We start from the raw sequence: 113522 nt of genomic DNA, 5'->3' as shown, positions 1-113522 counted from the left end.
AGAAGAAATACAGGAGTGGACAGAATGCTTGGGCAGGCAGATAATTTTGGAAGAGGCAGGGACCTTTTGGGGGACAAAAGTGCTTGGGACAAGCAGCCCTGGCAGCAGTTTAGGCAGGCCACATGGGCAATGGGAACTGGGAGCTGGGGTTACAGTGTGGGCAGTGGAGGAGCAGGGTAGAGTGAAGGGGAAGCAGAGAACTACAAATAATTGCCCCTCAGCTACAGGTAAGGGTTGACAAGGAACACTACTTGTTAGAGGAGTGTCCCAGGAGCAGGGGGTGGGCTGGAACCTTCATGGGAGTGTTCACAGGTCTCGGAGACACCCCAAGAAAGAGAGGATCTTGGTGCAGGTGATAAAGGGAAAGAAAAAATGAGGTATGTGAGAACAGGAGGGAAGGGATTGGGAGAAGTAGGGATGCAAAGTGGTGGTGAAGGCCCAGACACTAAGACCAGGCAGAAGTCTTAGGGCAGCTTGGCAACCAGGGCTGTGAGAGGAGGAAGAGACTGGCCATATTGGCAGGGGGTGGGGGAAGCAGGGTCTTGCCTTGCCCCTGGCTTCCCCAACACCTAAAGCTCCATCCCAATGTCCCTAGTCACCCAAGAGGGACCTGTCTCCCTTCCCCATCCTACATCCCCACACAGCCCACCTGACCTAAGTCCCTGACCTCCCCCTCTCCTCCTTTCTCCTCCTTTCCTCCCTCTGTTGTATGTTTCCCACTTCCAAAAGGAATGGAGAGAGAGAGAGGAGTGGTTGGAAGAGTCTTGTTGCTGGGTCAGGACTGTTTAGTTTTAGCCAGGTAAAGGGAATTTCTACTGTTGGATTTGGAGGTTGTTTGGTTTATATGGTGCTGTTCAGAGCCCTAAAAATATTATCAAGGTATGGCCTATTCTTTCTCAGCCTGAGATGCTGCCATCACCCTCTTTCACAGCCGGGGTGCATAATGAATTTTTGTCCTTTTTGGATTACAAGGCTGTTTTCCCAGTAAATCAGAAGTTGGTGTGTGCAGAGGGAATTCACACACACTGCAATTTTCAGGCACCAGCAGTAAAGGTGGTGGGCACGCTCCCTATGAGGCAGAAGAGGTGAATTTGCAGGTACAGTCAACTGCATATAGGATCACAATATCTTTTTTCTGCTGTCTCCAGCTGAGTCCAGGTCCACAGCTGGAGCAACTCTACGGATGGGATGTGGATTGAAAGGTCTCTGCCTACCTCTGCCACTCCTCCTAGCTAGACTGTGTCAACCCAACGGGCTCTTCTGCATCTCCTGGTCCCTTTCAGATATGTAGGCCTTTTTTCGTCTTCCTGGGCACTGTTTGTTGCTCAGTCTGTGTCCTGAGGGAAGAGTGTCCTTTTTTAGCCCCAACTCTAGGAGCACACGTACGGTGCAGGACCTATGACACCATTCAGGTACTGCCCGGGTCCTGGCGCTACAAGATGGTGATGTGCAGCAGTCATTTACACAAGTGTTAGTCTACCCTATATCCATAGTATAGGCACATGATCTTAATCTGATAGCTTTCTGAGGTTGTCTTAGCTAGCTGCTTGATCCCCTTGTACAAGACAGGTACATAGAGGAAGCTGTAAGCACGTCAATACTCATTTGCTATGCCATCAGGAAGGTGAAACTGCCATAGTCTTAGGACGATCATGGACAGTTCACTACATGGTAACATCTATTAATGTCTTCTGTTTGCATTAAACTTCTACAGCAGCTTTAGTTTTGCATGTCCTGCATGCACACAGAGTCCATCACAGACTCATATTGCTATTTCTTTCTGTGAAAAATAACTTAATCACTAAAAGGAGATTACAAATGTTTGCTTCCAAAAAAGGAAGCACAGCCATAAAAAAACAGCCCCACAAACACATCCAGATCTAATTCTGCTTTTGTATGGCTTGGCAGACTTGTTTATAAAGCAGTAGGCATTGAAAGAGAATTGATCTAATGGAACTGGGACCTGAAACTGAGATCTGCAGGATCATGCCCTTTCTGAGTTTCTAAAATACTCCTGCCTGACATAAATTGAAACAATCTAAAGGCCACACAACATGTAGTGAATTTGGAGGGGGTGCTATTTTGGGTTTATGGCCTCCCTTCATAAGGCACAGTTATACAGTCCTTTTCTGTCTGGTCAAAGTGGTGAATTAGTTCTCCCTTAGCCTCCCCTTACCTCTTCCTGCTCTTCAGTTGTGACAGAACAATGATTCACAGGGCTGTGTAGTGAACCAGATCAGGGTTAAAAAGGTCCTTTTTTGCTTGGAGTTTGGTTGCAGTCAAACTGTTGTGTTAACTCGATTGGGAAGGTAGCCCAGAGATGGAACTCGGGAAGGAGAGAAAGACTTAAACTACTATGGTGACCATAAGCAAAGTATGTAACTGTGACCTAAGTAATGTTTCTCCCTTTTTTTCAGGCATTAAAATCTGTGTGGATTTCATCAACTGTCAAGTCACTGCCTTCTTTCCAGTTTCCACATAGTTTATTTCACTTGATTTCACAACTACTGTGTATCAAGCCAAGTTTCACATAGAAACTTAGGGCATAGATCTAAGGAAATAGGGTGCATCCAACACAGCAGGAAGAGGAGAGCCAGAGAAATTAAGTTTCCCTTATGGACACAGAAAATGGAGAATGTTGTCTGTAGAACCAGAGCATTCTAGTAGGAACCTTTCTTCGAGACATCTGTGGTAAAAAAGAGCAAGAAAAGGCAAAGTGCCTGATGAATTTTTAGGAAGCTATTTAAGGACTAATAGATCTTAGGGGATGAGTTGCAACATCTTTTTGACATTGACATAGGCATTTCCAGTTGCATTCAGATTTAGGATGCTGGGAGGAATACACATGCAAGGAGTGTATTGAAATGGAATAAAAATAGTTCCTTTCAACCTTCTGTGCTCTGCATTGAGATTATACATGGACTAGAAACTGTGCCCACAACTAGTACAGTAGGATCCAGTAGTAGGGCTCTAGCCACACCACCCAGGACACAGAAGGTAAACATGGGGACTGGGAGAAGGAAGAACCACCCACTTCAGGAGGAGATCAGGTTCAAGAACATCTAAGGAACCTGAAGGTGCACAAATCCATGGGACCTGATGAGATGCACCTGCTGATCCTGAGGGAACTGGTGAATGAAGTGGCTAAGCCACTACCCATCATATTTGAGAAGTCATGGCAGTCCAGCAAAGTTCCTGCTGACTGGAGAAGGGGTAACATAACCCCCATTTTTAAAAAGGGAAATAAAGAGGACCTGGGGAACTACAGGCCAGTCAGTCTCACCACTGTGCCCAGTAAGACCATGGAGCAGATCCTCCTGGAAAATATGCTAGGGCACATGGAAAATACGGAGATGGCTGGTGACATCCAACATGGCTTCACTAAGAGCAAATCATGCCTGACTAATTTGGTGGCCTTCTATGATGGGGTTACAGTGTTGGTGGATAAGGGAAGAGCAATTGACATCATCTACCTGGACTTGTGCTTTTGATGATGTCCCACAAGACATCCTTGTCTCTAAATTGGAGAGACATGGATTTGAATGGACCACTAGGTGGATAAAGAATTGGCGGGATGGTCGCACTCAGAGGGTTGCCATCAACGGTTTGATGTCCAAGTAGAGAGCAGTGATGAGTGACATTCCTCAGTGGTCAGTATTGGGGCCAGTGTTGTTTAACATCTTTTTTGAAGACATGGACAGTGGGATTGAGTGCACCCTCAGCAAGTTTTCCAACAACACCAAGCTGTGTGGTACGGTTGCCATACTGGAGGGAAGGGATGCCATCCAAAGGGACCTTGGCAGGCTTGAGAGGTGGGCCTGTGCCAAGTGCAAGGTCCTGCATGTGGGTCAAGTCAATCCCATGCACAAATGCAGGCTGGTCAATGAGTGGATTGGGAGCAGCCCCATGGAGAAGGACTTGGGGGTATTAGTGGATGGAAAACTATGACTTAGCAATGTGTGCTTACAGCCCAGAAAGCCAACCGTATCCTGGGCTGCATCAAGAGAAGTGTGGCCAGCAGGTTGAGGGAGGTGGTTCTCCCCTCTCCTCTGCTCTCCTGAGACCCCCCTGCAGTGCTGTGTCCAGCTGTGGGGCCCCCAACATGAGAAGGACACAGACCTGCTCCAGTGGGTCCAGAGGAGGCCATGAAAATGACTGGGGGGCTGGAGCCTTATGTCCTCCTTATGAGGCCGGGCTGAGAGAGCCGGGGTTGTTCAGCCTGGAGAAGAGAAGGCTCTGGGGAGACCTTTCTGTACTTAAAGGGGGTCTGCAGGAAAGATGGGGAGGGACTCTTTATCAGGGAGTGTAGTGATAGGACGAAGGGTAATGGTGTTAAATTGAAAGAGGGTAGATTTAGGTTAGATATAAGGAAGAAATCATTTACTGGAAGGGTGGTGAGTCACTGGAACAGGGTGCCCAGAGAAGTTGTGGATGAGCCCTCCCCGGAAGTGCTCAAGGCCAGGTTGGACGGGGCTTTGACAACCTGGTCTAGCAGAAGGTGTCCCTGCCTATGGTAGGGGGATTTGAACTGAATGATCTTTAACATCCCTTCCAACCCAAACCATTCTGTGATTCTATGATCCCTGTGAGAAACAAGCCCAGGTATATATAAAGAAAAAGGTTTTATTGGGGACAAAGTCAGTGGAGCAAAGAATACAGCGCTGGGCACAATGGCACGCCCTCTGGAGCCAAAGGGGCTCCCTTTTATTGTATAAAAGGTTACATATTCATGTACTCTAATACATATGCATCACTACTCTAAGGATAGGGAGGGAATATTACAGTTAGTTCTGAGAAATCATTAACATACCCCCCACCCCAAATTTCTCACGTTGCACCTGCTCAGTGCTCCCTGGTGGTCGTGGGCAGGGGTCTGCAGATGAAGGTTCGTAGTCTTCTTCACTGTGTTCACTAGCTGACCCTTCCTTCTGCACAAACTCAGTCCTGTAGTCACGTACACCTTGTCCTTCAGGTCTGGGCTAATTTGCAGCTCCTTTGTCTTTCTGGCTCAGTGGTTTTAGAGATGGCCCGTCCTGTTCTTTCTCATTCCATTGCAAAGGAGTTACCATCCTTTGATATGGACCAGCTGGTGGGGGGGGCTTTCAGGTTAGTGTTTCCTCAGATCAATTCCCCCCTTTTCCCAGCAGTAAATTCTTTTACTTTTCTTAAAATTTGAATTGTTGTACTAATAATAGCTTTAGCCTAACTCAATAAATGTAATTGTTTAATTACTTTTAGCAAAAGCAAAATTCTTCTGTTATTTATCACAATCCCAATTCAACCTGCAGTCCAAGAAGGCTCTACAGTACATGATGGAATTAAATACAGAACAGAGGTGGGCTTTGTTTACCATCATTCCTCTTCTCTGTTTCAGCTGTTCCCCCCTTGGAAGCCTGTTAACTCTAACCTGAACTGCAAGGGAAAACATATTCTCTTGATGCACGGTCATCTGTAGAAACAAAAGAGAAGGGGTGGTGAGCTGCAGAACTGCATGGTAGGGTAATGCCAAGCTTCTTTCTCTTTAAAACAACCATCCCAGTATCTTAATTTTTTACTCTTCAAACTGTGAAAACAGGAACAGAAAAATGTCTACAGCGGGTCAGACTAATAGTCTGTCTCCCCAGCGTGTCTCTCATACAGCTGTAAAGACCCTGTTATGCATTGTGATACCTTCTAATGCAAGGCCATTTTTTTAAATAGAGAACCTTTTAGTAGTGTGTCCTGTTAACCTTGTTTTTTTACTGATAATTAATATTTTCATGTCAGATAACAATTTTTAAATTGCATTCATTAAGCACAAAAATTATTGTACAGGATAGAATAGCAAAGAGAGAGCATAGTAGGTGACAATATTTAGCTTTGTAAAGGCTGGATTAAGAGGTTTCCTCCTCTTCTTGACACTGTATGGAAGGTGGAACAAGAATGGAATTCAGAATACAACATGCAGGCCTGTGGTGCTGCTTTCTACAGTTCCAGTGGTAGTTTTTTCCATTTTGTTCTCAAAATATTTTTAGAAAATAATTATTAATATTCTGTCTGCTGGTTTGACTCATACTGAGCACAGAATAATCAGAGAGACTCAAAATGGCTCCAAGATCTCTCTTCTCTGTGCTGATAGGTCATTTAGAGCTTTAAAGGATAAGAAATTTTTTCCTGTTATCCTCTGAGACGTGACAGCACCCAGTGGATGGTAGGATTATTACACTAGACATGTAAAGCGTAGAACTGAATTCTGCCTTCCAGTGGATCAGAGCTGCAGTATGTAACACTGATTTTAAATAAATGGCTAATATTTTCAAGAGAGCTAAGAAGCTGGAGGAGAGATGGTAAATTGATGGAGAAACTTCCTTTCCACTAAGACATAGCTTGAAGCTAGAGGAAACCAAAAAGCACAGTCATTTTGAGCACATATACACCACAACGTAATCATAGTGCCAGGCAGTCTCATCTCAAGAACAGAAAAGCAAGTGATTCTGCTACTTGAATGTAGAAGTTTTATACAGAGGAAGCCCAAGCTTGGAGTTGCAGGAGGAAGTGCAGTGAAAAGGGAGATAAGGGAATAACAGGCGTAGAACTGTGTCTGGGTGGTGGTATAATGGTTACTCTTTGCCTATGTCAGTGAAGTCTCACCTGGCTTGTAGTAGTCGTAGACATGCACTGTTGCTGCTTTCAGGTTCTGCACTTCAACATCTTGTTCCACTGAGATGTTAATCTTCAGAGGAGTCTCACCCAGCTGGAGACAAGAATAGAAGGGAACAGAAATGCACTGGCCATCTCAAAGTCACCTACCTACCAACTTTATTACCTCTGCATCAAAGATTTCTTTCTCTGTTTTTTCCAGGTTCTTCCACCCTCTTCCTCTTTTGCCAAAATTTTAGCCTGCTTGAATAGCCTAGAGATTTGTATTTCTGATCCCTGAGAGTCCCAGTGCAAAGTACTGCAGTTACTACTACTTGAATGGGCAGCTGCATGTGGTCTTCCACTTACCTCTTCCAAGTAGATTGTGATTTTGTCTGGTTTCATCTCTCTCTTCTTCACCAGGGGCACCTTCTCCAGCTGCATAGAAAGACAAGAGATGAGCCTGGTTACCACCAGCTCACTGACCTTCCCTGTTGTCTCACACCAAATTTGTTATTTGTTATTTGTCAGTGAACCACTGCTGACTAAAGCAGTTAGCCTAGTCAGAGGCAGGCCTGCGTTCCCCAGCCACAGTGTCCCACTGAACTCTACGGGATTCAGCACTGCTTTCTGGAGTATCCCTACAAATGGCACTGGCAGCAGTGAAGGGTCTCAGTGCAACCCAGATGATTCTAACTAGGTGCTTCTCAGCTCTTCTCCAGCCTCTTACTGCGTATGTGATCCTCACTACAGAACATGAAAAACTGCACAATCAGTTCTGCAAGTGGAAAGTTGCCTTGTGAAATAGCCGCCTATATCTGCACTTGCTTAGTTTAGTTAATTTGTAGCACTAAGTATCTACCATTCTCTAGGAGTTCTTAAATGTGTGGATATTTTGTCTGAGCTACATCTGAAAAATCAATTTTCATCTCTTCAGGGAAGGCCAGAGGAAAATGTCTTACCTCTTTCAGAGAGCTCTTCACAGGAATGAACCCTGACAGCATCTCCACCTCCACCAGGGCCATGTTACTGGTCTCACGGGCCCCTATGTAGCTGAAAAAATGCAAGAGAGAAGCACGTTAGATGTGGAAGGCATCACAGAATTTCTAGGAGATACTAAGGAACACTTCAAAACTCTGGTCTGGTCTACAGTGATGTGAAAGCTCAGCAGCATGTCTAACTGATGGCAGAAAGGGACAAAAAATCATCCCCATCTACTTGCTCAATATGGAGACAGATTATGCAGCAAATGTGTTATGGATAATCATGCTGCCCTCTCCAACAGCTGGAAGTGATCTCTGATGTCACAGGTTGATAGCAGCAATATTGTCATTGTTCTCTTTCAGGACAGTAGGGCATGGAGAATATGGACCAAGATACTCATTCTAGGCAGATGCAGGCAAGTGAAATATGGATAGGGATAACTCCAGATAGGAGTTTCTGTTTGGTTCCAGCAGGGGTTCACACTGCAGGAGAATGCATCTCAAGGCTGGTTCAGCCCAGGCTGCCAAATGCCCCCAAGGGGGGAGATCTGGCTCTTGGGAACCCTGCCATCTCAGCTGTTAGTGCTCTGGGGGCTTCTCAGCTACTCCATGCTGACTGAGATAGTTGCTGTGGCTCTACAAGACACTGCCAGTGCATTCCTATGCTTCCCCATGCCTTAATTCTCAGTTAACAACGTCTTTGTGATCTATGGAGAAGAAGAGAGTCTTCCCCTGTGTCTTTGTCTCTACAAACAGGAGGGTTTTATGGGTTTCTGATCATACTACTGGGGCTCCCACTTCTTTCCACTGAAGAAAGAGCCTCAAGGGATCTCGTACCTGACAGTCACATGGATGTCAAGCTGTTTTCTGACACCATCGGATTCTCTTGGTACTGTTTCCACACCCAGGACAAAGACCTCTTCTGGTTTTGGAGGTGGGGTGTTATAGTACAAAGTGGTCTGGTGGAGAAAACATCTCTGTGAAGTGCCCTGGAGCTTCCCTGTATGAGCTAAAGGACTACCTGTGCCTCCAGCTTTTAACAAATTGGCAACCAGTGGCTAACATAGTTGGCCCCAGCTGTGCTTTCTGTTCAGATGTGCTGTTTATCATATAGCACCAGATTTGTCTTCCAGATGTAACCCTCAGCATGGAGGCTCAGCTCTCTGTGATCCAAGGCCTCATTCAGTAAAACACTGGCTCAGTCTTACTGAAAAAAAAATACTGTTAAGATGTGAGAAAGTACATTAGCTAAAACCCTGCCAACAAGGAGAAAGAAGTGTAACTATTAACTGTTGACATAATAGTAGTTCTGGTTCTCAAGAGGAAAAATACTGACAAAACGAGTATAAAACCCTTAAGAAAGAAAGAAAGAGCAAAGAATCAGAAGAGGGCAACTCAGCAAGGGGATGACCACACTCCTCCAAAGACCAACATAGGCCAATCTTCCTCCACCTGCCTGGTGACTGACTGTCTGGCCAGCAGGTAGTCATCAGATGTCTTACACTTATTGACTATATTCAAGTGTAGCCAAATAGTATGAGTCCTAGTTACCTCCTACATGCATTAACAATAAATAATTGTTCTGTCCTCTCATTTATACACTGCTTGCAGATTCTCTGTGAGCATCATAAGACATGGCGGAAGTGACCTAGTGAGGGACATTTTCACAGGGAGTGACCTGATTTCTTTGCTGTATGAATGGCTTATAAGCAGACCACTATCAAAGCTGACAGAAAAATAAGAGGTATTCTCCCAATGGGCTGGCTGTACTGGTGTACTGGGATAAGAAGACCTTGGTCCTACATCACTCCTCATCTCTGCATGTGATAACAACCCAAAGAATATTATGTCAGAAGATATACAATGCTCAGCTCCTGAAGCAGTGTCATCAGCAACATATGTTCGATATAGAAGCAGGTACAGGTCTGTATCTCATGACTCCTGACTTCAGCTCTATCGATCTCTTAACAATGACATGGCTCTGTAGCGTGGGATAGCAAAGCTGAGACATTTCTGAGAAGATACCATAGATGGTTGCAATAAAACCGTGTCAACAGAGTATACCTGAGCTCCTTCAAGCCTGACATAATTCTTTCTAGAAAGCCAAACCCTACTCAGAATTTGAGGCTATAGGGCCTGTTTAGAGCTAGAGCCAAACCTCACTTGAACAGTTAGTGGCAAAACCTGACAGCTCTGTTCCTTATATATACTCACCTGTACATAAACACAGCCACTGTGTACCTCCCTGGGACTGCAAGGAGAGGTGCCCAATGCAGGACCAATTTGTTGTTCCTGTGCACATGGCACTCCAATGGAGAAGCCTTCTTGCCTTTCGCTGTTACCTTTACATCTCTGATCTCCTGAGGAAACAGGGCTGCACACTGAGTGAGGGCCTGCAGGCTAACAACTGCGTTCTATAGGTAGAGAGAGAGTCACTTTAATGTGGAGCCATGCAGTATGAGATCCAGCACATTAGGTCAGGCACTGCAGGGAGAACTACACTCATCATGGCCCTAATTCACACTCTGATGCTAACAGGGTCTATGCTACTAAGTGCATAGGTAGGCTCTATGCCACGGGCAGCAGGATAACTTCTGTTACCTGGAAAGGGTGGCTTCTGAGCCCCGGGGTTAGCAGTCCCAGGCCCTGGGTAATCCCAATTACATCACCCAGAGGAAGTTTCTCCACGGCATTCCCCTTCCCAAGCAGGGCTCATATACACCTGTCTGCAAAGGATGGATCTAGAGTCACATGCACATGAGAGATGTGCACATCACTCCAGGCACAGTAACTGTCTCCTTCCCCCTTGACTTTCCCTGGCTTGCTACCTGTGTGGAAGCAAATCCGCCAAAGGCATTTCTTTGTCCACTGAGCCAGTGCACAAGCTTGCTCACTGAGGCTTCACTGAGTGCCAAGTCTGGATTGGAGACATGAGCCAGGAAGATGTAGGCTACTGTCTCAATCACAGAAGAAGAAGATTCTTCACTACTGGAATGTGATGTCAAGAGCTCTGATGATGGGGGGAGAAACATATGGAAGAGAAGAACAGTAAATCCCTATGAACATCAGCTTCTCCTGCCCTGGCCCCCTTTGAGGACTGGCAGTTTCCTGTACACCATCAGAAATGCATGTGCCTTTCTGGGACAGCTCCAAGTGCAGAAGCCAGTCTCTCCTGTTTCTGTATTCTGAAGGAAGGGCCAGCCATCGATGATAGACTCCATTACTTCATTTGAAAGCACAGAGAGATCCAGGCCGCAAATCCTCAACCAGTTCTTCTTGGAAACAGTTCCCCTAGTAACTGATTGACTATGAACAGAGGCTTTTTGTTTGAAGTACAGTCCTAGTTTTATTCAGCTCTGTATATATTCAAAGCTATGTCTCCAAGCTACAGCATTTTTTGCTGTTTCTGCATTTACCTAGGATAGTCTAACAGGGCTTCCTGTGCTGAAAACCTCTAGGACTCTTTTCAAGTCAGTTGTATCTGTTATACAAGAATTGGTCACTCTTTGAGGGTGACAGGTTACTGGGGGAGCAAGACTACCCAACTTTTTTTGCTGGCATCCTCACTATGCAGTATATAGTCGAGGACAGTTTAAGCTAGAGCTGGGCTCCCCCCTATGGTCCAAGCGCACAAGCACTGAATGCATCTGAGTCTGGTTGAATGTTTTGCTGTAAGGCACTAACCAAAACTCAGCTAAAAATTTAGCTTAACTGTGCCAGTGTAGACATCTTCTGCAATGGTACGAATGTGAAAACCTGAAATGCTTTTAAATTCAAAGTCAGTCCTCAGAACAAACCTCCACTTTTGAAATAACCACAAAATCACTTGTTTGCAGAAAACCAGCATAAAGACTTTAGAATTTAACTCAGGGACTCTATGGACTGGTAATACTTCATTATGTTTATCACAGTGGAACCTTTTTGCATGAGGGATTTGTGATTTGTTACTTCCAAGGTGACATAAGCAGAACAATTTTTTTCATGAAGTGGTAGAAGGTGTCTTGGAGATGCAGATACAGATCACCTACAGGTTAACCTTGGTTCTTTAAAAAGCACCAAACTCCTGTTGGACATTCAACTATAATTCTGTTATTGACAGGACAAGAATCCCAGCCACCAGGCCACAGAAGGTGTCTCTAGCCAGCAGAAAATAATCCTCTGGGGCAGAGATTCTCCAACAGGCAAACTGGCTGCAGCTGGTAGTCACATTCTCAGACTCAGTAGGCAGAACACAGACACATTTAAACATGTAGGACACCACCTTTCCCTCACAACTCCATTGCTCTTGCTAAGTCATTGCTAACTATTATCAGTGGAAGCAAAAGCCAGCGAAAACTCATTTGACTCATAGGCAGTTTTGTAGCACACCATGCCCTAGGACCTTAAGGAGACATTTTCCAAAGTGCTTGGTATGTTAGAAGCATCAGACTGACTGGACATCAGTGAGGATATGCTCCAGACGCTTGTTCTATCTCAGAGGCAGCTCTGAAAAGTATTACATTCAGTGTGTGCAATTCTACTTCTTTTGGTTCACTCACTAGCCACCCTGTGAAGCCAGCTGAGCAGCTTGAGTGGCTATGCAGTGAACTGCATGGGTAGCTGGTCAGGCTGAAAAATCCTTTCTCCCTTTTCAGTCTCCAGTGTAGGTCACCATACTGCCAGGTGAACAAATGTGGGGAAGAACTTATGTATGCCACATCAGGTAATATTGTTACCAACTGTTTAACCATAGGCTTAAGTGCTTTGAAATCCTCACCTGGCATCCTCATTCAGGATAGAAATCCAGTTTTTCCCAAGTTAAAGAGACAAAAGGGAGAATCAAGCTCAGCAACACAACAAAAATGATGCATCCACCCAGGGGCCCTGAGCAGCAATGAGGAAGCAGTCAAAAGGTTCGAATTCTGTAAGTAAATGCCCTGACCAGAATAGACATGGTAAGACAAATTTCCTCTGCAAGATCTCTTATACTATATATGAATTGCTGAAAAATGACGGGAGCGCCACAACACAAGTGAGTACTCTGCATAAATTAAGCATGGATCGTCTCTGCTGCTTTTGATTAGAAATTGTTTGTTTCCTGGGTCTGAGTAAACTAGAGACTTTCACAGCTTCAATAAATGATCATTTTCTGACACAAAAGTCAATCTGAGAATAGTTAAATTTCCCAAATAACTGTAATTAATTCCTACAGATATCAGGCCTTATAACACAGTCTCATCATCTCTAGAATGTGAAATCTAAACAGCAACAACCTACCAGTTTCCTTCTCTAGAATATCCAAGAGTTGCTCTCTCTTCTCCATGTCCCTGGTCAGTGTGAAGACATAAGCCATCAAGGCCTTGACATAAAGGCTTCTCTTATCAAGTGTTACATTCTTGAGGCAATGTAAGGCATCCTGAGAAAGGAATCCAAACACAGTGAATCTCCTCTGACCACTTTTTGTTGTGAAAATCTGTCCCCAACCCTCAAGTATCCCAGCTACATCCTTGATCTATTTCAGTGCTAGCATCTCTTTCAGGGCTGTGGAATGTGAAATAGAGTGGACAAAACATCACCCACTGTGGGTTGAAAACAAAGATGTGACTGGACACATTACTGGGATGGGGGATTGTTAATACACTGGAGAATCCAGCTGTAGGAAGTGTCTGGCGACATGCTAGCTCAGAACTGTTAGACCTGCATGTTGTGGATCTCGGCTTCTGAGGGGGTACGACATTGCTTTTAGAACTGTACCAGTAAGGCTGGAATACCAGCCCATTGTGGCTAGAACAGTCTATACTTGGCTTGAAGATCAATGTTTTTATATCAGGTCTGAAGGAGGGAGGGTTGCATATCTGAAAGTTGGTCTCTTTTATTCTGCTTTAGCTATATTGGTCAGTTTAAGGAAAACTATTGCCTTTCCCTGCAAGCCATTTCAGAGCCATTTTCAGAAACAATTATTTCCCCTGAAATCAGCTGGGAATTGCAGATGGTTTGCTTTGCTGCAAATTAGGCCATTCATATTAAGAATTCCTTACCAAGTAAAAAATTCCGTACCGAGCGTATTGTGTACAAAGGTGGGACATGGTAGAACCTTTCACCAACTCAAGCTGGGTACTCCCTGAAACCACAGACCTGGGAAGGAATGAAGGGTGGAGCACGCTCCCAAGCCCTGCAAACATTCAGATGTGACTTACATTCTTCTCCAGATGGAGCTCCACCAGTGCAGCAGTGATATAAGCTGTTAATGAGATGGTATCATCCACGCCACCCTGCAAGTGACACAGACGAACATCAGAAAGGGACAAAACCAACCATTGCTTGCTTGTCACTGTATAGCCACTGAAACTGCCTATGGATGCCATATCTGAGACTGTACAGTAACATGCCTCTGGGAATTCTTGGACGTGTGAGGACTGAAGGAAAGCACACCAGGCTCACTTACTGAATGTAATGAAAATCTGATGTTGAGGGCAGCCTCAGAGCCATATTATACCTACAGCATAGGTGTGCCCTCTCATAGAAGGGCATGAAGCAAACTGTTAAGCTATTTATTTTATTAAATATGTTACAGTTGGACACTTGAACAAAGTTTTTATGATGCAGGTTTTGCATACAAGAAGCAAGGCAAGCACATGAGACAAGACTGCATCTAAAATGAGGGGGGAAATTCGGGCTAAGATTCTGAGAAGCATTGTTCACATTGTATAGCAGAAACTTGGAAGTGTAAGGCGGGGTGGAGGGGTAAAACCTATTCAAAAAAGTTCTGTTCAAATAGAAAGCACAAACTGAGAAAGTAAAGAAAGTCAGACAAGGATGAACGGTCTATATGTAAGCTCCGGTTTTATTTTGCACTGCATCCAAATTTTAAGAAAACAAAAAAGATAACCCTTTGCTTTGCTAAAATAGCAGCCTCTTTTCTTTCATAAACCTGCCTTGTATTTAATATGAGTGATTTTGAAATCTGACCAGTTTGGATTATCCTTACCTTTACAAAGACAATGAGCCCAAGTATTGCCATATTGCATGCACACTCTTTGGCACTTGAGCAGTAGGACATGTTCACCAAGAGTTTGGTGCATTTCCAGGTACACTGCAGGGATCATTTTGGTCATGCCAGACTCCAGAAGAAGTCATACATTTGGGAAAGTGGAGGGACAACTGTGTCTTCAGATAATCCCATATTAGAGTACATAGTCAGGCCTGTCTGGAGAGTATTGTGCATCGTCAGTCAATAAAAGAGGGAGATTCTAGACAAGCACTAAAATATAAAAATATTTCTCCCTGTTCCCTTGAAATACCTTGGCACAATTAGCCACAGTGCCTTTTGGCTAGAGTAAAAATGAAGAAAACCTAGCAGAGATTAAAACCTCACATGGAGGAAATGCCTGTTCTTTTAGGCCATGCTTTTTCATTCTTCTCTGGGAAGCTGCTGTGGCTGTGCTGGGCCATGGGGATATTGCTTTGTGCTACTGTACACAGTGTAAGAGCCTGGGGAAGCAATGTCCCACATTGTGTTCTTCCCACTCCCGTGTCTGGCAGCCATACCGTCAAGTCATTGTTGAAGAGCTTCCCCACACTGGAAGCAGCCACTGGGCAGCTGGTGCTTCTGCAGCCTCAGCAGTGTGCTCTGTGCACATCATCTTTATTGATGTAAATGTGAGAGCTGGCTGGTCCAGAGGACCTGGCTACAAAAGCTGTCAGCCTGTGAGCAGAGGACAAAGGAACCCCGTGTCACAGCCAGAAACACACCAGCAAGGTTTGGGATGACAGTACCAACTCTGGTCACTCACCATGTGTTGCCCTGGTTGTCAGCTTTCCCAAAGGCACTGTAGGAGCTATCATCATGTTTGTAGAGCAGCTGATGCTGGTAACCTCTGAAGATGGGTGCCAGGACATGACTTTCAGTGTGAGGGCCTGTAACACCTCAAACTGTACCCTTGCTGTGGGAAGAAGGATTCATGGCAAGACACTTCACCGGATCCTAGAGTTAGAGACATTGAGGCAAACCCACCACCCCACAATTCCCCGTGCACCCCACGGCATCAACATGACAAGAAGCAGTTGCAGAACATCACTGAGGTGTGTCGTGCAGCTGCTCTATGTTACTAGAGCTGTTACATGCAAGTCCTGTGGGTATCTGCCCTGCTGGTTTTCAGTGTGGCTACGTGCTCAGCCACATCATGTCTCCCTGTGCCCCAGAGAACTCTCACAGACACCTTGTTGTGAATAAAAAGAGGTGTAGGAGTGAGGACGAAGGCTTTTCCTAGAGGGGACCAATATGAAACCCTTCTTGTTTTTCAGCATTTCTGCTAGCTCTGTTGGGACTCAAGAAAGCACTTTTTGTGGGACGTACAGAAAGCGACAAGGCCATGCCTTAAGCTCTGAGAGTAGAACGCTGTCCACATCTATTTGCTCTTCCTCCACCCTCCACATGGCCTCATTGTTTACTCTTCACCTTGCCTCTGAGCTGCTGCCATCATCGGGTAGGGCCCCCTCTCCCAGATATCTGTTCCAACTCACAGTACAAGAGAAAGGAGAAAGGTGGGGGAGCAAAACCCTACCCATGGGAGGCTGCTGAGCTAGCAGCCAAGCAGGATAAGGGAGACTAGCAGGCTGAAATGTGAGGCACATTGCAAAATGAGTCACAGACACCGGCACTATATTCAATTCAGATTATAGCTGACATGCTCCTACAATATGTGTCTTAAAATATGGGGAAACATTAAGCTACCAAACTCCTATCTATCCCCAAAGGCCACTCTTTATGCCAGTTAATAGCAGCTGATGCTCTGTTTCCACAAGGGACTTTCACGTGCTTTGAACTGATAAGGAAACAAACCACAGGTATCACGTAATAACAGACATCATTAATTACCCACACCTTTCTCAAAAAACAGGCTTAGTACCTCCATAACAGGCAGACAGAGGTCCTGCTTCTTCAGAAACACGCTTTTCCTTCCACGAGACACTTCCCTTATTCTGTGTGATACCTTTCATGGTCACAGCTCTGGCAGTGCTCCCACTCCTGCCCTGCACCCTCCCCCACCAGACCAATGCCCCACACTCTTGATGTCTATCACCTTCCTTTTGCAGCAGAAATAAAGACAGTGTTTACCTGTTCTCAGGAATTTCAGTGCTTTATCTTCAATTTCTGGGTCCAGTTGTTTAGTCTTATTTAAGTACTGGAGTATGAAGATGTTTGGTGCAAACTGAACCATGTACTGCTCACCACAGCCAAAGGGCATCTCTAGCAGCTGGTCTAAATTTTGAAGTGCTGGGCCCATGATGTCCCCTTAAGTTTGAGAAGAAGGGTCAGGAGAAAGGAAAAGTTGAGACATTCAACAGTATGAAATGAAGGGACTGCTGCCTTCTCTAAACTGTACTGCGAACTTGGAAAAGAGCCAGACTCTCACTGAACAGAGATGATTAAAATTTCTGCTGATCTCTCCTAGATTAGGCCAGCACATCATGGTTCTGGGAGGAGGGAGGGAATGAAAAACTTGAGTGGGTCTGAAGAAAGGTGAAGAGAGCTGTCATTCCTGAGCGGGTATCAAGGAGGGAAATAATTACAGAGGCAAAATAGGTGGAAATGTGTAGGGATAGTTTTGGTTCACTTAGGTGGATTGCAGTGGCAGACATCATAGGAAATACCTCTTTTTGTGACTTCTCCAGCCACTTGGGGATCACCCAGGATCATTCCTTATGAGAGGAATAAATATTGAAAAAGATTACTTGATCCACATTTCTGAGGACAACATCACACCCTTTACAGTTTAGCTCATGAAGAACTTATGTGCTGCATCATTAAAGCCAAATGATTGTGCAGGGGACCCCAGAGCAGGGAAAGCCTTTCTCACCAATCACAGAGAAAGTGGCTTGGCCAGATCCCTCCAGCACTTCTGCAGGCAGAGTCAGGGAGAACTCTTCAGAGACGGTGCTAGCTGAGGAAGGCAGAACCCAGAAATTTACTCCATGGAAAAAGTATCACACACAAGTATAATATCCCAGTGAGACCCAGGTGAGGCTCAGTGTGACACTTAGTCAGCTTGCAAGCTGAGACTTGCAAACAAATGCCTCAATACAGGAAACTTTTCCAGGTAGAAGGCAGACATGGACAAAATATAGTGGTTGTTCTCCCAGGCAGGAGCGGTGCCACCAGTGCTTGCTCTCTGACAAATTCCCCCCGTCCCTGTGTATTTGCAGTAGTCCTGTCCCTTCCATCCTGCTCTCACCATCAATAGCAGTCAGGGATTTTTGTCCCATACCTGTAGCATAGAGAAAGGCCTTTTGCATCTTCTCTTGTAGGACACCTCCTGGCTGCAGATAGAGAAATAGTAGTTCAGATTGGCAAGGCAGGAAAGGAAGAAGTCACTGTGCCTCAGCAGGCCCGTCTGCTTCCAAGAGGAGGGGGCTAAACTTCCTCTTAATAACTTGTTAACTGCCTCAGGGGATGACCCACTGTCCCCACATGTTCTCCACCCTGAGGCATGACTAACCTTCACAAGCAGAGGTTTTATCACTGTGTGTCTCTCTCCTTGCAAAGGTGTCACAGCAATCCTGTTATCACAAAGGTCTTGTGAATCTTCTGCCACGCTGCTCACCCTGGCGTTCACTTTGCCTGCAGGGAGCAGAGGGGCACATTGCTGAGCACTTGAAGCAGACAGCTGTATGTACGAGCATCAAGCATCGGGACCAGACATGCAGAGGCAGGCAAATTCCACCCCTCTTCCTGCTAGCTGCCACACATATCTCTGCTCAACCTCACCCAGTCTGGTGCCTGTCACATCCCACATGAAGGTTTTTGCTTCCTTAGCGCAGAGGCAGCTGGTGAACTGGCAGCCAGGACAGGCATCCACCTTTAGTTCTGGGGTCTCTGTGAGGGTGGTGTGCCCCTGAGTGTGGCGGGGTGTACAAGCACACATTAGCATAGTATTACTAACAGGCAGTGAACAAAGGAGCAAATACCATGGATCATGGAGTGTGAGGCTGTTCTTTGGGGAGCAAATGCCAGTATCTAGGGCTCCTGAGAAGCTCATAGCTTGCCTTTGGGCTCAAGTTTTAGCTCCAACAGAGGCCATATAATTGGGACAATATTCACCTGCACACAGTCCTTAAGGTAGTTGAAGACAGTGGCTTTTAGACTGAAGGTCACTCCTTGGATCACAGAGTACGGCAGTGTCAGATCCACAAAGAAAGGCTGGAAGATCCTAAGAGTGGTCAGAGGTGACAACCCAAAGCCAAAATCAGCGATGCAGAAGGTGGTGGCATTCCATTCTGTGATGGTGTCAGGTACAGCAACTTGGAGAGACACTTGACCATCATCCCTACAGCAGGAAGAGAACTTCTTCAGAAGCAGTCGGAAGTCTTCAGAGGTGTCTCTGGGGAAGGCAGGCAGAGGCTGTTACCAACCCAACAGAAACCAAATCCCAAATCCAGGTCTCTGGGAAAAGTGTCCGTGCTTTTAGCTTCTTCTTATCATCAGAGCGACGTGCAGAATCACTATGGCCAACATGATCATCTGCTGGAAAGCAAGTGATACCACAGAAAACATCATATGTCGCTACAGGTGAAATTATTCTTCATTCACAGGCCATAACACAAACCATAGTAAACACAAACCATAAATGCTTTGTGACACAGAACAAGAGTGGGTAGGGCTGGCTTTTCAGTGAGTGTCTGACACAGTGTGTGTATCTTTGGGGAACACAGCTTTAGGAAGACAGAGTTGGATGGAGTTTAGCCTGAGGCTCAGACTGACAGACCCAGCAAGTTTGGTCTGGACCCAGGGGGAGAGAGCATGTTCAAGTGGAGTTGTGCTCTTTTAAGTAATCTGTGAAAGTGCTGGTGGAGAGCATAATACATTTTCTATGAAAAGCGCAGAACAGAGGGCCAACCGGTAAATCACAGAGGTTTGAGCTTTTATCTGTGATTTATAAATCAGGTCCATTGAATTGGACACAAACAAGAAACACAGCATGGTGGAAGTCAGCTGTCTCAGCTGCAGGCTGGCCAGAACTGGGAGAGGAGAGCCCCTTCAGTCAAGGAGAAGGACATGCCCGTTCCTTACCAACAACATTGCCTTTTCCAAAATACATCTTTTTCTCAAAGCCTGGTCACATACAGGAAACTGGTTTCTTGATTCTAGTATTGGTTAATATTTTCCTGCGCAATTTCTGGGAAAACAGTGAAGAGGGTAAATCAATAATAAATGAAAGGGAACAAGGAATGTTGAAAATATCTCATGATAGCTGGTATCATAAAGTGGCTCGTGGTAGCTGAAACACTTTCAAATGCTGCTTGTTTATATACATATGCATAAACTTACAGGCTCCGAGTCTGGGCAGTGTATGAGAAACAGAAACCAGCTTCTGAGAAATACATGGGCCAATTATTACTTCTCATAAAAGTAAATTTCAACTAGATCTGTCCATATGCCTGACCCTAACAATGAGTCAGAGTCAATTGCCATATATCCCATGAAAAAAAGGTAAGAGAAGTAAATTCTAAACTTTAAATCTTTGCACAATTTTAGAATGGAAAGATCTGATTGGCTGTTCACACACAACCATTCTTACACAAGCTAGTACCAGTCCTGGCTTAGAAAGCTGATGGGCACCTTGGCCACAACTTGGTATAGATTCTGCTTTTTTCTGAATGAGACTCAGACTCTCAGGGCCTGTGCTTCACAAGGTGGAAGCACTGGATTGAATGCACGCTCATGTGCACGGATTGAGAAGAAGACATCACCACACCGACTGAATGAATTTGATTCCTGTGAGCAATCCTTACTTTTATGTAATGATCTGCAAGTCACTGAGAACTTTCTTGAAGTGCCAAAACCCTTCATGGAGAGCATAGGCCATCACCCTTTATGTGGAGGCTGTACATGCCTGTGGACTTAGTCATAGGTTACAGGACAGTCATCTGTTACAGGATCACTAATAAGTGAGATATAGTGGGATCTCCTTTAACTGACACTGACATAGCAGGCATCTAGAAGACAACACAGTACCATGCCTTTGGTGGGGAATCAGGGTCTGTATTTGTGAGGTAACCCATGTAATTCAGACTCCATTTTGGGTTGTTTTTAGCGTGTTGTTACCTTCTCCTATTTTGAGGTGCTTTTACTTGCATATACTTCTTTAAACAGCGTTCTGTCAGAAGCAGCACTTCTCGGGTTTCAATTAGCAGACATGTTGTTAATCTTTTTCTGGTTATTGTGCTCATTAGCAGATTAGCTTATTTTGTCATTTGTTTTGACAGTTAGTTATAAGGCCAAATTGTGGAGGACTTTTTTATTAAAACTGCTTTGAGAAGAAGAGAGACAATGAAACACAGAGTAAAGAAGTTTGCAAATAAAACAATAGCCAAGCAGCAATTGGCCAAAATACGGTGTGGTGCTCACGTCTTACTGGGATATTCTTGCCACTCCCTCTTTGTAGATATGGTAGCCTAAACTAAGTTTGTTATTTTTCACACAGTCTTTCTCTAATCAGGTGGTTTGCACTGTTCTTACTCATAAGTTTCATCTTTCCCCCTAATCCCCAAATGAGTGTGGCTACACTGAAGACCAAGGCACAGGTGACTTGTAGCAGTGAAAGACAGGGCAGCTGAACTTTGCTGAGAGTAAATTCTTGTAGGCATTCAGGATAGCAAACTGGTAACCTCTAGCTCAGGAAAAGTTTAATGGAAGTGAAGACACTCACCTTAAACAGATTAAAGACATCAGCATCACTTTGGTATCTTGGTGCTCCCATCTGAGTCTTTTTGTGGAGACTGGTCTGCTGAGGTAGACAAGGGTATGCCTCAAAGTCTTCCAAGTGATAAGGGAACCCTCGTCCTCCAATCATAAAGCTGTCATCAAAGACGTCCTCATACAGCTGCAATGGAAAAACAAGGGTTTTCACAAGGAACTGGTCAACATTCATGTGTATGGGTAAAATATTTGTATTGTAGCCCTCTATTATACTTTTCAAAGCTGTGCGGTTGAAGAAGTTGGCATTGGCCCAGCTTATGCTAAGGGACATGAAGCCCAGGGAGTGGATGTGGGCAAGTAGCTTATGGTCTGCAGACTTTCACCTCACAGCTCACACCTTTTAACTCTAGGGTGTAAGATTAGGATAAAAACACATGATTCAGTTTGAGCACAAGGAACTGGCACATCTGACTTACATATTTAATGATTACTACTTTATACACCTGTTAGTAGGTGATGCAAGTGCACTGCACTAGAACGGCATTCCTGTAAAATGGAACACCAGATCTTGCTGTGGGTCCTATCTACAGGTGCAGCAAGTCCCCCTGAATTTGGAGAGGCTTCTTTGTAACAGCCTGACCTGCTATAACTTAACTTAAAACTTTGCATGAAGTATATACATATGTATCGCCTCTGGTATACATTGTGGAATTAAGTTAGGATCTTCAATTCTTGTAGTATTTTGTTCTAAGTCTTAAATTCATTTATCTGAAACACACAGCTGCTTTAAGGTAAGTTTCTTCAACTCTTCTAGATTCTCAGAATGCACCTGGGTGCCGACAAAATCCTGACCACTTTTCACCAGCCACTGTGTGCTGTCCCCTAGCTACTGTTTTCTAAAGAACTGCTCAGGTGCTCAGCCTGACCTGTCATATGGTTATATTTCAGCAATGTTTGGGACAGAAGGATAGGAAGACCCTACTGGGCCCCTCATGGGGTCAAATTTCCATTTCAAAGGTTTAGCCTCACTGCCTGGTGAAAGATGGAAGAGCAGAGAGACAGGTAGGTGAGTGTGAGGGAGGCTGCTAAGTGCTCTCCCTCCAAGAGAAACACACCATCATCTCTTGAAAGCTGCTCCCCCTGTCTACCCCTGCAGCATCCACCACTCTCCAGGCAGAGGCCCACAGTGCAGGGCTGTTGCCTGAGGAACATGACCACCACATAACTGCACAGAAGAGCCCGAGGAAAGGGAATGCCGGAGCAGCCACCTAACACTGCAGCCGTGTCCTGGGACGGACTATGGGCTTCCTCCTGCCCACGCATGGAGACAGGAGGCAGGCAGACATGAAGGGGTTGGTCACAGCAGGCTGCACTCACTGTGTTTGCTGTTAGGTTATTGTTCTTCTTCAGGAGGACACTCTTGTCAACAGCTTAGAGCACAAGGATCTTGGAACAGCCTTGAGGTCCAGACTGACTTTTGATCCTGGGACTTCTTCCTTGTGTGAGAAGTCCAGTGACACCTACAGAAGAAGGCAGGGTCAAGGGGCTAGATTTGGAGAGTGGGACTATGTGACTCTTAGATGTCCGGGCACCAGAGGGAAAGACAGAGAATAAGATGGGGAAGGGGCCCGAGAAGCTGAGACAGGCCATCCTGAAAACCCACTGGAAAAGTTAGAGGGGCTGCAGTGTGTACAGCCCAGCCAGAATTCCCCTACCACCACACATCTACCACTCTGATCCAGAGCTACCACAGAGACATAAGCAGGAAGGCTTCTCTTCTGTGTTAGGGAAAACTTGGGGGACAGTGTGTTACTAAGTCAGTCACACAAAATGTGGGGAGAAAACAGAGTTCAAGGGAGCCTAGTTCACTCTTTGGGAAAGGTTTGCCAGTGTTGTGGAAGGCAGGACTAGGAATTCAGGGAAGAAGGAGGTTACCTGTTTAGTTTCCCAGCCAAAAACACTGGGCATCTGGTTTGTCATGTATCCATCTTATACCACTTGGCTGAGGATAAATCAGGCCCAGGAACCACAGCAGACCAGAGCATGTCAATAATGCTATCACGCTCCTTGTGTCTAAAGCACATTTCTACTTGAAACTCTTCAACATCAGCTACTACCTCTCCATCCAAGAAGACTGCATACAGTAGGAGTTTGATGTCAGGCAGGAAGTCACTGCCAGTAGTCAAAGTCAAGGAGAAGGAGCCCTGCAGATCTGCACAAGATAGCAGCAAGGAAAAGAGGGAGAGCATTCAATTGAATCAGCTCATTGGGTAGGACACGTAATAAGAATCAAAAGAGAGAATTTAATAACTTTTGTCTGCAGATAAGAACATCACACACAGACACTGTCACAGATTATCAATAAACCTGGGATACTAGCCACTCCTTTGGCTCAAGTTTGGCAAAAATATGCCTCTTCCCTATGTCACCTTAGACAAACAGGCAAGCTACACAAATTTTGTTTCTCCAAAAGTACAAGCTAGCAGCAAAGTCAGAAGGTTGGATACTAGATCAATCAGACAAGGCAGGAGAACAGTCCCTTAGGACACTGAACTGATATGAGAGAAGATTGTGTTGGTTTATTGAGGTTGGCCACCACTAAGAACTCACTTCAATAGCTCCCACCTGTGGGTAAGAATAACACCTGCAGAGGCTGTCGCTGTAAATTGGTCACGGTTTTCTGAGGTGTGTTATGAGGCACTTAACTTCATGTGTTTCTACTCACTCTCATGATGGATAATTGGCACCTGTTTCTCTCCACTGAAAATAATCTTGCCTTTTGCTATCACCTGAAGAGCAAACAGAAGAGACATTCAAGGGCCTGAACTCTGACAGTATGAGGAGAGTGGGAAAAGAACAACAGAAGAGAGGAAGACACCTGACATGTCACAGAAGCTCCTCTGCCATGACATGACCTAAAGATCTATGCAGAAGAGATGGCGTAGCCGGGAAGGGACTTGAGAGGTGTTGGTTCGGCAGTGAGAAGATGTGGCCGCTTGCAAAACCAGAGATATGTCTGAAGCTAAGAGCAGCTGCTCTTTAGCCCTAGTGAACTCTGTTCTTCACATTGCTAGGATACAGTACTTTTTGGCCATACAGATGAGCCTAGTTCAGTAACCAAGATACTCATAGCCTCTTATCTAAGCTGTAGTCACACTCTTGCTTTGGACTCACTTTCCTAAAAGTGACTTTATCAAAACATGTTTACACACCTCTGAAATGCTTCAAGGCCCTGTGCAATTTCAAGCCTTTTCCTATAAATATACAGGCAAGGGGAGGTCAGCTGCCCCAGAGAGTGCCTCTTAGTTCACAGACAGATTGCCCCAGACACAGATAGAAGTCTGCAGCATACTTGCTGGACAGAAATCAGGCTAGCCCCTCCACTGCCACCCATGTGAACATAGGGTGAATAGCATGCCTCTATCACCCAAGCTTAGGTCAAGGCACTCCTAACAAAGCAAAGCATCTGGGGACTAGGAGCAAGTCCAGGAACTGGAGAACAGGAGCAGGTTTTGGCAGAACAGAACTCACAAACTGACTCATAATGGTCCTCGTCAAGGTTCACAATTTGAAATTTCACAGGAGATACGAAGAAAAGGATAGTAAAGCATTCTGCCTGCAACACGTCCTTGCACAAATCTGCTGCTTCTTTTCTGTGGTCCAGTATTCATGTCTCGCTGCTTACCTCAGAGGTATTCATGTCTTTCCCCAAACAGCCCTCCCTAGCATGTCCCACCCCAGAGGACTTTGTCTGGGAGGTTTATATGCAGCTGCAGGCTATAGAAACTCACTGCCTTTACCTGGGAAGATTAGAATGATGTGTTAAACAGTGGACTTGGTCTGTCTATAGTCTGTTCATATCGTGAAGACTGTGGAATAACTCTCCATATTTCTACAGCTTAGAACTGTCACTCTAGGCTCTACTCAAATATTATCATTCTTCAAAAAACAAGAGACTGTCCAGTGTTCTGGAGAATCCTGAATTTCCTTTCAGGTCTCACTAGAGACAATTCACCAAAACAACACCAAGGAGCAGCAGGCTGGGGGCATTTGGTGCAGCACAGCTTGGATGGGAACTCATACTGTTCCTGGAAACATCAGATAATAGAGATCTGCTTTTTTCCATCTTCAACAAGCTTAGATTGCTGCACTTGGTGAAATCTCCCCCTAAAATGTGTCTGCTACCTTGGCCCTTCCCTCCCCATGCCCATATGCCACCTTCTTGCCTTACCCATTTCTCCAGGTTTGTATAAGCCCTTGTCTGTCTCTATCAGAATTACATTCTTCTGGGGCTTGACCAGAACCTTCTTGTGACCCTCAAAGAGCACATTGTTCCCACTGTGGATCACAACATGCAGAAAAACCACCACCTCTGGCTGTCAGGTTAAAAAAAACAAACTGCCTGAGATTACAAGTAGTTTGAATGAGAAAGAGAGGTAACTGCCCTACCAAAATCTCTAACTTCCCTCTCCTCCCTTCCCCTCCTTTAATTTAGCTTTCTCTTTTCCCTAGTCATAGTCTTCTCTGTGCTCCCCAGCTTCGTCATTCTCATTTCTCTGCCTTTCTCCTTGTCTTGTTTGCCTCTTACACGTTTCTCCCTCCCCTTTACTATCTTTCCCACCCTGCATCTCCAACATGAATATGGCTCAGACACAGGAGAGGCTGAAGCCCTCCAGTTTGTAAGAGGAGGGGCACCCAAAAGAGGTGTCTTACGTGTGATGTGGAATCATCTCTTCCTGGGAATGAACTCTGGCACCTGGGTTGATTGATACAAGGAAATGGAAAACAAATTCATCGGAGACTTTGCATCTTATCCCAGATGTGAGACATCACCTCACTGGCCAAAAATCCCTGAACTTCCGAGTCCAAATTTCACTGAATGACTGTCTCTAACCCACTTGTTATTAGAGGGAGAAGCAGTCACTGCCCATCTCTTGTTCACAAACCTAAGAGTGAACCAACTGACATGTCATTCTCCCACTTCACATAAATGTGAGATTTTTATGGAACCAAGAAAAAACATAGGGAAGACAGATTTTGAGCTGACCAAAACTGTAACAGGAGATGAGACACTGATCAGGCAAAACCAGGACATCTCGCTATCAGAAAGACTGAGCTCAGCAGGAGAAGGGATTTTTTTGCTAACAGCAGACTTCCTTGGCTTTCCATAGCCAGGACTTGCTCTCTCCTAAGGGATGGCACCAAACCCTGAGTTAATCATTGTCTTGTTGATGTAAGAGCTAGAAGTGACTACAGTACCTCCTTGAATTCTGCTGAGTCTGCAGGACAATCAGGGCATAGGCACAGTGACTTTCTATGGTGCTGAGGAAAACAGGAGCAGTTTGTAGAGCCTCAGCACCAGACACATTTCCATGGCTTTCCAGAAATGTAACTGAGGGTCCTGTAGTTGTGCCCCAGCCTCACTGTGTCTAGTCAAGCTAACTAGAGCAGCAGAGTTGTAATGATAGGAACTCAAGCCACCCAAGAAATATCCAGACTGCCTAGGTGAAATTCAGTTCACTGTGGGTTCATTGCCATTACCACCCATCACAGATAAACTAAAGCAAGCTCAATGTCTATGCAAGCTGAAACTACACCTTGCAATATAGATTCAGCTTTAGAGCAGAATGGTCCTCTTGGATCTGGAGGGGCAGGATTCTGAGGAAGTGAGGTTGAAAAGAATGTATTCCAAATGCATTGACTTGCACTGTGATACGAAAGGATTTTTAGGGAATAAACACTGAGTAAACTGAAAGTCAGTGTTTTCCAACAGGTTTTAAGTAAGATGAAATGGGCTGATACAGACCAAAAGAACAGGTTTTTATCTACATAGGAAAAGTTCCGTACTTCGCTAGGCTCCAGGGCACTGCCATATTTTGCCTGGCACTGGTAGTGAAATATGCTTAACCTGATTGCAACCCATGGCAAGACAAAGGATAGCGTACCCAGAGAAGTGATGGCCTCCTGTCTGAAGTGAAGGTGAGAGCATCCACTGCCAAATCAGCAGCCACAGCTACACTCACCTAAAAGGTGATGCACTGAAAAGTTCCTGCCTTCTCCACATCTCGTTCCACCAGTGTGTGATTCTGGGATGTCACTTGCAGGGTGACAGCCAGGTGGACGGTCTCAGTCAGGGAGCTGAGGTGTATGCAGAGCTTCTCCTCTTGGGAATGGTGAATGACAGCAGGAAACACCACCATGTAGTGACTACAAGAGAGAAGGAGATGTTCAAAACCAGTTCAGAGGCTGAGGTGGACAGACCAGAATCCATCTCTGCTGCTTTTGTGAAGAGGCAGACCAGGGGTCATAAATGTCTGGAGGCCTGCAGTGAAGGAACTATAGTGCAGCTCCCTTTCCACACCAGAAAGGAGCAACATGCCCATTGTGTAACTAGAGAGCTCCTGATATCTGTCTGTCACCATCTTGCCACCAGCCAGGACACAGCTTCCCAGTGTACCATACTTCAATTACAAGTACACGGAGCGAGGCCGTGTGAGGAGTGCAGCCAAAGACTCAGTGGCTGAGGCATAAAGCGTCAGTCCTCACAACAATTTTCATCCCCACCAACGCAGGATGAACAGAGCCAAAACTTTGTGGCTTCTGTAGCTGTGCAGTGTGTGCGGTGCAGTGTATGCACAAGCAAACACCAGGGGCTCTGCCTGCAGTGGTGCTCGATGCCCAGCACTCGAATGGGACTCAGTAGGAGCTGCTCAGCCTCCCTGAGAACGACGTCCCCACTGTTCATCTCTGTGACGGTAAACAGTGCAGCACCTCAGCACCACCCTTCAATGTCAGTCCCTTCCACCAAGCCCCCCAAAATCAAAAGGAGATAATCTCACGGTTCCAGGCTTGCTGCAGCTGTGACTGGGAATAGGGTCAGTGCTAAGAGGAGCACTGGTGCTCCCATTGCTTGGGCTGGGACAGGCAGCTGACAAGATCCACACAGGAGGAGAGAACTGCCTTTACTGATGGGCTGGAGCAATCCTAAATACCCCCCTCAGATGCTCCTAAGTCCAAAGAGTGGGGAAGTTGATATATGGAGATAGTATCTCTTCCAATCTGATGACATTAGCTAATATTTGCTTCCACCAACAGCTGAGTAAAGGCCACATAGTGCAGTTCTCCACCCACATTTACATTCAGATGGTATTCCAGGCCATGGGGCTCCAGAGCACTGGCAGGGAGATGTGAGGTGGGTGACCTCTAACCCAGGCTGATGGAGAAAAGCTCATCTCAGCTGTGGCTGGTCTGGATCCTGGCTGTAATGAGAACCAAAACTGCACACCGGCTACTGTCCTCAGCTTGTAAAAAGCATCCTCAGTACTCTCTCTGTGCATCATGAGTGATCTACCTTTGTCCATCCATCCAGCCAGCCATGTCTGATCCTCCTGGGTAAAGAACCTTTCCCAGGGTTGCTCCTGCCACCCACTGCCAATTCCCCTTGTAGCTCCAATGTAAGGCCTTTTCAAATAAAGCAAGACATTCTAAGTCCCCACATATTTTATCAAATCTCTACTTTACATCCCCCCCGAGCCAGATGTCCAGTCTTCTGCCAGCTTTCTCCAGCCATAAGGTAGTTCTACATGCACACCACTCTTCTCAGGCACTGCAACCTTCTATTTCCTTTTCCAGGGTGGCAGCAGTGAAGTGAGTGGGGTTTGCATGTATTTGCCTTCTAGTGACAAGCTCATTTGAAGGTGGATGTCCTCATCCTGCCCTGGACACAGCTGTGGTTTTTCAGAGCATAACCAAATGTACACAATATAGAGCGAATTTGCCATCCGTGCACTCTTTGCTCCCAGTTGAAGCAATCCCCTGAATTTACTTTGGCACAGTCCCCCATATGTGTGCTTAGTGTCCACCCTCTTAGTGCACAGTTCGATGTAACAGGAGCACACTAGCCTTTAACCTAGCACTGACATTGCAGATAATCTGCAGGTTTAAAGCACTGTATGTCACTGCTCTGGGAGCATATTTGATTCTCCGAAATTAACAGGGTTTTCAGTTCAAGCCTAAACTATCAGTACAAAAGTTCTGTCTGATTTCAGAAACACCCCCCATGACTCTGCATCTCTAAATGGTCATCAAGTTGTCCGTCTCTGAAGTTAAATGGGAAAAACTAGACAACAGAAAGATAATAATATGATAAAGATGAATGAGGGCACTGGCAGAACTGTGTATGAAGCCCTGGGCTGGTCTGGCTTGTAGGCTGCAGGGCAAGAGTGAAATTTCAATAAGAAGTAAATAATACATAAAAAAGAAGTTCTACAGATGAATAACCCTGAAGCAAAATCCACTGACATCTCAAAGCATGAATTTGTCCCAGGATGTTTCCAATGTCATCTCAGTAAAGACACCTTTATAAAAATTGGGCCCCTGTACCAAATACAGTAACTGAACACTCCTGCATAAGTCAGAGCAAGACATCTCCCAGAGAAATACCAGTAAGCCTTACAAATCCTCAAGGCAAGTGCCTTTGGTGTGTAGTCAATAAACACTGTCTCCACCCCTTCCACCCACCCACATCCCAGCCGCAGCCATGCACAGCGTGATTTTCACCTTCTTGGTTTCGAAGCCAAGAGAGAGACAGGCACCCTGCCAGGGCAGGAACTGCATAGTCCTTCAGCTCTGAATGAGAGAGAGAGGGAGGGAAGAAGGAAGACAGCAGAAGCAGGAGCGAAACAGGGACAGATGAGAAGCTAAGCTTTCTGTGGAGGGATTCAACCTGCAATCAGCTATGTGGAGCATCGCTTTCCTGTGGGGCAGCATCCTTCTGCCCAGCACAGTTGGAACGCCTGCAATGCTGTAAGAACCTCGGCTGCTTTGCATGTGTGCTCTGGTCTGTGGGGAATCTTGGGGGATGGCGGTGTGACAGAAACAGGACAGAAGTCCTAAGACCGTGAGTGTTTCTCCAGAGAGGCATAATTTCTCATATTCCCAAGGTTTCACTTGATTCTCATGCACCTTCACCCCCCTCGCTGCCCCTATTGCTTGGCTCTCCCTTTAGTGCCTTTGATGTAGACCATGTATTTCTGCAAGGACTCACACAGAGTAACTCTGCCAGATTTCTGCATGTGTTTAAATTCTGACCTGCCAACATCTCATGTCTCCTACTGTGCTCCAGAACGTATTTCCATTTGGGCTATGCTTTTCTCCCCAGAGTCATAGGTCACCATGTAAATCTTCAGAGAACAAAACTGGGTGCCTTTACAAACAGGGCAAGCATGAGTCCAAGGTGTCTAATAGGGATGCTCTTTGTAAAGCAGTGTGTTCATTCTGGCTTTGCTGGCAGTCTGCTTCCTCCATGCCTTTCCTTAGACCTCTGGCCAGGACAATTCCCAGCACTGTTTCTCTTCATATACTTTATCAGGAATGCAACTCCTGTTCCAGCAGACACTGCTGTGATACACTGGCTTGTTAACTTGCTCTTGGTTTTTGAAGGCCTTTGCTTTTGCAGCCAAGATACAAGTTCAAACAGCAACATGGCAGTGCTCGAGCAGTAGATATTACAGTGGGAAATAAGTCACTGGATTGTAGCTGAGTTCCCTCCTGCTATGTGTGGTGTGGCGTACACAAGTCTAGTTTTAAAAATCTTTTCCAGCCAAAGTACAGCCCCTTCCTCTAGGACATGTTCCATAGACTGACACAGCTTCTGCTTAAATGATGCTTTACTGCTACATGTTTCTCAATGTTACCTTCAGCATGAAGCTTTGCTTTATGGAAATACTGCTTGCTTCGATAGGCTGCCTACTGTTCCGCCTGTGCACCAGTGTTTTTTGTAGATTCATGAGAAAGTAATCCAGCCTGGCTCTTGTGATCCTTGAATGACAGCCTCAGAGATGCTGTCTCATACTTTTATAGCTCAGAAGGCAAGGAAAGAGATGAATTGTCAAAGAGTTGTAAGAAAATCCTCCAGAGTAAAGGGTTATTAGGAGCAAGGGAGGTATGGGAGGTTCAAGCAGTGAGTCTTTTGTGCTCATTCTATCTTTTGGCCTCAGTGGCACGGGGGAGGTGCCGTGAGTCAGCTTCAGTAGGATAACCAAAATGTCGCTGGCATCTGTGATCAGATCCCCTAATATTAGCAGCAGACAAGCTGCCCAAGGCAGCTTGACAGCACTCAAGTGTGAAAGCACTCAACGCTCTTGGCCATCAGGACTTTGACTCCCTCTTGCCAGGGTGCTGAGATCCAGATAAGAACTGCCAGCAGGTCACGTCCCGATCTGCTGCTGTTCTGATCTTTCCAGCCCCTGTCATCCTGCTGCTGCAAAACATGACACTGGCTGAACCTGTACAGAGGCAGTAAGCAAGAGGAGTCAGCGATAACAATTTTCAGACCTGCTTGAATGCTGGCTTTGGTCCTAGCTGCTGCAGTGCAGTATGAGATGAAAAAAACCCAGACAATATGAACAGTTTCTTGGTGTTATTCACAGGCACAGCTATGAGAGCAGCCACAGAGGTCTGAGATCTGGCATAAGAGAACAGGAGTGTCAGGAGCTGAAGAGAAGGTGCTCATGAGACTGTGTCTGGGACATGAAACTGGGACACTGGGCCACCCATATACATATACATGGCATTGTTTCTGAGCTCAAGAGTACCTGATAGGACAGAAAGCAGATAACCAACCAAGCAAATTGATGGTGATACATAGTGTGCTTCAGTGACAAGGCTGAAGTCTCAGGAAACCTGCAATGTCGCCAAGCTGACACCTTGGGTGACATGAGGAGATCTCTTCACCTCATTTCGACTTTCAGTTTTGGAAGCAGTGACTTCACTTTTTGACATGTGCATGCAGCACGTAGTGCAGACTCAGTGTTAATGGCTACAGTACCTATAGATGAGAAGAACAGTGTGATCTTGTCCCACTGGCATAATGACAGTGGAATGAAGAGATCAGAAGTCTTATTAGGCAGTACCTAAATACTGTGACCAAAACCTGTCCTCTTCGACAATCAGTTTCACCTGACACTTTTTTTTTTTTCTTTTTTTAATAGAAATTATGCCGTTGCAATACCATCTCAGCTCTACTACCCCTTCTCAGAGACAGTGTGCCTCCAGATCAACAGAAAGCAAGCAGTCCTGACCCATGTGACAGTAACCTTGCAAAGCAGAGCTGGGAATGAGACTCTGATCACTCAGTCCATTTCCCAGCTCACCTTCTTTCATTGCACAAGCTTCCAGGTGAGGAATATATTTTCAGGCATTGTTAGTAGGGTGGACAGTGCATGAGTTGTGCTCTTGCTGGGCAGGAAGTCAAATAATTGTGTCTTACTATGGGGACATCTTAATCAGGCACTAAATCTTCTGTTTCAGCCTGTATAGGTCTTGCAGTGTCCTTCCTGCTGTGTAGCCCCACTGATATTTTATTCTTCTAGAAAACACTCTGAAAAGTACTGTGAGGTCTTTCAGGGCAAGAAGAACTGGAACAGTATAAAAGCAGTATCATAATTGTTATTCCAAAATCTTGGAGATCCATGAATGGGATCCACCCTGAATTATGGTTACAACTATGCCTGCAGGTCCCTCCTCCTGTTGGAAAGCCCGATGAAGTGGCTTTTATTGTTATCACAGTCCTGGAAGCCAACTCAGAGTTTCAGAAGAAACAGAAAGTTCTAATCAAGCACGCAGACAAGAAGACTTTTATCCAGACAGACAAACCTGTGTACAAACCTGGACAGATTGGTATGGACAGAATGCCATGTCTTGTGAGAGAAAGAACGGTCCTCGGGCCACAAAATACGCAGTAGCCTCTAGTGCTTGGAACAGGACCTGCTCTGCAAGAGAGTTGTCTCACAGGCTTCATCTCCCTTCTAGGCTTTGAGGGATTTGGGGATACCTCTCTCCTACATCAGCATGGTGCATGTTTTCTCCAGTAATAGCCGTATTCAGACAGCATGCCAGCGTGTTTTGGCTGGTGCGTGAGGAAAGGTTCAGACACCACTGTGTTATATTCATGATTACTGCAGTCAAAGACACGATAGTCTGTCAGTTCCCTAAATCCCTCTCTCTCCCACAGACCTCCTCAGGCAAACATCATGGTCCTGCAGGCCCCATCACTGCCCTAACACAGCCCATATCACTGCAGGGTACAGCTGTTTGCTCCATGCCTCTCCATCATTTCCACTGGCATGATCTTCACTGCAGGCAAGACTGAGTGCCCCACCACAGGTCCAATGTCCAGAAAAATGCTGTTTCTCACCAGCACAGCCAGCCTGCCCAGAAACCCCATACCACCTCTCCTACCACTTTTTTTCTAGCAGGATTCTAGCTCATAGCAGGGCTTGGAGCACAGGCCCAGAAGTGGATGGCTCTAGCTGCTGCCCACACCCTCTCAGTGAAGCACATGGGCACATCTTTCTTAGCAATCCGTTCTTCTTATTATTAACAGACTTGATTTCATTTCAGCCAGTCCTGTTTTTCTTTTGCTCTATAGTCAAGTTGCGAATTGTAACCTTGGACCAGACCTTTGTTGCCAGCAATGAAATGGTAAGTCAAGAAGGGAGAAACCTTATTAAGTCTGAAAATGCTATGGGTTGCCTCCATGACTTCTGGATCAGTGCTTAGCCCAGCTAGGTGATCCATCTGTGGACAGCTAGTGACAGGTATTGCTTTTGGTACCTACGAACAGCACTGGGCACCACCTGTAACACAGGAACTGCTCATGATGTTGGGTCATGGGAAGTCCCTGAGAATTGCTTAGGGAAGACTCGTGGATGGTTGGGGGATAAAAAATGCCAAGGAGATGGATGGTAACTTGATTGAAAACATCCCACTGGTAACTGTTATTTCCTCCCCACAGCAGCGCCTCGTGGAACTGAAGGTAAAGCACCTACTTTATTGAAAGTGGTGATCTCTTCTCAGCTCGGGGAAAACACAGGTTTGGAGATGATGGTGGGAAAATATGGATACAGAAAGACAGCTACCTCAGAATGAATGGGAAGATTCCTTGACTTCTTGCCCTTCCTTTAGTATCCACGCAAGTTTGACAGTGCAGGTGTCATGATACGGATCACACAGGGGTCCTTGCAGTAAATGATGGATGTCAATGAAAACCAGTCCAGCAAATTTTTATAGAGTGGTCACAGGACTTTTAGCCCCTCTAGCCTGTGAATTGAAGGTTTGTGAAAATCCTAAAGTTTCTTTAAGGAAACTTTTATACTTAACATACAGAAAATTAAAATTTGACCAGTTAGTGTTGTGGCTACACAGCTAGAGAAACTTCCTAAAGCAGCTTTCAGGATATTGTTCTTAAAATCTGTTTAGTTTCAGTATTATAGGTAAAATATGGACTGCAACCACCTGGGCTGAGGAAAGATACATGAAAGCAATGAGGAGTTTCTAATAACCTATGCAGAGAGGTCACAGTTCCAGCTAGCAACTGGCGGTAGCTAATGTACATTATATGCCATACCCACCAAGCAATCAATACATAAACACATGATTTCTGAGACACCTATGGAATTCTTCATGCCAGTTTATACAAATTTAGTACTCTGATCCCACTTCACCCTTTCATATGGAACAAGCTCCCACTTGTTCCATATGTTTATAAAGCCCCCATCAACTCATTGCTACATTATCCCTGGCTGGACGCTGTGACTGTAGCCAGAGTTCTACGTCTTGCCTTCCCAAGAATCAGCAGTGGGAGAACACTGTCCATAATGGACTGACCATGACAGTCAACAGAGCCTCCAAATGCCCTTGCATCCCAGGTCTTTACATCCTCCTTTCTATACTGGGACACATGGTCCCCTGTCTGAAGTCCTGGACTCAATTCCCCAGATTTCCCTGGGGTTTCAAGATATCAGACTCCCCATTAATCAATTCCAAGAAGCTCATGCCTTAGTCAGCATGTGCTGTCAAGATCGATCCCTCTCCACTGTGACCTGAGGGCTATGGCAGCTCAGATCACCACAGAGGTCTCTAAGAGGGACCACCTCTATCTTTTAGTGAGAAAGGCAGGCAGTAAACCACAGTATTTCAGCAGTCAGTGAGATGGCAGTGCCACTAGAAAGCAAAAATATGATGGATTGACTTTGTCAATGAGACAGAGAGAAAAGCCCTGTCCTCTTTGAGCTCCGACTCACCTGAGTACTGTAGCTGTATCATAGACTTGGTCTCTCAGGACAAGATATGTGCTCAGACTATGCTGTGATAGCTTGGGCATCTTTCTGCATTGGGAAATAACTACTCTCTGCTACTGCCAATGCAGGACCCCAAAGGGAACCGAATTGCACAGTGGCTGAATGCTACACCTGTGGGAGGCATTGTGGATCTGTCCTTCCCTCTGGCTTCAGAAGCACCAGTTGGAGAGTACACCATCAAAATGCCTGACCGCACACATACCTTCAGGGTAGAGGAGTATGGTAAGAGTCTCAGGGAGCTGATGGCAGCAGAGAAAGATGTATTGCCTCCAGCACCCCTCTCTTACATAGAGTTGAATGGACTAAGCAGCTGTGAACAGCTGTTCTAGTTGTGCTATTGCCTCAGATGTCCAACTGCTTGCCAGTAGGTGTAATCACTGACTATGCCTCAGACCCACTGCCTCTCTCCTCTCTGCTGTCCTGAGGAGGGACAGAGGCACTGTCCTACAGCTGTTCTCTGAGGAGGACACTAAGTCTGTCTACTCCCACCACACTCTCCTCCTGGCTGGGCTGCTGGTGCAGTGCTACCAGGACCTGTGCTGGTAGTCAGGGAATAAAAGGAGAGATTTCCTTTCTGTGAGCAACCATTTGGGGAGGATTGGAACAAATGGGCTCTCTCTCTTCTCACTAAATTATATTTCTCTTGCTTTCACACAGTGCTGCCCAAGTTCAGTGTCTCCATCCAGATGCCTCAGGTGGTCACCATCTTGGAGGATAAATTCCACCTCCACGTCTGTGGCATGTGAGCTGACTTACTGTGGCAGAATGTGCATTTTTACTGGTTTGGAAACTGCACAGCTATCAATAACTGGGCTCAAAATTGCTTCTGCCAACCCTACCTCCACCCCAAAGTCTGGTACCCTAGCATCTTTTGCTAAGGAGTTCTCCTGTACTCTCACCTTTCTTCATATTCTCTCTCCCTACTTCTTTCTCTGTGAGTTTGAAAGTGTGGCAGTGGATCCCCTTGGTGGGGCATGTGCACCACAATACAGTACCTCTGCTGCATTGATTAGTGCCAGTGTGGATGGAATAATGACTCAACTTGTGGCCAGCACAATGTCACCCTCCTGGAGGGACTAGTGTTGACTTGGAGAGAATTCACCCACCACTGCTTTCTGTTTCAATCTGATGAAGTGATTTTAACTTCTTGGCCTCTTCTGAGCTCATGAGCCATGAAGATATTGCAGGATGCTGGATTGTACAGCTGCAAACCACAAGCTAAAGCTGATATTACTCACCCTTGAGCCAGTGTTTCTGTATGTGAGTGTAAGTAAGTCCTCTCTGCAATGTTTGCCAGGTACACGTATGGGAAACCAGTCCAAGGTAGTGTGAAGGCTGTGGTGTGCCGTAAGCATATCCGCTATAATCGGAAGTCTTCCAAAGCCAAGCACAGTATTTGTAAGGATTACACTGGTGAGGTGAGCACATGGTACATCCACGCCTCTTGCAACAGAGAGGAATAGGGGCAAAGAGAGGGCAGAATACTAAAGGAAGGAGTGGGACAGACATCAGCTATTGAAGCAGCATGCTCTTTGCTCAGGGATGAATGACTGATATGTCATTAACACCCCAGTGCAGGAATTTTATCCCCTCTCAGTGATTTCTCTGACTGCACTTAGATGCATTCAAAGGAAGAAGCATCTGTAGGCAAACTAAGTATTGCAGATTTGCCTACAAAACAGGTATTGCAACAGGGCAATAAAAAATACAAACATTATCCACACTGATTCACTTCCACTGGATGCCTTTTAGTTCCACCTTTTAATCTGGTGAACAGACTTCTGTGCTGTTTCCCAGAAACGGCTGTTTTGGAGACACAGAAATTACTTTTTGCATCTAAGCAAGCAATTGCAGTTCAGCACAGACTTTATTCATTCATCTCTAGGGTTGAATGAATGTATCTGTGTTTGCTTACATATGTTTAAGTAACCCCACACATATCTTAAAGATAAATCCTACCCTAGCAGAAGAAATCATGTTGTCAGGGAGGAATGACAACTCATGTTTGCTACTGGCACATGAGTGAGTGTGTGAAGACAAGACACTTGTGAAACAGCATCTCCTATTAGTGACTGTTCCACAGAAAAGAAGTACATTTCATGCCAGTATGGGAGCTGCTCCTCAACTCAAGTGTCTTAGACATGTACTTTTAGACTTCTGGGCCTTGGGTTTGATCTGCACTGCAGACGGGATTAGTGCATTCGTGATTGGTTAACAGATAAAATTTCACATCCCCAGACAAACGAGGATGGCTGCTTTGTCACTGAGGTGAATATTAAGATTTACCACGAGAAGCGTGATGACAATTATGATTTCAACCTGGAAGCTGTGGCTTTTCTGAAAGAAAGTGGAACAGGTAGCAAAAACTGATTCTACACTTTGTGGATAATCTTTTACTTTTCACTCATACAACATGCTTGTCTCTGGGTTTTCATCTGTAAGATTGCTTATGGATCCTTGTGTCTTCCCATCAAACCACTGGAGCTTTCTTCACTGGCTCTCCCATGGGGTCAGGTGTTCAGAGGGTTGTGTCTTCCCTGGGAGCACCATGGCAGCACAGATGTTCTTGTGTACCATACCAGCCAGGTCAGACTCACATAGGACATGTGAGTTCTCCCGCTTGCAGGATGGGAATTACCAGTATACTTGCTCCTCCACAAGCTGTTGTGGCCAGTCCAGCTCTGGTAGTTTCTTGGTTTGGCAGAGGTGGGCAAGAGATCCTTTTTTCATCTTCTAGTCACAGTAGAAACGTACACAGAGGTGGGCCAGGCCAGGTTCTTTTTTTTTCCTCAACTGTACTTTTGGGAAAGTCCATTGGAATGAGGAGATAGTCAGAGCAACCAGTGATAACCAGGGCCCTGACTGTGTACCATTATAGCACCTCGTCAGATTTACCTCCACACCCAACACAGGGAGAGGAGGCTATTTGTCCGGAGCAACTGTTAAATATCCCAGCCTGTAAGGTTTCCTTTCTTACAAAATTTTACAAACCCTTCCTTAAAAGAAAATGTTTTGCAGCCACTTGCTGAAAGCAGCGACACACTCAGCAAGCAGACTTAGCAAACAACTGCAGTGATTTCAGATGGGCACCACATGACAAGACAGCAGACTATAAACTAATGTGGTGAAGGCAAGGAAAAATGTTGCCTTCTAGGGACTCTGCTGTGAGAATGGGAGGAGAATGGTAGTGGACAATTATGAGTAGAACCATCTTAAAGTCAGAAAGAGCCTTTGAGAACTGCCTAGTGGAGATCTTCTGATAGACTGCTGTCATTCTATCAGGTCAAAATGTTGGAGGCGCTGTTGCTGAGTGTGTGTGTGTTAAATGACTTCTGAAGTTACATGGAGAAACTACAATCCCCTAAGAGTGATAGCCCATCCAATCTTGCTTCCTTTGCTCCGACGGATGATACTCACCTGCATGCACCTCCTGTCTTTCCTAGGGGTGGAGTTCAACACCACTGAAAACTGCAGGGTCACTTTTGATATTACAACTCTCCAGTTCTGGGGAACAAGCTACTATTATCAGCAAGGAACTCCCTACTATGGAAATGTAAGTGAACAATGCAGAAACACGGAAATCCAAGCCGCTGGGCCTAAAGGGATGGCAAACATGGAAGTACTGAGGGGTCCCCGTGCTCTGAGCTGCCCAAAGCTACTAGCACAGTCCTCTGCCCCAGTCTTTCCTTTGACATCTCTACCAAGAGGTAACCCAAAGGGGTGGCCGTAGGATAGGCACGTGGCTTTGCCAGGTGAGATGGCTGCTGCATAAATGGGCAGGGGTTGGAGGATTTAAGAGTTCACACCGAAAGTCCTTTTGCAGAGAAGGGAACTGGGACTGGGAGGTACATTTTCTGTCCTGAGACCTCCAATTCTCTGACTGTTCTCTGCATTGTTGCAGCTGGAACTCAGAAGTGCCAATGGGACACACCTGAAGAACAAAGAGGTCATTCTTACAGTGTCCTATGGTGGCAAGAAGCAGACCAAGACCTACTTCACAGATGACACTGGGATGGCCTCTTTCACCTTAGAGACATCAGCATGGGACAACAGCAGTAAAGTTCTACTACAGGTTAAGCCAAATAGTTACAGTGGAATTGGCTAGCACTAAGCAATACATCCCACATGCCTATAGACTATGTCATTGTTTTGGTGCAGCTAGGGAGATTGGGGCATGGAGCAGTGAAATGGCAGATCTAGGGCAAGAGGAAGAGCCCATAGCAGAGCCAGTGTTCTGGTCCCTGGTGCCACACACAGTCCCCAAGCAGTCAGAAGACATGACGAGAGATGGGGCAGAGGACAGAGACCCCGTGAAGTTATGACTGAGATCTACCTACATAGATAGCATCTCTGTCTGAGGTGGAAAAGGCTTTGTGGGGCTGGTCAGGGAAAGAAAGCAAAAGAACTCCCATATGTTATGGAATGGGAAGACAGGAAAGGAGACAGGGAAAAAACATCTGAAAATACATGTGGAGAAGAAAACATCATTGACTAGTTTGCATTATGTTTCCTCATAGCTTAAGAGTTAGGAGAAACATGGGTTATAAGACGCAGAAAACTTAGGAGAGAAAGAAAGAAAAATAGTAAGGAAGCAGTTGCTGCAAGCTAATCTGGAGAAGAGCAGGTAACCAGGATGTATGGAGCTAAATAGGTCTTCCACTGACAGGGAACTGACAGAGGAAACTTTGCATCTACTTTCCCAGGAACAAAGAAGGCTCTCTTGTCTGGTTGTAGGGGTCCTATCTGGTTGCATCTGTCCTATCTAAACTTCAAGGTCAAAAGCATTTCAGGGCAAGCCCTGCCTCTTTATCAGAGTGCATACAGTATCTTAGATGTTGGGTCCTGACCTCTTTGAAGTCTACAAGATGTTAATAATCATAGCCTCAGTGCAGATAGGTCAATCAGTCAAAGAAGAGCAAGGCTACTGATCTTCAGTTGTCCCCTGACACCTCTACCTCTAGCCCATGCCTTAGTAGTATACAGTTCTCTGCCTCCTGTTTAGGTGCTAGTTATCCGAGAGTGTGATGGAGCGGGCAAAGCCAGGCTCCACAGAAAGGGGCTGGCTAAGATTGGCTTAGGTGGAAATGGCCACCTTATCCTGGGAGAGTTCAGAGCCCATTGCCCAGTCAGTCTTAGTTCTGGCATGGAGAGAGCTGTAAGAAATCTTCAGACACTGATCCACCTTTTCTGTGCCACAGGCAAAGACCCAGCCGGAGGACTTAAGTGATCAAAATGTGAGGGTGTCTTATGGCACTGCATCCTTCACACTGAGGGCCTTCTACTCTTCCAGCCGCAGCTCAGTGAGGATCCAGCCAGTGCAGGCAACGCTGCCCTGTGGGGACCTACAGCGGGTCACTGTGCACTATCGCATCCTAGCCACAGAGCTGGGGGACGGTGCTGCCAGGGCAGAATTCTACCACCTGGTGAGTGCAGGGCAGCGCTGGCAACAAGGTCAGCTTTGTGACGGGTCTGTGTCAACGCAGGACCCTTCGCTGGCCCAGAGACACGGAGCAGAGGCATGATCAAGCCTCTGCTCTGTTCATTACTCTTTAGGTTTTGGCCAGAGGATCCCTTGTACATCATGGCCAAACAACAGTACTTCTTGATCCACCATTAGGTAAGAGCATCTAAATAGCGGGAACATATTAAGGACCTAACAGGAAAGACCTTCCAGCCTAAACGGGGAAGGAGAGAAAAAAGATCTGAGACCAAAAGGAAACAACAGAGCTGTCAAAAACAAAACAAAACAAAAAAAAAAAAAACAAAAAAACAAAAAAAAAAATCAAGAGGAAATGGAAAATATGCTATCTTTCATCTGTCTTTTAATTTCCAGAATTATTTTTTTTTCTGATCAAATGATGAAATTGTCAGAGTTTATCTGCCAAGGAGTTATCAGCAACCTCCAAGAAAACTCACAGAATCTTTTTGTTGGACTCAGGTGGAAAATAATTGCTCTTTCAAGTGCACACTGTTGCCAAGTTCCCTCATGATACAAGGTCATTGCTAGAAAATGGCACTAACCTACGCCCTGGTCTAGCTGGGGCCTCCACAAAAGCAAGGCAAAATAATTTTTATCCAAGTAACTGTACAAAAGTATTACAGAGGGTGAGCATGTTGCTGCTGTTAACCTTGAAGATGGACTTCTTCCCCTCTTCCTTTGTTTTTAATATTTCTCCTTCTTTGTTCAGGTCAGTATAATGGGGCTTTCAATGTCACTCTGCCCATTGACCTCATTTCACCCATGGCTACCCTCTTTGTTTACACTGCCTTCCCTGAAGGACAAGTGGCAGCTGACATCTTCAGTCTGAAAGTCTCCAAGTGCTTCAGGAACCATGTAAGTAGTGCACAAAACATAAGGGGACAAGTAGTCTGGCGGGTAGCTAATTAGCTGCAAATTGGCAGATGTCCAGAAGAATCCAGTAGCCACAGTCTCTCCTTTTCTTCCTCTGTGAATGTCTTCAGCCCTTCTTCCTTCTGCTGTTTCAGGTGAATCTTGGCTTCTCAGACACAGTGGCTCTCCCAGGATCAGTCGTCAGTCTCCATTTGCAGGCTGCACCAGGCTCCCTGTGTAGCATCCGTGCTGTAGACCAGAGCGTCCTCCTCCTGAGGCCAGAGGCTGAGCTAACCAGGGATAGTGTGAGTCACTTTAGTGCTGAGCCTTGCTAATCTTGGAGAGATGCCTTTTGAGGATCTGGTTACAGGCACATGTGAATATGCCAACAAGTACTTGAATGGGGACAAGACATGGCTTAATGAGAAAAAATGAAGACCAACATCAAACACCAGTCAAAATTTCCAGTCTCTATGGAGGGATCTAATAGAATAACCTACTGGCATCCCCGAGTACAGCCCAAAGTCACATTCTTGTTATACTTAGAGTGGTTGGCCACCATGGCAACCAGATGGCAAGGGACTTCCATCTCCTGAACCAATTCATGACAGTGCTCTGAAAAAAAGAGTTATGTTTAAAAAAACACCCAATGTGCGACAGGCTCCATGTCTCTGTTCCAGCTCACATGAACCAGACAGTCCTTCCATTCACAGATTGGACTGTAAGTGGTGCCTTGGCAATGTAAAGGTCCCATTTCTCCTCTAGACCTGGGATGCATTTGGTCTAAGGACCCTTGAATTGCCTCTTGACACTGTCTTGATGGAACCAGGATGTACCTTCAGTCAGACAAGAAGCTATCTAATGACTCCTACAGGGAAGGGGTCCTCACTGCATGCACTGAGCTCACAGGTACAATCTATGTGCTAGAAGTGGCCACAGCTATGCAGCATACCCCAGAGGGGTTCGTGTTCATCTCTGGTGCTATGCATATAAAACTTGTGGAGGCTTTCATGAAGCTCAGAACCTATGGGGCTGGGCTTTTGTGCGGTCACAGAAAATCTCTGGATAGAAATTAACTTCCCACCTCTCACACTGACCTGTACTGTTTTCATTCTTTGTCTACAGGTATACAACATGTTCAGCTCTTCTCAGGAGCTCCCCAGCTCCCTCACAGACTCTTATAGTGACTACTGTACTATCCACAAGAGTCCAGGAATCAGCAGTTCCCCTCAGACCACTCTTCCACCAGGAACAATGTCGCCATTCATGTACGACAGATACTCTTATGCAGTGTCCCAACCAGATGTTTATGAACTTCTGAAGGTAAGTCTAATTTCCAGAAAACCTGAAATATCAAATCTGAGCCCTTTTGTATCCCAGACCACAAGGATAGCTTCACAGATTGTCTTTCCCATAAACACTGACAACTTCAGGCTCTGAATTTGTCAAGCTTCTGAACTAAGAGATCTCTGACACTCCATGTTCCCAGCTTGATAAATTCCAGTGAATCTGGTAGAGCCCTAGAACCCATCTTCCTGTTTATCCCAAGCTTGGGACCCTCAGACTTTCTAGGAGTTGGGAGGAGAGGGAAGTGTCAGCCTGAGTCAGACAATATTGGAGGTTGGAAAAGAAAAGCACCTGAGAGAAAAGGGGGACTGGGGAGAGGAGAGAAAGAAGAGTAGAAAGGAATAGCAGGTGAAAGATGAGAACAAGTCTGTGTTAAGGTGAGCAGCAAACTCTGGTGCCAAAATAATGACACTGTGTGTAAGCATGCACATACGAGCGGTCACGCTCACTACCCTGTCTGGAGAGAGCCTCCTTTGGCGTGAGGGGTCGGGACCCGGCTTTGGGAGCAGCATGTTTTCTGCAGGCTCTCCCTGTATAAATGCTCAGGTCAGGCTGAAGTGAAAAAACGCAGGGTGGCTGATTTGCTGGGAGGCAGGGGCAGCGCCTCAGACATACCACTCCCTCCACTGAAATCTACTTTCTTTTCTTTCCCTTCTTTCCTGCAGAATTCAGGTCTAACATTTTTAACGAGCCTTAAAATCAAGTCTCCAATTGAGTGCCGCACCCAGACCACTTTCTACTACGACTACATGTGTACATCTCAATTTATGCTGTTTCTTTGGAAATCACGGGTACCATACAGGATACACAAGGGCAGCTGAACATGCAATGTGCTGAGGAACTGGGGATGGCTTCCAGAGATGCATGGGAGGTTGCACAGGAGATGTGCACCACAGGAAGAGGGAAAGGGTCCCAATGTGTGTGTGTGTGTCCAGTGCACTGGTGTGGTGGAGGGGTGGCTGCATAAGAAGAACCTGCTTGGAAACTTCTGCTGGCAGGCAGGAAGATAATACGGTCGAGGGGGGGAATGAGGCAGCTGTCTCAAGAAAGAACATCTGTTTGTAAGACTAGGAAGGGTCTTGCTGTAAACCAGAGAATGAGCAAAGATTGGTGCTGGGCAGTATCTAGGCCTTTCTGCAGGGGCTGAGAGCAAAAGTGTGAGCAGGTAGAGTTCCTCATGGGGAAGTACACACATACTGGAATTCACGTGGTCTCCTGGGTTGTATCATGGAAGACAATAGTGAAGTAGGTTGAGGGCATCTTGGAGAGGACAAGGGGGATTGGAGTGGGAGTGGGGGGGATGGAGAGCTGAGCTTTTCTCAGTTGAACTCTATCCTGATTTCACAGTTGCTCTGCCTTTGTATGAATGCTTATATTCCCAATAGCTTATGGCGAGCTGGCAGACTTGGACAACTTGGACCCAGAAACAGATGCTGCTGTTGAACGTGCTGAGTCAGAGCATGTTGATCTGGGTAGCAAGGCAGGGCCAGTGCGTACCTGGTTTCCAGAGACATTCATCTGGACTCTAGTTCCCATCAAGTGAGTAATTATGGGCTGTGGCCCCACATGGATCCAGACCTCCTACCTGCCACAGCAGAGAGGGAAAAGACAGAGAGGGACAGAGGCAGGCCATTATTGCCTTTTGTGGCCACAAGGAAAAGGGATGTGTGCAGAAGTTGATAAGGACAATGGAGGTTTGGTTCAGTTCCTGGTCTGCTTGACATTTTCCAAATGAACCTGGGGAACTTAAAATCACAGAATCCTATAGGCTGAAAGAAGCCTCCAAAGGTCTGTAGCTCAACATCCTGTGCAAGGCAGATCCAGTTAGAGCAGGTTGTAGTCAAGTTCTCTATATCTCCAAGGGTGGAGAATCCACAAACTATCTGGGCACCTGTTCCAGTGTTTGTTTATCTTGATAGTATTTTTTTTTTTATCTCAAGTCAGAATTTCCCATATTCCAACTTGTGTCTGTTACCTTTCATCCTATCAATACGCACTTCAGAAGAGACTGGTTTTCTATTGTGTCTACGCCTTCCCAATGTGTAACTTTAGAAAGCTGAAAGATCTCCCCTTAGCTGTTCCCTATTAAATTTGAAAATTCCAGTTCTTTTAGTCATTCCTTGTACTTCAGATGTCCCAGCCCTCTGCCCATCTTGGTATTCCTCCACTGGATGCATTCAAGTATGTGAGTATCTTTCTTATACTGGAAGGCAAAAATGGGACACAGTACTCCAGATGTGATCCCACAATGGAGGAATGCAAGGGCAAAAAATAACTTTTCTCAACCCAGTGGCCGCATTGATACAAGTCTTCCTGATACAGTCCAGTAGTAGATGACGTTCATTGCTGTAAAGGCACATGAGATGTCTCATGCTCAACTTGCTATCCACCAGGATGCCCACTTCTTTTTCTGCAGTTTCTTACTAGCCAATCACTGCCTAGCCTGTACTGTTGCATGGTATTATTCCATCCCAGATACAGAATTTACCCATTTTCAAGCCCATTTTTCCAGCTTCTCAAGGTTTCTTTTAATAGCAACCTTTACCTCCAGCATATCAGGAACCCCTGCCCAACAAAGTATGGTCTGCTAATACATAGTGAGATTAGTCTGCTAATCTTGTGGAGGATGTCTTCTCTTCTATTATCCAGGTCATTAATAAAGTCAGCATGTAGTAATGGCCCAAGTGTCAGTCCCTGAGGGATGCCACAGGTAAACAGCCAACTGTTGGACTTTGTGTCACCAATAGCCATCCTTCATCCACAGTGGTCCAGCAAATTTTCTGCCCACCTTGTCATCCAGTTGTCCAGTCCACACTAATGTGGCTACAAGGATACTATGGGAGACTGTGTCAAGGGCATTGCTAAAGTCAAGTTACACAGCATCCACTGTTCTCCCCTTATTCACACATCTCAGCTTTCTCCTACATGCCAATGTTCTCCATTTATAAAATAGGATCTCTACCTCTCCATCTCATTTGGCTGGATTATGCCCATTTCAGGGCAGGGTCCATCTTCCATTTTGTGTGTGCAGATTTGTAAGTGACACTTATAATGACCACCGCTGACCTGTGATTGGGTGTTTGGGTGGTAGTGTGGTGGAAGTGTCACACAGTACTCCCTAGCACAGGCTGGGTGTATAACATGGAGCCCTTGGAGCCCTATGTGACCACACAAAACAAGAATTTGAGGTGCAACACTGTCCAGAAACAAATTTTGTTTGCATTTGCCTCTCAGTCCTTCCTTGCCCACCTATTTGCTATCCTTCCCATACCTCTGTTTACTTTTTAGGAATCCCCACACCTTCACATGCACTTCCAGTTTACAGTCCTTATGCATTTGTCTTCCCCAAGCAAAATCTTTACAGGGGTGGGAACAACTCCTTCCAGCCCAGGAGGAAAACTCCTGTTTTCTCCTCAGTGATTCAGGGACTGCTGAGCTAGCTGTCACGGTACCTGACAGTATCACAGACTGGAGAGCCATGGCCTTCTGCACCTCAGTGAGCCATGGGTTGGGAATCTCAGAGGCCACCAGCCTGCAAAGCTTCAAGCCCTTCTTCGTGGAACCCACCTTGCCCTACTCTGTCTTCCTAGGAGAGTCATTTCCTCTGAAAGTCAAAGTCTTCAGCTACCTGAAGCAGTGCATGGTGGTGAGTGGCTCCCTCCAGGATGTTTTTGGGGCAGGGTGAATGTGTGGTAACAGTACTTCACTGATAGAGACCCAGACAAGGGGCTTCCTCCTCAGGCACTGGGCAGAAGAGACCAAGGAAGCTCTTCACAAAGCTCCATGTGGAGCTATCTCTGTCCAGCTTATCCCTCCTCATAAGCTCAACCCTACAGGACTGTGATGTCCATGGGCTGTTGGTGTCTCAACATCATAGTCACCATGGTCTTCTGGGCTTGACTGACATTTGGATCAAGGATCTGAAAGGGAAAACAGAGCAGCAACTGTAACCCAAACTCTCTTTTGTTTCACTTCTAGCTCCAGCTTAGCCTAATGGACTCAAGGGATTTTGAATTTGTGCATGCAAATGTCAGGTTCACCATTTGTCTGTGTCCTGATTCAGCAAAAACATTTTTCTGGGACGTGAAGGCTACAAAATTAGGTAAGGGGACAAGGGAGGGGCAGGTGTGGGCAGCACTGGCAGAGCGGCTTGAGGAAACCAGAACTGGTCTGGAAGGGAGAGTAGCCTATTATGGGAAGCATGGGCGAGCAACCTTAGGCTGAGCAAGCTAAAATATAGGCATGGATGTGCTAACTGACTTCTTCATGTTTTGTTCTTTAGGGAAAGTGAACTTCACTGTCGCTGCTGAGGTGATGGAGCAGGAAGAAGTTTGCACTGAGAGTACAGCTGTTGTGCCAGAGTCTGGAGGGAAGGACACAGTGGTTAAACACCTGCTGGTGAAGGTCAGTGTGTGCTTCAGGGTCCTGGTAAGGCTGGAACTGGATCGGTTTCAGCGGGTGACTCTGCGAAGGAAGTGTCAGCCAGGCCGATAGGCACGTTTCTCAGGGGGGCTAGTCAAGGAGTGATTCTAAGAGTAGGTTTGGTCAGGGCATGAGGTGAGTTCCTCTATTCAATGGGACAGAGACATCAGAACTGGTTGCTAGCAGGGCGATGGGGACAAAGATCACGGTAGCAGCTTAGAAACCAGCTTCTCAGTGAAACTTCATTGTTGGCATGCACATCCCTGCTGTCTGCGGGAGGCCCTCTGCATGGCCCAGGAGGATGGAAAAGGTGCTTGCAAGAAGGTGGGGTGCTGTGCAGCTGTTGTCTCGTTTTACTGCTCTCCCTTCTGAGCTGACCAGCCTTTTCCCCACCAGGCAGAGGGGATGCTGGAGGAAAAGACCCACACCTCACTGCTGTGTCCTAAAGGTAGGTGCAGGTACCCCAGAGACAGAGGCTGCCTTACCACTGGGGCTGTACATGTGCACAGAGAAAACAGACCAAACAGAAGCAGTGTGGTGGACAGCTCTAGGACTACCTGGAGGTGCGTGGGAAGGGAAAAGTCAGGGATTTTGGAGCTTTTATGGGAAGGCAAAGCCATTCAGATCTACCCAGTACTACAAGCTCCTGGCAGCACCAAGCCACTGCCTAACCACATCACAGTCAATCATCAGTGGGTGGCCTGATCTCTGTGTCATCCTCCCTTTTGAATGCTGATTTCACCAACTGATGGGGTGATTCCAGCCATGTTTACACCATCTTCTGGGGATACCTGTGGGTCTGCTATCTCCTTCCTGCCTGCTGTTCCAACGTTTTTGCCATTTGCAGGAACTTCAGCTTCAGAGACAATCACTTTCACTATGCCAGAGAACATGGTCCTTGGGTCGGAGAGAGCCCACATCTCTTTCTTAGGTGAGATTTAAGGTGGGTCTTGGAAAGTAAGATTTTTCCCTGCAGGATTTTCTTCTGGTGCCACCATGTCTTCTTTAGCAAAGAGAGTAACAAGAGGGAATGTGTACAGAGAGGTGTGATACTGGCCCTTATATATTCCAGAGAAGCATCCCATATCTCTTATACAAGTGACACTGCACCAGATGGCTGTATAATTTCACCCAGCCAAGGGCAAGATAGACAAGTACCATATGACTGTTCCTGCAGGGCTCTAAAGACATGAAAGTCACCCTAGTGTGAGCAGAGGTGAACGGAGACCAGCCTTAGAAGGTTATCTGGAGAATCAGTGAGACCCGAATTTTTTTACATGCAATAATATGTAAAGCTCCCAAAGCTGTGGTTCTCTCTTACAGGTGACATTTTGGGGACAGCACTGGACAACATAGATGAGCTCCTCCAGATGTCCAGTGGCTGTGGTGAGCAGAACATGGTTCATTTTGCCCCCAATGTCTTTATCACACGATACCTTGAAGAAACAGGACAACTGACTCCAGAAATCAAACAGAAGGCACTTGGCTATCTGGAAAGTGGTGAGTGGATTTCTGCTCATGTTGGCTGCTCATGCTGGTCATGTCCACCACAGTAGGTTGTGCAGTGGGGATCTCAGCAGAGGCTTGGTGCTGAACAGGATTTGTGCAGTGTCACTTGCCTGACACCATAGGAATTACAGCAGTAATTGTGTCTCAGCTGAACAAGGTGTACATGGCACCCCCTCTGAAAGCCCCTTGCTGAATTCCTTACAGCCAATGCTCTCTATAATGATCAGCAGGTTTGGCGGGGTAGGTTGTTAACGTAAGGACACAACAAACACAGAGCATCTTCGCTACCCCTGGCCTCTTCCCACAGGATATCAGCGGCAACTCCTCTACAAGCATGCAGACGGCTCATACAGTGCCTTTGGGGAAGGGAGCGAGCCAGGGAACACGTGGTAAGCAGAGATATCCAGACATAGTCGAGGAGCAACAGCTTGACCTGATCAGGCTCAAGCTGCCTTGAATTTTTGTCTGGGGAAATGGAGGGAGTCTGGAGGTATGAAGTTTTGAACCAAAATTGCTTCTGAGACTTTTTGGAAGGGAACTGTGCCAATGAACTGACTTGAGCTACCCCTGTTTGATTGTCTGTGCTCGGACACTCCAGCTGAGACCGATTCTGAAAACTTGACTGCAAAGACACCTTCTATCCCAATTTTCCAGAGTGCTTTGTGCCCAAACAGGATTGTGGAAGGGGCTGAGTGAGATCACTAAGTATCAGCCCTCCTGGCTCACATCCTGTTGGAATTGGCAGATGGAAGCACTGAGCTGTCGGTGAATTTTTTCTCTCTTGCTGCAAGTGGATCTGAGCTCGAGCTTCAAGAGCATCTAATTCATGTACATTGCTTCCTATTCTCCACCTGCACAGAGGCTCTAACCTGCTGGTATTTCTCCAGGAAAGAGATGGGCATCAGTGACTGCTTCAATTTGATTTTCTTCTCCCTGGTTCTAGGCTTACTGCCCTTGTCCTCAAGACCTTCAGCCAAGCCCGGGACTTCATCCACATAGATGAGCAGAATATAAAGGATGCTGCCAGTGCCCTGATTAAACATCAGACTCCATCTGGCTGCTTCAAGAGTGTGGGGAAGCTCTTCAACAATGGTCTGATGGTATGACATGTCCTGGCTATTCATTAGGTACTGAAGAGCTCCTTCACTTTCTGGTCCAATTTGGGTGCCAAGAACAAATAAACCCTACTGTAGAAGGGAGACTCTGATGTGCCCAAGGCCACTCTCAGGGTTGTACTTAGTCATGGTGGCACTTTTTCAAGAAGTTATGAATGATGGAGGTTTGCATTTGATGATAGACTCATGAGAACTGAATCAGTGATCTGTCCTAGCCCAATCTCAAAAGCTAACAGAGGCCTCAAAAAAAAAACCCTGTTTTCAAGCTCTGTGTTACTCCTTTGGTAAACTGGTTTATCTTCATTTCTCATTACTGAGCTGCTGTTTCTTCCTTCAGCCTGAGTTCCCTCCTGTACAGAAAGAGTCAGAAATTGAGTGGAGACTGATGGAAGCCACTTATGTGAGATTCACCTTGCCAGGGATGTGCCCTATACACTCAGAAATACAGTGCTTGTGCATGTACAGACACACACAGAGTACCACCAAAGTGGAACTAGCAGCAGTTTGGCGGTAGGACCTCAGATTGTTCATCCTCTACATGAAGAGAATGGTACTTTTCACTTTCCCTTGCAAAAGATACCTTTCTTTTGTGCCCCCATATCCTTACCACTGCCCTGCCCCTTAAGTGAGGTGCCACCTTGCAGCTTGGTTGTGGGAATATCACTTTCCCCTGGCACCGAAATCTGCTACTGAAAATCTTTTGCAGGGGAGGGGAAAGGCAAATGTGTTCAGCAGAGGGAGGGAATTGTTTACCAAGAGCCTCATGGCTGAGAGGTGCTCTAGTAAGCAGGACATGCAAGAGTAGATACCAGCCCTGGCACTTCCTTAGCAGAAGGAATAGGACCAATACTGTTGCCTGCACTGACTTTTGCTTTGGGAGCAGAAGGCACTGGAAGACTACCTATCCCTTCTCACAGCAGCCCTCCTCCCCTTTGTTTTGTGGTGACTGCAGGGTGCAGTGGAGGAAGGCCTGGGGCTGAGCTCTGTGATCGTCACAGCTCTCGTACACTTCGGGATGCCACGCTCTGTGAGTATCGGCAGCAGGGACGGGCTGTGTGTGCAGCCTCTCGGCAGGCAGTGCACTGGAATTCTGCCTTTGTGCACACAGGATTATGTTCCCAGTTTTTTCCCCATGTGTCCTATCCCTGTTTCCACCCTCCTCTGCACACATCCAGGCTGCATTCCCTCCCCATACACCCTGTCAGCAACCAGTGTACTTTCAATTGTATCCTAGGACCCAGTTGTGTGGAAAGCTCTGAAATGTATAAAGGACCTGGTCAATGCTGATACTGGTACTTCCAACCTCTATGGCCTGGCACTAGCTGCAAACGCCTTTGCAGTAGCAGGTGATAAGGCCCTCAGGCAGAAAATCCTCAAAAGATTGGATAAGGTCGCCATAATATCAGGTACCAAAGACTGTGGGGCAGGAGAGAGGGCCATTGGAAGAACTGTGTAGAGATCCCAGGGTTGAATGACCAAGGGAATGTCGGGCAGGAGTGGGGGCTACTGGCAGAGATCTGTGGGGAGCCCAAGGCTTTGATAGCCTTTATTTGCCAAGCTGTCACAGGCTATATCCATATTGTGATTTTCTCTATGGATGATCTCACAGTCCTGGTCTCCCAGTCATCCAAACCAGAGGAGCTTCATGGGTGTTCTAGAGCTCCTTCCCAGCCTGTAGGCCCATGTTTTTACTGGGAAAAACAGGAGGTGTGGGTCAAATAGGGAGATATGCACCCATAGCTTGTCCCAATGTACATGTTCACTCGGTACTTAGGAACAGGGGCTGAGTAGGACTCCAGGGTCATTAGATACAGCCACACATTCCATAAGTGTTCCTACTCCACCTCTAGATGACCAAATATTCTGGAGTCAACAGTCCAAACATGAAGAAGACTCTCTATATTGGTATCAGGCTCCATCTGTTGATGTGGAATTGACATCTACTATCCTCATGGCTCACCTTTCAAAGTCAAGTTTGTCTTCAGATGAAATCAGAAAGGCATCCCAGATTGTGTCTTGGCTCACCAAGCAGCAAAATCCTTATGGAGGCTTTGCTTCAACCCAGGTAATCCCCTTGAGCCACCATCATCAGAGAACCTGCTGTCAGCTATGGTCTGTGAGAGAAAGGCATTCTAGCACAGCCCATAGTGAAAAAAAAAAAAAAAAAAAAAAAAAAAAAAAAAAAAAAAGAAGAAAAAAGAAAGATGTATGGATTTACAGCTCCTGGGAGTTGGGAAAAGGTGAATATTTTTATTAATCTGAGCTAATCCCATGCTAAAATTCCAAGGGGAAAGCTCAACCCTTATCGTGCTGTAGCTGCTGTATGAGGGAGGGAAAGGTTAAGAACTGGGCATGCACAGGAAGCAGGGATCCTATTTCACCCAATGTGTGTCTCTTTTCTCAGGACACAGTGGTTGCTCTGGAAGCCCTAGCTCTGTATGCAACCAAGACCTTCAGCAAGGATGGCCCTGATCTTCAGGCTTCTCTCTCCTCTGAGGGTTTCCACCAAAACATCCGAGTAGACAACACCAATCGCCTCCTGTTGCAGACAGTGGAGCTGCCAGCCATTCCCCAGGATTATACTGTGCGTGTACAGGGCCATGGGTGCCTCTTTCTGCAGGTAAGCCCAGTCAGGAAGAAAAAATCTCTCCAGGGGAAAAGCCTTGAAAACCAGGGCACCTCTCACCTTGCTACTTAGCCAACACTGAAAAGAGACTGTTGCACTGACTTGCATGAATCTGGGCTTCAGGACTGGTAGGAGTAGCTGGGATCCAACAGGAGGGGAATAACAATTCCCCACATGAAATCTGGATCATCTCCACCCAGTCAGAGCTGCACCTCTCCTCCAAGAAGTCCAGTGAAAGCCACCAGGAGCAGTGCAGTAGCAGAACCTCCCCTTCCACCACATAGTTTTCTCTTACACCAATGCAAGAGAGCAAACAGCAGCCAAACACTAGACAGGGATACTCTCTAGCAAAAAAAAAACCCAACACCTACTATTCTCTGCCACCTACCTTCTTTCTGTCCTGGCAGGCTGTTCTGCGGTACCACATCCCTCCACTGAGGAGCGACGTCATCTTTGCTGTGTCTGTGCAGACAGAGTGCACCGCTCCCAATGCCACCCAGTTTCCCGTCACCATCCATGCTCGGTAGGAGACACTCAGTTACCCCTTGCCTCCCTTGTGTTAAGAGGCTTCTGGCACCACACCAGTCTCTTGATGGCCAGGATTCCCTTTCACTCATGAGGTCCAAGTGCTAAGATGTCCCCATTCATTTAACTATTCTCTCCTCAGCTGGGTGAAAGGTACAAGGCCCCCAAAGGGATGGTTCAGGCTATAATCCTATCTCTGGGACCTCATACCAGTCACCACAAGTTTTCTCAAAGTCTAGGGATCTCACCCCTGTCTAGTATTAGGTCTCAAAACACTAGTGATGTGAAGGACCTGTGGGACTGACTGCTGACACTTATGCCTAAGCCTTCCCTTCTCTGCTTCTGGTTAACTGTCACACCACCCTCCCCTGTTGTACCCCTCCCTGACTTGGGACAGAACTGCCAGGAGAACAGGAGGAGGATGTGATATTCCCTACCATGCCTAGAGAAGCTAACTCCAGAAGCTTTCCAAGGAATTTTTTCTCCTTGGCTTAGCACAATTAAAAGAGAGATCAGGGGAAGCACAAAGATTTATTACAGTACAGGAACAGATATACTTACAGGAGAAACACTGGAAGGAAAGGCAGATTCCTTCACCTGAGTATCAAAGCTGGGCTGGCGTATCTGGAGATCATGTCTCAGAAAGTAATGTTAGTGCTGTCCCCTGGGTTCCTGCTGCAGCTACACAGGGAACCGTGTGTCTACCAACATGGTCCTGATCCAAGTGGAGCTGCTGTCTGGATACAGCCCTGTGGCAGGTTCACTGGAAGAGGTGAGACCATAAGTTTGTGTCCATCTGGGATGGGAACAGTGATGGAAGTCCATCATGCAGGATTGTTTGCAGAACTGTGATTATTCCTGTGGGTAGAGAAACACAGTTCTTTTCTTCCCAAGAAATCTTTATGCCTGAAGTCTCTTCCAGGTCACACCCAGTCTTCCCTTACCCCAAGGGCTTCCTTGGCCATGTGAGCATTTTGCCCATGCTCTCACAAGGACAAATATCCCTGAATATATCTGCTTTCTGTTAGAGTCTTTCTGACATTTTTTTCCCTATTTTCAGCTAAAGAACATGCCTTTAGTGAAGAAAGTTGAAAGCGAAGCTGACCAAGTCATTCTCTACCTTGAGGAAGTGAGTGGGATTTAAGCTAACATCATCATTAAAACGACTATGATAGGCAGATAGCTTTTAGTTTATTTTTGTATCTTGGTTCCATTAGTATTTTAAGCATCGAGACCTGTTGTTCCTGCATACCAGCCACATTTGCTGATCTGGAAAGGTGTGTTGTGTCAGCCTGTAGTTCAGCTGTAGTGAAATGAAGCTAACTCTGATGTTAAGCCTACATTTGTTGGCACTGTTCAGAGACTGCTGAAAGACCATGTACCATGTCTGATCGGATTTGGGGAGTAGTAGTAGGATCTATCTAGTAAATTCAAGCAAGCCTGAATTCTTAGAAAGCACTTAAGCAGCCTGAATGTAGTAAGGAGCACTCAAGATTGCCTATGGAGTTTGCCAAGATTACTCAGAATTAAACCAGATGGTTGCGTGAGCAGCAGTGCTCACTCCACAGCCTCATTAACCAATAGATTAACAGCCAGCCTTTCTCTAGCTACTTGCATACCTAAACAACACCAGAAACAAGAGCTGGCATGCATTTAAAAACTTCAGAATCTCCAAGGAGCAATTCTATGTTTCTGTGATTCTTTATCTCCAGCTGTCAATAAACTGAGCTAAGCTAGCCTCATAGTAAGTAGGTTATTGTCATGTGGATGCATTAGATTTGCAAAGATGCATTTTTTGTTAGATCTGCAGCACAGATCAGAGAGGCAGCGCAGAGAAAGATTTCAGCCCAGGCTGTCAGGTAGCACAAAGTGGAACCTAATCAACAGCAGGTCATGTAACTACCTCCATCCAGCAGATGTTTATCCATACTCTGCATTTGTCTGCTTCATGATGAGGGTTGTGTGAGACTGGAGAATAAGAGCTGATGTAATGGGACTGTGTATAAGAAAGTAGCCACTGAGGCAAGATGTAAGAAGGAGCTCAAGAGCAGAGCTGGATGGGAATTTGTGATTGGTTGGGAGTGCTAGTGTTACATTTAGATGCCTATTGCATCTATTTTGGCTTTGATATCTCTCAAGGTTTTGACCTAAATTTGGTGACCAAAATGGGAGATGGCCATGAAATGTGAAGTAAAAGATATTTCTGAGATGGACTGGAAAGCAGAACAGATCTGTTACAGTGGTTAGGTCTCCATGAAGCCTGAGTGAGAGCAGGTAGAAGGGATTGTCTTACAGGACCTTGGTTCTAACTGTAATCCTTGCATCTCTTGGTCTTAGTTGACTAGACAGCCTCACACCTACACTTTGCTGGTGCAGCAGGACTTGCATGTGAAGGATGATAAGCCAGCTAATATCAAGGTCTATGATTACTACATGCCAGGTGAGCTCAGATGCTGTACTGCGGATACCTCTCAAATGTACCACTGAAAATAAATTTTCCCAAGTTGTCAAGTCTAAGACAATATCTTCCCTGACACATTTATCTAACTGCCTCTCAGAAGCTCTCTAGTGATGGACCTCTTGGGTTTCAAAATGGCAGATCTTTCTTTCTCTGGTCCCAGAACGTGCAAGTTTGAAGTTGGCATGTAGATCCACTTAGGGTATAACTCTCCCAACAAGAGGGGAGCAAGGAGCTTTTGTACGCTTGTTTGATGGAAGGCAGCAAAAGTAGAGCGACCATAGTGAGGGGATGTCTTAGAAGAATGAGGGTCCCCTTAGAGGAATGACACTGAAAACAACTTGTCCTCTGTCCTCTGGGGTCCCTATTGAGAGGAAAAACTAGAAAAGTGTCAGGAATTGCTATTGCTTCAGAAAATGAGGAATCCATAACTGTAATTGAGCTGTTTGGCACTTACAGCTTCAAAAGATTGCAAACTCTGATTTGGGTGAATCTGGCCTCTGTACCCATACCAGTGGTTTCATGTGTCACAGAGGAGGGGAGTTATTGCCTCTAAGCTGAGCAAACACCTGTCCTAGAAAGAGATGCACAATTCTGGTTTGTGTTAGTGAGTTTTTGGTAAATATCTCACCAGCACTTTTTTTTTCTCATCTTCCAGAAGAATCTGCAGTGATGAGCTACAGTGCCCCATGCAAGTGAGGTGAGGTCCCAACACATCTTTTGTCATCACAGGCATGGTCCTGAAGAGTATGGAGAGGGAGGGAGATGCAGGCAAGGGTCCTTGGTCAAGAAACTTGCCGGACTGCAGGGTCAGGCTAGGAGGTGATTCGCAATGCTAAGTAAGAGTGAGTTCCTGTATCTCAGTGGTTAAAATGAGGGAAAGGGAAAACTGAAGTGGAAGGTCTGAGGTACCCAGCTCATGACAGAGTTGGAGGTATGTTACAGTAAACAAGTTCTGCCTGTCCTGAACCCTACCACCAGTTTTAGAATTTTGCATTAAATATATTTTCCTCAAGTCAACACAGTTTCTTTTCCTGGCACTTTCCCTGCAGTTCCACAGCCCTCCAGCCCTGTGTACACAACATGCCACGTTCACCTTTACTGCAGGGCCTGACTCCTTTTCAGTGCCAAGCCTCTTACAGTCTCAGCCTGCCTTCTGATCCATGCTAGGGGACAGGCACCTGCCCATCCTCTTTCCAGGCTGGGCAAAAGCAAGGCTTGAATTTGACCAGTGCCTGCTCCTGTTTTAAACTTTGCTTACACCTGCATACTTCCTTGTCCACAGCCCACAAGATGAAGAAAAACACCTGTTTCATAAATCACCTGTGGGAGGCACACAGCACTGCCCTGGCATGCCTGTCAAAAACCCCACACTCTTAGTGGGAATTCTGCCACAGGCTTTGGATAGGTAAAGATGAAGAGAGCTCTGTCCTTGATGGCTTGGCAGACCCACTAGTCATGAGATGCAAAAAAACCCCTGAGTTCCCAGTGGTTAGTTTTAATACTTCAGGAACACAGATTTTTTTTTTTTTTTTTTGGTTTGTTTTTTTTTTTTTTTTTGTCCTTTGTTGTCTTCACAGGAACAGGGACAGACCCCTCCTCTGGAGTCTCTGTCTGTTGGTCCTTTGTCACCCCTGCCAACATCCACGATATGGAGATGAGAAGCAAAGAGAAAATACCTGAAATTTCCTGCTGAGCAGTTAGTTTCTGAAAGGCTCAGACTGTGCCTAGCATCTTATTAAAAGTCAGGAGACCTGAACTGTCTGATTGAGTGATTATTCAGGTTTACTGTTTTTCTCCCAACAGAAAACAGGAAAATTGCATTTATGAGCAGCTGGGAAAAATAACTTCCTCACCTCTGCTCTGTGTGTGCCTGCACATGTACATGTGCAAAATGCTGCCCCTCCAGTAGCAATCTCGTACAGGAGGAGGTAGAGCATGCATCAAGGCAGAGCTGTTACCTGGGCAAGGTGATGATCGCACAAGCTGAAGCTGAAGTCAAGGGAGGGCTGGGATATGTTCAAGAGTTTCTTTGCCCAACAGTTGCATTTAGAGACCTTCATCGAGCAATTTGCAAACTACTGACAAGAGAGGGTGAGGGGCTAGAGTCCCAATGCACTGCATTACTGTCTGGAGGCTGCTTCAAAGAAGTGATGATGGAGTAGGAACTTGCAGGAAGGGCACAGGAGATACAGTTGTCATGGCATGTTCAGTTGCATCTTGTACTCCAAAACTGCCTGAGTCCTACTGCAGGAAGTATTAGGAGAAACCATGGGAAGCATGAGGAGAGAGCAATAGAGGAGCTAGAAGATTTGTACATTGGCAATGGCAGAAATGTTATCTTCATAGGCTAAACCTATAGTTTGTCAACATCTGGCACAATAGCAGCAAGGTTAGAGGTCACATTTACTTTATTTCTTCTTCCAGGTGTGTACCAGATATGTGACACCCCTGCCCCCTGAACCCAACCCAGGCCCTCACAGTGTGAGCTGTGATCCCTCAGTTCATCCACTCAGGCCCAGGACCACATGGGCTCAACTTTAATGTGGGCTGTGTCCCAGCTGGGGCACCTCCTTCCATCCAGCGTCTAACCTGAAACATTGGGCAAAGGCAGGAGCCATGGTGTGGCAGTCGTTCTTTCCTTTATCACAAACTCCTCCACCTGTTTCTGAGGAACCATGTGCAATTGTGGAACAAATGATAGGACAAGCAAGGAGGGCATGATCCAGTCCTTCCATGGCTATTACCAGGCTGTGGAATGTGTCTTGTCTTAGCTAGTAGTGGGGATGGCTCTCTAGGTAGGTCGCTAGGCAACACTTTTTCTATGGGATAATGTTAGGATGCAGCATGTACCATGTCAAGATTCTGTCTTATCCTTCCAGAAGGGACTTCTCCAGACCTGTCCTGGATTCAGGTTACTACAAACAAGCCATACCCCTTCTGGCAGCTGGGTATGTCACCCCACAAGACACCTTCCCAGCTTCAGCTTTCTCCTTGGCTCCCTGAATCCCCCTTTCTTACCCTGCAGTTAATACAGTGGGGGGTGATGAGAATGGAGCTGTGTCTGGGTCTGCAGGCCCTTGTTAGCACAGGCTGCCGTGGCTCTGCATTCTCACTCTACGTGATGCTTAGCCCTTCCTTCCTCACTCTCATTTTGAGAGATGCTGTCCCTGTCTCCACCTCCCACCAGAGCCTTCCAGCAGCCTCCTTGGTTGCAAAAGAGCCCCCATACTGGCTCTACACACTTAGCCACAGGCAACTGCCAGGTTTTTTTCTGGCTGGATATATGCTCCCTACTGATTACCATCCTCTTTCCCATCTTTGATTGCTTACAGTTCCTCTCTCCCACCTAAGACCCATAAATTCCTGATGCCACTATGTGTCACACAGGGAGTTGCTGCCTACCTCAACTACAGGCAGCACTGTAGTCAGCCGAGGCTCGCTCCTCTGCAAAAGAAAACGAGGAAGTCAGTTACGCACACAATCATGCACACAGAGGAGAGTGCACGACATCTTTCCCCAGCCAGAGAACTAGGCTCCCAACACCAGAGTAGGAGGGAATCTGCAACCCACCTGGCTGGTAGTAATCATAAACTTTGATGCTGGCTGGTTTCAGGTTCTTCATCTGAATTACTTGTTCCAGTTGCAGAATGAAAGTCTGAGATTCATCACTCAGCTTGTGGAGTTAGAAAGAAATAAGCAAGGAAGGGGAGAAAGAAGTCATTACATCTTCATCTTCCCTAGTTTGAATGTTTTCTTGCACTAAATCTCTCTAATCCATTAGAGATTCTGGATTTTAGAAATGGAGTATGTGTGAGGAATAGCAAATGCTAACCCAATGACAATGGAATTTCTTTCTTCACCCACAGTTCTACCAGTGCTCTTTCCCCATGCTTAGCCCAGCCTTGGGCTGATCAAACAGCTCCTTGTCCTCTGGCCTCTTGCTCTCGCCGTGCCAAACCAAATACTTTTGTTCCCACTTACCTTCTCCAGATAAATGTAGATCACATCAGCTTTCACTTCTATTTTCTTAACAATGGTTCTGTGCTCCAGCTGGGATAGGAAACAATAACACAAGGAAATTTGTGAGCACTTTCCTTAGGGCTTCCTGACCTGAGGGACCCACTGTTGTATTGAAGGGATGGTGTGGAGATGGACTCTGTGTGGAACTGTATCTTTCTCACACATAAGGGTTTTAGTGGTTATATCTTTGGTAGTCCCTCCTGGACATCCCTTGTGAGCATCTCGGGGATGAGCTATGTGGTCCCTGCTCAGAGGAATCTCCCACTCTGGGGACAAAAGTCCATGTGGATAATACATAGGATTGATGCGTTGGTCAGCAAACAAGTGCAGGCACCAGTACAGAGTCTTGTTATCTTATCTCACTGACTGCTCTTAAAGACCTGCCTAGGAAGTTGTGCAAATAATTAATCTTTCAGTTTTATGGCTTAATTGGGAAAAAAAAAAAAAAAAAAAAAAAAGTCTTTCTGGTACAACTAGAGTCTCTCTAAGAAATCTTGACTTAAAACTGCTGGCAAACAAATCCTGGTGTTCAGTACCACCAGAAGCACATTTTATTCCTGGCTCAAGGCAGAATAGTGTCCGTGGGAGAAGCTGAACCACTTCTGATCTCCCGTAGCCAGCCCCTGAGGGCCCTGTATAGAAATGAGAGGTTATGGCTCAATTACAACAGCCAAGGGCCCCTGCTAATTTAGTTACCTCATGGCCTGAAATGAACAGTTCCCAGCAGGAGCAAGCAGGTGGGACCCATTCACCACAGCTGCTTTTTTTTTTTTTCAATTCCAAAGTCCTTACCAATATCCTGGATCTGGGAGCCAGGATGAATCCAGATAACAGGGAGACCTCCACAATCACCATGTTGGATGTGACTCTGCTCCCAACATAGCTGAAGAAGAAGAAACAGTCAGAGGGTCTGACTCTGTGAGAATAGTGCCCTCCTAGCCCCTCTTCCCTCCACCACCATGCCCTGTGTTCAGGACCCTGAGCCAGGTAGCCCATGCGGGACTGGGACACAGCAGCCACTGCTCAGTCTTGCAGGAGGTAGCCAACACCTTCCTTCCCCTCCCCTTCCACCTACCAAATTTACCCTCTGTTCTGTCCACCCCAAGTGCCTGGTCCTCCCACTACAGCCTTGAGGCTTTCTCAGCTGCTGTCCCCAAGCACAGCAGGTCTTGCTGGAGGAGGAAACAACCCTTGGGGTCACCTGGCAAGGATGCGGACGGTGAGGACATGCGCATTGGCCTGGCTACAGTTGGTCAGCTCTGTGTTGACACGCAAAGTGAAGGTTACAACAGCCCGTGGGGAAGGCTCATGGTACCTCAGCACTGTCTGCAGGGCAAGGACCAGGAGGGGAGAAGACAGGTCAGGCATGATCTCGTGCAGGGAGATGAGACAGAGTCCCCCACCTCTCCTCTCTCCCGTGTTTGTTTCCACCACCTCACCTGAGTGAAGACGCAGCTGCTGCCGTGGACCTGCACCAGGAACTGCCCTGGGACCTCCGTCAGTGCTGCCTGCTGCACCAGCAGCCGCTTCTGGCGGTTGACTTGGAAAGCCTTCCTGAAACCCCTCTGGGACTTCACCCTCACCAGCGCCTGACCTGATATGCTGAATGTCCTTTCTGCGTATTTTGCTAAGGCTTGCAAGGCAACAACTGTGTCCTAGGGAGGGAGAGACAGTCACCCCTCTGAAAGCATCAGCTCTAGTGAAGCTGACTTGGAGCAGGAAGACCTCAAGAGGACTCATCCTGACATCCTTGGGTACAAAAGTATATCAATCCACAGGGAGCTACTTGTTACCTGGGTGGAGGCAAAGCCCCCATAAGCATTCTGCTGACGGGTCAGCCACGCCACAATACCAGCTGCAGTTGTCATGTCACCTGCATGCACCCGTGGCTTAGAGAGGTATGCCAGGAGCACGTAGGCTGTCAACTCTATGTCCACTGACTGGGAACCAGGCCAGATATCTGTGGAAGCCAGAGAGCTTGGCTTGGGGCTCCAGTGGATTTGTCCCTCTGCGGAAGGAAAAGGAGCATGCAGGTTATCTGGAGAGGGCATAGTTGGGGGTTCGCAGGAAACAAAACCCAGAGTGCTTTCAGGACTCTTTCAGCTCATTCCCTGTACCCAGGCCAGGATCACTTTCTTCAGTTTGTTGTCCAGGGCTTCATCTGGTATTAGCTCACAGATTCCTACCTCCTCCCTCAAGAGGATCCTGCAATCCTCCAGGCTGACAAACTTTCTAATAAGCGACCCTCAGAGTCTGTGAAATAACTTATTGTGTTTTCAGTCACACAGTGCATTTATTACGTAAATACAAAGAATATATACAAATACCTATGTCATTTTTGACCACTCCAGCTGGGCATGCATACTCCGGATCCCAGAAGGTGAACAGGAAGCATTAACACAACCAGCAGTCAGTACCTGATTTGATGGCCTGTTCCTCCAATTTGTACAGCAGCTCCTGGGTTGTCTCATAGTCCCCAGCCAGGGCAAAGGCATAGGCCAGCACAGCTTCGGTGTAGATGTTGGTGACGTTGTGAACCACCTGCTGCAGGCAGCGGAGGGTAGTTTGCACCAGTTTGCCCTGTGTTGGAAGGAGAGAAGCATGCCAAACTCTGACAGGGGCAAAACAGGGGGCAGGGGAGTTCATTCCAGACAGCCGAATTATGTTTTCCTGACGTAGCTCCAGAGAAACCCATTAAATTGCACACTCTCTTGAGAAAACAAACAGTGCAGTCCCAGTGTGCACTAGGAGACACTGCCACCAAACATTATTGCATCATGACTGTTTTACAGCACTGTCTCTTTTGAGGAATGACTTCACAGTTTGGCCGAACGTTGGCTCCCTCCCAGCAGCTTGCTACCTGTTCCTGGCCTGGAGAATTCCAGCATTACGAGCTGGCGGATCCCCATAGTGGTGCCCAGGTGTGGGAGCATACAGGAGGGCAGGAGGGATCCAGAGCAGGGGTGTGCTCACCTTCAGTGGCTGACCCAGCTCCAGCAGTGCTGCAGCAACATACGCCCCCAGGGAGATTCCATCATCCATGCTGCCCTGTGAAGGGAATGCACTTTTCACTCTCTAACTGGTGTTTAGAGGGTGCAAGCAGTGACTCCCCGGAAGGAAAAGCATTCCTTTCACATTCCCTGCCTCATACCCTGCTCTCTTTAAGGCTGGTTGCATGGGTTACAGGAATGACTTTCCCGGATCCTTTGGGATCCCACAATCTTTTGCTGTCACAACATTTGTCCAGCCATTCCCCAGCTGTGCTGCCTGGCTTGGCCCTCGTTTACCTTTAGGGAGGAGTGAAAGTGGCTCCCTTTGGTGGCAAAGCAGCCACTGGGGAGCTGGTTTTGCTCTAGCCAGCGTAGGGCATCCTGGATGTTCTTGTCATCTATATAGATGTATTTTCTGGCTTGGCTGAAACTCTTGACTACAAAAGCTGTCAGCCTAGGAAGAGGATGAGAGTAAGAGAAAGAGAAACACACAAAAAAAAACAAACAAACAAAAAAAAACCAACAAAGTCAAAGGCCTCCTGGTGCTTTTCCCTAAAGTTAACACTGACATAGTGAGGTGCCAGAAGAGAGTCATTTTCATACAGAAAGGCAAGCTGAAAGTGGAAATGGTGCACAGGACCCAAGTGGCTCCTCTAGCTCAGCCTGGCTTCACAAATTTACTACTCACGTACTACTGCTTTACCCAGCCATTTCACAGGTGAAAAACCTCTTACCCCTTCTACTTTTACCCATTGCAGTCCATCTCCCCCAAATACTTAGAGACAATCCTTAATTCCCCATTTTCTTCCTCCCTTCCTTTATTCATTTCTCCCAGCCCAGACACCACAGGGTCAAGCTTGGCCAATACAGCTCTTTCAAACTCTCCCAAGCAATATACCCCTCAGGGAGATGATTTTCTATTGCTCTTCCCTGATCTACCTCCAGGCACTATGTACCCCTCTTGGCTGCTGGGACACCACCAGCAGTACCTGGTGTTGTCTGTGGGGCAACAGCAGGACCATATGGTCCCACTCCTGGGACCATATCTTTGTTGTTTCACTTTCCCAGAAACTCTACTGCCCTGCTTCACTACTTTTTCAAGTGTCTCAAGCCCCTTAATCTGTCTCCCTACTAGAGAGCTCCTGGTGTCTCCATCCAAAAGAAGAAACACACATCCTATCATCTTTCCCAGGCACATTAGCTGCTCTGGCCCAGACAGTAAAATCAGGAGTGAGGGATATTTGCAGTGCTTACCAAGTGTTCCCTTCCCCATCCTGCTGCCCAAAGACACTGTAGGACCCATCTCTGTGCCTATAAAGCAGCTGCATCTGGTACCCTGGAGAGGTGAGAACAGTGATTAATCAGTACAGTAACACAGAGGGGGCCAACATTGACAGAGTGAGTGCAAGAGCAAGAGCTATAGGTAGGTTGGAAACAGGGGAAGGCAGAGGAGCAAGGTGGGTCTGTTGTACTTGCCATTGCGCAGGAATCTTGTTGCCCTCTCCTTGATCTCAGGGGTCAGCTGCCTCGTCTTCTCCAGGTACTGCAGCACATAGACAATGGGGACAAACAGCACCATGTTCTGCTCCCCACAGCCGTGGGGCATCTGCACCAGACGGTCCAGGTTCTGCAGTGCCGTCCCCATGAGGTCACCTGCACAAGGGTGTGAGAAACAAAGCAAGTGTGAGTATGATCTGAGGTGCTTCTCAGCCAGGCAGTGTGGATAATAGCACTTCATATCAGCATAGGAGGAAAACACTGGAGAGAGAAGGAAAGAGGAGTAAGCAACCGAGTGCAGAATGGAGAGTGGTGACTGTTTGCCTCTTCCCAGTCTGGCATCATGATGCAGGGTGACCACACTATGGAGTCCCTGAGGAACTTTCCCTTACCAGCTTTTGCAATATGAAGGGCTCCATCCATAACAAATACTATATGTAAAAGGCTATGAGCAGAGCTGCAGTTGTTCAGTGTTTGTCATACAGACAGACAAATAATATAAAAGCACTTAGGGAAAACTTGAGATATTTCTGGTCTTTAGCCAGGCCTGTTCTACCTGGCCATATGTCTGGCATCAAAATGTCAGTAAGCCAGCAGGGGTGCTAGGCAGATGGTGTGAAGGTGTCCACATGTCCTCCAGCCAGCCAGAAAAGGCTTGTATTCAGTTTCTTTTTTTGACATTCTGTTGCATAATATCCATGGCTACTTATGCCAGGCCTGGCTTCATACCAATTCTGGCATTGGGGTAAATGAGCCCAGTGCAAAGAAGTGTACTGAATGGTAGTTATGTCTGGTCCCAGTAGCCTCTCCAAAGCGCTTTTTTGCAACTTAGTAATGCTGAGAAGAATTTCTTTTGTCCAGGAGCTTTTGTTGTAGCAGCAAAACGTAACAGGGAGACAAGATGGTTTTGAGCTTTGCTGATTGTATCTACACGGAATTAGCCAAGGTCCCAAAGTCCAACTAAAAATAATGACCTAGAGTCTCCACTCCAAAGTCATAACTAGAAAAATAAGAATTATTGTCCTCTGCAGATCACTTTTCTCATGAAAACCTAAGTGCTAATCCAAAAGTCTGGTGTTGGCAAACCTTGCAGAGAACATAAACACAGTATCCTCTCTTTTGAGCAGTTTCATGTCAAATGAATCCTTTGACACCATCACCAAGGTAAGTATCGCTCATCCATATCAGCAGTCCGTAAGACCACGATCAAAATCACTTACCTGAGATGGAAATGGAAGCCCTGGCAGATTGCTTTACTACATTGTCAGGGAGGCGAAGGGACACAAGTTCTTCAGCCATGTTTCCTGACAATGACAGGATAAAGGTGTAGCATGAAAAATCAAGCCTAATGCATCTAACCAGAGGGACAAGACTGGCACAAATAAATGGGACACTGCCTACATCCTGCTCACAAGAATTGCTCCCTACAGTCTGTCTCAGTCATCACACTAAGCTCCATTGCCTGGAAACTTTGCAGATTAGTAGAAACGCGAGAGCTGCTGGCCAGGCTGAGGCCTCACCAAGCTTCACAACTCAATTCATTATGCTTCTCAAGCTTGACAAGAATCACAACTGGTCATCACTCAGCAGGAGAACATCCTGGAGAGACTTGTAATGATGCAGGGACAGGGTGGGAGGGTTGGAGCAGCTCTCACTTGTGACTACCAAGACCCAGGAATGGCCAGGGGCTGCAGTGTGGAAAGGAGACTACAGAGCAGGATTTTGCCACCTATACTCAGTGGCAAATTCAGTAGGACAGCACACGTGAAAGTAATATTTCTTGTTCTTTTCTGTTTGATAGGAAGTGAAATTTCCTATGTGAAAAATCATTTGAAAATATTCTTTCAACAGACCTCCCACAGTTTAGTCCTACTCTTAGGTCTAATTATTTCAGACTGCAGAACCCATTCAGGCTGTCCACATACCTCCTCTCGGGCACAGAAGAAAGCTGTAAGACTTCTCCACTAACACACCTTCTGGCTGCCAGGGCAGGAACACGAACATGGGATAGAAGAAATAATAATACACACAAAATTCCCAAACAGCAGCCAAATTTCAGAGCAAGTTCAAGTCTGAATTCAGTGGTTAGTCCCAAGGCTGTCAGGGACTCCATCCTTCTCACCTTTGGCAGGTCTGCTCAGATGCTGACTGCTTCACAGCTCAAAAGAGCAAGAGCGTGTCTAGGGTATGGGGCTCTCTGGTCAGTGAGCATATACAAAAGCTCATGTACAATGGGTGATTGGGCAGGGAAAGGTACAGGGAGAAACACAGACATGGTGTATGAACGCAGCTCAAGAAAGAGTACCCCAACTAGGGAATAGACTTGGCTAGGTCCTGGAAGGAGCAAAACAAACTGAGCCTTGGTATGCTAATGATGGCCAAAAAAATTATAAGAGAAAATCATTTAGCCCAGCTCAGCCTCCCTTCCTCCAGGGGCAGGGATACTCAGAGAGAGAAATGTGCCTGCTCTCACACTGACCTGGACCAGCAAGTGTTTGACTAGCATATGCCTCCGCCTCATGGTTGCTGGCAAGGGCTTCCTGCCTCCACACCGTGATGTCGTGTCCAGTACCTCTATCCTCACTGTGATATTCAGAGTCCCTAGCAAATAAATTGAACAGAACCTGTTTATTATACCTGTGGCCAAGTGGAGTCAACTTGTTTTAACTGATATTGGTCTGAGATGCCTCAGGTGGCTGGTCTTCCTAACCTCAGTGGTTTGGCTGGTGAGGGTGAGCCAGCCAGTACTGATAGATTGTTCGGACACCCTAGGCATGAAGGAACTAGGTAATGTCTCACCAGCAGTGACTTCAATGCACTACATATGACTGTACCAACAGAAGGTCCAGCAGTGCCTTGCACTCCAGTGCCCCCTTCCCATTGATATGAAGCACAGCACCAGCAATACAAGGTTCCCCCACCCACATGCCTGCAGCCCCTTTCTCCCTAGCTGGTGCTGCAGCCATCTCTTCAAGAGTTCTTCATGCCACCCATTCAGTTCCTGCCCTCACTGATGAACCTGTCTAAGAAGAGAGAAACAGACACAATGGATCGCATGTTTGAACCACTAAGAACAAACTTTGGGATCCAGAGGAGGCAAGACTCTGCCAGCTTCTCTGGACCTCCCACTCCCTCTCACTTCAGTTTTAGGGTTCCCCATCACTGCTCCCATTTTTGCTGCTGTACCCAGCTGGACTGCTGTCACATTCCATGTGAAGGTCTTGGATTCCTCTGCACACAGACACTCCTTGTCCCTGCAGGTCCGGCATGGCTCCACCTGGAAGTCTGAGGATTTAGCCAGGGCCACATGGATCTGAAGGAATGACAGATACAGGCTAGTGACTGGGCAGCTCAGGAGAGATGGCTTGGCACAACGTGCTCCAAAACTGGAGGGCATGGTAGGTCTGTCCCACACAGTGCTACCTGTGGCACACGCACACACCTGTATGCACTGCTGCAGGTAGTTGAAGACACTAGCTTTCAGCGCGAAGGTCTCTCCTCGGATGACAGAATATGGTACTGTCACATCCACAAAGAAGGGCTGGATCGTTCTGAGGCTTGTGGATGGGGCAAGGCCAAATCCCCTCCCAGCCAAGCAGAACATCTTGATTTTCCACTCTGTGGCAGTAGCAGGTGCTGTGACCAGGACAGTCCTGCTACCGTTGGAGCTGAGAGGAAGAGAGCACTTGCATGAAGAAGTTCATCCCACTCCACTTCACAATGAGGAGGGTTCATGGTCCTGGGTGAGGGAGGTTATATGGGTCCTTATGCTCAGATCAATCTCTGCTATATTCCTAATGACTTCTGTTCCAGTGGCTCACAGAAAGGCATCTCTGTGTAGTTTGTTGCCTAGAGCCATAAACCCTACTTAAATGCCATCAGTAATGGCTTTATACCCTTCTCCTGAACAAGAAAATTCCTGAACATTCCAGCTCTGTACACTCAGTCAACAGCATGATGTCAGCCAACAACATGATGTTCTGGAAAACAGCAGCACCTTATCCTCCTGAGTGCCGATCCATCAGTCTTGATTTAAGCACTGTGGCAACAAGGGCTACAAATTTAGCTGGTGCACGCACCAGATTCAGAAGTTATTAGAATGTACCCCAATGTGTGAAGAGAGGATAGTTGGTGATTTGGTCTTGAAGTGTATGGCGTTTCTCTAAACCTGTGTAGACTTCAGTTCTGCACCTCAAAGTCTACTAGTCTTTCAGTTTGATGCACTACAAATGCAGGGAAGAGCCACAAAATTCACATGCAGACCTCTCTTTACAGCTGCGACTGGACTTTCAAACAAATGTAAGTCAGCCAAGACTAAATAACAAAGGGATCATCCTTCTGCCCATTTGTAAAGTCTGGCATCACTTACCCAACAGAGTACAGATTCCAGATCCAAGTTTCAGGAAAATAATGGTGCAGTCCTCCCTGGGTTCTAAATTGAGGTTGTTCCTTAGTGATTCTTTGGTCTTCTGTAGAAGGCCCTACTGAAAGAAAGAATAAGGAGTGGGGAGAGGTGAACCCTGCCAATGATAGACAGCCCAGAACTGGGGCAAAAGGCAAAGCAAGCAGTAAGAAAGACATGGGAAGAGTCTGGCAGAGGAAAACACAAGGTAGTACGCTGATTTGTTAGGGGAAGAAAAATAGGAAGGGAAAAGAGAGTGATAACAGGAGAACCAGCTTGCAGTGAGCTGGTTGCACATTTTCCAAGACATGGTTAGACAAAGCCCCTTGCTGACCTGACTCAGAGTTGGTGCTAAAGAGACTTCAGAGAGCCATTTGAACCAACACTTCTGTAATTCTGTGAATAACAATACTGTTTTCTTGTCCGCAGAAAACTCTCAGCCCTTTGCAAGCAATGGTTTAAATATCAGCGGGAGTGTAATCCAACTTATCATGATTAATTAGTGCAAACTGAGACATAGAGGAAGGAAGTGACTGTCTCTACAACTGCAGGTAGAGACAGAAACCAGGTCCCAGCGCATCCTGTGAGGTAGTCACTGGGAAACAGATCTGAGCCCACACTTGGGTTTGTTTGTGCCAGGAAAGGGAATGCCATCCTTTAATATCAGAGAACATCCAGGTAGTGACATTCTTCAGAGTCCTTTTTATAGGAACTGGGTCATTCCTGCCAAGGCTGGTGGACTGGGCAGCTAGATTGCAGCAGCAGCACCCATCACTCCTCAGAGAGGCAATATCTACTGCCAGCAAACCCCAGAGATCAGAGGGCTCTTCTGTCTGGGTGACATCATGTCCCAGGTAGGCTGAAAATGCAGCTCACCTATGGTCAGCTTCCTATCTGCCCGATGAAAACACTGAGATGGCTTCTTGATTGCAAGGTTTGAGAAGATTTTCAGCCCCATGTTCTGTTAAGAAAAGGAGGGCAGGGGAGGCAGAAAAGCATCTGTGAGTGGGGAAGAGTGGCCACAGCTCTACAAAATGACTCTGAAAACCATCAGGGCCAGGACAGCCTGGCACCTGGGAGGCCCAGAGCAGCATTGGCCCAAGCAGATGCAGTGCTGAGGGAGGCAGGGCACAGCCTCCCCAACCCCTTCTTTCTCAGGGGGTCATTAAAGCACCACCTCTCTTCTGGGGGACACTGGAATGTCTTGCTCATCCCAACACATTTCCAGTGGCAAGGGCACAGATGAAGGGTGTCAGTGTCCTGCCTCATCCCCTCATGCATTCTGCAGGGAATAGCTGGATGAAATCTTCCCTCTGAAATCATACAGAGGTGTGACAGGGAGCACACACCCCATTCAGCCCCTGGGTTTGTGACACGGGCCTGTCCACAAGCACAATAGATGTCCCCATGCTCAGAAGGAGCCTCCTAGGACATGTCTCTATTGATAAATAAAAGAATGCAGGGTCTGATCCCCAGGTCCATATCCAAATGGCACTGCCTGTCTTATGGTCATGCTGCTTAAGGCTAGCCCTTTCTAGATGAGATCTGTTTTAAAGACACCAAGAGATCTACCTGGATACAGCCCAGAACAGTGTCAGAGAACAAACCAACTAAGCCATGTCAACAATCTGTGGTCTAATGCTTGGGATAAGTCCCTGTCTCTCTTTCCTCTAATACTATAGACAAAGAGTACACAGCCCAGGACCTCGTTCCCAAGCCCAAAAAGCTGGGTTTTGCTGGTCCAGGATGTGATCATCTTGCTTTCTGCATCTGTGGAGGGGGATACAGATCTTCACACTCACAATAGTATCGTACATCTCTTCAGACAGCACAGCTATGTGAAGACAGGCAGCAGAAGCTGTCTGGAGAAGGCAAGGCCTTCTCAGACTGCTTGGGGAGAAAGATATCTCAGATGCTTATGATTTCAACAGCTCTGGGAAAAGTAATGAGATGATTACCCGGAAGAGGTTAAAGATGTCAGGCTGAAAGGAATGTTCTGGCCTCCCTCGTAGCAGAGATGACATGGACTGGGGCTGAACACAGTGATCTGAATGCTCTTCTACTTGGGCAGGGTATCCATGTTGGTAGGCAGCAGGGAACAAACCATAGACCTAGGGAAACTCGCAGGCAGGGAAGAATTGGGCAAGGATAAAATACTTCTAAATGCTTTGCTCCACCCACCCCTAGCATACATATCTGTTTCTGCCCATCTCCCTAGGCAGTCCGCACTTTCTCCTCCACACAGAGACCTCCTCATCCATTAGCCATCGCCTCCCCTTGCCACAACCCCTTCCTGCCTCACCCAGCTGATCCATCACTCCTGGTTTTTTTTTGCCTGGTTGCACAGACACTCACCATTTGGCTTGTTAGCTCACTTTCTGGTCTCATAAGGAACATGTTTTCATCCACTGCCTGTACTGCGCACAGGGAGCCAGGGGCTGCCTGCAGTTGGAGCTGCACTGTTGACCCTGGATGAGCTTCTTTAGCTGGAAATCCTACCTTGACCTTGAGTGACACACCAGGACGGGAAATATGAAAAAGAGAGAAAGAGGGGTGAGGAGGCTGACAGGCAGGCAGCACAGACAGAAGGAGGGAGACGAGCTGGAGTCTTCCCTGCTCAGCCACTGCTATGAGCAGAAGTCACTGCTGAAGTTTTTCTGATGGTCTCTGGGCACTGTGCTGCAGACATCCCCTTCCTCTCTTCTCCCCATTTCTCTCTTTGAAGGATCTGAGGGTCTACTTCCCTCAGGCCTGCTGACTCTTGCTTGTCAGCTCTCCCCCCGCCACAGGAGTGAGTCTCACCTGGTTTTCAAAGCACAAGGCAACATCAAAACGAATGCTGTCAGCTGCTACCCCTCCATTGGGAAAGATGGTATACACCACTAAGGAAGGTGATGGGGTGAAGTCAGCAGTGAAGGTCAAAGGGATGGAGAAGGAGCCCTTCAACACTGAGGAAGGAAAGACAAGGTGTTTTCATCACAGTCCCACCAAGGTCTCCTTCTGCCCTCCTTTTTTCTGCTTTATAATCCCACAATGTCAAACCAATTCCTTCTGCTCCTCTGCCTGCCCTCTCCCTCCATTCTCTGACCATGTGCTCCATCTTCCCACAGATCCTCCCAGTCTCTCTTCCCATCACTGTTTCCCTCATTCTTTTTAGCCTCTTCCAGATGACACAATTCCTTCCTTAGCCTCCCTCTGTCCTGTTCACTGACTGACCAGGACCTATAGATTCAGGGAGCCTGGGAGAAACTCTGGCAATTCTCACTGTCCAACCTGGAAACCCACTGCGTGCAACTGTTTCCTGTTGTCTAACTGCCATAGACTTACTGTTCAGCTTTCCAACTTGGACACTCCTCTGGCCTCTGACAACAATTCCAGTCTTTCCAGTGACCTTCAGGAGGAGGGACACGGGATGAGCAGACTGCTGTTTGCCGCTGGACTGCAGTCACACTCACGCATGTGCATTTTGCTCTCCTAAGAAACCTCAGAAATAAACCATGGGTCCAATCCAACCCCACACCTTAGGTCCAGCAGATTTGCAGACATCACAGTGTGGGAGGAGAAGCTTTAACACATGAGATCCTGGTCTGTCCAGTTAGGACAATGGATGGGGAGTGGGTTCACATGAGATAAGTGAGAGACAGCTAAGGTATTTCCCCTCTAATAGGCAGGTCTCCGGATTGGCCAAAGGCAATTTCCACTGAGCAGCTGTTTGATAACCAGAGTGAAAAGTGATCCCCCGTACAGTTTTAAAGGAAGAAGAGTTTGACAGCAGACTCTGCACAAGAGACTTCCCGCTGCAGCCTTGGCAGAGACTAAGGGGGTGATGGGCTGCAAAAGTAGAAGCCTCGTCCCATCCACGGAGGTGACTGGGTCACTAATACCAGGATCACACTGTGGACAGGTTGAGCTTTACTGGGTGCAGTGTTCACCCAGTTCTCCACAAACGAGTCTTTCCTGTCATCACTCCAGGGATGATCTAAATTACACCCTCAACATTTCACTGGGGTCTGGCCCCACCAGTGCAGCCTTTCCCCCCAAGTTCTCTCCTACCCTTACTCACATAGTACACAAAACCTATGCGGCTGGTGTCTTCTCCCAGGTCATCCCTACTGAGTGTGAAGGTCACCTGGACGTTCTGCTTCAGCCCACAAGGTAGTGTTTCTGTGAGTGGGTGTATGTCCAGGAAGCTTTTGGTTGTGATGTGGAAGGGCTGCAGGTGATGGTAAGCGTTTGTGTAACTGAAGTCAGTTTTTTGAGGTGTATGCATGAGATCCTCCAGCGTGAACCTTCCCTGAGAGGGAACCAGAGACACACAGAAATCAATATTTTCATACCTCAGTGCTTTGTTAGGATGTCATCAGCTTGGTTTGGGAAAGGCTGTTGCTTAGTGCCTTCCTGCTGGCTCTGCACAGGCAGAGCTGTGTGGGGAGCCCATGCCTGGGCTGGCCAGGGGAGCTGTGGGGCAGGAGTGGGGAGCACTGGCAGAGCTCAAGGATTCTTGCTTTCCTGTATGCAGTGGTGGGATTTACCTCCAAAGAGACTGATGAGCTGTTCCAGGCAGTTGTGTCCAGGTTGAACGACGCTATTCCACTGTCATCTGTGATGTATGTTTTGATAAACCGACGCCTCATGAACTTTATAACGAGATAAACTTTTCTATTTTTCATACCATTTCCATAGTGATCCTGAAGCTTAATCTGGTGAAAACAGAGTGAGATAGAAAAGACAAATTCAGATAGTTCTTCCAGTGTCATACCCAAAACCTTCCTCCCTCTGACAAACACAGAGCATCCTGTGTGGATGGCCTTAACTTCAGCCTGGCCCCAAGAAGAGAGACCTATAAAACTCCCTCGTCTCTAAATCTAAGATGAAAGTGATTAAAACCCATCCGCTCCAAAAGGTGTGTGTGGCTAGAGCATGAGGAGCTCATCTCCTGGACAACAGCTGAGATATCCTTGCATCCCAGCATCCCTGCTGAGACATCATTCATTGCTCTCAGAAGCTGGAGGTGTAAACACATCAGGGAAACTGAAATGCAGAAACTGGAGCCACACTGTCAACCCATGTGACGCATGGTAAAGTACTCTTTATGAGGAACAGAAAATGATTTGGGTCAGCAAAATTTACCAGACACTAAATTTCTTGGCAAATGATGAGTGAAGAAGCAAGGGAAAAAAAATCACCTTCCCCCTGTACGGTACTCCAGGGATGTAGTATGCATTTGGTGTCTCAAACACTGCCCTTGGAGCTGTCCTGGAGATGAGGATTTGGCTGGAAGCATTGATCTGAACCCCTGTTGGAACGCAGAGTGCAAGGGAAGCAGGGTCTGCATCAGAGGTGGCTACTGCACCCTAGTTTAATCTCATTTTGTTATTCCCAGCACTTCCTTCCCCACACCAGCACCCGTCAGGGTTTGGAGGCTGCTCCTGTGGCAGCTCCTTCTTTAGTTAAGACGCCTCCAAACCCCTTTGTGGCCTCATGGCCCACACTCCCAGCCACACCTCATCCACCCGCTGCTGGCAGAGTAGCTGTCTGTGGGCACAGCAAGTTCCTCGAGCAGGACCACTCGCCCTGTCCTGTGATGGTCCCAGCACCAGGTGGAGGAGAGAGGAGGAGGTGTGCCCACTCCCACCCTCACACCCCCAGAATGGTCGCTCTCGCCCTTTCATCTTCTCTGTTGAGCCCCTGGGTACCTGAGCCCATCTCCAGGAGAGAGGCTTCTGCATAGAGCTTGCTATCTGCCTCGCTGGGAGCCAGGTTGAAGGCTGACATGCTTATAGAAGGGGTGAAGCACCCCTTGCTCATGGTCTGCAATAGGAAGTGGTAGATGTTATTTGGGACTGGGGAGAAGGGAAAGAGTTAGGAGTACAAGGTGTTAGACATTGTTGTAACTGTAACAAGTAGTAATACAAACTCATATACAGATAGATATGGTTCACATTTTAAATTCTGGGGTTTTTTTCTATTTTATATGCATGAATATGTGTAATTCGTATTTTAGAAATATAAAACAAAATAGGTGTCACAGTTTTATTGAAGTTACAATGTTGGCAACTTTCCGGCTTTAGTAGAAATCTGAAGACTGCACTAACTGGATCACAGAGCAAATATATGAGTATTTAAATAGACCTAGCTAGAAGAACTTAAAAATCAAATGAAAACTCAAAGTACCAAAATAATTTCCAGATCTGGAAGTTTACAACTACCATAACAAGCCATAATGACAAATCATAAAGCGTGAAAAGTTTTCAAGCCTGTACGTACAATGGAAGGCCCCAGCTATGAAATACTTTGTTAAGAATGGAAAGATGTAATAAAATATAAAAATATGCAGTATATAAAAAAGATAAAATAAAGTATAAAAACTACTGTGTGATTTGGCTATGGAATTAACAATGTCTTCACCATATATTCCAGGATAGGTTCACCTTAACAGGGTAATGTCGCACCTGCAAGAGCTCTATTAACTGTTGTTTCTTACACTGTATGAATTTCTGACCAGAAAAGAACAGAACTCTAAAACTTTCAGTGGAATTCCTCTATCATTAATATATTCCCTTCAGAAATTGCCCCCATCATTAATAAGCAAAGTTACATAGAACTTCTGGGTGCAAAGGCTTCTCAGCTGGCCTGGCTACAATAATTGCATTAATTGAATAAAAACAATTACTTATTAGTCTACATATATGTTACAGTGGTTGGCAAATCTTCCTTTGTTAGCAGTTCATTCTGCTCACTCAGCCCTTGACACTCAGTCCTGTGTGGTGTTGCTTCACTACCCATGTATCTTCCAGGATTTTACTTACCGGACCACTGTATTCCCTACAGATGTCCTTGCTGGCATTTTGAGGATGCCTCCGTGCCTTCTGGCACAAAGTGACCCACACCGTCCCTTGCACTGCTTTCCCATAGCTGTACCTGCAGGGAGCACACCAGAGGAGCTGCTGAGCAGAGCCACAGTGTGTCTTCCTGAGCCCACCGGTCCACACAAGTGGCCATCCTGATGAAGGTCTTAATGAAGCTGATAAGCAGGCAGGCATAAATGAAAATATAGCACACCGTGTGCTTGGGGAGTGCAAAAGCACAGTCCTGCGCCCAACAGAGGCAGAAACAAAGCACAGACAGGAAAGGACCCACACCCTCTGAAGCTCTCCCACTGCTGGGTGCTTGCTGTCCTGGAATTGGAGGCAGACACAGACGGCTGACCTGACCTGATGTGTCCCTGCAGCACAGAGCAGCACCCAGTTGAGATATTAGCTCAGGTGTGAAAGCAGCAGAAATCTGCATTCCTGCAGAGAGCAACAGCAAGTCCATGGTACGGCAGTAATAGAGCCACAGAGTGACCTCAGACCTGCCTTCCTGTAGGTTTATCTCATGATCTGGACTCTTGTTTCCATCATCAGACCTGCTCTGCTGGTTTTTGCAAGGTACCACAGAAGTGTGCCCTTGTCAGGGCAGATATTTCCCCTGACTGCCTTGCTGCGTTTCCCTGCTTTAACTCCTCTCTGGCTTTCCCTCTGGAGCAATGATCCTGACAGTATCAGTAACAGGAAGAAATCTATGACACATCCTGGGGATGCAGAGTGTTGTATTGTTTTCTACTAGAGCTTCATATGGTCTAATTTGGAAAGTCCCAATTAATGAGAAATTATGTCAGACCAGTGGCAAAGAGACACCAAAAGTCTCTGGACAACCCAGACCCAAATACAAATGAGCTCACTCCCTTTATCTGCTTATAAAGTGCTTTCCAGATCATTCTCCTTCCTCCTTTGTGCTTATACCATCTGAGGTCACACCTTCCTTCACACCCTCATCTGCTCAGTTTTTGCTAATAACTACATAACTAGAGAAATGCATCTGCTGCTTCTAAGAAGGTACTAAGTTCAGCAGCACGTAAATGAGGAGGAACAGCATAACCTTCTAAAGAAACACCAGTTCTTGTTCCTTTACCTCAGCAGATCAGTCCCATAACGTATATGTCCTTTTCCTCACATAAGGTCTTTCGAGGCAGGACACACACAACTTCCAGAGCAGGGTGTCACTTGCCTCAGACAAGTGTCCCTACAGCTGAACAGTCTCTTCCAAATGTGGCTTGTGTACCTCTTCCCCAAGGAAAAACCCACCAGTTTGACTCTTGCAATAGTTGGGATTCTTCTAAAGGAACAACTGTGTTTGGCCCTTCTCGAGCCACTTCTCCTTGATGGATTCAAGAGATAAGAGACATACAGAAGGAGAGACACAGTTTTGATGAACTCTTTCCTTTCCTCAGAACATCCTCCTTACCTGCCACACACACGCAGTGGGAAAGTTTTATCTAAAGCATAAATGTGATCTGGTCCCTCAAAGAAAACATCAAACTTCTGCAACACTGGAACAAAAACCACAGAGTTACTCCATCAGAGGCAACAGACTACCTAGACATGGAATCACAAAGGAAAGAGTGTGTTCATGTTAAGTAGGAGTTCCATGAAGGAACATGTTCATGAGGTAAAAACAAGGACTAACTAAAAACAGGGAAACCAAAAAAAGAATCCCCTTTTTTCCCCAGCATACAAACAGTCTTGCAGAGGTCTTTGGTGTATTCTCATTCTATGCCAGCCTAGTTGTTAGCAGATACCTTCTCCAAGAATCTCTAGCGCAATCTCCCTTGTGTTCATTTCAGATACTGCCCACTTTATAGATTTGTGTTTAATCCTAGCTCTCAGACAGTAAATCTTAGTTTACAATGTTTGGCTATATATTGTTTTACAGAAGGAAACAAGCAACATTTTCCATCCCATTCTTTGGTCTCCATACTGCATCTTACCACGTTCCTCCACCTTAAAGGTACTGGACACTTTTGGGTTCACCACATTGATGGTGTAAGTCCCCAGAGAGAGTTCGGCAGCTAACTGGAAAGAGAGATCTGCAATTCCCTGTTTTGGTCTCACATCCAGCCACTGGCCAATGCGGTTTTGGCTTGGGTCCTGCAGTCCAAGGGAAGGAAAGAAGAGGCAGTCATCAGCAGTGCCTGCTATTCTCTACCCAGAGCCCACTGCATTCAAAGACATTTCAGAGATTTCAGATTTCAGAGATGGTGCCGAAGTGACCTGAGTGCTGGAGCCCCAAGAGGGGTCAATCCAACCCTCCCAGGGTTACTCTACTCTGTATTGCCATTGAAAAATGAGATATGAAAGATCTTGACATTTAGACTCTCCAGTCTTAAGATGAGCTGTTAGCTAAAGCCTGGCTGGCATTCCTGAATGCAAAAATGGAATTTTTATGGAAAAAAAATGGAAATGAAACAATTTAGATCATCAAGGCTTGTTAACAAGAAGCATGTGGACAGAGTATGCATGTGCATGTGTGTACACAGACCCTAAGAAAAATAACTTGACTTGGTAAGACAGCAGCCTAAGTATTATCCATACTGAAGTACCTTTCCTCAAAACACCTGAGGAGTCTGAAACACCCACCTGGACTTCCACCACAGCATACTGCAAAGCAAACAGACAGCAATGTCAGAAACAGGCATGATACTGTAACTTGAATATAAACTTATCTTACCCACCTAGCCTGTATGCTGTGTCAACACCTCCAGTCCCAAATATTACAATACAAGGAGCTTGATCCTACCAAAACCAGGAGAATGGCTTTGAAATAGTAAGGAAAATATGTAACATCTATGCTATTCTTTGGATTTGCTTTTTGATCCCTGAATTTGTAAGATGCACTCTGATAGATACTCTACAACTGTGAAAGCTAGAATTTACTATAAAAAAAAAAAAAAAGACAAAAGTAGACACACTCATAAATACCATAAAAACAAGTTCACAAATACTAAAAGGCAGCACTTTTGTAATATAAATCCCAAGAATTAGCAAAACTGTGTCACCTGTAGGAAGAATACACCCCACATTTTCCTGCAAAATCCCTGGCCTTGCAGGTAAGGCTTGGGGATATAAATTACTGCTGACTGCAGCTGACAGTAGCAGGGAGGCACAAAGAAGGACATGCTTCAGCCCTTCTAAGCCTATTAATTTTGTGTTTGTTCTTATATCACTGCACCTATCAGTCAGCAGGAAGTAGTGATGAAGGACTTGTGGTTGGGAGCACAAGGCTAAGGAGGCAGGAGCAAGGGTTTGGAAGACTAATTGGTCTGTAAATAGAAAGCCATATGTAATTCACGTTACTCATCATTCTAAGCTTTCATGCAAGTTATCATAGGCAACTCTGTTTTCACTGAAACAACAACAAAAAAGTGCAAGTTAACTATTTTCATAACTTGACTCTAATGCCAATGCTAAAGCAAAACGTGATGTTGAATGACACCTGTGTTATCTCCAAACCATCTAATTTATGAACTAGATATTATAGCTTCAATGCTGCAGTGCACTCAAGCCTCATAATAGCTTTTGTTAAACATGACCTCTTTTGAATTTTCATCACAACATTATTAACAGTCATAATGTTAATTTACTTATACTCACGCATAGGCATCAAACATTTATGGTCAAATATCTTCATGAACCAATTGTAGGTATGGAAGCAAATATATTGTTTACTCTATTATCTAACTAATATAAGAGATATGATTTCTCTGTTGAGATGAGAAAGGAATGGATGATCCTAGGCCCTCATAAATAGCCCAAAAAAGATGAAATTCAGTCAACAATAAAGAATCTGGAAGGATCTTGCCCTTTATTTCAGTCTGGAGGGATATGATCCAACTCTCTGCTCACATGTGCCCTTCAGTATTTATCTGTCATGGCATGAATTCCTCTTGGCTCTCCTTAAATTGCTTGAGGACAGAGAAGCGTGAAACAGCTATAGCTGCTGGCTACAGATATAATTGCTAGATTATCAGAAAGATGCTAGTCTTGCAGTTTCCCGGCTAGCACATATGCAAGTCTCTGGCAACCTCTTGCTCCCTTGACATGGGGAGAATGAGCTGCTGCCAGCATCAAGTCAGTATAATTTGGTTATACTGCTTTCTCTTTCTTTTTTTTATGATCACTTCATGCATATCCTTTCCCATATCAATTGATTTTTCTTAAAATTTTGCAGATGCATCACAGCTTGCTTCAGACCCTTCCATCACCCTGAGGTGCAACACGCTCCACAAAGTGCTGAGCTTTCCAGAGCTGCGGGAGGGGGATCTTTCTGTCTGGCCAAGTCTGTACCCAGCTTGTCTGGTAACTGAGTCCATGGCCAGCAGCGGGGACAGGTGCCCACAGCTTCCAGGATGCCCTGTATTGACTCAGCTTGCCGGGAATGTGGGCACACTCCCCACATACCACCAGCAGCACCAGCCCTCCCACTGGCCAGCAGCCATCCTGAGAAAGAGACGGCACAGCCGTTGGCAAACGGGCACTGCTCTGCCGATCCAGTGTAGTGGAGGGTTGGCATTGGCCACCCTGTGAGCTGCAGGACTTGAGATTGTCTCAGCCTCCACAGTGTGGGGCTGGCAGAGGAGGTAGAACTGACAGAGGGAGCCTGGAGGCTTTACCTTGCTGTTAACGGGAGCAAAATCTTGGGTCAATGTCACGATCCGGAATTTCACTGAAGGGAGAAAATGGAGGAGAGCACATTATAAAGATGCAGTGCATTTGGGACTGGACTTGCCTCACCCTAAAATCACAGCTCCCCAGAGAGACCTACTGGCAGCCCTATTGCTGCCCTGCAGCCTTTAACCCTTGTTCAGCTCAGCTCACCGCCTCTTCCCCCTCAAATGCATGGCAGCAGCACAGCAGCCAGTCTCACAATTTAGGGTCTTTTCCATGGGCTACACCCAGAGTCACCCTTACATTTTCTCATCTGCAGTGTGAGCAGACCAGTCCTACCTGGACCTAGCCAAGAAGACCATGTTCAGGTCTGCTCCCTCTTCCAAGCTAGCACTGCTCCTAGAGTGTATGTGACCAACCCTTCCAGTCCCCTCCTGCCCCTAAAACATAGTGCACAGATACATCGCTCCAGAAGGCAGCAGATAGCTTCCCCCTCTGTCCCCATGGAGGCCGCATGATACAAAGCACTCATCACACCACCCATGAGAAATTGGGAATAAAGTCCAGGTAGGGCAAGGCAGGGGAACTGTTAGGGTGCTCCATGCAGCACTCACCTGTCTGTCCTGGGTTATAGATGGGTTTATCCATCTGGATGAAGGTGCCTGTGCCAGCCCTGTGGATCAGGACTTGCTTCTCTTCATTTGCACTGAAGTAGTGGCCATTGGAGATGCGCAGGTGGACAGTGCCCACCTCCTGGCTGCCTGCAGGTTGGGGGACCTAGGACACAAGAGAGGAGCCACCACGTTAACAGGCAGTAGGAGAGGATGAGATAGCATCAGAGCAGTGCTCTTCTCCTTGATACTGCTGCACTGTGAGGCCAGCCTCTTCTCTGTCTTACTCTGAAGGCCAGCACAGGGTGTCCCCTCAGTGGCTGAGGGCTGTGTCTATGGAAACACATGGGGCAACACCTTTGCACTTGGGACAGATCTTGGACAAGAGTAAAAAGGGAGAACTGCTCTGGCACAGAATTCTGTCTGCCCCTTCACAGGGCCACTGTTAGAGCTTGCATGGAGCAAGATGGAGAAGACTTAACCCAAGGATCTGTGCTGATGAAAAATCTGCTTCCTAGAATGTGTGGGTCACAGAGGCTGAAATCCATTCATTCATCAGTGCAAACCAAGAAAATAAGGTTAATTGTGTTTGGCAAATCAGAAGAACATATGCTGAGCTAGTGTGCACACCCTCCCATGTCTTTCCTAGTCCTCCAGTACACTTTGCAGCCCTTAAAGAGAAACTTGGAGGGAAGCAGACATGATAGGAGGCTGTCTGAGATAAAAATCCTGGCTTTTCCTGCATCATGATTCACAAACACCCTATGACAGTGCTTCCTGATCAGAGGAGAGAATGAATTGTACAGCTGTCATCTGGGTGCTCTTAAGCATCTCCATCCTCCCCAGTCCTTTGGTGCCTGGCCAGGCAGCCTTCCCTTGGTGTGCCACCAAGGTGGATTGTGAGACACCCAGCAGGAACACTACCATGCAGACAGACAAAGGCAGGGAGCAAAGACACCAGGCTCCCACTAAACACTCTCCCTGACTTTCCATTCACTCCTTTCCATGCCCTCTCTCCTCCTGTCATCCTCATTCTCTATTTCTCTAGCGAGAGGAATCATGATCCAAAAGAGCATGCTAGGGGCTGCCAGCTAGAGGTCCCTGTCAAGAATGATCCTGACCTGAAATTTGGAGCACTCGAAGATCCAGTTGTTCTGGATGACCTTGCGGTAGAGGCTGAGGTTGCCAGATGGATGCACAAGAGTTAAGGCCACACGAATAGGCTTCTCCACCCCCCGGAGGTCCAAGCACACCCTCTGGGAAGAGGGGTAGGGCAGTGCAGCTGGAATGACGATCAGGTACCTCCTGCAGTGGGGAAACAAGACATCACATTCTGGGAGCAGACTCACTCACTCTTGGCATTAATCTTCTGTGGTCTGAGGAAGCAGGAGGGTTTACCACTTCTCTGGGGGCAGGAGGTGTTGCTCTGATGGAGTGGGAGGCACAGATTAGCAGTGAGAGTGTGAACCTCTCACAAGGGTGATGGAAGGTGCACAGTTAATTTCAGATAAATACAAGAGAAATACTTTCAGATGACCTCAGGTCACACTGGTGTGTACATGGTATTGGAGGATGTTACAGTAGCGTAGAGAAACATATACAGTAAACACCATCTCTGCTTCTGCAAAGGGAGCCATTCTTAGGTGTTCCCAGTACCCAAGGAAAATACAACAGTCCAGCCTCTCAACAGAAAAGGATTCATCCTTCTGGCTTTGAGACAGCTCCTCAACAACTTTGGCAGCAGCCTGGCTCCTGATTAATCATCCCCATCCCTGCAGCCCTTTTTATTTGCCTTCACTTCATCCAACACCTTTCCCTTCAGCCTGCCTCAGACTGCAGCCCCTCACTCCGCTTGTTCCCACCACCAGTCCTCACCTAGTTCTTCTACTGCACCAATATCCATGAGAGAGGTTCCCACCTTCAGGAGAATCCTGTGTTCATAACAAGGCTCGTGGCATGCTGTGTATCACCCCATGTCTATCCGTTCCAGGAGGTGACTCACAGAGTCTCACACTCTCTTCCTGCTGTCCTGGCCTCTCCCTCAGCATCACAACTATCAATCACCAGATTTTTAAATGGCACTTACGGTTGTGCCACTATCCCCAGGGTGTAGAGCAGGCAGCTCAGGAGGAAGGGAGTCCACATTTTCATGGGAGACCCCCAGAGAGGTGAATTCTTCTGGAGGGCTGGTCAGGAGAGATGTTAGGGTGCAGCTTCTTTCCATCCAAGGTCTCCAAGCCACCTGCTGTTGTTGCCGTTTCTCCCAGGAAACAGACAAGAGGCTCCAAAGTTTCCTTCCTTCTGCCTCATTCCTGTGTTTATAGTGCTGCAGGCACAGGGTTGTACCATTCGGGATGTTCCCCAGCCAATCCAAGCCTTTTTGGACTCCAGCCTCCCTGCTCTCCTACCCCCGCTGTGGATGGCCCAGCGTTATTCAGACACATTTGTTTTTTTATTTGATGATCAACAGCCTGTTTCCTGTTCACTGCACTGACCCTGCTCCCTGTGCCAGCTGCAGAGCCAGTCCCATTGTTTTGCCTCCGTGGGACATGCCAAGGGATTGTCCCATGACCCCTTGGCATGTGCACTCAGCTGGAGCTCACGGTGAACTCTCGTGGTCATACTGCCCCCGAGCTTTCTGAGTCTGCAGCTCCCGAGGCACATCTCAGTCTTGAACTGGAGACTAGGCCTTGTACAAAATAAGTATATATACACAGTGCTCTGCTCCTTCATGGAGTGCTGCCTCACGCGGGAGTGGAGCACAGAGAGCAGGCAGAGCAGGAGTCCTCGCCTCATCTCTGCCCTACAGGTATTTCAGCTTGAAGAGGAAATCTAGCAGCAGTAGTTCACTCCGGCTGTATCGCACAGTCCTCTGCAGCCCAGTTCAGGGCCAGCTTACACACGCACTCACCAGCGGCAGTGAGGGTTGAACATCAGGCAGGCAGGTCAAAAACTGCATGGCTTGAGTCCTGTGGGGTTTTCTCTAGCTACCAAGAAGCTGTGGCTCTTGCCTTACGTCATGAGAATACATGCTATCTAGTTTTGGATCTTCTTTTTACATGTTAATTTTATAGTCTACTGATTATACTGAACTTTTCACTGACCATAACTGAAAAGAAAATCTGGTTCTTGAAACTACTTATTCTTAAAATAACGTAGTTGTTCTAATTTAGTATAATGGCCATTTCATATCAAAATGCACCATAAATTTATATTCTAGTACCAAACTTAGCTCTTAAATATGTAGAGCCTAGTAATATTTTCCTTTTCTTTAGGAAAGACCGATGCATAACAAGGAAACTAGGGTTTGGGGCTTCTTTTTAAACCCCCTCCACACACATAGCAGGCAGATCCAAATCCTCTCTCTCCTTTTTCTCCCCCCTCCCTGGGCTTTGTTCAGCTCAGAGCTGCTGGTGCCAATGACTGTGAAAAAAGTATAAGTGCACCTGGATAAACATGAACAGGAACGAGAGCAAGAACATGAATCACTCTCCGACACTAGGCTGCCCTTTATTTTTTTCGGTGGGTCTCAAAAAGTACAGGCAGTGCCTGCTGAACAATCCCAGCTGACATCTGCTTGTTCACAGTAGATCCACAGCAGTGCTATGAGACAGACAGATCCCTTGTAACAGCGCAGGGGCTCACAGTGCCAAAGGTGTTGAGAGCCCTGGCTCCTACTGTTTGTGAGAGCGGACACATAACCACCTCTGAAGGTCTGGGATTAGTAGTGATCGCAAACCTACATCCTGAGCAATCAACCCAATCCAACTCCCAGACGATGAAGCAGAATGAAATAAACGTTGGAGCAGCAAAAACAAAGTCACGGGGTTGGCGTTCATGATTCATCTGACTCACCCCCACCTCCATCCCCCGTTACCGGCGTGGTGACCAGGTGCTGGCCGGGAAGCACCGGGGAAGCGAGCTCCTCCTCACAGGGCTCTGTGCTCACTGGAACATGTGGCAGGGCACGTGGTACCTGGATGCTGTCTCGTGCTGAGCTCTTCCCCCAGCCCACAGACCCACTGATCGTTTGGCCCAGAGACAGGCAAGAAGCGCTCGAGGAGTTGAGGCTGGATTTGTGTCCCTGGAGGCAGGCAGTCCTTGGTGGTCATGCAGCAGAGCTGATCACCAGCTGAATGGAAGCACATGCGCCACCAAGCCTCCGGGTTAAATCTCCACAACCCCTCAGCTTTGCTAAGGATAAACAAATGAGTGTGATGCTTGACACCTGCTGCTCTAAGCAGAGAGGTAGAAGTTTAGTCCACAGAGAAATCAATATATTTTGTACAAAAGTGGGTTTTTTCCCCATCTTTAAACTCTCCTGGAAGCCACCTCCCTCCAAGTGCTCTCTAGTAACCAGATGCCACAGATGCTACAATTTATATCTTAGAAAGAACCTTTTGAAGGACCCAGAAGAGATGTTAAGAAAGTAAGCACAGAAATTGCAATGGATATTGAGTCAAAAATGTCACTACATGAAATGTTTACACAAAGTGTGTGCACATATATGCATATGAGGGGGGGGGGGGTTGTGTGTGAACTCCTCCTGCAACAATGAGCTCATGCATGCCCATTATGAGCCCTCCTGGGCTCAGGAAGGAGTAGGTAGAACACACGCGTGTGTATGACCACTACAGCAGTTGCTTTCTCAATAAACTTCTGCTCCAGGGACTTTTATCGGATCTGTTGCCTGTGCTTTGCTAAGCACTGCGAACAGATGATGAGAGCAGGGTGGCATTGGCAGCCGTAAGCCGTGTCCCTCCTGCTCTGCAAGAGTCCAAGCTCTAGCCAGTGCTGCTCTCTAAGTATCAATACCAGGTGCAGGCCTGACTAGCTTCAGTTCTGCTTTTTGGTATCAGGAAGGACAGACATCACCAGGGGTAAAGGCAAGGGGGAGAGGAGACATTTGCAAAGAAAGCTGCAGTATCTGCAAAGTTGGTTTTTAAAAGTTTCAGAGAAAGTAGTATTCTGGCAAAAAAATCCTGTTCTGCGGAGTTGGGCTCTGCATTGCTCACAAGCTGCTGAGAAAATTGCATAAAGAGAAGAAAAAAATCACCTGGTTAAACAAAGGTGCAGAAGGAGGGAGAAAGTGACACCTGGAATGAAGCCAACCTCAGTGCAGCCACTTCTGGCACTGCACAAGGCACTGGTAACACCTAACTGCTGTGCTGAATTTGTGCATTCCTGGTCCTGTTAACATGGACATGAAGGATGAGGCAGGCTTTCAGGAGCCTGCCTCGCTGGCAGATCGCCTCAGTGCATTAGGGAGAATGTTCGTTTTTAACCAAAAGAATGTGCAATGTTTGTGTCTTTGCCACACGGAGGGGCCTTGCTGAGATTTCAGGGTTACTCTGGAACTTCAAAGTTGAGATTTAAACACACTTTCCAAATCCCTCCCTTTAAATGACCATAAAATCCAGCCTTGCTGCAGGGTCTGGCCTGGAGAACTTTCAGGGCTTTAGCCAAATCCAGGCCCTCAACCCTCACCCTCCTCCCAGACCTTCCACTCCTAAGCCTGACTTTACACTTAGCTGTCACAGCCCCAGAGCCAGCTCTAGCAAGCGCCTGTGGAGACCTCCCCGTCTATAGGAGGACATAGCACTGCCAAGCTTGGGGATCCCAGATCACGAGCTGGAGCTCCTTGAATCATAAAGTTTGATTTTTAAAAGCAGTGATAGATGCTGAATTTTCACATACACGTTGGGTGTTGAATTGCCCTGGCACCTCCTTGTCATGTGACAATGACCCTGTTCCCTCTCCAGTAGCTCATTAGGGGGGAGGGTTCAACCCTTGGGCACCATCCCTGCCTGAGAACTCATGTTTGAACTGTCCTGTGCAAGATGCAGCTTCACAGGAAGTGCAGAAACTCAAATTACTTCCTTCCCCCCTTTCTGTACTAGGAGGGCAGAAGCTAATCTGCAAGATACGCAGCAGGGTAGGTTTATTTTACACCCACATAAAGCGCAGAATCAGCCAAGAATTTATCGTTCAGCTACATCTGTGTGCAGCAGATGATGCTCCATGGGATCGGTCTCCATGCAGGGCTAGGAGTCCTCACCCCACATTGATGGCTCCACGACACTGCTGGCAGGGAATCCAGTGCTGGAAGAAGTAAATGCCATGTACACGGTTCAGATACACTCTCTCTATAGGTTTTTCTTCTGCTCTTTCCTCCGAGGTAATCCTCTGTCACAGAGGCCAAACACACACCACAGTACCCAGATTTGTGATTTACATTTTACTTTTATTCTTTTTACAAGCAAGAAAATCCCTGCATTAAAACAATCAGAATTAATCAGACACCCCAAAGAATTCACCAGGAAACGGCTATCAGGATGAGTGGCATGGCTTGGGCTGGAGGTAGTTCTGAAATCCAACTTGGAATCTGTCCCAGCACCAATAGCCCAAGCCCCTTGAGATGTGACTTTCCAGGTGATGCATCCCCCTTTCATAGCAGAAGCAATAATGCAGCAGCCCTGCTGTCCTAGGGCACCTTGCACCAGTGAGATCCCTGTGGGCTGAAACAGTGGACAGTAAGGGAAGCAGATCAAGTCTGCTTGAGAACCCTGGAGAAATGAAAGCAGAAGAGGGAGTAACCCAGAGAGCAAATAATACAACAGAAATTATTAACTCTGGGATGCTAACAGCTAGGGAGCCCAGGCTCTCACTAAGGACTCTAAAGGAAAGTGTTTCTCTGGTTTGATCTAGTCCCCTTGTTTTACCTCAGCCCCTCCCCAGAAAGAGGGACTCTCCGTACCTAAACAGAGTAAGCTGAAACTAGTACCATGAATTCTGCTTGAAAGCTCTTCTGGAGCAGCACAAACCATCTATGAGCATTGTCACTCAGCTGGCAGGCAGATCCGTGCACTGTATCACAGCCCAGACAGCCGTGCAGAGAAAATGCACAGAACTAGTCCTTCACAGCACGGACACATGTTAATCACTTCACATCCTGCCTACAGGGCAATCCAGCAAAGACTACGTTACAAAGTCCAGGAAACAGAGGGCAGAGACTGAAGTCCCTAGAGGCCTAGGGAGAGCCAGATATAGACCTAGATGAAGAGAACACGCTGAGCCAGAGATACACAGGGCTCATATGGGACAAAGAGGGGTGGCTGGGTTGTAGAGGAAACATCACAAGGCTGCTAGGTCTGTCCAGGGGCTGAGGAAGGGACTCACGCCTACCTCAGATGCAGAAGACATTATAATCAGCCAGGGCCTGCTCCTCTGCAACAGGACAGGAGAGATATGTTATCCTTGCACAGAGCCAAGTGCAAACACCCAGGCAGCCCTGGTACCCCATGGTTCCACACTGACCTGGATGGTAGTAGTCATAGACCCTGACATGACGGGGCTTCAGGTTGGTCACCCCAATCTTACGCTCCAGATGCAGGACATATGTCTCAGACTTATGGCTCAGCTGGGGAGGAAATGTAAATCACACTTCACATATGAGCTGTTCTTTTTATTCCTCACCTAAATTTGATCCTACTGATAGGCAATAACAATTCTGGAGTCAAAGGCAGGACTTCAAGATGAATCTTGAATATGTTGCTCTGCTAGCCCAGTTCTGGATTCTCCACACAACTCTCCCGCTGCCCTCCACTCCTGCAGCTGCTCTAGTAGCACACACATACCTTGTCCAAGTAGATGGCAACACCTCCTTGCGTTTTCTCAGTTCTTCTCACAGAGTGCCAATGCTGCAGCTAGGGCAGGAGAGCAGAGAAAGCAATTTGGTTCGGTCTTCTGACAAGCAAGTATGAGCCATCCCAACAAGTTTTATCTAAGTTTGCGCGGGCAGATTCTCATTCACTCGCTTTCAAACGTATTTTGGGCTTGCTGCAGGGCCACTCAGCTCCTGCAAAACCCAAGGACAGGAACCTAGGCTACTTAGCTGTCAAGGATATGCTGAGTGAATGGGGCCAGAAGGATCATCATCCTCAAGGCACAAAGAGAGAGCCGACAGTATGTATTCATGTTTGTTGTGCGGCAGAGGGGCAGGGATGGTGAAATTGCTCAAGAGAGAGGCAGGAAACACCTTCCTATGCAACCTCCCCTCTCCTTGGGCATGGATGGTCCCACAGACACCACATCACTATCCTGATTCCAGGCTTCTTACAGATATCCCCGATCCTGGAGCCAGGATGAATCCAGACAGTAGGGACACCTCCACGATTACCATGTTGGAAGTGGATCTCTTCCCAGTGTACCTTGGGGAAAAGATCAAAAAGAGAGTCTCTCCCAGCTTCTCCTTCCATCCACCACCATACCCGGTGTGTAGAACCCTGAGCCAGGCAGTCCAGCCAGGACCAGGGCCAAGGCAGTCACTGCTCCCTCTCACAAGAGGCAGATAATGGCTGCACTACTCTGAGCCTCCCCAGTCCGAGGTGGCTACTTGCACTCCTCCCCCTAGCAAGAACCAAAGCTCTTGGAAACATTTCCCCATCCCCAGAGACACTTGTATCTTTTCTCCCCCATCTTCAATCTTCTTTGGCTCCTCCATCGCAGCCAAAAAGCACCCCTCAGCTCTCCAGCCACGCCTGGCTTTCTTTCCTAAGTGGGGCAATGAGTCACCTGACGTTGACATAGACAGTAAGAGAGTGTGTATCATCCTTGGTGCAGTTGACAGGCTCCGTTTTCACTCGCAAGGCAAAGGATGTGGAGACCTGTGGGGAGGGCATGTTGTATCTCAGCACCATCTGCAGGAAGAGATAAAAAGACAGAATAAGACTTGGATAATTAGTTCAGTATCATCTAGCATAGCTTTTTTTCACTGATTACTCTAATCCTCAAGATATGGACCCTGGATAAACCATACACAGTGAGCACACTCATCCCAGTACCCAAAACAAAGGTCACTCAGATTCAAAACTTTCCATGATCCTTCCCACTGGGGGTCCTTCTCCTCACCCTTCCCCTTGAGACTGTGCAAGTCAGACACACAGCAGTGGGACTGCTATAAAACATTTCCATCCTCTAATACTCTGAGAGCCATGGAAGCATCACTGTCCTCACATTTGGACACATTCTGTCTCTGAGTCTCCTCCAGCACACAGGTTTATTGCATTGGTAACAGGCTGGGGTTAAAGAACAGTTAATGCACATTTACTTGCATAGAGCTGCAACAGAGAACTCTGGGTTTGAGAAGATGATGAGCAGAGGCTTGACACAACAGGGTCTGTGGGAACCTACCCGGGTAAAGACACAACAGCTGCCATGGGCCTGCACTGAGAATTTGCCCGGGACTTCTGTCAATGCCGCCTCCTGTACCAACAGACGGTTCTGGTAGGAGACTTGGAACTTTCTCCCAAAGCCTCTCTGGGACCTCACCCTCACTTCTGCAATCCCTTTCGTGCTGTATGTCAGCGCTGCATACTTAGCCAAAGCCTGCAAAGCGACTACTGTGTCCTGAAAAGGAAGAAACAATTACATTTGCAGCTCTGAGACCCAAAGACACTTGAACTCACCATCCCGAAGACCTCCATATACAAGAGCTCCTTTCCTCAGAGCAGTCACACTTACATATACTGTGCATATATCGTGCAGAGGTTCTTTCTCAACCAACATCCCATTCCCTGGCCATCAGTTACCTGTGTGGAGGCAAACCCTCCATAGGCATTCTGCTGCCTGGTGAGCCAGGCCACAATGCTAGAGGCTGTGTTGAGATCAGACCCTGTGACATTTGGCTTGGAGAGCAGGGCCAGGAGGACGTAGGCTGTCAACTCCACATCCACGGACAGTGGCTGTGACCAAGGACTGGTGCTCAGTTTGGGCTTGGACAAGGTCTGACTCCAGTGGACTTGCCCACCTGGGAAAGGAAGGGAGTAGATGACACTGAAGGATGTCAGGAAAGAAATCCTAAGGCCTAGGAGGCACAGTGGCTTGTGTCTGCAAGGACCATCAAGCATATACCTCTTGGCTGGGTCATCACATGACTGGGTGAACTGCAATCCCAGTTATTTCGCAATACCCAGCTCTCCATATTACACACCGAGGTGATGTACAAAAACTAATATGCCAATAATCTGCACACACATTACCTCCCAGACATCCAACTTATCCATTGTCCTGTTTGCCAGGTCCACTAACTACCTGATACTAACTAACTACCCAGTAGGCAGTCCTGGGGGTCAGGGACTAACAAGAATCGGGACAGCTTGCCACCTTGCTTCCCTCTCTGACGCTTTGCAGTCCTGCATAAGAAAGCCCGCTTTCTCTTAGAGCCCATCCTCCACTTCAGGTACCAGAAAAGGGTGAGAGATTTAAAGGCAACCATCAGCCGCACATTGCCTTCAAAATGTATTGCCAGCACATACCTGGAGTTCATAGACTGGCTGCCTAAAAACTCTTTGGTGACGGACCTAGAGGGTAAGGCTATGTTCCTTCCAGGTTGCATGTAACCAAGGGCTCAGAAAGGTCACTCGTCCTTTCTCTGATGGTCACCTGGCACTGAGGTTCTCGTACCTGATCTGATTGCCTTTCGATCGAGCATATCAAGCAGCTCTTGCGTGCGTTGAGAGTCCTTAGCCAGAGCGAAGGTGTAGCCCAGCAGGGCCTGGGTGTAAGTGCTGGCAGCTTTGGGAAGGGAAGAAGCAATGCAGCCCAGAGCGTTGCGCACCACTGCACTCTACAGAGAAGAGTTACACAGGTGTCGGTCACAGACAAACACACGTGGAGCAGGCAAACACTGATACACAAGCAGGCGGATGCGTTAGTGTCTGCTGGCACAGAAAACACCCCATACATTTACCCAGGTGTCTCTGTGCTCAAGCCTGCATTCTGCTCTTTGTATCAGTGTAGCACCAGTAAGCAGTGTCTCCAGCCCTTGGTCCAAGCTGCTTGACAGACCCCCTGCAAGCTGGTCGTGGGTTTCAGCAGTGCTCTCTCAATTAAATGAATGCCCTTTCTGCCCGGAATAACACCACCATGTCTTACTTTCCAAGTCCGAACACAAGAAGAGCAAATGCTTACACGCAGCCTGCTGACCAATTCACCTCTACAGTGCCTTAGGATTTCCAGTCTCCCCTGAAACACCAGTACTGCTGTTGGCAGGAGGCAGCAAACCCACTGGTCTCAGCAGCACTGTATTCTAGCATTTAGCTATGCTATTCCAGATGAGCCAAAGGCTTGCAGTGGTTGCATGTCCCATAGGTGTACATCTACAGCACTTTGTGGTTCCCGCTCTTCCAGTGGCCTCTTAGTTAAGTACAGTAAAGATCACACAAGGGCTATATTTAAGATTTATTCTGACTTGTGACATGCTCCTCATCTCTTTACCTTGTAGGAATGAGGAAAGGTAATGTCTGTGTCATCTCTGTGCTCTCTAGATGGTGGAGTAGTATTGCTGGATGCAGCCACCAGTTCTCAAAAATGCTCATAGTATTTGCTCATGAAGTACCAAAAGGTCCCAGGATCCAACCACTGCTTTTTGGTTTCTCTCTCTTGCTAAAGTCCAGCAGAAGCACCAAGCTAAACTTCTATCATTTCAGCAAGTCCTACTTTTCTGTTTGCTGCTCTTAAACGTAGTAACTGCAAGTACCACAGTAACCTTTCTATTCTGTAATTGAATAGAGCTAAGTAGGGATTACAGCAAATTTGTAAATTTGTTCAGAGGCTCCTTTATTATTTCTTTTCCTTCGTAAATCTATCACTCTCCTAAACAGTTAAAATGGAAGTAACAGCACTAGAGTTTGTACAGCTACCAAACTTCAAGTAAAAACATTTTATGTACCACCTGCGAAGTGCTGACTATCATCGTACATCTTAATACCTTGTCTAGGGACAGTCTGACATGTATTATAATCCATCTGGCTCTGGTATTTTCTGGTGAAACTAAGAGAACCGAGAGCGCCACACTACTGGAAGTGTTTTCACACTTACTGTGCTCATCCTGGTGTTGACAATCGCAGTCCTAAGTGCATACTGTACAGAAGCATTTAGCCTCCGTGGGAGCAGTCGTGTGCCAGTTAAGAAACTGTTCCTCTACAACATTTGTTGTAGAGTTTGTTTCTCCAGTCAACATAAAGAATCAGTTTTGTTCCAAGAGATCAATTTCCAACACAGAGTGGGGGTTTGTCTCTGCCTAGAATTTTTTGTCATGAAAACCATGCTTTAATATTGGTTCATTCAGGACAGTGTAAAATATCTCCCACCTTTTCCCTGCATTTTAACCCCTAAAGGCTTTCATAAGCCTTTTAGGTATGTTTGTAAGGGAAAGCAGGATCTGTTCAGAACATCTTGAGTGCATTAGCCCTTGCAGGACATCCTCAAACTCTTTCTCAGAATTCTGACCTCCAGCAGACAACAAACTCCTTGTTAATTTTCTACCAGGATGAAGGTCCTTGTCCTTTTGTTTCATTTTGCTGCAGAGCACAGTAGGGGTCAAATATTTGTCATTCAGTTTTATGAAAAGCCTGGTCCACAAAAGTCAAGCCAGTTTAACGAAAAGCCTCCTCTATGAAAATCAAGCTAAAACATATTAAAAATGTCGTTATGTCTATTTACTTGACTGTGAGAGCAGCTACACCTACCTTTCCTCCCTAACAACTCACCATTAGCTCTCAGCTGTGTAGGGGTAGCAAGGGGGTGGGAGGATGAGAGAGGGGAGCAGGAATGAGCAGCCAAAGCCTGGGAAATGGGCACAGTAACTAGCCATGAACTCCAGTGGCTCCCAGTAGTCTAACCTCACCTTCTCCCCTGCCAGTGATGTCCTCCTCAAGGGATAGTTGAAGGTTTTTCCTGAGAAGTGGTAGGTTCTTCCTTCCCCATCCTATTACTTTGTCCACAAGGCTTTCCAAGATGTTCTGTTGCCTACCTCAGTGACATCACTAAGCTCTTCAGGATTCGGATTTTGAGACAAGAGCATGGCAAAGAATCCCAATATTTACCTCTGGTGTCTCTCCTGCCTCCAAGTATGCAGCAGTGATGTAGGCAGCCAAGGGGACTTCCCCATCCACACCTCCCTTCAAAAAGCACAAACATCCAAAAAGCTGGGAAAGTTAACACACAGAGACCTGAACCTTTTCAGCAAAGGTCCCACCTATCCCTGGTTTGCTCCCACACAAGAAAGCAGAACAACACAGGAAAGTGAACTCAACATTTATCAGAACACTTGGAAAGAACTGTTTTGAGTTGTCCTTTGAGGTGCTCTGGCTCCTACCTTCATGGCTGTGTGGAAAAGCTGGCCCACGTTTCTGAAGCAACCATTGGGAAGCTGGTGGAATTCCAGCCAGGTGAGAGCAGCTTGGATGGCCCTGTTGTCCAGGAAAATGTATGGCTTGGCTTGGACAAAGCATTTAACCACAAATGCAGTCAGCCTGGTTGGGGAGAGAACAGAAGAAAAAGCATGAGAGAGGGAAGAAAAAAGCAGAAAGAGATGGAGTGAATGAGAGGAAAGAATGAATGAAAAGAAATAATCTAAGCAGAAGCTGAGAAAAAAAAAAAAAAAGTGTGAATTTGAAACTGGTGGGTCTCTCCTCACCTATTATTGTACTGTTCCTAATTTGCTGGTCCAAGGAAAGTTCATCCCAAGGACAGTTGCATAGCCCCAGAGTACCCTAGTCCACAAAGAGTCTGGAACACTCTGGGTACAACAGGGTGGAAAGGATTCAATGCTGGAAGCAGAAAGCTGCCCACCTCCAGGCTGTCAGCAGGTAGACAGCAGAGAGAGTGCCCAGGGCTTACCAAGTATTACCATACTCATCCTTGGTACCAAATTCACTGTAGGAACCATCAGGGTGCTGATACTGAAGCTGTATCTGGTACCCTGGGAAGCAGGATAGGACATTCATGCTCAGAATGGTATTTGCAATAAAAATCACTGTGAAGGGAATGGGGTGGCTGAGTGCTCTAGGTAGAAGGGGAGTAGGTACCCAGGACTATTAGTAGGTTGGAAACAGGGGAAGGCAGAGGAGCGAGGTGGGTCTGTTGTACTTGCCATTGCGCAGGAATCTTGTTGCCCTCTCCTTGATCTCAGGGGTCAGCTGCCTCGTCTTCTCCAGGTACTGCAGCACATAGACAATGGGGGCAAACAGCACCATGTTCTGCTCCCCACAGCCGTGGGGCATCTGCACCAGGTGGTCCAGGTTCTGCAGCGCCGTCCCCATGAGGTCACCTGGAACAGAGTATAGGCACCTTGACCACCTCCTGGGCAGGAGGCTTGGGGATTCACCTCCTCCTACTTGTGACTTGTTTCCAGCAGTGCACCAAGCAAGATAGCCCCAGCACAGAAGTGTGGGGGCACCTCTGTCCAGCCATCTTATCAGCTCCACTGTGCCCTCCATACGGACTCTTCCATCCTGGTAGGGGAAGTCTGTAAATAGAACACTCTCTCCTTTGCTGAGTGTTTTAAGTTATGGGGAATCAGAAGTGTCGTCACACACATGGGAAGAACAAGGCAGTAGAAACCTGAAAACCTCAGAAAGGGTGTGTGGGGGGGTTGGTGTTTGGGCTTTCATAGGGCTAAACTCAGAGATATGGGATTTGCAAGGGTACTATCATAGCTGAATTCCTTACCGGTGACCGAGACAGTCGCTGTGACTGAACCTTCAACCACATCTTGAGGCAACATCAGGGACACAGACTCCTGGGCTGGATTCCCTGACACCAGGAGAGTAAGGTGTGTGAGGAGAACAAAAAGAAACAGAATCTGATGGAAACAGCTTTCAAAATGCCCAGAAACTATTCAAGACTGTTCTGTGTTAACATCCCATTTTCCTGTTACAGAGGTTGCAGATCACCTCAAAAGCCCTGTCCCATTCCACCCTCAACTTCCTCCATCCACCTCATCATAGAATCACAAAATGATTTGGGTTGGAAGGGACCTTAAAGCTCATCTAGTTCCAACCCCCCTGCCCCGGGCAGGGCCCCCTTCCCCCAGCCCAGGGGGCTCCCAGCCCCGTCCAACCTGGCCTTGAACCCTTCCAGGGAGGGGGCACCCACAGCTGCTCTCGGCACCCTGGGCCAGTGTCTCACCGCTCTCACAGCAAAGAATTCCTTCCTCATATCTAATCTATACTTACCCTCTTTAAAACTGTTACCCCTCATCCTCTCACTACACTCCCCGATAAAGATTCCCTCCCCACCTCTCCTGTCCCCCCTTTAAGCACTGGAAGGCCACTGTAAGGTCTCCCCAGAGCCTTCCCTTCTCCAGGCTGAACCCCCCCAACTCTCTCAGCCCGGCCCCCCAGGGGAGCTGCTCCAGCCCCCTGATCACATTCTTGGCCTCCTCTGGACCCACTTGAGCAGGTCCATGTCCTTATGTTGGGGGCCCCACAGCTGGACACAGTATTGCAGGTGTGATCTCATGAGAGCAGAGTAGACTCATGGTGACTGTGCTATCCCAACAGCCTTTCTTCTAAAGAGGTTGAAAGGATTTTCTCCTGGAAACCGTCTGTGGTCAAAATCACCTGCTTTTCTCTACATAAGTTACTCCATCTTGTTTCAGATTTCAGTTGCAAGTGTGTCTTCTCAATGCACTCATACTCTCAAAATCTGCTAATGGCCCCATCACACACCATAAAATTGAAGACAGGAACAGCAATCCTAAGTTATGTCCTCCAGCCTCGCCATGTTCAGTAGTCTGGTTTTATTACCACATGTGAAAAAGACCTTGAACTGTTACATCGGTGTCAGGGATGTTGATGCTAAAAGATTGGACCTCCCCACATCCTTGTCCAGGGGAAACTCTAGCTGGCACGACAATTAGAGTATGTTTCTGTAGCTTGGTCATGTTGACAGAGAAAATATTTCAACAAGTGGAAAGACCCAGGAGGTAGTTAGGCAGGCAGGTGAGGATGAGCGGGGTGAAAGAAGAAAAAAATATCTCTACCTTTTTTGGGACACAGGATGGAGCTGTGAGCCTTTTCCACCAATACTCCCTCTGGCTGTTGAAGTACATAAAAGTAGCATTAGAACACACAGGAGAGAAAAAAGATTACAAGTGTGTTAGAGGTAGACATGGACAAAATCCTGGTTCAGGCTGGGGATTCAGCTGGAGTAACATCATTATCACATTAAAATGCAAATTATTGTCAATCACTTTCATTTCAGATAAGAAAATGGCACGCATTTTCAGACTGTCATAACTTCTGAATGTCTGTGAAACCGATCCTGTAAGATTCAGCAGAAAGCTTAGGAGTGAGGACATAAAAGAGTGTACATATTTAAAGTTTGCTATGGTATGAAGTGGAGGATACCCCTCTACCTCCCACCATCCATCAGTCCTCATGATTGGGCCCAGATTAGGCCCTGAGATTCTAATGACACACTTTGAATAGCAAGGGCTAACTTCCACAATTAACCCGCACAAAATCTGGGAATTGCACAAAGACCATTTTTAGGTCTAGGCAAAGAATAACTTGTCTGACCTGGACTAGAAGGTGTTTGATGATGGTGTCTTTCTGTCCTTGCTTTGGGACAAATGGTATCTCTTTGCCACAGAGCTCCTCAGTAGCCATGGCCTCTGTGTTGAGGGTAATGTTCATGAGCCCTGAAAGTAACACACATTTAGGTGCATAAAACATCTTCTGAGGAAGCACTTCCCATTAATACAACAGAATTCACCTGTTGACAACAAGATCTGGATCAGAGCTCTATGTGGTTCTGTACCTCCCAGCACAGACTTGCAAGTAATCATGACCTTAGGATGAATGCCAATGAGTACTCTCTGATTAACAGGGCAAACAACTCCACACTCCTTATCAGCTCTTACAAAACATCCCCACCTTGGTCCCATCCCTTCCCAATTCCACCACCCCACCTCCCTGTTCTTCTCACCCAGTTGCTCAGCTGTGACACTCCACTGAAAGGTCTTAGCTTCACCAGCACATAAGCAGCTGCTATAGACACAGCCTTTGCATGGCTTCAGCTGCAAGTGTGCAAACTCCTCCAGGGTCACTTGAATCTGAAAGAGCAGCAAGGATGGCAGGTGGTAACAAGATAAACATCACAGGCAATAGATTTTAGCCATCTCCTACCCACCCATGCCCTGCTTTTCTTGCAGATCCTATCAGGGATCACCCACCTTCATGCATCGCTGAAGATAGGTGAAGACTGTGGCCTTCAAGATTAAGGTCTCGCCCTGGATCACAGAAGATGGCAGTGTGAGGTCCACAAGAAATGGCTTGAAAACAAGCAGACTGGAGGTTGGAGCAAGTCCAAAGCCATTATGTCCTGTGCAGAACATCCCTGCTTTCCATTCTGTGATGGTGTCAGGCACAGTGACAGTGACATTCTTCTTCCCACTGGGACTGAGGAGAAGTAAACAGCAACAGAAGTATTTAACTGAATCTTGCTGTATGCAGCACTGGGTGACTTGGTCTATGTCCTTCTCTTCCAGTGCACCCCATTCCCTCTAACCTCAGCTTAACCCTTAACCTCTGATGAACTTGTAGCCCTTGTAGGTTTACAAGTATGCACTTGTAGAAGTAAGGACCCATGCCTTAGATGCTTCTATCAACATTTTTGACAATAGGTTACATGGCTGGAAGATACCATCAATCACACTCAGTGCTTTCCTCAGACAGTGCTTGCCCTTTGCACATCTAAAAATGGGTTACAGATGTCAGCAGTTTTATTCTTCTTGGCCCAGGGACTGAGAATCAGACACCAGAAAAGCAACAGACTGTCTCAGCATCAGTAGAACACAGCAGAAGAGATCCAGCCATTCACCTTCCTGTGAGACACTGACAGCTTAAAGTCCAACACGACGACAGAGCAAAGACTTGCCTTGTGCCCATATCACAACTTCTTAGAGCAGCATACTGTTCTGTGACTGCTACCACAGCAGACATAAAAACAGCCCTAGCTAAAGCTAATGATATTACTTAACTCCAATAACTGGAGACATTCACTTTTGCCATGCACATACAGGAAGGCAACACATATAGCACAGAGACCTGTGGTTGCTCAGATGAAGCTATTGGGAAAAGCAGACAGGAGATATCTGATGCTAGGAGGTGTAGAGATGGATGTAGCTGGAAGGACAGTGGAGGTGGGACAGGGCAGATGTGGGAGCATCTGGGCCTGAGCAGACTCCAGTCTCCAGACACCAGACAAGAAATTTCTAAAGAGATGAAAAATCTTTAGAAGCTCCCTCAGCAGACCCTCTGTACTCACTGAGCCTTTCTCACAGCACACAATTCCCAGTCCTGTGAAGGACTTCCATGGAGATCAGAAGATTCCCTTGCATCCCAGGATACATCCTGTGAGCACAGTTTGGGAAAGGCCAGCCCACAGGGCTACCACAAGCAGAGTGTAGGTAGTAAACCAAACTGTTTTGCTGCACTGCACCTGCTTTCCTATCTTCTCATGCAAGCCACTTCCTGCGGATTGACAATTCTGTATGATCATAGAAACACAGAATGGTTTGGGTTGGAAGGGACCTTAAAGATCATCTAGTTCCAACCCCCCTGCCATGGACAGGGACATTTTCCACTAGATCAGGTTGCTCAGAGTCCCGTCCAACCTGGCCTTGGACCCTTCCAGGGATTGGGCAGCCACAGCTTCTCTGGGCACCCTGGGCCAGTGTCTCACCGCTCTCACAGCAAAGAATTTCTTCCTCATACCTAATCTATACTTATCCTCTTTAAAACCGTTACCTCTCATCCTATCACTACACTCCCTGATAAAGAGTCCCTCCCCACCTCTCCTGTCCCCCCATTAAGCCCTGGGAGGCCACTCGAAGGTCTCCCTGAAGCCTTCTCTTCTCCAGGCTGAACGCCCCCAACTCTCTCAGCCTGTCCTCACAAGGGAGCTGCTCCAGCCCCATGATCACCTTCTTGGCCTCCTCTGGACCCACTTGAGCAGGTCCATGTCCTTATGTTGGGGGGCCCACAGCTGGACACTGTACTCCAGGCAGGGTCTCAACAAGAGTGGAGGGGCAGAATCACCTCCCTTGACCTGCTGGCCACACTTCTCTTGATGCAGCCCAGAGTATGGCTGGGTCATCATCTAGTAGAGGAAAATGCATTCGATGCAGACATCAGCTCCAATGAGAAACAGCCTGACAAGTATAAGCCCCATGACATATGTCCTTAGGTGTCTTCCTCAGCAGCTTATGATCTAAACTCAGTTGTATCTGCTGCCACTTCTGGTCACAATAAGCCACCCAGACTAGACCACCACTGCTCAGTTTACTCACCCCACAGAATACAAATCCCATATCCAGGTTTTGGGGAAATGCTTGTGTACTTTCTCTTCAGCTGAAGAAGCAGGTGAAAGCATAGTGGGCTGATAGGTAGATGTTGTCAGATGCTCTGCTGGAAATAATGAAGACCGGGTCACCACAGGGTCCTCAGACCCTGGTTTAGAGCAGAGGAGCTGCAGGTCATCCCGTCAGCTCTTGGAAAGCACAGCACTGGAACAGAAGGTGCTATCCCAGATTTTAAAATCTCTTGTCTCATTTCAAATGACAGATGTGCTTTGGGCCTTACTTGCATTTGTAGGCACCATGGGAAGGGCAACCATTCCATCACCTCAGAGATAAGACCTGGGACCCAGACAGTCTATAAACATTTCAAAGCCAGAAGCCGTGAGCCCCAGGCAGCCTCACTCTAGCACAACAGGTTTAGGGCCAAGGAAGCTCTTTCTCATCCATTTGCAATTACAGCAAATACTGTCTCCTAGCTCATACCCAGGACTGCTTTCACCTGAAAGTCTAATCATCCCACATAAGAAGAAACAGTTGGCAAATGCTTACTCTTATATGCTTTATGGGGCTGGGCAAACATCAACATGGGTCTGGAAGTAAACTTTCTTGTTTCCTGCAGCATAGTTGTTGATGGGGTGGTTGGACACACTCTGGGTTTCCTGATATTGGTGTTGGACATAATTTTCAACCCCATTTCCTGTAGGAAAAAGAAAGAACTGATGCACCAGAAGCTTGTCCTCTCTTCTCTTCCCTCTACCCTGTGCCTTCTTGTCCCCTCATGCAGTGGGTACTTGGCTGTCCTTTGGCTTGGCAAAGTATACTTCATTTTAAGAGGGAATTATTCAGATCCTCAGCAACGTGCAAATGAGGTCTTCTGAGCTAATTCATCTGTTCTGAGTCATCCAAATTTATTATTTTTCAAACACATGGTCATTTAGATACCATGACACTTCCCAGCCTGCAGAGTGCAATTTCTTGTGCTATGGAGATTAAACAAATGATGTGAAATCCAATTAAAGTAACCAATAATCCTTGGCATCCTGAATCATGCAAACAAAGTGCAGTAACCACACAACAATTTCTTCTTGGTCAAAACTTCAAGTTGCTTATTCAAATAACAAGTGAGTTACAAGGGCCTAAACTGGACCTGTTCCTTGTATTGTCTGTAACGGCATCCCTAGGATATTGGTGAAATCAAGGGGACACACTTCCCTCAGTTCATGAATTATCCCAACCCATCAAATCAACCATTTTTACCCTGAATGCTGTAAACACATCAGGATCATCAGAATTTGGGAACCCGCATGAATGATCATCTTCAGACACTTGGTGAGGATACCTGGAGTTATAAACAGATGGGAACAGCCCATAGATCTGAGAAATCAAGAACAAACAAAAAAATCATCACAAATAAAACCTGGCATTCCCTTCCTGTCATACATCCAAGACCTATTTGAATTGCTCCTGGCTACTGTGCACGAACGCCTTCCAGAAAGCCCAGGTTCACTGTCGCTCTTTCCTGGTTCTCCTCTGGTAGAGCCAGCACAACCTGCTGAGCTATGTGAGACAGAACAATAGAAGCCAATTTACCACTGGTGCACCGAGTGATGTTCAGCCTCTTTCTTAACACATGCTCCCTAATCCTTGCCCGTGCCACGGAGAGTACTGCTGATCCCTCTGAGCAGTGCTTTTGAGTTCCTTGGGAGATAAGCTCTGCACCGATGCAATGGCCTGTCTGTCTCGCTCCCTCCCTCTTCACGTCAGTACAAGGGAACGCACAAAGTCAGAGTAGGCTCACTCACCATGGAGCTGCTGAGCTCTTTTCCTGGCTTCAGCAGCAGGACGCTCTGATCAACAGCCCAGAGGGCACATGTGGACCCAGGAGCTGCCAAGAGGTGGAGATCAACCTCTGAATCAGGAAGAGTCTCCAGCGTTGAGAAGCCCAGCTCCACCTGGATGGGAAGGACGCAGGCAAATACCTGAGCGACACTGCTGCTGCTGGCCACCCTACCACATCCTGAGCAGGGTCAGGACCTACATGACGAGGGTGTCCAAGAACTTGCTTTGGCTGGAAACACAAGGAATCTCCCAAGGAGCACCAGAAGGTGTTTAAAAAACCAACATGTTGAAGTTCTAACAGGAAATATTGCAGAGGGGGAACCATCAGTGTGTGCAGCTCACGGGACTGGAGACATTCCCGTGTCAGAACACAGTGCTCTTTACCCAGCAAACCAGCCAGCCACGATCACACACCTCATACAGCTGTCTTTGTGCTCCTCTAGGAGCCCCAGATCAAAAATAAGCCTAGTCCTTAGCTCCAGGCTCTTTATGGGGTTGGTCTCAGTTTCCTGAAGCGCTTCCTGTTCTTGCTTGAATGTGATTGTCTGTGGCAGATGGACAACTGTGGAGCAGGGGTAATGTCAGTCCTCAGAAGTTCAGCTTTGGCGTGAAAAACACAGCCAAGAAGACAGATTCCCATGGATGTCACGATGACCACAAGCACTCATCCCTTTCTTGATAGCCAGTAAAATCCAGTTCTTCCACTGTCCACTTTCAGCTGTTTTCCCAACACCACATACTAATAAGTCTAAGTGTCTGCTGCAGCAGCAGAGCAGCCTTGAGCTCTCCAGGAATCACGCTAATAACCTGTGCTGGGCTATGATCCTACTGGGTTGCAGTTGCTACACAAGCCTACGGAGACAGACACAGCAACTCTCTGCCTTTCCCAAACATTGCAGCAGCCCCCACAATGCTCACCATATACTTGCTTCATACATCACAGCACACTTCACCATTCACATACTGCAGTTCACGTGGCAGCTTCCCACACCGTATCAGTCACACACAGCTACACATATCACGTACTCCTCAGTCTCCTTCATTGCAGCAGACACGTACGCTCTCACACATTTAGTCAGGGCCTCAGACACAAACCCTACCTTGTTTCTGAAACACATGGAGACACTGAAGATGGCAGAATCAGCGATGATTTTTCCATTAGGGAAGATAACATAAACAACAAGTCTTGGAGCTGGGGCATAGATGGAGCTGAAGGTAAGAGGGATGGAGAAGAAGCCTTTCAGCACTAGATGGAGGAGAGAGGAAAGAAGAGAAAGTAGATTTGGTAGTGAAAATGGACTCTGCTCAGATTTTGCCATGCTGCATGTGCCTGTTTAATTACTTTCCTCAAGTCTTTCAGGACCAAGGATATTTCTGGAGACCACTGAAACAATCAGCACATCTCTGGATGTGATATTCAAGACAAGCAACAGACTCTTCCTGGTTCTGTTCATTGCCTCGAGGAGATGAAACAGGTCTTTGGAATTCAAGCTTAGCTCCACAACGAGTAAGAGTTTCAGATATCTTTCAAAGCCTCCCATCATCAAACATCTCCCATCCCATCACCAACAAAGAAATGACCTTTGTCCCAAAGAACCTATAATGAAGGTTTTTTAAAAAAAGAGCTGAAGAAGTAGACAACAGTGAGACAACCCATCAAAATTATAAACTGTGGCATCCTAACTACCCAGATTATTTGTAGACACAATTGCAAATTAAAGCAGGGGAGTTTTGACAGAAGATAAGCTATGGTTTCATGCGTTTGCAGGGGCAGCAGAAAGAGGCTTTGAAAAGTAAGACAACAAAGGATGAGCCTATGGGCTGGGAAATGCTGCGTTTGTTCTCTTGGTACCAAGCAGAAGGGTAAAGGAAACAAGACACCTGGAAAGACACGCTGCTCTGAGGCAACAGAAAAATGGTGAGACAGTTCTAAATTGCAAAGATGCTTATGCTACATATCCAAATAATATGGGATGCCACAGACCACTGGGTGCTTGCTAGGTATGAAACAGGGGAATGTACTTACTTCTTGGCAGCCCAACCCAAACAGTCTTCTGACCTGCATCGACTATCCCTCTTCTCCCTGTGACCTAGGGAAGAATACAGAAATGGAAGTGAATGACAGTCACATAGTTTTGAGATCACTATGCAGATCAAAGTAACCCTGAAATTGAAGATTAAATGGGGTAAGTGGGAGGGATATGACTTTGCCTCACACAGCAGGGAGGGAGTCAAGAGGCTTGGGGGAGGACAGCTGAGGCCAATACCTTGCCCCGCATCTGCGCAGAGCCTGATAAAAAGGTGACGTCTTTCTTGCTATTACTGCAGCCCCAGGATCAGAATCAGGATCCTGTCTACTTGTCCTGGGCTGAGCCAAATCTATCAGATATCAGGCTTGAATCTGTAGGAGATGCTGATCTTGTGTCTTGAGCCACCGCCCACTACCACTCCCCCAGAAACTCACAAAGTAGGAGAAAATGACACGCTTGGGCCCGTGTTCCAGGTCCTCCTGGTAAATTCTGAAGTCCACCTGGACAGCCTGCTTTTTACCACAGGGCATTGTTCCTGGCACATGGACAATAGAGAGAAAACTTCTGCTGGTGCTGTAGAATGGACGTATGAAATGAGAGGCCCGCTGGTAACTCAAATCAGCTGTCCCAGGCTCTCCATCCAAATCTTGATGCAGGACACTTGCCTGGTGAGACAAAAAAGAACCCCAACAGTTAATTTCTCGAGTCAGCTGCAAATCACCCTAGCTGTGGCTTGGTAAGAAGCTCAGATCAGGTCCGACTAACACTACAACACAGGTCTCTGTTATGGAGAGCTCATGAGGAAAGCAACTGGAATCCAGAGAATAAGCTCTCAGGGGGAGCCAAGATCCAGAATATGCTGAGGTGTTTGAGGTCTGAATTATTGTCCTTCAACAAAGAACAAGGGAGATGTCTGTGGGACAGTAAACAGCTCTGAAATGTATGCATACCCCTGCCAATGAGACAGACACTTCCTCACTTACCTCCAGGGAGGCTGAGGTGCTATTGCAAGTAGTTGTCTTCAGGCTAAATGAAGCTGTCCCAGAGTCCCCAGTGATGTATGTCTGCTTAAATTGCTGCTCACCACAGCTTATTATGAGGAGGACTTTTTTGTGCTTCAGTGCCTTGCCTTGGTAGTCCATGACTTTAATCTGAGAACATTGTGGCAAACAGAAGTGCAAAAGAGTCTAATCAGCGAATAGAATCTCCTGCTTCTCCAAGTCAGGAGCAGCATTTCCAAAGACAGCAAGGTCACCCTTTTAGTCACTAACAATATTATCAACACTGCTACTGGTCACCTCCTATTACCACTTGCGCTACCATGCTCATTCACCCCCACGCTCTCTACCCCTTCTCAGCAGTAGGCACCCTGGGTGCTGAAATGCCAGAGGTTTGGGTTTGCACCCCACATATGGATCCCCATAGCTGCTGCTACTCAAGCTTTATTTGGCACATGGCTGTCTTGGGTGTTATTCTCACTTCTGACAATTCAAGAGTTTTGTATCTGGGAGTCATTCATGCCCTCCCAAGCCACAGACTGGAGGAGAGGTTGGAAAAGACACTGGGTAACAGTCACTGTGAAGGCACTGGTCACACTCGCCCCTCCAAAAGACTGTAACTGGGAATTACCTTCCCCCTGTACATCTCTCCAGTGTGGTAGTAAGAATTCACATCCTCAAACAAGGCCATCCCACCAATCTTGGAGATGAGTAGTTTGTGGGAAGCATTGACATGTATCTCTGAATGAAAGAGAGACAGAAACATAAGAGAAGGACTAAGGAAGACCAAGTACCCCTCGGCAATTTCCCTGCAGAGGGACCCACTGGTAATACTGATGCACATGTTCAGCTGCACACACATTTCATACCAGGGAGGTGATCAGCCCAGGGCTCTGTGTATCCAGTCTTCTTCCCACTTACTTCTAGCCCTTAGAGAGGTCCCTAAGCTTCACCATCTGAGACTTCAGGCACTTGGAGTGTGTCATGCCTTCAGGAACTGGTGGTTCTGTCTGTATCTGTGAGGCTAGATAGCAGGTCCCAATAGGCTCAGAAAGCTCAGAGCCCTTGCTAGCCTAAAAGACTCCAGTGTTCTTGGTAAGATTAGTGCACCTTCACTAGTGCCTCTTCCCAGCCACCAGAGATATTTCCAGAATTACCTGTGTCATCCTCCACCAACAAGGCCTCTGCAACTATGCTGTCCTGATAGTACCGAAAGTCTCGACTGAAGGAGGACAGATTCACATTTGTGAAGAAGCAACCCATCTCATCTGTCTGAAAGTACAGAGACAGGAAACAAGGTCCGAGGAAGGGACTTACATTAGAAATTACACAAATGGGTCAGAAAGAGCAGTGCAAAATCCCTGCTCTCAGGGAACTAGCCTTTAGACATAGCAGTCCAGGATGTGGAACAGGCACATGATGCACACCCAGTCATAGTCACCAGACACCAACCAAAATCATGGGCTGACATCACCACTGTTTCAGCTAAAGCCTCCAGCAGCCTTACCTTACCCTGGGGCTGAGCACAAATGTCTCTGAATAGGGCTTAGCTCCTGCTCAGCATCTCACCTGGTTGCTGAATTCCTGACAGAGATCTGGTTTTGAAGCACTGGGCAGGAATGGGGCTATCTTCTGACAAAGGCTCACATGAACCACCCCCTGGACACCTTTCCCATAGGTGTATCTGTTTGGGGAAGCAGGGAAAGGAAGAGATAGTCACAGTGAGAGAACACTTGTTTTGCATCACCCCAGAGACCATCTATTCATGGATATTCACTGTACTGCACAAGAGTGGAAGCCACACAGCAAGCCCAGGAACCCTGATGCAGTAAACAGGGTCAGGGTAGGGCACTGCAGTGATGGGAGATCAAGGGCTCTGTGATGTAATTTGTGCCAAAATAATCTATTCCGTGGAACCAGTGTTGTAGGTGCTGCCTCAGCACAGAGCTCTGCACATCAGCATCACCTGCAATAACCTCAGGATACGCTGAAGGCACGCATCATCTTATGAGCAGAAGCATGGATGATTAAGAAACTGTCTTTCATTAATAAAAAGCACCTTTACATGGGGCTGTTGACCATATGTTGCCCTTGGGCTGTACCTGGGACAATTCCTTTTTGCCTCTCTAGTTTCCTCTAGAGCATAACCTGGAAAAGCTTCCCTTTATTTCCCATTAATTTGTTCTGCAGGGAGATGAACACCAAGCATTTGCCATGTTCTGCCCCACAAATAGCTGCTTGTCAAAGGGTAGGTTTTTCCCTCAGGTTTTGTGTGCAAAGAATTCTGGAGAATTTTAGAAAAGGGGCATTAGAGTATCAGAAGGAAGTTACAGGAATTTTTTGTGTTGCATCAGGCTGCAAACAGCTTCTGTGGAAGATTCTGGCCTCCTGTACCTGAAGGGTAGCAAATTTATCCTGAGCTCCTCATGGAGAGAAGCTTACCAGGCCATTACCTGGCCATCTTGTGCTCATCAGGCCAAAATTAACGCAGGGTCATCCCTCCAAACAGGATCCTCACCTGCCACATGCCCGGAGCGGGAAGGTTTTATCTAGCACATAAATCTGATTTGGCACCTCAAAGATCACTTCAAATTTTGGCAGCACTGGAAGGAAAAAACAAAGAACTGTAGGAAACACTGACCAGGGACAGCCTTTCCAAAGAACCATCGTGAAGACAGACTATGCTGGAATAAGATCCAGAAAATCGAGAAGGAAGTTGATGAGAAGGGGAAAGGGAAGATTTCCATTGTTTCTTTAACACACTTGTGTGTAGTCCCTGGTTGATTGCTCCTTCCCAAACTAAAACCCAAACATGTCCATGTCCCTGCACTTCTGACAGCTATTTGCATTGAGACAAGACTAGACTCCCAACACAGTTACTTAGGGGATGAAAGAGAAGTGGGATGGCGCTGGACTTCATACTCTCTGGAAAAGACCATCCTAAATGACCTTATTGTGCCTGACACAGAGATCTGCTGAAATCAGTTGAGTCAAAAGTTTGGGGCTGTGCACAACATTCTTCCCACACATTGACCCAAGGTCCCAAAGTGGTCTCTCTCCTGAATCCTCAGCTCAGACTCTTTTCTATGACAGATGACATTATTTTTCCCATTTGCTCCCAGGATGGGTTATCATGGAATAAATATCCAGTTTCCTGGATCAAGAGTGTGAGATCCTCTCTGCAACTCAGACATATCCCCCACATGCTCATACCATAATCCTCAACGGAGAAGCTGCCATACGCTTTTGCACTGGTTACGTTGATGACATACGTCCCCAGCAGAGGCTCATCACTTAGCTGGAAAGAGAGATCTGCAATGCCATCTTGGGGGACCACATTTAGCCACTGCTCTATCCGGTTGTTCTTAGGGTCCTACACCCACAAGAGAGGAAAAAACAGTTGTTCCAGCATCTCACTGACCCACACCTGATAGAAATTGAGCTTCAGGATTTCAGTGCTGCAGACTAGCAGGTTCTATAGCTATGGAATGAGGTTTGGTATCAGGTAGTTAAGGAATTTTTAAGACAATATAATGCTCAGATTCTTCTCCCAGCATCTGAGTCTCCTTCCATGCTTCTCTAAATTCTGATCTCAAGGAAAGATTCTTCACAGTTCTAACCTTTCTCATAAAGATCTAACTTGATCTGTCTATACTCTTGCAAGTCTAGAACAACTCAGATTTCTACCGAGGTAAATAGGAACATAACCTCAAGTGCATAAAACAGAAGGCATTAGGGAGTATGTTAGTTTAAGAAACCTTGAATGTCTATCATTCCACTTACAGGTCTCTCAAAATCCATCAGGAACTGAATATGAATAGCTCAGTGAAATGGCTCCCATCAACATTATTGTAACACTAGATTTCAGCATCACTCACCTGGAGAAACAGGGAAATCTGAGGGGAAAAAACAGCAAAAACATTAGAAGGCAGAAAGACATACCAGCAACACACACAAGATACTTCAGATGCAGAGCCTTCTCTGAAGGATGTGCAACTAGTTACTTGGAAATTTAGAGTACAGACAACAATATAAAATAAACCAAACACCACCAAAAAGAAGAAATACTGGGTGGGTCCATTACAGTAAGATCTGGAGAAAGGGAAAGGAAAAGCCAATCTGGAGGTCACCTAGCACTTGCTAATGACTTCCTGGCAGAATCTTCTATCAGGAAAACTCACTGCCATAACAGACCTAGCTCTGGCTGCAAACTTAAGGAGGTTACAGAGGTATAGGATCACACAGTTTGGAAGGAAACTCTGGAGGCCATCTAGTCCAACACCCTGCTGAAACATGCTTTCTCAGAGCAGATTGCCCTTAGCCTTCTCCAGCTGAGTTTTAAACAAGGATGAAAATGCCTTCTCTGGACACCTGTTTCAATATCTGATCATTGTCACAATGAAAAAGTTTTTCCTGATGTCTAGTCATAATTTCCCATGTTCAAACTTGCAGGAACCAGATTAGGAGCACTCCTCCCCACGGGAACCTCAGGAAAACCTGACTTGCCAACTATTCACTCCTCACATGACACCATCACATCAGGAATCAGTATGTCCCATGCTTGTGCTTGCATGACCATTTTACCAAGACAAGCAGGAGACATGTACACCTCTGGCATCTTCCTGAGTTACCAGAGTTTACTTGAGTTACTATTCTCTTCCGGACACTCATCAAGCCTGGCTCAGGGACGAATGTGGAAAAGTTGGAGCTTTGGCAGATAAGCAAGGTTGAAAGGAAGTAGGATCCATGCATGGAACAAGGCAGCCCTTTCCACAGCCCCCCCAGGGACGGCTTACCGAATCATTGAGTGCAATGAATTCCTCATCCAGAGTCACGATGCGAAATTTCACTGAAGGCAAGGAAACCAGGGAATATATTTATCAGATCTCAGTCCTTCCCTACAGATCCCTGTTCTATCTGTTTCCCCAGGTCCTGTGTCCATTCTATAGACATTTGTGATAACACATGACATAGACGTCCCTACATGTAAGATACCATGGGCAACTACCTACTTCCTCCTGCTACTTCACAGCCACTGAAAACTTCACATCAACAAGAGACATTGCCTCAAAGCCTTCTGCTCGGGCTGTCCGTGAATTTCAGGCAATCACAGGCTTTCCATATGGTGTTACCAGCAGAAAGTCTAGGGCCCACAGTTGCTCTTACTTGCAGCTCTCACCTGTCTGCCCTGGTTGATAGGTGGGCTTGTCTGTCTGGATGAAGGTCCCACTGCTGGCCTTGCGGATCAGGACCTTTTTCTTCTCCTCAATACTGACTCCTTCACCCATGATGGTCAGTTTGACAGTGGCAATCTCCTCTGTGACATCAGCTGGAGGTGCAACCTATACAGACAGAGAGAGGAGAACGTATAGCCCCCAGGTAATCTTCTGAGCAGGAATGGAGAGTCAAGTGGAAGAGCTAATCAGTTCCCCTCCACCTGTCCCAGGACATCCCCTCCAATATCTGGATCCAGATCTCACTCAGTCCTACATGACAGCAGGAGGTCCTGCATGCCATAGAGTCTGTCCTTTTTCCAATTGGTTAAGGAATTTTGCCTCAGGTGATAAGCCAGTGCCTGACATCTCTGAGTCTTTGGAGTTGGTCAGGAAGATGGGCAGATGCCAGAAAGTTGGGATATGGTAGCAGAGAATTACAGGAGAGAGAGCGAGCTATAGCACAGCCTCAAATGCTAGGCTTTCAGAACTATCCAGCATGGACATGTAATGAAACCAGATTAGAAAAGACAACCAGAGGGTCTTCCTAACTACAGCAGCCAAAGACCCCAGCAGCCTCAGCACAGAATATACTGTGTAATAGAGGGGATACTGTTTAGGCATGTCTGCCTTATGATAGATCTTCACTAAATTCTCACCAACAATGAAGCAACTCTCAGATGCTGTTTAAAAAATAACAAGCACATTAATTTCCATCCAACTGCTCTTCAGTAGTTCCTAAGAGCTCAGTTCCCGCCTGACTTCAGGTCCTGCATAAACAGGAGTACATCATGCAAACCACTCTTTCCCCAGGCCTCAGCTGTGGAGCTGCACAAGTCCTTTAGAGAAGAATTAAAGCTGCTTCATCTGGTCTGGGATTGAAGAAAATGAAACAGGTGGGTTGTTCTTATGTATCCAGCAGTGTGGTCGATTTTAATAAATATAACTTTAAATTAAAAATTAGATTCAGAAGGGGCATTCAGTGCTGACCAACAGATACTGTGCAGGGCCACACATCCCTAGGAATCTCCCACTCCACTTCCTAGCAGGCTCACTCCAAGGCAAAGCAGACCCTGCCTGTGTCACCCCTGGTTAGGGAGTAACGCAAGGGATTTGCTGTTCCTGAAGGGAAAATCAGTGATTGCACTTGCCTAGGGTGGCTTACCCAGAACTTAGTGCACATGAAGGTCTTCTCCTTCTGGATGGTTTCTTGGGCTAAGACATCACTTCCTGCAGAACGCTCAAGGACCAGGTTCACTTTAAGCTTTGCTTCATAACAGGTGATGTGGAGGCAGGCAATTTGGGTGGATGGGTAGCGGAGATCTGCAGGGATCACCACCAGGTAATGTCTGGGGCAGGGGAAAGAAGACATCAGAGGTGGCATCAGGCTGAAGGCTCAGAGATGCAAGAGAGCTTCTTTACAGTAGCCCACTACTGTAGAATTCTTCAGCAATGTGCCCTGGATGCAGTCAATATTCAAAAGCAACAGTGAACCCAGAGGATTGCTTCAATAATAACCTGAGAAAGTTTCTGCTTGATTAAGTACAGCCCTATAGTCTTTTTCAAACACTTTACTCCAGTCATCTCCTGAACTCCCCATAAACATTCCTTGCAGTCTTCAGAAGTGGCCTCATAACTTTACAGTCAACACCAGTGATTTGATCTGGCATGGCAACTGGAGAAACAAATGTCCCTGGGCCTAAGGTCTGACTTGAAAGCCCCCCCCAAAAGGTGGCTCGTATTTTAACTCAGAAGATTCAGTCGAATGCATGGGAGGCAAGGTAAACAAGTCAGCTACCCTTTGGGGTGATCTGATAGAGCAAGAAGCAGGAGAGCTGATGGCATGGAATGTGGTCTATCTACCTAGACTGATGCCTTCATGAAAGAGACTGAAAAGGAAGTTCAGCATCACTCACAGTTGGTGAAAAGCAGCCACGATGTGGAACAGAAGGCTCAGGAGGATGGCTATCCTCATCCTGGGGGCTCTTGCTGACCAATCTCCAACAGTCCTCTTCCTCTGAAATCACTGAGGCTGTTTTTAGGGGGGTACTTTCTTTCTAGAACAGCCTAAATGAAGAGGTGGGATGGAGGGAGGAGCCAGCCTCTCCCCACCTCTTCCTCTCTCCTGAGATTATACTCGGGCAGCAGTGGAGATGGGTGTACTGTGCCAAGTGCCCCTCAGCCAATAGCAGCTGCATTGGCTGCCATCCATCAGTTCAGAACATCCCCTCCTGCGAGGCTGCCATGGAAACATCTGACCAAATGGACTTTTCATGGAAAAGAAACAGAGAGAACTTTGTTGATCAGTGACCCAGGCCAGGTCCTGATCACTTGCCACTTGTGTCCTTTTGTTTCAGCTGGAGATGGATTGCTGCTGTGCAGCCAGCAGCAAGAGCTCACCCCAGCACACAGTATGCAGTGCTGTCATTCAGGACAGAGGCTCAGTAGCTCTGGATCAGATTATGCAGATGCAGATCTCCTTAGGCTGTTTAGTTTGAGAATGGGAGAAAATCCTCGTATCAGTACAAGGAAACTCTGTAGCAACACTGCCAACAGCCAGCAATCAGTAATGAGCTAATTACATTGCCTTTTACTTCCCTGCATACAGTGAGGAAAATGGAAATACACACTGCCCAACAGAAGTCTCCACCAGCTCTTTGCAATACCCATTAGCAAGGAGGGGGCCTCAGGGACTGGTTCCTGTTCTGCATTGTTCATGTCTGGATCTGAAGGGTCTAGGGTAGAGGGATATAGCCTTTTGATTCTGTTTTTGAACCTGAGGGTCAGGTTAAAACTCACAAATTAAACGTGTGGGACATGTTCTAGCATTGATGACAACCTGTACAGAAGGGTAGACAATTGTGCTGTTTAACTAGCCTGGCCTCCAGAAAAGCATGGTCACCAAGTAAACTGCCCGTTGTGAGTGGTACACAGATTGCATTAACTCACAACTTCCACCTAAGACTTGAGTGAGACAGCCTTAGCTAGCCCAGGCTGAAATGTGCCTAAAAATACAGACAGCTACAGTTCTGCACCTGGAAATATTTCCTAGAGCTCTTTAATGGTGCTGATGCAGCATAAGCTTTCCATATCTGGGTCCCAACATGGTGCTACTCAAGCAGGCAGCTGGGATCTCTGGCAAAACCAGGTGCCAGGATGCCTAAAAATTTCCAGCTAACTTGGGATCCCTCTTCCCAATGCTCCCCCTACTCTTATTCCAGCTGAGGCTGGGAAGACTGATGTCCATTTTATCTTGATCACTAGATCACTCTAGAACATGCATGCATCACGCTGGCTATACGTTATGGACAGGAGCTATTAGTGCTAGCATTGCCGTTGTCTCAAGTAAGAATTTCACTGCTCAACTGATTGACATAACCGTCAAGAGGTCAGATATCCCAGCTGATTTCAGAAACCAGCTTTGAGTTGTTCTAAATCAGTGCTAGGCTCCTAGGCAAGGAAGACTGGACACTTTTTATTTTGATGGACACATTCTCCCCATTCTTGTTTCTTTGCGATGGAAGGTCATG

General features: G+C 46.8%; 3 protein-coding genes and 1 pseudogene across 3 annotated transcripts; 1 reads left to right on the top strand and 3 right to left on the bottom strand.

Annotated features, from left to right (window-relative positions):
* Positions 1–5402: 5402 nt before the first annotated feature.
* Positions 5403–28186, bottom strand: LOC104360995 (annotated as a pseudogene).
* Positions 28187–30000: 1814 nt separating this feature from the next.
* On the top strand, positions 30001–56452 carry LOC104360996 (alpha-2-macroglobulin-like protein 1). The gene is made up of 35 exons (XM_032984045.2): positions 30001–30084; positions 32271–32457; positions 32796–32958; positions 33710–33762; positions 34076–34096; positions 35489–35642; positions 36078–36162; positions 36718–36838; positions 37659–37776; positions 38864–38973; positions 39322–39492; positions 40619–40843; positions 40974–41037; positions 41609–41754; positions 41907–42056; positions 42877–43074; positions 43764–43851; positions 44484–44637; positions 46516–46744; positions 47077–47200; positions 47381–47502; positions 47917–47968; positions 48368–48451; positions 48844–49020; positions 49337–49418; positions 49973–50129; positions 51097–51171; positions 51379–51550; positions 51995–52209; positions 52549–52764; positions 53178–53293; positions 53977–54067; positions 54356–54424; positions 55633–55735; positions 56412–56452. Exons 1-35 carry the CDS (start codon positions 30017–30019, stop codon positions 56450–56452), a joined length of 4401 nt encoding a protein of 1466 aa, XP_032839936.2. The 5' UTR covers positions 30001–30016.
* Positions 56453–58282: 1830 nt separating this feature from the next.
* On the bottom strand, positions 58283–83014 carry LOC104360023 (alpha-2-macroglobulin-like protein 1). Its single transcript, XM_042795481.1, has 35 exons — positions 82849–83014; positions 81884–82067; positions 80766–80928; positions 80157–80209; positions 78124–78144; positions 77475–77634; positions 76952–77036; positions 75475–75586; positions 74362–74476; positions 73852–73961; positions 73198–73365; positions 71939–72056; positions 71468–71613; positions 71021–71170; positions 70624–70776; positions 69542–69626; positions 68633–68747; positions 67706–67931; positions 67450–67576; positions 66743–66864; positions 66189–66243; positions 65484–65567; positions 64243–64419; positions 64021–64102; positions 63064–63220; positions 62750–62824; positions 62194–62356; positions 61570–61784; positions 61216–61431; positions 60978–61102; positions 60569–60659; positions 59738–59806; positions 59327–59429; positions 59159–59200; positions 58283–58345 (listed from the first exon to the last, which is right to left on the bottom strand). The coding sequence occupies exons 1-34, from the start codon at positions 82911–82913 to the stop codon at positions 59160–59162; spliced, it is 4131 nt and encodes a 1376-aa protein (XP_042651415.1). The 5' UTR covers positions 82914–83014; the 3' UTR covers positions 58283–58345; position 59159.
* Positions 83015–86985: 3971 nt separating this feature from the next.
* LOC104360022 (alpha-2-macroglobulin-like protein 1) lies at positions 86986–111364 on the bottom strand. The gene is made up of 35 exons (XM_032984066.2): positions 111158–111364; positions 109959–110121; positions 109576–109628; positions 108658–108675; positions 107993–108152; positions 107298–107382; positions 106349–106463; positions 105937–106051; positions 105411–105520; positions 104765–104932; positions 104216–104446; positions 103778–103841; positions 102852–102997; positions 101715–101864; positions 101170–101286; positions 100462–100609; positions 99904–100021; positions 97786–98011; positions 97539–97665; positions 97130–97251; positions 96592–96646; positions 95277–95360; positions 94699–94875; positions 94446–94527; positions 93922–94078; positions 93650–93724; positions 91227–91389; positions 90353–90570; positions 89955–90170; positions 89337–89461; positions 88882–88972; positions 88400–88468; positions 88080–88182; positions 87948–87989; positions 86986–87280 (listed from the first exon to the last, which is right to left on the bottom strand). Exons 1-34 carry the CDS (start codon positions 111362–111364, stop codon positions 87949–87951), a joined length of 4299 nt encoding a protein of 1432 aa, XP_032839957.2. The 3' UTR covers positions 86986–87280; position 87948.
* Between the last annotated feature and the right edge of the window lie 2158 nt (positions 111365–113522).

This window comes from Tyto alba, unplaced genomic scaffold, assembly GCF_018691265.1.
Source record: "Tyto alba isolate M040663 unplaced genomic scaffold, T.alba_DEE_v4.0 Super-Scaffold_21, whole genome shotgun sequence".
In the NCBI taxonomy this organism is placed as follows: Eukaryota; Metazoa; Chordata; class Aves; order Strigiformes; family Tytonidae; genus Tyto; species Tyto alba.
Note: the sequence above shows the minus strand (reverse complement) of the source record. Positions and strands in the feature narration are given on the sequence as shown.

Excerpts from the sequence above, each read along its gene's own strand:
- LOC104360022 (XM_032984066.2), bottom strand. The coding sequence starts at position 111,364 with ATGTCTTCTTTCCCCTGCCCCAGACATTACCTGGTGGTGATCCCTGCA. Across the intron at positions 97,666-97,785 it reads ATCTTCAGCGATGCATGAAG|ATTCAAGTGACCCTGGAGGA; the intron begins GTGGGTGATCCC and ends CTGCTCTTTCAG. Across the intron at positions 93,725-93,921 it reads TTTTCCACACAGCCATGAAG|GGAGGTGTGGATGGGGAAGT; the intron begins GTAGGAGCCAGA and ends TGCTTTTTGAAG.
- LOC104360023 (XM_042795481.1), bottom strand. The coding sequence starts at position 82,913 with ATGAAAATGTGGACTCCCTTCCTCCTGAGCTGCCTGCTCTACACCCTG. Across the intron at positions 77,037-77,474 it reads CTTTAAGGTGGAGGAACGTG|TGTTGCAGAAGTTTGATGTT; the intron begins GTAAGATGCAGT and ends TTTTTGTTCCAG. Across the intron at positions 67,932-68,632 it reads TGGAATCTGTACTCTGTTGG|CTCCAACGGTAGCAGGACTG; the intron begins GTAAGTGATGCC and ends TCTTCCTCTCAG.
- LOC104360996 (XM_032984045.2), top strand. The coding sequence starts at position 30,017 with ATGTGGAGCATCGCTTTCCTGTGGGGCAGCATCCTTCTGCCCAGCACA. Across the intron at positions 35,643-36,077 it reads CTTCAGGGTAGAGGAGTATG|TGCTGCCCAAGTTCAGTGTC; the intron begins GTAAGAGTCTCA and ends GCTTTCACACAG. Across the intron at positions 36,839-37,658 it reads GTAAGGATTACACTGGTGAG|ACAAACGAGGATGGCTGCTT; the intron begins GTGAGCACATGG and ends TCACATCCCCAG.